Genomic DNA, 109118 nt, shown 5'->3' on the forward strand with positions numbered 1-109118 from the left:
CCCCTGACAGGATGCTGCTTCTCTCTGATTTTGCAAGCAGAATGAAAGAAAACTAAAAGTCAGGCAGTGATCGGGACGCCTTCCCTTAGATATCCCACAGGCATCCCCAAATCAAAAGACATTGAACCGAAGTCCCTTTTCTCCCCCAAATTGCCTCCCACTCCTCCTGGGTCCCCAACACAGTAAATACATCCCCATCCCCCAGGTACCGAAGTCAGTCTCGTGGTGGTCACTGGTGACTCCTTCATTCCCCTCAGTGATGAAATCTGGGCCATTCTGACCCACTCTCCCAGCCCCACATCCACTCCACTCTCACAGCCTTTGTCATAATTCAAGCCCTCATCATCTCTCAGCTCCGCTGCGGTGACTGCTTTCCACGATGACACACGGCCCCACCACCACCACCTCCCCATGTTTCTACTTATAAGAACATCAGGACTATTGTTTGTATTAAGACAAGGTCTCCATGAAAGCCTTCCAGAAGAAGTTCACCATCTCTGGAGAAAGCATAATTTGTGTCAGGTGCTGATGGAAAAGGTGGGTCTTCAAACAAAAACTGGTTTTAACAGAGAGGCAGAAACTCCTCCTTTTTCTGGACTCTGAAGAGGCCAGGTGCTGATGTCTTCACTCCTGGGCGATGCTATGTAGGGCGGCTCATAGCACCACAGCCAAACAGGGACCTGTGACAGGGTGAGTGGTGGAGACTAGCCTGAAGGTTAGTAAGCTACACCTTGTAAATCAGATTATCCACATCCATGGCTCATAGATCTCCCTGTTCTCCTCCTGGAACCAACAATAGTATTGATCATATGTTCAAATGTGCCGGGAGGACTCCCTGGCAAGCAGATGCTGAGACAGAGTTAGGAATGCAGACAGAGTGTTAGAGGGTAATACGTGGGAAAGATAAAGGGGGAGGAAGCAGGATCAGGCAGAGAGAACTTCGGACAGTCGGCTAAGTGTCAGTGCAACAGAAGAGCCCCTTGTTGTGCAGAAATGACCAGGCTCTAGAGACCCTGGTCTGCTCTGTCACTGGCTACGGGCTGACCAGGAAGAGCTTGGCCTCCGTTCAAAAGCTAAGACACACGCCTGGTTTCTGATCCAGGCTGTAAGAAGCGTAGAAGCCATCACTCCCTCCAACAGGTAGAAAGCTGACAAACTGAAAAATCAACAACTCTTCTTATATCTGTAGGAGAAGTGAAGTCACAAGGTAAACCACTGTCCTCCTCCCCAAACTGGAGAGACTGACAGGTGACCCAGAGAATCATACTCACCAGAGCAGAAACCTCCATGGGAAACCATTGCCTGGGTGGGAAAACGGAACTGTAATTGGCAAACTGCTGGGGCTCAATGTGGACAACATTGAGAGTTGAAAACTCTCCAGGGGCACCCAGTCATCAGGACCCCCACATTTTTGTGAGTTTATGTCTTGGATCTCTACCAGGTCTCACAGTGAATATCAGAGAAAAATCTCCTCATGCTTCTGGGGTGAGGGGGATGGATCCATTTACAAGCAGAAAATTAGTAAGGACATAATTGAACTCAACACCACCCCCAAACTACTAGAAATAATTGACATCTATAGACTGCTTCATCCAACAACAGCAGATTACGTATTCTTTCCAAGCGCACATGGAATATTCACCAAGATAGACCACATTCTGGGCCATAAAGCATACCCCCAATGGAATGAAAAGAAGAGAAGTCACACGATGTCTGCTCTCAGACCAGTGGAATTAAACGAGACATCAGTAACAGAAAGATGACTGGAAAATTCCAAAATATTTTCAGATTAAACAACACACTTCCAAATAGCTAATGGGTCAAAGAAGAAATCTCAAGACAAATTTTAAAATATTCTGAAGCACATGGAAATGAACCCACAACTTATCAAAATTTGAGAGATGCACCAAAAACTCTCTTTAGAAGGAAATTTAGAGCATTGAAGGCATATGTTAGAAAAGAAGAAAGCTCTAAAATCAATAATCTAAGCTTCCAAAGTAGGAAACTAGAAAAAGAAGAGCAAAGTAAGCGAAAGAAAAGAAATAATTTAAAAAGAGCTAAAATTAATAAATTGAAAATAAGAAATCAATAAAGAAAATCAGCAAGCTCAAAAGCTTGATTCCTTGAAAAGATCAATAACATCTATAAGCCTCTAGCGAGGCTAGCTAAGAAAAAAAGAAAGGACAAATTACCAATATCGGAAGTGAAAGAGGGGGTATCACTACAGATCCCATGCACATTAAAAAGATAATAAAGGAATACTACGAATAAGTCTATGCTCTCAAATTTGATACTGTAGGTTATCAAATGGTCCAATTTCTTGAAAGACACAATCTGCCAAAATTCATACAGAACAAAATAGGTGATCCAAATAGGCCTGTAATCTTTTAAAGAAATTGAGTCAATAATCAATAACCCTCTATAAAGAAAGCACCAGGCCCAGATAGGTTCTGGTGAATTCTACCAAACACTTAAGGAAGAAATTACACCAATTTTCTACAACCTCTTTCAAAAGATAGAAGCAGAGGGCTTACTTCCTAACTCATCTGCGGCCAACATTATCCTAATACCAAAACCAAACACACTGTAAGAAAATAACAGATTAATATCTCTCATGAACATAGGTATAAAAATCCTCCAAAACCATTAGCGAACTGAATCCAGCAATATATAAAAGCTAAGGCAGACCCTGGAGACAGCACCAGCTGAAAGCTCTCAGCTCTCGGATGTACTCCTTGCAGATAATCAGCAAGTTCCCTCTTGACAGGAAATCTGAGCAGCACACCTCTGTGTCTGCCACAGAGGCTTCAGGAAGGCTTGGGTGCGGGTTCTGGGGGTGGGGCAGCAGATCCTAAAGCCATCTGGGACCCAGCGATCACTGGTGAGAGGTCACCAAATGCTTTGTCAAAGGGACGGGGAGGGCTCCATATGTGGCTGCCTCTGTGCGGGAGGAATGCAACTTTCAAGGGCCGCCTTCAAGGCGCTGGGCACTAATTTGACAGAAGGCAGCTTCTTCCTTCCCTCTCCTCCTTGGCCTCCTGGTTCCTGTCACCCAGGGCAGCGTCAACACTAAAGCCAGAAGGAGCTGCTCATGTTACAGTCTTAACTTGAAACCTGCCAAAAACTCTCCATTGTCCAAGGCGTAAGACTCAGTTCCCCACTGTCTTCGTCTGTTCTGCTGCATAGACGGGGCGGCTGACAAACAGCAGAAATCCACTGCTGACCGTTCTGGAGGCTGGAATCGGAGATCAAGTCACTTGCAGATTCGGTGTTTGATGAGAACCCACTTCCTGATTCATAGTTGGTTGCCTTCTCCTTGCGTCCTCACACGGTGGAAGGGACAAGCTCTCTGGAGTCTTTATAAGGACACAGATCCCATCCGTGAAGACTCCACCCTCGTGACCTAATCACCTTCCAAAGGCCCCGCCTCCAAACACCATCATATTGGGGATTCAGTCTGAACCCATGAATTTTGGGGGGGATACAAACATTCACTCTGTAATCCCCACTCTGGCGTCACACCGCTTTCTCTGCTTTGTCTCTCATGACTCTCCATGAGATTCCTTTTGCAAAAATCAACCATATGACACCAGGCAGGCCACGGACCCTCACACCTTCGTGTTTTTTACACATGCTGTTCCTTCTCATTGGGAAGCCATTCCCTCCATCTCTGTCTGCAGAAGCCCTGCGTGGTCTTCGGGCGTCTAGACCAGCCCCTATCTGCCCACCCTCCATGTTCACTTAGCACTTTGTTAGCTCATCTGTTAAGCAGGTACTTTCTGCATGATTCATGTGATCGAGGGGGTACTTGGAGGTTCGCGCACTTGGTTATGAATTGTTTGAACACAGTTACTTTGATTTTTTTCTCCATGGCACAAAATAGGGGGTTAGTAAATGCTTGGCAAGTGTTTCATTGGGAGAACAGAGAGGAAAGATGAAGGCCGACTAGCAAAGTAACATAACTCAGCAGTCCAATAACCATTCGGTGACATTTGTCTAAATGTTTCCAGGTCACCAAGACTGGCCCCTGTGCCTTTTGCCCAGCTCTGCACACCCCAGCCTGAACTGCGAGGAGAACCCAAGATGCTCTCAGGGAGGGCCACACCCCGAAAAGGGCTGAGAAACTGGGGCAGGGGGAGATACTGGAATGACCACCCTGGGGATAGTTGAGGAGGTAGTTCGTGGGGTCTTCAAGGAAGTGGGTGGCCTTGTTACCAAGACCAGCAGCCCACACTTATTTATGAGGCTCTGAAAGAGAGCACGTGCTCACTCCACAGAACAGGACTCGAACACAGGACATGAGCTTGACAAGAGAAGAATGGCCACCCTGTCTGTGACTGCGGGTGGCAGGGGCTAGTCAGGACTCTTTGGCCATGAAGCGCTTTATGAAGTTGCCTTTCCTTTACCTAATTGTGGTTCCTGACCCAGATTTCCCCTCCAGGACCCTGTTTGGAGGAGATTCTCTAAGCTAAGCTGTTCAGCAGAACACAAATATAACACAAGGCGTCTGCCGGTGCTACCCACACCCGTCCAAACAGAGCAAGCTAGCCCGCTGACAACCAGTCGGCGGCCAAACCATCGGTCCAAGGGTGGTCTGGAGGCCTCCTGACACCTCTGGGCTCCAGGGGGTGCCTGCCAGCCTACCGCTGGGGGCGCGCCAACGCACGCCGCATACGGCTCCAGGAGGAAGGTGCCCAGGTTGATCTGCTCGCTGTTTCAGCTCCATAATTAAATGACACCTGCATTCAGAATAAACGATCAATACATTTTTGAAGTGAGCGTCAATCTGTCATTTCAAAAGTGAATTCCTAGATCACTGGCTTTATTTACATGGCTGCTGACCAAAAAGGCTGTTGAGTTACAGCAGCCTAGTCATTTCCCTCTTCTTCTCAACTAACTACAAAAGCCGGTGCCCGGAGCGAGTTTCTCTGCCCCCGGGGGAAATGTATGTTTACAGGAAGACAGAAACCACCACCAGCTGGGAGGGCTCGCGCTGTTTGCCACAGAAAGCCATCAGGGCCCCGATCGATCAGAGGAGTGCCCTTCTTCTCCAGGACCCCACCGCCCTCGGCCTGTGCCGAGATTGCTTTGTTTCCATCAGGAGGGACGGCTGACTGCCTCTCTGACACAAGGAATCAGCCATCACTTCACCCCGGCTGTGCAGGGACTGAGACGGTGGCGCCCGGCTCCGGGGCGGCAGGGACGACCGTGGAGAAGCCTGTGGCAGGAGGGCACGGGAGCAGCCGCGACTCGAACGGCCAAGAACAATCGGGCCGCGTGATGAGTGAAGTCCAGATGTCGGGACTGAGGGCCCCTGGCAGCTCCCACATGGACAAAGCAGGGGGAAAACGAGGAGACGTTGATTTAAAACGAAATCACTGCAGGATTACAAGTTACTCCCTGAACACTTGGCTGATGTATTTGTATGTATGTGAACACCAAGGGGATTGGAAAATTAACATTTTATTATACTGTAAAAAATTAAATGTGGCCAAGATGCCCGAGGCGTTTGGAGGCTGCCCCCCGCATATCCTTTGTGATGGCGCCGCCCTTGGGAGCTGCGGTGAGCGTGGGCACCGCGAGCCCTTTGGCATCCATTTCTCTAGCATCAGATCTCCTTCCCCACCTCCCAGGAGAAACACGGTGAAGAGAACACGTTAACCTGATTGCGGGAGGAAACCCACTCTGTCAGTAAAAGCTTCACTTGACATTTTTAAAGCTCAGCAAGAGTGTTAAAAGTCCATTTTAGAAAGAAGAGAATGGGCATCTTTCTGGAAAGATGGCCTCTTAGCTGCTGGTCCCCTGTTTGACTGAAAGCTGTCTTGCGCCGTCAGAAGCCATTAATGTACGATTGAAGCCTTGATTTCTTTCTGTAAATATTGGTTTGACTTGGGGAGGCCCTGCAGACCCCTCCTCACTGAGCTCTGGCCGGCCCCGAGACCTCCGACGCCGTCTGCCAACATCAGGCTGGCATAACCGGGCCACAAACCCTCAGCCAGCCCCTGGCTCCTGTCCCCGCTCTGCCACCTCCCGCGGCCTTTGGCAAATTACTGATCCTGCCTGTCCTGGTTTCCTCAGCAGTGAGCTGGGGTTCAGCACCGCACCCACCCTGCAAGTTTCCTGTGGGGATCGAATGAGTTAACATGAATGCAATGAGCAGAATAGCCCCTGGCACGTAATACCTGGTCGGTGAATGTCAGCTGTCATCACCGCCACACCATCGGTGTCCTCAGTGTTACGAGGATGAGATTGAAGTGCCATGTGTGTGCTGTGGGTTGAATCCAAAGGTCACAGGCCCCTCCTGAAATCATAGCTGTCACTGACGCCAGCTTCTAAATGACATCCTGTCTCCAACACTTGGCCACCTGCCTCTTCTAGAATCTTCCAGAGACCAGGAGCTCATTGCTGCCTGAAACAGGTATCCCATTTCTAGACACCTCTGTTAAGAGACCCTCCCTATATGTAACTGCCTTAAATTCAAGCAGTTGAGCCAATCCACCCACTGGTCCATGAACAAATCTGTAGTATTCCAAGGTGACCACATGGCAGGCATCCTGAGCCACCAGCACAAAACCCAGCTCATTCGAGGGTTCTGGACGCTGGCTGGAACAGCTGTCATCTACCTAGACAAGCAAGGAGAGCCCAAAGAGAGGGAAAGAAAAGGAAAATCTCCCACTCAACAGAGCCTGCAAATCAGCATCTGAAACCACATGAAGAAAAGTAATGGTTAGAAAAGATACACAATCTGCATACCGTACAGTGAGACCACCCCAAGCCCTCATCCCACATAATGCCCCGAACCTGGCCACCTGGCTTATATCCTCCAAGCATTTCTTCTCCAGAAGACCGACCAACCCAAGAAAAAAGACCCACAGGTACAATCTATGGGCAGTACTCCAGTGACGACCAGGACCCTATTCGACCACCTCTAGGAATCCCTCCCCATACACACACACACACACACACACACACACACACACACACACAGTTCGTGAGTGCATCTGTGGTGGTTTTAAAACACAGCCACAGATTCTTTGGTACTCCTCCCTTCCTAAGGTGGAGTCTACTTCTCATCCCCTTAAGTAGGAGCTGTACTCAGTGACTCTCTTCTAACAAATAGAACTTGACAGAAATCACAGGGTGTGATGTCCAAGATTAGGACCTATAAGGCATTACCGCTTCCTCCTGTAAACCAAGAACGGGGTGCCCTGGGACCAGGAAGCTCCTACAGAAAGGAGGAACAAGGGGATACCCAGGAGGACGGTAATGGGACAGATCTGGAGAATAGCCGCACAGCAAGGAGGATGGACCCAGTCTAGAAAGGAGGCATGTCATAGGAAAAAATGAAATGGGACCAATGACTCGGTTACTGGATACAGGTGACTTCACTGGGGTTGTTTCAATGACAGTGAGGAGTTGGCGGGACTATTTGGTGAAAGCTACGTTGAAAACAAAGCAAAGCAAATTCTAATTTCATGAAGAAAGATTGTACCCAAAAATCATATTAATCATAGTATGCTGTGTGTGGATATTTACAGCGTCATAATAATGTAAATGTCAAGTCCGACGATGTGTTAGGTGCTGTGTTTGGACATCTCATGCCTTTCCAGCCCCGGCCCCCTTTCTCGTCTCCCAGTTTTGAGGATGAGGCAGCAAATTCTTCCTTTCTCTCAGTGATGTTTAGTAGATTTTTGTGGAGACCTGCATATCTTTTATTAGATGTATTTCTAGGTATTTACAGGTATATTTTTATGATGTGGTAATGGTATCGATTTTAAAGTGCTTTTTCTAATTGTTACTACATGCAGACATATGAGTATACTACATGAGACCATGCTGTTTGTTCTTCGGGGATGTGTACGAAGCCAAAAATATAGTTGTGAGGTGTTAACACCATCACCAGGATAGCCATTGCTTCTGGAAACAGAAGAAAGGCATGGAATTAGACCAAAACAAAGACATTTTCAGTAATCTTTTATCCTATGTAAGTTTTGAAGGATATATGATGAAATGTTGGCATTTGTTAAATTCAGGGAGAAAGAAATCATCCATGCCACTATTTTTTAAAAAGGGGGGTGTGCCTGGGGGGCACAGTCAGGTGAGTGTCCAACTCTTGGTTTCACCTTGGGTCGTGGTCTCAGAGTCTGCTTGAGATTCTCTCCCTCAGCCCCTCCTGCTCATGTTCTCTGTCTCTCAAATTGATAAATAAATCTTAAAAAAAAAAAAAAAAGAATCTTTGCCTAACCCAGGGTCTCAAAGATTTTCTTCTGTTTTCTTCTAGAAGTTTTTGGGTTTTGCTCTTAACAGACATCATTATTGCAGAATGAGCCCCATTCTCCATGGAGGATGGAACGAACACATGGTGGGTGACCAACCCTTGTGGCCTCAGTTTCCCCTGGAGCCCTGCAGACAAGGAAGATGGCACCTCCTCCTACTGTGCCTTCCCTACCCCCTTTCCAAGGGGCCTTGCCTGTGGTAGGGACCCTGCTCCCGCACCCAGTCATCCTTACCACCCCAACACCGGTGTGGGCAGAGGTTGCAAAAGTTACTGTTCAGCACGCACAGTGTTTAAAAAACAAAAAGTTCATCAGTGCCAACAATGAAAAATCAGGAAAACCACATCAAAATCTGACTGGCCAGCTCTTCTCAAGAAGCCTGTGAACATCACAGGGGACTAAGTTGCAGCACCCCCTTTGGACTAGCGGGCTGTCCAGGTCACCCCACACCTGCCCCTCTGACTGTCTCCCAGACCCTGAGGCCTGGGTCAGCTGCCTGAGCTCACTCCTTCCCACAGCTGCCCTCTTTGATGCTACCTGTAAGGCCCCATCTACAGCTTTTCCATCCTCTTCCCTTTTCAGCAGCTCACCTGGCCTCCTGACAGCCTTGCTGGGCCAGGATCAGAGTCCACACGCTGCAAGGAAGAAACTGCCCAAGGGCATACAGCTGCTAAGAGGCCCGCTGGCTTTGAGGCTCTCCCTCCGCTTTCAGACTCATTTCACTGGTTCCCATCGCCCTGGGCACTGGGACTGTGTTTAAGCGTCGGTGATGCAAGTTGCTAAGGGCGCAGGTGTGTTACTAGGCTGCGGTGCGCACCTGTCAGAGGTTCTGGGCGCATGACGGGGGCTGGGGTCTGTGTCACCTGCGCTGGCATCTGCAGGGAGTAGCAGGAGCTCAGGCTTCTAAGATGAGGGGTTTGGTTGATTAAATGTTTGATGAATGAACTAATAAATGGATGAGCTGTCATCTGAGTAGCCCACATGTTTAACCATTAATCGAAATAGATTTTAACTGCAGAAATATTTCAACTGAAGCATGTAAAGGAAGAGGAGGAAGGGCGAGCCTACAACGTGCCAGAACGCACACCAGGCCCCACCACCGGGTCTCATCTCGTTGCTGAACATTTCAGAGAGGACTTTGCATGCAAAGCATAAACAGTAGTATTTGTACAGCCCTCTGGGGTAAAAAGGAGAGGATTTAAAAGTGTCTATATGGGACCAAATTCATTACATTTTCTCTGCGATATGTAATTACGATGTTAAAAATAAAATGCTAGTATAAGAACTAGGAAGATCGGTAGGGGAAGAAAGGGATAAAGAAAGGGGGGGTAATCAGAAGGGGGAATGAAGCATGAGAGACTATGGACTCTGGGAAACAAACTGAGGGCTTCAGAGGGGAGGGGGTTGGGGAATGGGATAGGCCGGTGATGGGTAGTAAGGAGGGCACGTATTGCATGGGGCACTGGTGTTATATGCAACTTAAATCAACGAACTTTACATCGGAAACCAGGGATGTACTGTATGGTGACTAACATAATATAATAAAAAAACATTAAAATTTAAAAAAAAGAAAAAAAATGCTAGTATTAGACGAGACACTGAATTTATATAAAACTTCCAATATGATTTTTTTTAAAAAATCTAATGAAAACCATGAGCTTTCTTTTGTGACTTTAACTTTTTATTTGACGATTTATGCTTGAAACTGTTACGTACAATTCCTGATCAAGGTGTTTTTAATTAACAATGTCTTTAAATTCTACATAGTTCACCTTGATGAGAAACTTTGCAAAGTAGTGATAATGTCCTTTACAACATTAATTTAAAAATTATAATACAGATCGTATTTAAAGACTCTAATTGCAATTTCTCTTCTTCCATTGACAAACTAAGTATTGGAGTTTCTAGTAATACCGTGGATAGACTTTTAACTCCATCCAACATTTTTAGATCTAGTGCTAATGTGGAACACTAATTTGGACACTTTCTGAATCTTGTTAGAGCAGTCAACCTGCAGCTAGCTTGGGGTAAGGGGTGGCAGGGTGCACCAGCAGACTGCTATGACTATCTGACCTTTGCTGGACAATAATTTTTGCCTCGAAGTATTTAAGTATTCATGTCTTGAGAGTCCAGAAAGATTGAGACTGTTGGATTGTTTTGTGAAGACAGAGATTTGGGTCTCCCATCTAGAGTTACACCCATAAAAACATCACCTGGCCCTCCCCATATTAACTACCCCCAAACTTTCCCTTGCTCCAAAGTCTCCAGGTGGCTGCGCTTGGGCTGCAAATTCTCCTTGGGTGCACAGAGCACCAGCTCCTCCAGTGAGCCATTGGGCCCTTGTCCACAGTGGACAGTGGCACCATCTGCAGCTCTGTCGAAGATGTCCGAGGGGTCCAGCTTCTCCCTGGTCACATGCCCATCCCAGGCTTGACCTGGCTGTCCCAAATGCCCTCGGCTTCCAAGACCGCAGGGACCCCAATAACCCAGCTGGAATGCTCTGGCCTGCCAATGCACAACACTAGTTCTCCAAGATGCCCAAGGGTATGCCATGAATTAAAAAAAGAAAAATGTTCCCTTGTGTAAGTCAGTGACACGAAGCACAAATACTACCCCCTTGGGGCACCTGGGTGGCTCAGTTGGTTAAGCATCTGCCTTCAGCTCAGGTCATGATCCAGGGTCCTGGGATCGAGCCCCGAGTGAGGCTCCCTGCTCAAGGTGGAGCCTGTTTCTCCCTCTTCTCCCCACTTGTGCTCTCTCTCGCTATCTCTGTTGCTATCGCTATCTCTTTCTCAAATAAATAAATAAATAAAATCTTAAAAAAAAACCCAAAACCCCAAAAAACAAAAAAACAAATACTACCCCCTCTATAGCAATGAATGTTCGCAGAGAACCAGACTGACCATCTATGAAATAAACCATAAGAAAGCTCTAAACCTCTAAACGTCTTAACCTGCAGTTCACAGACCCCCTAGCAATGGGCCCAAGGATAGACTTTAGGGCTCCATGAACTTGGATGGGAAAAACTGACATCCTAATTCTCAACAAGCTCTAACTGAAATTTGATTTTTATTCTATTCGGAACATAAGCCATAAGCCACAGCAAGTACCTGTACCTGGGGCTTTAGTCCAATAGAAATCACAGATATTTTCATATCTCATTACACTTGTTGTAGACATCTCAAAATATTATTTTCATGCACCACTGCTTTAAAAGCACAGTCGGTGACAGCCCTGCCACTTGGTCTTATTATTTAATGAGTTAATAAAGAAGCATATATACTACTATATCACAAATCTGTTTTCTCTTAGGTTTTGATGACAGAACATCAAAATAATTGGTTTTCTTTTTAACACTACATATTTTATTTTATGCACTTTGTCATTATTTTGAGGGGCCCATAGGCTTCACCACTCTGCCACAGAAGTCCCTGGCGCACAGAAGGTTAAGAATGCTAAGTGTCTAAGGTCACCGGCTCCCAGTGATTCGGGAAGCAATGGGGAGGCAGGGGAGGATGGGGGGGGGGGGAGGGATCTGGGCAGTGAAAGGATGAGAGGCAGTTCTCCCACTTCTGTCCTGGCCCTGGGGGATACGATACGTAGCATTTCCCACTCTACTTTGGCATATTTCTAAGGAACACGTATTAACACTGAAAAATTTCAGATCTCTGGAAAACAGTTTGGAAAATATGGATTTAGGGAATGACTTAGCCTGAGAAGATTTGAACTGCCTGGTGTTGTTTAAAAATGTTTTCGTATTAAGACTTTTTGGAGCAAAATAAAAAGATCAGGTGATGCCTTCTTAGTCTACAAATGGTAGCTCACGCGGGAGGTAGCAGGCTGAACGTACCAGCCACCTAGAAACTTCCCTATTCTTTGCTCATGGTCCAGGACTTGTTAATATGAATAGGTTAGGATTCCACGCTGGGCTGAGGGTCTGTCGGCCAGGAGGGGGATTACTGGGGAGACCACTGGGCTTCTGCCCAGGCACCGCTCTGCTGGGTTATAGGGGGACCGGCACATATGGAGTATATCCTGCTGGGAGCAGGCTATATACTCCACCATGGTTCAAGAAACGAACTGGGGGGCACTTGGGGGCCTCAGTTGGTTTAAGCATCGGACTCTTGATTTCTGCTCAGGTCATGATCTCAGGGTTGTGGGATAGAGCCCTGTGTCAGGATCCACACTCAGCGGGGAGTATGCTTGGGATTCTCTCTCCCTGTCCCTCTGCCCCTCCCTCTCATCTTCTCCCTCTAAATAAATAAATAAATAAATGAATCTTTTTAAAAAATAAATTCATTAATTGAAAAAAAAAGAAACTAATTGGTAGAAAACACTTCTCGTCTTGCTTGTGGCATTGAATTTGGGGCTGAGGACCCACGCGTTCTAGACTGCACAAAGATTCAGGGACTGGTGAACTGTTTAAGCTCATGTTACCCATCAGGGGCAGGGCAAATCCAAGCGGTGGCCTGCCGAGAGGCCCTCATTGCTTCCCCAAGCCGGTGCCGTGGGAATTAGGACAGCTCAGGAACTGGCAACGACCTCAGCCACACTAGACGCCTCCCAAAGGAGTAGCTGTTCCATGAAAGCACTGGGCAAACTAGTGCCAAACGGTCTTAGCGGATCCGTGTTCCATAGCTGAAGAAACGAGCGGTTTATGTAATGGATCTGGCTTTTCCTTTTCTATTTTTCCCAGTCACGCTTGGAGAGAGAGAGTGGAGGATTTGCCAAGCAGTGTTAGGGCACAAGCCCCACGTTCACACACTTGCCCACCATTGGTCTGTAACGCTCTATAAAACGTTCTGTACGCAGGCCTCACCGCTGAGCTGAGCGCCGAGCTCTCCTGCCGCCCCTCCGTGCGGGAGACTTAGCCAAGAAACTCTGCCTGGCTGATTAGCACGGACTCTGCTGCCAGGACCCTCAGAATCCTGGAAACTGCTCCCCTCGCAGGCAGCACAAGCCCACGCTCTGCTGGAGGAAGAGCGGGGGCCTCGCAGTGTGCCGGCTCCTAGCGGAGCCCTTACCCACATTGTGTGGCAGCGCGGAGCTGCTCGGCTCTCAAGCTACTGCGCAGACGCAGCTTGGCCACCCGTTCTCTAAAGAGGACCGCCACTGTTACTCCTGAGTGTGAGTGCGGAGTGGCAACTAGGAGGCTTTGGCGTGCATGTGCTCTATGTGCTGTGATGTTTTCTGAATATAAACTTGAATTTTGTAGGTGTTGCTACGCATCAGGGAGGCTTTTTTTGGGTAACAGCTTTATGAAGACATAATTCACATACCATACAATTCACCCATTTAAAGTGTATAATTCAATAGATTTGGGTGGTGTCACATTCAGAGTCGGGCCACTATCACACAACCTATTGTGGAACATGTTCAGAAGCTCCCAGAAGAAACCCCTTAGCCCTTAGTCTTGCCCCGCCAAACCTTCCCTCTGCCTGCCCTCAGCAACCACCAGGCTCCTGTCTGCAGATTTGCCCATCATAGCCGCTTCACCTAAATGGAATCATACACAGGTGGTCTTTCGGGACTGGCTTCTGTCAGGTAGCGGGTTCTCAAGGTCGTTCAGTGTTGGGGCAGCAGTACTTCATCCCTTTTTATTCCCCAAACATATTCCACTGTCTGGATACACATTTGGTTTATGGGCTCATGGGCCGATGGACACTTAGGCTGTTTCTGCTTGTGGCTACCAGGAGTAACGCTATGAACACCCACGTGGCCCTCTTCCTGTGGACACGTGTTTTCGCTCGGCTTGGCCGTACACCTAGGGTTGGTACTGCTGGGTCCAACCTAGGGTTGGTACTGCTGGGTGAATTGTAACTCTAACTTTTTGAGGAACTGTCCGATTGTTTTCCAGAGTGGCTGCACCATTTTAGATTGCCATCAGCAACATATAAGGCTTCTAATTTCTCTGAGTGAAGAAAGGGTTCAGGTATAGGCAGGGAAAGATAAGGGGCCCTTGACTAGGCTCTGAAAGAGTGAACAAGAGATAAGGGAATAGACCAGACCACCTGGCCTCGGATGTTAGGGAGTATTTTTCTTTGGCGGTTACACTGTAATCACAGAAAATGATCAAACCTCAAAGAAGTCAGTCATTAAGGGTATTATCACTTGTCCTTGCTCAGACCAATCTGAATCTCAAGGCCACAAGCTCCCTGTCAAGTTTTCAATGAAAGACTGGCCTAAAAGCCCTCAGTGGCAACCCACTCGGGACCCCTCTCACTCTAGAGAGCTTTCGCTTTCCTTTCTGTTCTCACCTTCACTTAATAAACTTTCACTTCACCCTTTTGTGTCCATAAGATTCATTCTTCGACTCAGTGAGACGGGAACCCTCCAAGCCTGTTACAAGCCTGCAACATCCCCACATCCTCATCACCACTTGCTATTGTCCACCTTTTGCATTACAGCGGCTGCAAGTAGCATTTCACATGGTTTTGACTTGCATTTTCCTCAAGACTCGTGATGCAGAGCATCTTTTCATGTGCTTTTTGACCATTTGTGTATCTTCTTTAGAGAAATGTCTATTCAGATCCTTCACCCACTTTAAAATTGGGTTATTTGCCTTTTTGTTATTGAAAAGCTTGATGTTTTAATGACTATTCAACTGCACTTTAAAACTTAGCCCCAAAAGGAATTGGTTGGACTCCTGCAATTTTGCATCTCTCCCCAGGAAACAGAACACAACTCTGGGAAAGTTCCAGTCCCTAAAGTTGTGGTTATTGATATTTTTTTGGCTCATAGATATCCTTGAGAAGCTGGTGGACACTCTCCGACAGAAAAATGGACATATGCAAATTTATCTACGTTGCATTTAATATCAGGGAGTTCCTGGACCTTCCACCATTCAAGCATTGCCTTGATAAGGCTCTTTCTTTTCATAAGAAGAGTATCTACTTACTTCTGATTGTATCATCCAATCATTTGAACCTGGCCTTAATGGGCAACATAAAATGCCCCAATTCTCGGTTCCCACAGAGGGAAAAAGAGTGAACCAGTCATCAGATTATCGAAATCACACTGTGCAGAAATAGCTTTTATAGAAGATTGCTTTCAAGGCCTGCAGTCCATCATTTCTCTCAATTTTCCCCTGTGGTCCGGCCAGACCACAAGAGCTTTACCCATCACATCTGGGACCGCCGTGGAACTGGTCTGACCGCACTTCAGCCTTTGCCGTCAGCCCACACCGAGGCACGCTCACTGTAAGGAAGCCGAGGGTTCTCACTCTTATCAGTTAGGGAAGTGCTGTAGGCCCTGTCCTCGTGCTCAGACGCCCAGCCGCATGCTCATACACACTCAGAGAAGAGGTGCTTCTCTTGAACCCATGGTCCGTTTTGATCTTGTGGGCAGCATCGAGCTTTTAAGTAATGTTTCCTTCTCTGCTTTTGCCCTTAAGAAGCTCGAGGGAAAGCTGCTGCCTGCCCCGAGCGACTGAACCGGGTGTTAGTTTGTGAAGGGACATTTATGGCCTTCGTTTTCCCTTTGCCCTGATTCCACTCCGTATTTCTTTTTAATACATTTTGTATCCTATCTCAAACTGTTTCTAGAACGAGCCAACAAATCTCTTCCTAACCCTGCCTTTCTGCACATGACTGCCATTCACGACAACTGTTAATGACAGAACTTCTTTTACATTTATTTTTCTCATATGTAACTTTGTTTCCAGACTCAGGGCTGTTTTGCAAACAGATTACCATCACCGTAGTTTACTAGGTGGTGTATGTCTGTGGATGAGAGGGAAGGTGGAGTTTTTTTAAGTTGAGTAGACATAATAGCAACTGTATTTTTGGGGCGCTTGGGTGGCACAGTCGGTTAAGCATCTGACTTTGGCTCAGGTCATGATCCTAGGGTCCTGGGATGGAGCCCCCCGTTGGGCTCCCTGCTCAGCGGGAAGCCTGCTTCTCCCCCTCCCTCTGCACCCCCCACTCATGCTCGCTCTCTCTCTCAAATAAACAAAACCTTAAAAAAAAACGTGTGTTTCTTTGTCTGTTCAACAAGATATTTTCATAGTGCTTACTAGACCAGGCAGTATTCTATGTACTTTACAAATACTCACGTTCACAAAAACCTTCTGAAGGAGGTCTGATTTTGATGTCCCGTTTTACAGAACAGAAAGCTGAGGTATGGAGAGGTTAATTAACTTGCCCAAGGTCACACAGCCAGTAAGTGGTAGGTAGAGCTAGTATTAGGTACTGCGTCGCCTGCCTGCAGAATCCACGCTCTCTACCCCTAGGCTCAGCTAAAGAATCGGGGCTTTGGGATCCTGGGCAAGCCATTTAAATGCTCCCGGTTGCTTTGGAACAGTGATACCCCCTGCCTTGCAGGCTTATGAAGATCAAAGGAGGCTCTGTGGAAAGGCAGCCTCCCATTCACAGGGCGAACTCAACTTTGTCCTCTTCGGCTAAAATCTGCATGGAAATCCAGACCAAACTTCACTGGGAATGCTGGCCAAGAGGAATGAGGCAATCACCCAACACGCCATCATCTGTAAACCCCGAAAGAAGATGAGCGCACCCTTACCTTTCCGTCTCATGTGCGTATCCCAATCACAGAGATTCCGTAAAATGTGTGTTAAGAAACTAGCTCAGATGTAGTTGGACACATTTTCATATTTCGCATATCTTTTTGAAAAATGAAGTTGGGAGATTAAATTACAATCATTCTGACAAATTTAGATCGTTTACCTCAACAATGGGGTGGAAGTTGAAGTACATCGTACCTCATGATTCCTTAAGTATCTCCAGCGACTAAAGTCTGTTCTTGCTCCTCCTAGTTGGCATGTGCCGTGGAAATTTGGGGTTGGAGCCTACATATTTTAGGTGGAAGCTTGGGACAGTCTGAAGCTCAAAAATCCCCGCATACCAATCCAGATGGGTACAATATTTTTGGAGTCTGCAAAGCCCTCTCGGAAATGTATTTTCAATAAATCCCCTCAACCCCACGAGAGGTATCATCCCCATTTTACAGTAAGTGCAATGAAGCCCAGAATGGCAGCGATTTTCATCTACTGAGTGGTCACTTAGGATCTACGAAGTGTGAGAGAGCACCCTGGATGCAGGTGGGACCTCGGCCCTGCTTTTAGGAGTTTTTGGGAGAGACAGAAAGTAGACAGCATGGTGTGGTCAGTGCCTCGAGAGGGGCACACACCGGGCGCCGTAAGAAATGAGAAGCTCTCCTAGTCTGGTCAGGGGCTGCGGGAAGGCTTTCCGAGCACGACAATAGGGGCACGTGAAAGTGTGGGAAGAGGAGGCTGACCAATGGACAGCACGTGCATAGGCACGAAGGGACAACGTGGTGCATCTGAGGAAGGACACGTATCCGTTGGTTCAAACCATCCGAGCACTTGCACAGCTGCCAGGCTTGTGCTGGGTCATGAGGACCCCACCACGAACCAGGCGGGCAACGTCCTTGCCCTCAAGGAGCTTATGGGCAGAAACAGACAATAAAAACGTAAATCAAGGGGCCCCTGGGTGGCTCAGTCGGTTAAGCGTCTGACTCTTGATCTCAGCTCAGGTCTCAATCTCAGGGTTGAGTTCACAGCCCGTGTTGGGCTCCACAGTGGGTACGGAGCCTACTTAAAACAAAACAAAACGAAACAAAACAAAACAGATGAACAAAAAACTTAAATCAAGTAACAGAATGATTTCAGAGCGGGGAGTAGTATAGAGGGAATAACTCAAGGCAGTGAGCTGGGGAGACCAGCCGGTCAGAGGTCTCCTCAAGGGGAGACATTAGGGTGCACACCTGACGGCAAGAAACCCCAATCGTGGGTGAGGTGAGAGAGAGGGATTCCAGGCAAACAGCAAGGACAAGGACCCTAACAGGTTGACGCCGGCTGCACTAGAAACAGAAAGGAGGCCAGCGTGGCTGGAGCCCCGTGGAGGAACGAAGATGCAGTGGGCGACGCAGGCAAGCCCCATTACCGATGGCTCTGAAGGCTCTGGTGAGCAACTCCCAGTTCCTCTGGGTGCAGTAAGAAGCCTCTGAAGGGGATCAAGGGAGGGAGCGGTGACACTTCCACTTACTGGGATCACGAGCAGAAGGGGTGCCAGGCAGGAGGCTACCGCCAGCACCTAGGTGAGGGACTGATTAGTCTGGATCAGGGTGGTGGCCCTGGAGGAGAGAAAGGGCTGCCTCTGAGACAGATTCTGGAAGCAGAATTGACAGGACCTCCCGACGGCCTGGCCATGGAGGTGTGGGATCTAGCTCCTCCACCGATCCACTTCCTGGGACCCTCCTACGCTGGCATCCTTCGGCGTCCCCAGCCCTGCATTCTGCTCTGCTCTCCCTACACACTCTCCGCGGGAGAGCTTATCAGGTGGATCTTATCAGCTCTGCATGGTTTCAAACGCCTCTGCACATTGAGATCTTGCCTCCCCTTAAACATCTCAGCAACGCAGGGGCCGAGCATTTCCATCTGACATTTCACAGGCACCTCACGCCTAAAACCAGCCCCCGTCCCCTCCCTCCACTTCTCTCTTATACTTGTGTTCGGAGCAAGAGCAGGCTTCCCGTCAAAGCTCTTTGGCCCCTGTACACTCTAGCAGCCCAACTGGCTGGTCAGCAGCAACGCCAGGACATCGGCCTGGATCTGGATCAGTTTGGCTCTGAAATCCACGCTTCTACATACTTCTGTAGTTACTTTATCTTCAACTTGTATCATAAAATCTTTATTTTAATTAGTCTATAGCTATTCGCATTTAAGTCATTAAGAGAAAATATCACTTTATAATAAATATTAATGTGAGGGAAAAAAAAGGCTAGCAAAGTGGTTTATTCTTACAAGTTATTGCTGGAAAAAGTTCTTCAAACAAGCCAGGGCAGTGAAAATGCCTTAGAGAAGTATCGGGTGTTGTTCAGATTTCTTCACGCAGCGTCAGGATGTCTCATCTTCGCATTTTCCTGTACGTTCGCGTTGTGAAGAGCCACTACCTCCAGGTGACAGTAACTCTTCAGGGTCTATTTTCATTTCCAAGTTTGTCATTTTTTTAAAGAGGCTACTTTAGGGTCGTGAACTGTTTCACTGTCTTTTCACTTTCTCTTTTAAGTTCCTCAATATGGGCATCCAGGCGCTCTAGAATATGGTGAGACCGCAGCTCCTCCTCTTCCAAAAATCTGGTGGCTATTGAGCCCAGAGGAGACACAGGCAAGGGACACTGGAAGAGAAACAAATTTCGGCATACATAAGCCGAAGAGCATACTTTTCACATACATTTTCATGCTATTTTCTAACCAGAATTATTAAAAGGTGACTTCTAAAAAACTTTTCCTCTGAAGAGATATTTGTTTTTATCCTAATGATAAGACTGGTAAAGAAAAAAAAAAAAGAAGCCGTTGCGTAAAAATTAACACAGACCTCTTCCTTTTTGACCCAAATTGTATAAATGTAAAGTGTCACATAAATACATTAGTTATAGGTCTGAAGAATATCTGTTTAGACTTTGTATAAAGTATACATATAGCCTTTAATAGCCTTTAATACCCCCAGAAGAGTGTATACTTAATGTCTGTTACTGCAAATTCACTTTTAAAATCTGAATATGTTACTTCGATTTTAAAGCACAGCAAATCTACTGATAATATATCAGATACCAAGTGAAATCAGTACTTTCCCTCCTCCAAAACCTCAGTCCATAATCCCTCATCTGAAACTCCTGGGGCCATGGTATTTCAGAATCCAGGCCTCAAAAAGGTAATATAAGACATGTGCCACACACAGTCCCTCCTCACACACAGTAGTTATTTCTAGAGTCCTTAAACACGGAGTTAATGCATAAAGCATCGCTGCTCCTTGGAGAAATACACACACACACACACACACACACACACACACACACACACACACAATCATCCTAAAACAACTCATCCCGGTAGAGTCCCTTTTCTTTATTTTACAAAAGAGAAAACGAGGTTCAGAAGTGTGCAGTGACTTGCCCGAGGCCGTTCCCACTAATGCGTGCCAGAGCTGGGATTCCAACCCCGTTCGCCAGGCCCCAGAGCCCATGCTCCTGATGCTACACTGGGCTACGCCCACCTCCTCCCCCGTCTGGTCACCTGTGTGACAGCTGGACAGAAGGGCAGAGTGCCACCTCGGCCAACCTCAGCTGGCAATGTGCAAGTCTGGGGATTCAAGTTTTTCACAGCTCTGCACGTGACCACAAATAACTGTAGGAGTCCCTCAAGTATTGACAGGGGTTACAAATACTTTAGCAAGGAGGCAATTCACAAAGACAGAATCCGCGACCCATGATTCATGAGGTTCAACTGTATTACCTTACTGGAGTCTGAGGTAACGTCCCATAATCAAACATACTGATATTTCTGAAGTAAAATGCTAAGTAGCATTAAATAAAGCCTACACATACTATCACATCAGTTCAGTTCAGGTTAGGTTTTAGTGCCAAATAAGTTTCACTGTCAAATATAGGAAGAAAGTTTTCAGGACGTTTTTGGATTTCAGAATTACACATAAGTGAAGTGGAGACTTGTTTTACGACTGAGAAGAGAACCTTTACATGGACTTGGTGGTACATTCACAAGCCACAATGAACTGTCACAGGTGTGGGACCACTAACTGGTGATGGCAATGAACGGGCAGAGGCGAGTGCTTAAGTCCGCCCAGCAGCTGCAGGAACACGGGGCCAGCACAGCGTCGCCTTGCGTGGTACTGAGTCCTTGTTCAGGATGCGTCAGATGCACTTCCTTCCTCTGCCTCCATCCACCTCCACCCACCCCCTCTCTCCCTTTCCCACAGCTCCTTCCTTCCTTCTTCACTGTCTAGACCTCAGGACTATCTTGGCATCCAGAGATATTTCTTGAACCAACCATTCCAATACAAAATTAACCTTCTCTGAAAAAGGCAGGAAAGGAATTTCCAATGAGGGTTAAAAACAAAGGCATGGCTATTAACTTTCAGAACTAAGATGTGTTTTGAAAAGTAATCATGGCTGAATGTCTTCACAAAAAGATCATAAGACAGAAAAACATGAGAATACAGAGTACTTAAACTAGAGAACTAGTAAGCAAACCAACACACCCCACCACCCTCCGTTATCCTTCGAATAAAAAATAAAACCAAACTAAATAGGCTGAATAAGCTAATAAGATCAGAAAGTTTCCATACCGAAGACATAAACTCTTCTTGGTCATTTATACTCTCAGAGACAGTGTCAGAATAATTGGCTTCGTTTGTATCTAGCACTGAAGGCAGAGAGCTAGTTTTGCACAGAAAGTTAGAAGGCAGAGAGACGGAACTGCAAGGGGTGATCTGAGAACTCAGGGGGCTGAGGACCCTGGACATGGGCTCTGTACTATCCAATGCTTGTCGTCTCGGAGAATGAAGAACTGTTTTGTAGTGCTCAGTCTTTATCCCATCATGTCTGTACGGGCCATGGGTAGGCCTGCATAGCAGATCAGAAAACAAAACAAATATAAATTGTAGTGACTTTTCTCTTTTAACACAAAACTGTTACAGGAAGTTAAAATAAAGGAACTTAAAAATAAAGGAACAGGCTAACCGGTTAAGGCTGTAATTTATAAAGTGGGCAGCCCACTCAGACCTCTTGTTCCTTCCATCCGGTAAGGCCCCATATCCACTTCCCACTGCCAGGGCCTAGCGCTCTCACATGAACGACATAGCAAGGAGGACGAGCTGCCAGAGTATTCTAGTGTGTTCGGTGCTGGGACAGAGGGAAGTACTGTGCACATGAGATCTGGTGTCGAGGTGGCAGTGGAGGCGAGGTGTCAGCAAAGGCTTTGGTAGGCAGGTAGGAAAACACACAAGCCATATAATAAGAGCTGAAGCCAGATGGGTTTGCATGGAATGCTGAGTTCTTCTGGTAACAGCTTATAATTAATTGACCAAAAATACAAAGGAAGCTTTCTTTACATAAAAAAGCCAATTTCTACTTCTTATGGTACCAGTGGGGCGTGGTGGGAGGCAGCATGGAAAGGTTTGGAGGAGGAAGGACATTGTTTGTACACAGGTCCAGAGTATGAAGCTAAAACCTGAATGAAAGTGCTTTATACCCCGCCATTTTGTAACCTCATAGTAGCTTCACTTGTATACACCGTACTTCAGAGTCAAACATAGAGCTGTGTGAGGAAGATGTAATTTCTGTAAGTCTGCAATTATTCTCAGAGAAATGAGAATTATAATGGTACACATTTTAAGTAAACTGTGAAGAAATTTTACTTGAACTCTGGATTCTTGAACTCAGGTGCTCTGCTGTGTATCGGTTTAAAGATCCTGTCATGGTTTTTTTTGCACATCTGAGTAGAAATCTCCAGCTTAGATTTAGTATGCATCAAATCTTTCTGTAGTTGTTGATTTTCAGACACTAATTTATTTAATGTCTCAATATACTTCTCCTGGAGGTCTGCTAGTGAAATCTCTTTTGCCTAATAAAAAAGAATACTAGAGTTACTTAATTTGTTTAAGAATACTTGTGATCTGTGATATCGCTGGTGGGAAATTACATTTTTTTTTTAGTTGTAACTAGTTCATCTATGGCTTTGCCTTGGAAAAAGTAACTATTTGTGGTTGGCCCCCTCCCCTATGAGAAAACAAGTGTTGTTTCTTACAGTGAGTGGGGGTGGAAAATGAGGAGCCACGATGGGCTTCCCTGATGTGCCAAGGAAGATCTGAGGGGCCAGAGGAAGGCTGGAACTCAGAGGACACAAGAGAGAATCAAAAACAGAAAAAGGAAGAAAACAGCAGCCATGGGTTCCTCCAGAGTATCTATGGAAGAAAACTGAGAGACCTAGTTCAAAGAAAGACATTGGAACAGAAGGCTCTGAAAAGGAATTCCAGCTGGCAGGGACAACTTTTAAATAAGTACTTTCTGGTCTTAAGGACTTTTACATAACGGCGGCACCTGTTCTGGTACGTGAAATCAATTTGAAATACACAGTAAAACAGCATTCAGGTATAAGGTAGGAATTCCTACTCTGATCTGGTCTGGGTTCTGTGATCATGAATTTTACTTTTCAATTCTAGGTGTTTCCTGGTAATACTACCTGAAAAAACAGTAGTCTGGACCTTTTTCTTTTCTAATGACAAAATATTTCATTAGCATTCTGAAAAATTATGGTAATTTTCTTTGGAATTTAATATGATGTTTGGTCTTTTCTGTAAAGAATTTTCTGAAAATAAGCTGGTCAAAGTGGTTTTTAACAAACAGAATTAAAACATAAACTTTAATATGTAGCCTTCAACTATCTGTGTACCAGTAGTGACAATGTTACAAAATTTTTCAGTAACTTGTCAACTATATAAAGTATATAAACTACTGTTGATTATTTTTATAATAATTTTTTTTATTATATTATGTTAGTCACCATACAGTACATCCCCGGTTTCTGATGTAAAGCTCGATGATTCATTAGTTGCGTGTAACACCCAGTGCACCATGCAATACGTGCCCTCCTTACTACCCATCACCGGTCTATCCCATTCCTCCACCCCCTCCCCTCTGAAGCCCTCAGTTTGTTTCTCATAGTCCACAGTCTCTCATGCTTCATTCCCCCTCCTGATTACCCCCCCTTTCTTTATCCCTTTCTTCTCCCACCAATCTTCCTAGTTCTTATGTTCCATAGATGAGAGAAACCATATGATAATTGTCTTTCTCTGCTTGACTTATTTCACTACTGTTCATTTTTTAAAGGTGGCAAATAATTTTAACAGAGCTACTGCTTTCATTATTAACATAATTAGATAATTTCATTAAAATAGTTATTTAATCCAAACATTCATTTGTAAAAGTAATTCCACCTTCCTAGGTGGTAAAATGCAAAAAGGAACTTTCTAAAAATTATTAATATATACAACATGTTCATACTGTGTAATTTCAAACCAGAGGAAGCTTAAACTGCTTGATGGGATTTTGACCAGCCAGAGTCTGATGTTTGATGTCATTAAATACATATTTTTTAAAAAGATAGCGCCTGGCACCTTTTAAAGTTTTCTCAAATTTATTATTAACAATTAAAGAAAAATTAATGTGTGAGGTAATATAAAAACTGTGGTGCCAAGCACACACTGGGCTGTGTGAGGAAAGGACAGGACTATCACTGCTAGATGGCGATTTCAGGAGAAATTAAGCTCAACAGAATCTCTGGTCATAGTCTGGTTTAAGTACCCCTTAGAGTTCCCAACTCTTAAATATCAATAGGCAATCACTGTGTATGATAAGAGTCTCTCCATCAGGTATTGCCAGCCAAATCCTGAGCCTTTTGAAGATTCTGTGGCGTAAATCAGGTTGGTTCTTGGCTTTCTCCATACCAGCTCCATATTGGCTTCATAGGTGCAAATAAAGTTATCTTCCTTTCTCCCTTCCTCCCTCCCTTCCTTCTATCCTTCCTCCCTCCCTCCCTCCAACTTCCCCCTTACAAAGGGTTTAGCTGCTCTTTCCTCTCCTCTTTCTTCCCATCCCTTGTGGGTTTGCACTTTAAAAAATCCTTTCATTATAGTTTTAGAGGGGTTTGGGAAGGAGCAAGATTAGACGCATATTTTCACCCGCCACCTTAGATGATGACATGATATTTCATGTAGAGACGGCCACAGACTAACCACCTCTAGAGGTTAACATTTAGTTTACTTCAAAATTTGGTACATTGCAAATAACACCAAAATGACCGTTTCAGCACATGTGCTCCTACAGGATGGGTTCTTTGGGAATGCAAACTGATATGACCTTTCTGAAGAACTACTCTGCAATAATTATTAAAATCTGAAATGCACATGACCCAGAAGTTTATAGGCTATATATATGTACAAGTTTAATGGATATTGCTAAACTGTCCTCTAAAAGGCTATACCAATTCAATACCTGCTCATTAACAGAGCATGAAAGCCTGTTGCCCTATATCCTTGCCAATACTGGCCATATTCATTTTAAAAAATCAGTGTCAAGCCAGTTAGCAAAAAAGTATTTACTTATTTAGTTTTGATTATTAGGGATGCTGAACAGCTTTTCTTGTTTACTTCTTTTCTTGCATTACTTCTATGAATTATCCCTGTTCTTTGTCCATTTTTCTACTGGATTCCAATCTTTTTATTATCTTTCCAGGAAATCCTTACATTAAATATCAACTTTTGTCTATTTATAGATTGTTTCCCCTAGTCTATTAGTCTTTTTTTATGGGGGCTTTTGCCATCCACAAATTTTACATTTTTATGTCGTAAAATTGTTTATGTTGTAAAATTCTTAATGGTTTCATGATGCTAAGAGAATCTTACAGTCCCCAAAAATTATAAAAATAGTCCCTGATATTTTCTTTTACTTAAAATATTCATTTAATGTTTTACACTTTCTCCCACCCCAGCCTCCATAATCCAGGATTGTGAAATTAAAACTCCTTAGTAGTGAATGGGGATGCTGGGTAACCACATGTCTCTGGTGGCACAGAGTCTCTGGAAATGCAGAAAGAAAAAGTTTCTACAGTCTTTGGACGTTTGACCTACATCAAGAAGAAATGGGTCAGAACAGATGGGTCATTTTGCAAATTATAAGAATTTTGTAACAAAATAGCTAAAAGGACATCCATACTATTTATGAACTCACTGCTAACAAAGCATGTTCTCCCCGTTTCACAGGAGCTGGCGCACACCTCTTACCCCCCCACTAGTTTCCTCTCAATCTCTTTAGGGCAAGAATTCTATCTTACTCATCCCTGCATCCATTACATTGCCTATGAAAATACTTTGAACACAAAAGATTCTAGAATATTTGACTAAATGAATTATATCTTAAAGAAATATAATTAAAACCAAATTATGTAAAAGATGATATACTTTATAAGAAAAACATATTATGAACATAATAATTAGAACAATAATAATAATAGCACCTAACATTTACTGTGCACTTACTAAATGCCAGGCACTATGCTAAGCACTTTATATACATGCTTCCTACTAAGAACATAGACTGTACATGTATTTTGTCATATACACAATACAAAAAAATCTTCCAATTGCTGAAGTGGAGAATGATATTTGCTCACTGCCATCACTGTCTTGACTTCTTTTTATTTGAGCAAGTTTCTGCAGAAGGATCATTCCACAGTTTGATCTTAACTCTCTCTTTACAACATCAATATTTACAAAGTGATTTCTTTAAAAGGCTTGGATAATAGAAAAACTTAAGTTTCTATTATGTACCTCATGTAAACCCAATTCCAATTTCATCACCATTTCAGAGAGATGACGATTTTCTAACTTGAGTGATTCCATCTGATCCAAAATCTCCTAAGAAGGGAAAAGCAGAAAAAACAAACAAATAAATCAAATGCATCTACAAAATTTTTCCATATATATTTTCCTTAGGCAAAGATGCATTCTTCATTCATATAAATATATCATATATATTTAATTATATTAATATATTAATAAAGATATATATATATATATATATATATATATATACCTTTCTAAAAAGATTTTTTAGGGGCACCTGGGTGGCTCAGTTGGTTAAGGTCCTGGGATAGAACCCTGAGGCAAGCTCCCTGCTCAGCAGGGAGTCTACTTCTCCCTCTGTCCCTCCCCACCACTCGTGCACACGTGCTAAGAAATAAAATCTTCAAGAAATAGAAAAATAAAAAGATTTTTTAAAAAGGTGTATCAAGATATATCAACACACATGTATTTAAACTATTCTAAGAAAATGAATGAGTTCAGGGCGCCTGGGTGGCTCAGTCGGTTAAGTGACTGACTCTTGATTTGGGCTAAGTTCACAATCTCAGGGTCCTGAGATTGAGCCCCACGTCAGGGCTGTTCTCAGTGGGACGTCTGCTTGAGATTCTCCCTCTCCCTCGGCCCCCTCCCTGCTCATGCTCTCTCTCTGAAATAAATAAATCTTAAAAAAAACAAAGATGAACAAGTCCCCTGGTCAATCCCTCCCACTCCCAGTGTTACCCGCCTCTCATGTGGCTTCCACCTCCAACATCGTATGGACTGCGCTCCTTTCACAAGAGAATACAGACACACCTCAGAGATGTTGCGGGGTCAATCCCAGAGCACCGCAATAAAGCGAGTATCACCAAAAAATGAGTCAAATGAATACTTTGGTTTCCCAGTGCATATAAAAGCTATGTTTACACTATACTGTAGTCTATTAAGCGTGCAACAGCATTACGTCTCAAAAAATGTATGCACTTTAATTTAAAAATACTTTTTTGCTAAAAAATGCTAACCATCACCTGAGCTTTCAGCGAGTTGTAATTACTGATCACAGATTACTATACAAATAAAATAATAATGAAAATGTTTGAAATACTGCGAGAATTACCAAAACGCGATACAGAGACATGAAGTGAGCAAATGCTGTTGGAAAAATGGTGCTGACTTGCTCATCACATTGCCACAAACCTTCCATCTGTGAAAACTGTAACTTCTGCAATGGGCAGTAAAGCAGAGTGCCCGAAGAGCAGGTGTGCCTGTAACTTACTCTTCCTCCTTTTTCTCCTCAGCTTGTCTGCTCGTCCATTCCCACTTGAAAAACACTCCTGCCTTCTTTGGGTTCCTCCTTTCTTTGTGAAAACTATCTAGTTTTCTTCCTCATCGCTACTTTTTTTTTTTAGCTCTATTTCAACACCTTTTTACCCTAAATGAGTAGTTTCCTAAGTGTAGTTTGGTCTGTCTTCATCTCTATGCTTTCTCACATTTTCTAAGTCGCCATGGGAGTTTCAAATGCCAACTCCACACAGAGATGCCCACAGCCAAATGTCTCACCCCGACTTTAATCTTGAACTCCAGGTCTCCTGTGGAATTGACTATTAGATATTGCCATACAAACATCCAGCCTTAATCTCAAACCAGTTGCTCCACCGGCTTCCCTATTTCATGTTACTTTCAAACAAATTCAGTATCTGCCCTCACCTGCTCCTTATCTTTTCTCTATTTCACTAAAGAGCGTCACTTTCTACTCAGTTGCCCACGTTGCAATCCTGAGTGACATCTTCCCCTAACTCTAACTTGCCCTCCCCGTCCAATCAAATGCAAAGCCCAGTCGATTTTACCAGCCACATATCTCAGAATCCCTGCATTTCCCTGTACCTCCCCTGCCCACTGCTCAGGCCACCACTTACTGGCGTAAGAGTCTCCGAGTAGTCTCTCTGCCTCCTTGCTCGCTCCTCATATCACAACCACTGAGACCCTTGATGCCTGCTTACAGCCATTCTCCACTGGCCTCACGAGAACACTAAACCCTTCCCACGCCCTGGGCAGGGTCCCAGGAGCCAGCTCCTGCTTCCCAGTCCCATCCCCTGCTGCACTCACCCCGTGTGTACTCTAGTCTGTCCCAGCGAACACGTCACACTCTTGCCGTGCACGACAGACACAACCTCTCTACTCTGTACCCACTCCCACCTCCCCACCAATCCTCACAGAATGCTTGTTAACCAGCACGCCTCAGCCCACAGCAGGAGTCTAATAAAAATTTGCTGAATTAAATGCTATGGAAATTATATCTGTACTGAAGTCAATCTTCAAAAACACTTCAAATGAAAAGTTTTTGTTCAAGCTTCACCTTATGTTCTACGGCTTTTTCTTCTGCCTTTTGTATCTCTGCTTTGAGTCGCTTTTCCATGTCAGAGGACGAGCTTTTGGTGGAAGCAATAGTGATGTCTCGCTGGTGTAACTCCCGAGTTAGCTGTGAGATTTCCATCTTCATTCCTTCTAGTGCAGAACTATAACTTTGTTCAGCCTGTAAAATCTGTTCTTTCAACTACAAAGAAACAGAAAGGAAAGAGTAAAGAAAAAAAAGAAAGCACGTAAACAGATAAATATGTTAATAGTTAAAATAATAAGGCAATTTCTACCTACCCCAAGACATGAATTTTTTCCTTAATTCAATCTGCAGAAAATTAGCAACTTACCAAGTTGTACGTCTACACTGAAGGTCAGATGGCTATACCCACAATGTTTATTAATCTCAAAACAGGGAGAGTTGGGTTATTCGAATGTTGAGAACCTGTGTCTAAGTCCATGCACACATTATTTAGAGGACAGCACCTGTGACCTTCATTCTTTTTTTTAGTTGCAAAGCTAAAAATTTTGTTTATATGGCTTCCTTGTCCACAGAAGACAACAGAAAGGCAAGAGGAAGAAAGAAGCTAGAAGTAATCTCAAATAAGTAATAAAAATTACGAGTCAACAAACACAGCAGCCAGGGCCCATTAATGCGGAGACAAACAGCACTGCATACCTCCACAGCCAGTGAGGATATTGACTATGCCACGGCACAGAATTCAGACCCATGACCACCTTCAGTCAATAAGAAAATATTAAATGCTAGTTCATATCTTTTTGAAAGCAAAAGAGTATAAATCTTTTAGAAAGTTTTTCATCAAAACATGTTTAAAATAAAGCTTAGAGTTCAAAGAGGATAGGCTTCAATTATCTTGAAAACGTTTATATGGCGTCCCTGAGGATTATGAAGACTTTCCCTAAGCACATTCCAGGTGCATGTCTACTCCTGAATATCAAGTGGCTCCTTGGACCACATTTTTCTCTCATTAAATATACCTCCTATGACCTCCCAACCCACAGCTTAATCCGTAAATACATACAACTTGGCTACCGCAGGCCGGCAGATTTTTACCTTCTTAATCTCTGCCCTGTACTCATTGTTATGTACTTCCATCTTCTTCAATTCTTCATATTTTTCCATTAGTTCTTGGCTCAGTTGTTTACATGTTGCACTCACAGACTCCAAGCTGTATGTATGACAAAAATATGATCACATGCTTAAAACAAAAACCCTGAAGCCCACAGATTCAATTATCTAACTTATCTTTTTGATGTCCAAGAATTATCTTAAACTTCACCTCCCACCCCAAATTAAAACTCATTTCCCATGGGGCGCCTGGGTGGCACAGCGGTTAAGCGTCTGCCTTTGGCTCAGGGCGTGATCCCGGCGTTGTGGGATCGAGCCCCACATCAGGCTCCTCTGCTATGAGCCTGCTTCTTCCTCTCCCCCTCCCCCTGCTTGTGTTCCCTCTCTCGCTGGCTGTCTCTATCTCTGTCGAATAAATAAATAAAAAATCTTTAAAAAAAAATAAATAAAACTCATTTCCCATTTCCTCAGCACCAGAGGCAACTAAATCCAATTCAAGCTTTTGGAGATACTTTTGATTTCTGTGTTTACCTGTACTCTTTCCCTCTGCTTAAAATTTAACTGGTTATAAAATTCTAAAGATTACAGCAACTTCACTACTTTTCTCTCTCAAACTGTACAAGAGTTACCATCATAATTTTCATCTTCACCATACCTAATTACAATCCCACCCTACACAGCTTCCACCTTGTCCCCCTTACTTAACAATCAATCCCTCATCAGGTATGAGAACCTCAGGGGACCATAACTCTCTTATCTCACCATTCATTTCTGCTAATAAAATCCTTTTGCTCCTTTCTCAGGGAATATTTTGTTCAAACTAAACAGCACAAACTATCTAAAATGGGTTCCTTTTTCTATTTGCCTTTTGATTGAAAGAATATTTTTAAAGACATTGTTTATTACTGAACACTGGTGTATATTTCCATTTATTTCAACTTTACCTATTTCTAAATATCCTAGAATGCTCATTTACTTGGGACTTAGTACATTAGTACAGTGTGTCAAACACTGAGGCAGAGAGAGAAGAAGAATTATAGATTATAGATACTCTTATCATAGCTACAGATGGGAGAACTGGGGCTTAAAGGGGCTAGGGGTCTAAGGTCACACTGCAAGTCAGAAAGAAGAGGTAGGTCTCTAGAGCCTGACTGGAGCACAGTAAAACATACCTATGTGTAAGATACTAAAAAGTCAATCAATGGAAAATCTGTAATAGAAACTGTAAATTTTAGTTCCAATGTCAAAAAGAATAATAAGCTCTGGGGAGCTTGGGTGCCTCGGTCAGTTAATCAAGACTCTTGATTTCAGCTCACGTCATGTTCTCAGGGTTGTGAGATCAAGCCCCACATCAGGCTCCACACTGAGTATGGACCCTGCTTAAGATTCTCTCTCACCCTCTCCCTCTGCTCCTCCCTGCTGCCACTCACGCTTTCTTGGTCTCTCTCAAAAGGAAGGAAGGAAGGAAGGAAGGAAGGAAGGAAGGGAGGAAGGAGGGAAGGGCGAGCTTGTATTTTATTCAGTTTAAAATGTACACAACCTGGGGCACCTGGCTAGGTCAGTCGGTTAAGCATCTGACTTCAGCTCAGGTCATGATCCCAGGGTCTGGGATCGAGGCATTGGGCTCCCTGCTCAGTGGTGAGTCTGCTTCTCCCTCTCCCTCTGCCTCTCTCCCCAGCTTGCACTCTCTCTCACTCCTTCTCTCTCCCTTTCTCAAATAAATAAAATCTTTAAAAATAAATTTTAAAATGTACACATCCACCTCAGGAATGATAACCAAGACTATCTTAAGTATTCCAAGGTGCAAAACAAATAAAGCAAAAACCATATGTGTGTGCATGGTATTTAATATGTAAAGAAAAAACCTGGTGGTTCCCAAAAACAGAAATAAAAAGTAAAAAATTTATTACTTAAAGATAAACTTAAAAGGGTAAAATAGCAATATTTTTGTTGTTTGCTTGCCTAAAGGCTAACAACTCACATATTTTCTAATCTTTTACATACAGAAAATGTTAGTGTACAAATGATCACAATTTATGTTTAAAATAAAATATCAAAATCTTCCCAGTCACAAAGTTTAGAGGTATGACAAACAAAAGTTCACAAGTACAACGACAAAGCAAGTGGGGCAGGCACGCTCTAGCATAGGTCGGGATTCAGCGAGCACCAAGAAAATAATCAACAGTGCTTTGGGACAGAAGGAAGGAGCACCACGTGCCCCATGTGCCCTCGCTGAGAGCAGCTCCACGGAAGCAGCTGGTAGAGGGAAGAACCTACCTGAAGACGTTCTACACAGGCAAAATGCAAAAGTGAAACTAGTACAGTCAGGACAGACAACTCTTTTGAAGAATCTGATTTTATAGGAGAGCAGAGAAATGTGGAAACAACTTGACAGGGATATAGGATTCAAGGAGGGTTTTGATTTTTTCCCAATATGGGAACTATTAAAGCCTACTTTACACCACTAGGAATGATTTAGCAGACAGGAAGAACTTGATGTAAAAAGAAAATAAAAAACCGTGCAAACAGGACACAAGTGAAGTCTTAGGGGAACAGACATGTCATCCGTCAACTCACGCACTCTAACAGACGTTAGGCACAGAGGCAGGCAGACCGGTATATTTGGTGGTAGAAAAATTAGGAAGCTCTCCTTTCATTGCTTCTGTTTTCTCAAGGAAATAAGAAGTTAGGCCATCTGTGGATGCTAGAGAAAAAAAAAACTATTTTTTCACTAAAACTAATTTTTTTAAAGATTTTATTTATTTATTTGAGAGACATAGAGCAAGCACAAGCAGGGAGAGGAACAGAGGGAGAGGGAACTCCCACTGAGCATAGAGCCTGACACAGGGCTCGATCTCACAACCCTGAGATCATGACCTGAGCCAAAATCAAGAGTCAGTTGCTTAACCGACTGAGCCATGCAGGTGCCCCTTCACTAAGACTATTAAATTACTTTACTTTATCAATATGACAATCAAAAATCATCTTTAACAACTTGAACATTCTTGAAATGTGTATTTAATTATCTACCTGCCTTCCAAGCGAGTCACCTCTGCCTGCAGAAGTTCTTCACTACTGTGGGTGAAATCCAGCTGGGACAGCATGTTACCTAAGTCCCCCTGCTCTTGCGAGGCGTACCTCTTTTCTGCCTGTGACTCCTCCAGGGACCTAAAGACAGAGGAGGAGGACTGTTAAAGGCCTCTGATCTTTGCAAAAAAAAAAAAAAACCATAATCAGTTCGTATTTCCCAGCTGTTTTTGGTAATGCAACTCTTTGGAATTCTTCAGTTGTCTCCTGCTTCATGAAAGGAACACTTGGGAGAGAAAAAGGCGCAAGATAATGCTTCTCAAAAAAGTCAGCAGCAGCTTACTCCTTTCTCAACTGGGATTTGGCCTATTTCTCAACGGAAAAGACAAAATGACAAAACTTTTGTTTCCACTTGATACCTTGAGCCAAAAAAACTGAAAAGTTACAGGAAAGTTCTCGCAAGAACAGAAATGTGTACCAGACTTAAATCAAGCAAAAGGAGCACAGCTTCTTCTATTACTTTCCACTACAAGACTCACGGAAATAATTCATATATAGAAATATAATGGGTTTTAGGTTTCTTTTAAAAACGAGCTATCTCAATAGCTGCCTTTATTATTGATGTTAATGATAAGCAGCTACTTATCATGACCTATTCTACCAAGAAAGGGAGGCCTTCCAGGAGACATGGACTACAATTCCTTTCACATTTGGAGTTTCACCAAGAGTAGAGATTGACCCAGTAGTTTCTACTTTCTAAACATTACAGCCTTTTGGTTAGGGACCCACACTGGAGGCAGAAAATAACTAACCACACAAAATCTTATAACGCTATAAAAATTTAACTCAGAAATTAAAAGTGAATAAGAAAACCCATAATATGATCAAACACAAAATTATGAATACATCACATTCTAACTGGTGCTCAATGCCAAACCACCAAGTGGGTACAATTAATATTTACGAGTAAATATACCTTACGGCCTCTATCGCGTGTTTAGTGTCAGCTGGCTTTAACTTTGCTTGTAGCTTCTCCGTTTGCATTCTTTCCTCATGCATGAAAGTTTCTTGAGACTGAAGAGTTGCTTTCAATTCTCTCTTTTCTTCCTGAAGAATCTGAAAAATACTCAGAAAAATGTCAGATGTTATTACAATTTTTCTATTTCAGGAGAAAAGGAAGCCAGAGAGTCAGACCATAACAGGTACAATATTAACAAGGCTATCAATGTCTGATCCATTAGCTACAGAGTAGGGAAGAAACCATGCACTCTTGAACCTAGTTCGAGGTTAATTTTTTTAAGTTCTTATTTAAATTCTAGTTAGTTAACAAATGGTGTTGGGAAAACTGGACAGCCACATGCAGAAGCATGAAACTGGACTACTTCCTTACACCATATAAAAAATAAACACAAAATGGATGAAAGACCTAAATGTGAGACAGGAACCCATCAAAATCCTAGAGGAGAACACAGGCAGCAACCTCTTTGACCTTGGCCGCAGCAACTTCTTGCTAGACACGTCTCCAAAGGCAAGAGAATCAAAAGCAAATGTGAACTATCAGGACTTCATCCAGATAAAAAGCTTTTGCACAGCACAGGAAACAGTAAGCAAAACTAAAAGGCAACCTACAGAATGGGAGAAGATATTTGCAAATGTCTTATCAGATAAAGGGCTAATAACCCAAATCCATAAAGAACTTATCAAACTCAACATCCAAAAAACAAAAAATCCAGCTAAGAAATGGGCAGAAGACATGAACAGACATTTCTCCAAAGAAGACATACCAATGGTCAACAGACACATGAAAAAATGTTCAACATCACTCGGCATCAGGGAAATACAAATCAAAACCACAATGAGATACTACCGCACACTGGTAAGAATAACTAAAACTAACAATTCAGGGACCAACAGATGTTGGTGAGGATGTGGAGAATGGGGAACACTCTTACACTGTTGATGGGAATGCAAACTGGTGCAGCCACTTTGGAACACAGTATGGAGGTTCCCCAAAAAGTTAAAACTAGAACTACCCTATGACCCAGTAATTGCATTACTAGATATTTATCCAAAGGATACAAACATAGTGATTCGAAGAGGCACATGCACCCCAATGTTTATAGCCACAATGTCCACAATAGCCAAAATATGGAAAGAGCCCAGATGTCCATCAACAGATGAATGGATAAAGAAGATGTGGTGTATACACACACACACACACACACACACGCACACACATGCACACACACAGACACAGGAATATTACTCAGCCGTCAAAAAGAATGAAAGTTTGCCATTAACAACAATGTGGATGGAACTAGAGGGTATTATGCTAAGCAAAATAAGTCAGTCAGAGAAAGACAAATACCATATGATATCACTCACATGGAATTTAAGAAACAAAACAGATGAACATAGGGGAAAGGAAGGAAAAATAAAATAAGATGAAAATAGGGAGGCAAACCATAAGAGACGCTGAACTCTAGGAAACAAACTGAGGGTTGCTGGAGGGGAGGTGGGTAGGGGAAAGGGATAACTGGGTGATCGGTATTAAGGAGGGCATGTGATGTAATGAGCACTGGGTGTTATATACAACTGATAAAGCACTAACTTCTACCCCTGAAACTAATAAAAAAATAAAGAAATTCTAGTTCGTTAACATATAATGTAATATTGGTTTCAGGAGTAGAATTCAGTGATTCATCACTTACATATAACACCCAATGCTCATCACATGTGCCCTCCTTAATGCCCATCACCCAACTATCCCTTCCCCCTACCCAACTCCCCTCCAGCAACCCTTAGTTTGTTCTCTATCTTTAAGAGTTTCTTACGGTTTGCCTCCCTCTCTATTTTTCCCCTTCCCCTATGCTCATCTGTTTTGTTTCTTAAATTCCACATATGAGTGAAATCATGGTATTTGTCTTTCTCTGACTTATTTCACTTAGCATAATACACTCTAGTTCCATCCTTGTCATTGCAAATGGCAAGATTTCATTCTTTTTGATGACTGAGTAAAATTTCACTGTAATATATATATACACCACATCTTCTTTATCCATTCAGGTGATGGACTTTGGGGCTAATTATTTTCCCTTAAAAACATGCATACACACATTTCCCCAACTGTAGTAATTTTAAAACAAACCTCTAATAGTTTTTCAGATTCCCTCAATTTTTCTTCTTTTTGCCGCTGCTCTTGCATAACAATCATATTGGTTCCAACCAAGTCATTGACCCTCATGGTGAGGCGCTCTATTTCCAACTCATTGGCACAAATAGTGTCATTGGCGCGCTCCAGCTTACTGCTCAGGTGCTGAATTTCCGACTGGCTGGACAGCTCCACAGACTCTAATTTCTGTTTCCGATTGACAAGCTGAGCCTAGAAACACAGATTACCAATAGACAGAAGTGAAATAATAAAAGAACAATTTGATGCATAAGGAAGACTAAAATAAAACTGAGTTTATTTCCATAAAAATGTAAAGCATTAGTTCATTTATAATAACCCACTCATGACCCAAAAAACCTCTCATGATAAAAACTGGGAACAGAAGGGAACTCTCTCAACTTGCTAAAGACGATCTAAAAAAACTGTACAGCTAACATCATACTTAATAATGAGAAACTCAAAGCCTTCTCACTAAGATGAGGTACAAGTCAAAGATATCCCCTGTCACTAGTCCTTTTTAATATCAACTGGGTGTCCTTGCTAATGTAAGGCAAGAAAAGGAAATAAAAGGTATATATATATATTGGGAAGGAAGACATAAAGACGCCTTTGCTCAAGGATAACATGATCGTTTATGTAAAAAATCTGAAAGAATCAATAACAACAAAAAACCCTCCTGAAAGATGCCTCAAAAATTAAAAATAGAACCCTACCATCTAGCAATCCCACTACTGGGTATTTACTCAACAAATACAAAAACACTAATTCAAAGGGACACATGCACCCCTATGTTTATAGCAGCATTATTTACAACAGCCAAGATATGGAAGCATCCCAAGCATCCATCAACTGATGAATGGATAAAGAAGAGGTGGTATATATACACAATGAAATATTACCTATAAAAAGGAATGAAATCATGCCATTTGCAATGAGATGGATGGAGCTAGAGAGTACAATGCTAAGAGAAATAAGTCAGAGAAAGATTAATACTATCTGATTTCACTCATAAGTGGAATTTAAGAAACAAAACATAGGGACAAAGGGAAAAAGAGAGAGAAAGAAACAGACTCTTAACTATAGAGAACAAACTGGTGGTTACCAGAGGGGAGGTGGGTGGGGGGATGGGTTAAATAGGTGATGGGGATTAATGAGGGCACTTGTTGTGATGATCAACATGTGTATGGAATTGTTGATCACTGTATTATACACCTGAAACTAATATAACACTCTATGTTAACTGACTGGAATTAAAATAAAAACTTAAAAAAAAGAAAAAAAACTCTCCTGGAATTAATAAGCAATTATAGCAAAGTTGCAGGATATAAGGTTAATACACAAAACTCAATCACTTTTCTATATACCAATAATGAACATGTGGAATTTAAATTAAAAACATGGTATCATTTACATTAACACCTGAAAAAAATAAATATTTAAGTATGAATATAACTAAATAAGTACAAGATCTATTTAAGGGAAACTATAATACTCTGATGAATTAAATCAAAAAACTAAATAAATGGGGAGACCGTCCATGTTCATGGATAGGAGAACTCAATACTGTCAAAGTGTCAGCTCTTCCCAATGTGATCTATGGATTCAACACAATCCCAATCAAGATCCCAGAAAATTATTTTATGGATATTGACAAACTGATTCTAAAGTTTATATGGAGGGGCGCCTGGGTGGCTCAGTCGTTAAGCATCTGCCTTCGCCTCAGGGCATGATTCCAGAGTCCTGGGATCGAGCCCCACATCAGGCTCCTCCGCTGAGAGCCTGATTCTTCCTCTCCCACTCCTCCCCCCGCCTGTGTTCCCTCTCTCGCTGGCTGTCTCTCTGTCAAATAAATAAAGTCTTTAAAAATAAATAAATAAATAAAGTTTATATGGAAAGGCTCGAATGAGCCAACACAATATTGAAGAAGAAAAAAGTTAGAGGACTGATGCTACCTGACTTCAAGATTTACTATAAAGCAATGATTATCAAAACAGCATAATACTGGTGAAAGAAAAGACAAATAGTTTAAAAGAACAGAATAGAGAGCCCAGAAATGGACCCCCATAAATAGACTCAACTGATCTTTGACAAAGGAGCAAAGGCAACACAATGCAACAAAGACAGTCTCTTCAACAAATGGTCCTGGAACAACTGGACGTCCACAAGCAAAATAAATCTAGACAAAGACCTTCTGCCCTTCATAAAAATTAACTCAAAATGGATCACAGACCTAAATGTAAAATGCAAAACTATAAACTTCCTAGGAGATAGCATAGAAGAAAACTTAGATAACTGTGGGTATAGGAATGCCTTTTTAGGGGCACCTGGGTGGCTCAGTCGTTAAGCATCTGCCTTCGGGTCAGGGCGTGATCCCAGGGTTCTGGGATCGAGCCCCACATCGGGCTCCCTGCTCCGCTGGGAGCCTGCTTCTTCCTCTCCCACTCCCCCTACTTGTGTTCCCTCTCTCACTGGCTGTCTCTCTCTGTCAAATAAATAAATAAAATCTTAAAAAAAAAAAAAGAATTCCTTTTTAGATAAAACACCAAAGACATGAGCCCTGAAAGAAATACCTGATAAGCTGAACTTGATTAAAATTAAAAACTTCCACTCTTTGAAAGATAATATCAAAAGACAAGCCAGGGGCTGGGAGAAAATAGTTGCAAAAGACGGACCTGATAAAGGACCGCTATACAAAATGTAATAAGAATTCTTAAAATCCAGGAATAAGGAAATAACTCCATTAAAAAATGGGCTAAAGACCTGAAAAGCCATCTCACTAAAAAAGATGGCAAATAAACATATGAAAAGATGATCTACATCATATGTCATCAGGGAAATGCAAATTAATACAATAATTACACGTCTATTGGAATGACCAAAATCTGAAACAGTGATGACACCAAATGCTGGTGAGGATACGGAGCAACAGGAACTCTCATACATCGCTGGTATGAATACAAAATGTTACAGACATTCTGGAAGACAATGTGGTGTTCTAAGATTTAATATATTCTTACCATACGATCCAGCAATTACGCTTCTTGCCATTTACCCAAAGGAGTTGAAAACATTATGTTCTCACAAAAACCTGTACATGTATGTTCACAGCAGTTTTATTCATAACTGCCAAAACTTGAAAGCAACCAAGATGTCCTTCACTAAGTGAGTGGATAAATAAACTGGGGTACATCCAAACAATGGAATATCATTCAGTGCTAAAAACATGAGCTATCAAGACATGAAAAGACATGAAGGAACTTTAAATGCACATTAATAAGGGGAAAAAGCCCGACTGAAATGACTATATACTGTATGATTCCAACTATATGACATTCTGGAAAAGGCAAAACTATAGAGATAATAAAAATATCAGTGATTATGAGGATGCAGGGCAGGAGAGAGATGAAAAGGCTGAGCACAGAGGAATTTTATGGCAGTGAAAATACTCGGTATGCTATTACAATGATGCGTATATGTCATTATACATTTGTACAAACCCATACAGACCATACAATACCAAGAGTAAACCCTAAAGTAAACTAATATGTGTCAATGTAGGTTCATCCCTAGCAACAAATGTAGCATTCTGGTGAGTGATGTTGAGAAGGGGGAGGCCATGCACGTATGGGAGCACACAGGAAATCTCTGTACCTCCCTCTCAATGTTGTTGCAAACAGAAAACTGCTCTTAAAAAATGAAATCTTAAAAACGTATACAATAAATAGCTTGAGAAGAAGGGGTAAGACAGAATTGAGAAAGTGAAGGGATTCCTCAGGAGAAGAGACGCTGCCCACCTACCGCAAGAACAGCTGCATTATTCTAGCCACTAGTGCAGAAGTTTAACTGCATCTGAGTCATCACATAGGAAAACTGGATTTCTCTCCTCTCTACAACACAGGAAACATAGGAACTATAATGCGTTATTTTATTTCTTATGGAAGCTCATAAATTAGGGTTTTTTCTTAATCACTAAACTTCTTAAATTTCCAAGTCAAATTTTCCTGTCTCCCCACCCCAGAACATGTTGCATGTAGTTAATTATTCTGTATTTCCAGATACATTCAAAACATGCAAATTCAGATGATTCAGATTGACCAAAAGATGTTTAAATTTGGGATGGAGGGAATTGGAGAATTTTGCTCCTTTCGGGAAAAGGTGCTTGGAGTAGAGGAAAGATTGGTTCTGTCATCAATATTTAGACACCCTCTGAGTTAAAAAACTTAACCAAATATAGTTTGGTTATAAAATATAGTACATCTCATATTAGTTTCTTTCAATGATTTATCTACTGAGGTACATATGAATATAACCGGTTAGTGACTGTCTCACAGACCTACAGTATAAAGTTCCAGCAGACTTAGATAATTCCTAAGCTGTGTATTCCAGCTATCCTGTTTTTCAGTTCCCAACTTTCTAGTGTTCACAAGTTTTAATCCTGTATCCAGAGAGGTACTTCATCTAAATACTGAAGATAGACATGAATCATCTGTGTAAGTAAAACTTGCCTTACTGTAAATATTTTTAAAAGGTAAAGTATCCAATTTTATTTTCAGAGATTTAAATGGAAATGTCTCTGGGAAATCAATCTGCCATGGATGGAGTAAAGATTTTACTGTATACTGTATAGGAGCCAAACCCTATACAACGGTCACATAAAGTAGATGCTCAATAATGCCCATAAGCCAGAGGAATGCTGGAAGGAGAAAGGCAAAGAAACAGACAAATAGTGTTTGTATAAATTACAGATCAAGATTCTGGTGTAAAGAACCAAAAACTTTCTACCAGATTCCAATAATAGTCTGGAAAAAAAGCTACCAAATAGGTTTAGATCCGCAAGAATAACTGCCAAGCACGCAACTACCTCCAAACTTTAAAAATACAATATACACGTTTTTCCCCCAAGGGAAACTCTATTTATACAGAACTTCATACAGAAAAAATAGTTGACGAGACTGGGTGAGGGTGAGGAGGAAAGGGCTGGAGCCCAACTTGCTGAAACTTCCCAACCTCACCTTAAAATGCACAGCACCCCTGGGCCTTGGAGGAACAGAGCTAGAAAGCCTCTGCCCAAAAGGACACTCAGGATTAAAGACAATACATATTTGCAAAACACTAGCATTATGTTTTTTGGTGGCTCAGTCGGTTGAGCATCTGCCTTCAGGTCAGGTCATGATCTCAGGGTTCTGGGATGGAGCCCCACATCCAGCTCCCCGCTCGGCGGGCAGCCTGCTTCTCACTCTCCCTCTGCACCTAACCCCGCTCTTGCTGTCTCTCTCTTTCTCTCTCAAATAAATAAAATCTTTAAAAACCAAAAACACTGCAATAGCTATTTAATACTACTTAGTTCAAATCTGCAATCTTAAAGTAGACTCAATGTTGAGGTTATAGTTTAACTAAGTTCAAATTTAACCAGTGAGTCTAGATTTGACACTTAAAAACTAACCTACTTCTTAGTTGTGAAGAATTAAGAACATAGCCTCTTATTGACCTACTCTTTCAGTCAGATACAAATACAGTGTTTAAGCACAGGCGGAAGTACATAATCGTTCAAGTACAAATTCTGAGTTTTCATTGACTAGAATTAATACACTTAGCCGGTGCAATCCGATAGGGCAGTCACTAGTGACATGTGGCCACTGGGCACCTGAACTGCGGCTGGTCTGCACTGAGATGTACACAAACTCTAAAATACACCCTGGATTTCAAGGGCTCAGTTAAAAAAAAAAAAAAGTAACTGCTGTAATGATATTTTTAGTATACTGAGTTAAATATATGACTTTTACCTCTTTCTTTTTACTTCTTAAATGTGACGACTAGAAAATTTTAAGTTACATATAACTCTTTTATTTCTATTAAACAAAAAAACTACACTAGAATATCTCAAGAATGCCTCTTCCAAGACTAACAGTCAAAAACAATCATTTTCACTACTTATAAAGTAAGGATTATTTCTCTTACATCTCTGGCATTAGAGATATCTTGAGGCTAATATATTTTTGAACCTCCCCCCTTTTTTTTTTTTTGCAATAACCACTGCCATTAATTTTTTGAACTCGAAACCAGAACATCCTCTTATTTTTTCTTAGGTTTTAAAAATTTTATTTTTTAAAAGTTAACGTGTACATAAGAGGAAACTGAAAAACACAAGAAGCAAAGAACAAAGTCATCCATAATCACAAGCACTTTATAGTTTGACTTCTAGGTCCCATGTGTGTATCTATACAAATAAGCATTTTAATGTAATTAAGATCACACACAGTTATGTATCATGCTTTTTTACACACCACGAATATTTACCATTTCAAAGTCCTCAAACTATGAGTATTTTGGTAACCAAGAATACACTACACCAACTCCATCCGAAAGAAAAAAAATGTAATCCTGCCTTTCTTGGCGACAAAATTTCATAAAAGACAAAAATGGCAACAGGCCTCTAGATAAAGATATTGGCAGTTACAATTATAATACTGCATTCCCTTAATGTTCAATTAAAACTGAGACAAAAAGTAACAGAGTACACAACGTATAACGCTTCTAAAAGAATTCATTATCCAATTTATACTATTCAAATATTAGCAAAGAGGTATGTTTCCATTGAAGCACTTAAAGTATTCCAAAGAGACGCACACACATTAACAGTCATCATTAAAATGTAAATATGAACACATCCACATCCACCTCTCCCTCTATACTTCCTTCTGCCCCCTGCAGAACTTCCTCTTATTAATCTAACATGCGACATTCTAACTGTTCTGTTGGAATGGGTGGAATTATCTCAACAACACAACTCACAGCAGAGGTATTAATAGTAAAGAAATAATTAAAAAGGCAATTTATGTCAGGGAGATGGGAATAAAAGCCGAGGGGGGCAGTGGAAGTATGACAGTAGGGAAAGGGCTGGGGACTGGGGTTGTGGTCAAATCCTTCTCTAGCTTTACAGTCTGTAATCCTGGTGCTTCAAGGGAATGGCTTTCCCAGATAGCAAAATTCCTGAGAACAATGTGATATGAAGCAACAAGGGCTTTTTATTTTCCAAGGGCTCCCAGAATGAAGCTATGACCGTGGCAGGATCTGTCTCTATCAACGTCCCCAACAGTGTCAACTCCAAATGTGTCAGTGCGGGCCATAGCCTTGCAGCATTTCCACCAGGTAGCAGCTTGAAGAGCTCATTAACAGACTGGCTCCCAATAACATCCTCTTACAACTGCTTGTCTATGTCACCATAAACTTCAAACAGTAGGTCTGAGTCAATTCAATTAACTCCAATAATTCTACCAAGACAACAGATTAACATTTGAGTTAGGATCATCTTTTCTTCATAGGTTGTAACATGAAAAGGATGCTTTAAAAATATTATATTTATACTTATAAATACATACATAATTGAAAAGTGGATTTAAAACTAACTTGAATGATATCATATAGCTCATCCAGATATTTCAAAAGGAAAACATATATATTTAATGCAACTTCTATTTTTTTCACATAACATTTATCAGCAAAATATTTTATACTCTGTGCTGGCTTAATATTTTAATTTTTTTAATGTTTTAATGTTCTCTAAGAATTCCCTTAATATCTCCTTTCAACTCTTGTATGTGGGCAAGAGGGAAAGTAGCAGGTGATTCCTTACCTTCTAAATAGAAATAACCTTATGTTTTAGTGACTAAACCAATCCTTTTCTATGCGTCTATAACCATCATTCTACCATTGCATCTAATAATGTCACGTTGTTTAACAACTGTACTTCTTAATACAATTCATTTTAATATTTGACAGAACATCACTCTCACTCTTTTAGAAAATGCTGCTTAGTACCATTCATCTATTCTTCCATAAAAATTTTAGAATCGCTCTGTCAAGTTCTCAAAATCTAACAGTCAATAAATTATGTGGATAACCATTTAGGAAAAAAACAAACTTAGCCTATCAAATACCTTATAATAATAATTTCCAGATCATATATATAAAAAAGAAATTATAAAGCATAAGAAATCTTGGCTTAGGTAAAGCTTTATAGTATGACATCAAAGACAGAAACCCTACAGAAAAAAATTAATAGAATTAGGCAATTCTAAATAATTGTTTATAAAACAACTGTATTTCCATTAAAACTAGTAGGCAAAAATTAAGGTAAACTAGGAAACACACAGAATTGCAACAAAACAGCAAAGGGTTAATAATATAGTTAATGTAGGAAGAGCTATTACAAAATAGTAAAATATAAATATCCTAAAAGAAAAATGAGCAAAGGACACAAACAATTTACAAAAAACGGAAATGTCTGCAAGTAGATGAAAAAATGCACAACCTAAATCATAATTAAAGAAATGCACATTAAAACAAATAATCAGACACCATATTTTTCACCTATCAGATTGGCAAAGATAAGCCTAAAAGTAGGGGAAATTAAAAAAAATAATAGTGCCCAATATTGGGAAAGTGTGAGGAAATGGACAATCCCAAATACTGCTGATGAAAGTCTGGATCAACATAACTTTGGAGAGTACTTTGCCAATATATTTAAAAAATTGTTAAGAATGTACAACTACACTGGTACAGCAATTTCACTTCTAGGGCCACTTCCTAAGATTATAAATGGACATATGCTCCTAGATGTTTATACAAAGACATTCACCCATGCACTATTTACGAGGGTAAAAAAGTAAAAAACTAAATGTTATACGATAAAGGAGTCATTCCGTAAATTATGGTACATTTAATAGTAGACTGGATTTCAATGCAATCATTATGACTACACATTTGTTGATTTGTCATATTTAAAAAGGAAAATTTTAAGGATGAAAATCAAATAAAATATTGTATTATAAAGTTCTTAGTGTACCTAAATAATAAGAAAAATATTAAACGGCATAAAGAGAGAAATTGACAGTAATATATTAAATAGTAGGGGAATTTAACACCCTACTTACTTCAATGTAAGAGATCATCCAGACAGAAAATCAATAAGGAAACACTGGCCTTAAATGACACATTAGACCAGATGGAGTTAACAAATATAAACAAAACATGTCACCCCAAAACTGCAAAATATATACTCTTCTCAAGTGCACATGGAACATTCTCCAGGACAGATCACATGTTAGGTCACAAAACAAACCACAATTAGTCCAGTAAGACTGAAATCATATCAAGTATCTTTTCTGACGACAACAATATGAAAAGAGAAACTGATTACAATTTCTGAAGAAAACTGGAGTTACAGTTTTTAGAAGAAAACTGGGGAAAACACAAACACATGGAGACTAAACAACATGCTCTAAACAACTAACAGGTCAACAAAAAAATCAAAAAGAAAAAAAATACCTTGAGACAAATGAAAATGGAAACACAACGCAGGAAAAGTAGTTCTAAGAAGGAAGTTCATAAAGATAGAGCCCTACATCAAGAAACAAGAAAAATCTCAAATGAACAATCTAACTTTACACATAAAGGAAATAGGAAAAGAAGAACAAAGTCTAAAGTTAGTAGAAGGAAGAAATAATAAAGGTCAGAGGAAATAAATGAAATAAGAGACTTAAAAAATAGAAAAGATCAATGAAACTACAAACTGGTCCTTTGAAAAGATAAACAAAAATGATAAATCTCCAGCCAGATTGATAAGAAAAAAAAAGAGAGAAGAAACAAATAAATAAAAGAAGAGAAGTTACAACTGACACTACAGAAATACAAAGGACTATAAAAGGCCACCACAAACAATTACATGCCAATGAATTGGAAAACCTTTAGAATGGATAAATTCCTAGAAACACAAAACCTTCCAAGATTAAATCACACAGAAATAGAAAATCTGAATCAACCAATTACAAGTAAATAAACTGAATCAGTAATTTTAAAACTCCCAAAATTACAAAAGTCCAAAACCAGACAGCTTTACAGGTGAATTCTACAAAACATTTAAAGAAGAGTTAGTACTGGGGCACCTGGGTGGCTCAGTCAGTTAAGCATCTGACTTTGGCTCAGGTCGTGATCCCAGGGTCCTGTGATCAAGCCCCAAGTCAGGCTCTGCACGCAGCAAGGAGTCTGCTTGTCCCTCCCCATCTCCCTCTGCCCCTCCCCCTGCTCCTGCTCTCTCTCAAATAAATAAAATCTTTTAAAAGGGGGGGGGGCATGCCTGGGTAGCTCAGTCAGTTAAGCATCTGCCTTCAGCTCAGGTCATGATTCCAGGTCCTGGGATCGAGCCCTGCGTCAGGCTCCCTGCTCAGTGGAGAGCCTGCTTCTCCCTCTTCCTCTGCCTACCACTCTGCCTACGTGTGCTCTCTCTTTGTCAAATAAATAAATAAAATCTTTAAAAAAAAGAGTTAGTACCTATCCTTCTCCAATTATTCTAAAATACTGAAGAGTAAGGAAAGCTTCCAAACTCACGAGGCCAGCGTTACCCTAATATCAAAACCAAAGACACCACAAAAAAGAAAATTATAAGCTAATATCCCTGATGAACAGAGATATAAAATATCTCCAACAGAATATTAGCAAACTGAATTCAACAATACATTAAAACGATCATGTGCCATGATGAAGTAGGATTTATTCCAGGAATATAAGGATGGTTCAATATCTGCAAATCAATCAATGTAATATACCACAAAATGAAAGATAAAAATCATATGATCACCTCCATACTTGCAGAAAAAGCATCTGATAATTCATCATCCTTTATGATAAAAATTCTTAACAAAGTGTATATAGAGGGAACATACCTCAACATAATAAAGGCTATAAATGACAAATCCACAGCTAACTTCATAATCGACAAGCTGAAAGCTTTTCCTCAAGATCAGGAATAAGACAAGGATAACCACTCTCACCACTTTTATTCAACATAGTATTGGAAATCCTGGCCACAGCAATTAGGAAAGAGAAAGAAATAAAAGGGCATTACTATTGGAAAGGAAAAAGTAAAACCATCAAAGTTTGCAGATGGCATGATACTACATATAGAAAGCCCTAAAGACCACAGAAAAAACTGTTAGAACTAATAAATGAATTCAGTAAAGCTGCAGGATACAAAATTAACATACTAATAACATATTAGTGTATTTCTGTACACTAATAATGAGCTATCAGAAAATTGCAATTACAAAATAATTGCAATTACATTTGCATCAAAAAGAATAAAACACCTAGGAATAAATTTAATGAAGGAGGTGAAAGATCTGTCCACTGAAAACCATAAGACATTGATGAAAGAAATTGAAGACAACACAAATAAATAGAAAGATATTCCATGTTCATGAACTGGAAGAATAGTTAAAATGCCTATACTACCCCAAAGCAATCTACAAATTCAGTGCAATCCCCATCAAAATATCAATTGCATTTTCCATAGAACTATAACAAAGAATCCTAATGTTTGTATGGAACTACAAAAGATCCCAAGTAGCCAAAGCAATACTGAGAAAGAACAAAGCTGGAGGTATCGTTGCCCCCTAATTTCAAACTATATCACAAAGCTATAGTAATTAACACAGCATGGTACTGGTATGAAAAGACACATACATTAATAGACTGGAATACAGACCAGAAATAAGCCCACACTTAATATCATCAATTAATCTATAACAAAGGAGGCAAGAATAAACAATGGGGAAAAACAGTCTCTTCAATAAATGCTGGGAAAACTAGACAGCTACAGGCAAAATAAAATAGCATAATATTACGTCACTATCTTACACTACATACAAAATTCAAAATGGATTAAAGACTTGAACATAAGAACTGAAACCATAAGACTAGAAAAAAACATAGGCAGCAAGCTCTTTGACATCAGTCATAGCAATATTTTTTTGGACCAGTATCCTGTAGCAAGGCAACAAAAGCTAAAATAAACAAATGGAATTACATCAAACTAAAAAGGTTTTGCATGATAAAAGAAATTATAAACAAAATAAAAGGGCAATCTACTGAATGGGAAAAGATACTTGCAAGTCATACAGCTGATAGGGGGTTAAAATCCAAAACATATAAAGAACTTACACAACTTAGTATCAAAAAAAACCAAACCTGATTTAAAAATGGGCAGAAGACATGAACAGACATTTTTCCAAAGACATACAGATGGCCAACAGATACATGAAAAGATGCTCAGCGTCACTCATCATCAAGGAAATGCAAATCAGAACCACAATGACATATCACCTCATACCTGTCAAAATGGACAGTATCAAAAAGACAAAAGAGTGAAAGTGTTGCTAAGGATGTGGAGAAAAGGGAGATCTTACGCAATGTTGGTGGGATTGTAAATTGGTGCAGCCACTATAGGAAACAGTCTGGAGGATCCTCAAAAAATGAAAAATAGAACTACCATGTGATGCAATAATCCCACTTCTGGGTATTTATCTGAAGAAAACAAAAATACCAACTCAAAGAGATATCCACACACCTATTTTCACTGCCTCACTACTTAAAATAGCCAAGATATGGAAACAACCCAAGTGTCCCTTAATAGATAAATGGATAAAGAAGATGTGGGGTATGGGTGCTGGTGTGTATTTATATTCTATTATAATATTATTTATATTCTACTCTGTCATAAAAAAATGAATGAAATCTTGCTACTTGTGACAGCATGGATAGACCTAGAAGGCATTATACTTAGTGAAATAGGTCAGACAGAAAAAGACAAATACTGTATGATTTCACTTATATATGGAATCTAAAAACCGAACATACATATTCCCCCCAACACACAACAGTGTTTTCCCAGTAAATGTACATGACTGCCACATACACTGCATAGAAGCATAGAAAGAGTTGGAAGAAATTTACACCAAAATGTTAATCATGATAAATCTCTAAACTATGGAATTACACGCGATTTTATTTAATTCTTGTCTCACTGACATTTTCTCATTTTTCTAAAATGAACATGTATTCTGTAACTTTAACAGCTGACGAAAAGAACTTCAGCAAACATAGGACTCAAAGATTGAGAAGTTATTGTGAACTCCACTTGCAGATGTTAAAAAATATATAAGAAAAAAGTTTATATCAAGTTTTTAAAAACTGGGGGGAAGTGTGGATGTTGATCTCCATTTATCCAACCTCCCAGATTTTCTCCCTTGACCAAGGGATTCTCCCTTGGAATCCACGTCAACCTTGACTGGATTCCAATTTGAACATCCAACTGTAAAAAGGCATAATTTCAGACAACTGAGGAAGTCCGAACAGACTGAATATCAAATTATGTTAATAAAGTATTTATTCTGTTAACGTAATACTGGTATATTATAATTTTTAAAAGTCCTTATCTGTTGGGAAACATGACAATTTCTGTGATTTGCTTTGTAATAGTCCAGCCAGAGGTAAAAAGTGGGGAAGGATGAAACAAGACTCGCAAAATGAGCTGTTGTTCAATTGGTAGTCTTAGCTTTGCAAGGAGAACAAGTTCTAGAGCTCTGTTCCACAACAACACGCAGAGTTAACACTACTATACTATACGCTTTAAAATTACCAAGATGGTACATTTTAATGTGCTTTCTACCACAATAAAAAAAAAAGACTAGCAAAATGATTGTAACTATTAATGCTGGGTAACAGCTATCCAGAAATTTATTTAAAAGTTTTTTTTTTCAAAAAATGATGATCATACAGCACTGCCACATACCGAATCAGGGGCAGATTTAATTTTGTTTAGTTTGCTAAGGGGGAAAGAGAAATATATTATCAGTAATATTTTTTGAGTTAAACAGGGAGAGTAGTTTTAAACAAACTATCAGGAGAATAATTCAAATACCCTTAGTAGGGAAAACAAATGTTGGCTTTTTAAAGGCTTCTTATTCTGGCTTAGCTGAATTATGGTAAATAAAAATCTCACTTTTACTAACAATGAAGTTTAATTATGCAGAGTAATCACAATAGTAATTTGAAAAAATGATTTGCAATCAATAATAAGCACACTCCACAGATGAGTAATTTGAGAACTAAAAAGTAGGACTTGATTTTCTTTTCTTTCCAATCTGAAGGCTATAATTAGAATATAACAGTATCTTATAGCTATTTATGTTTGCACAGTGCTTTAGCATTCAGGTCAAAAAAACTGTGGTCTAGACATCCAGGATTTTATTGGTCCACTCTGACTGCATAGCTTGCTGCAGCCTAGTAAATAATTTTCTTCCTCAAGGTTGCTCTGGGCCCCTCCTGCCATCCCGAGTGGAGTCACTCACATCACAGCCATTCACGTACTTTATCAGCCAGCTGATATTTCAGGGGAATGATAACAAGCCAAAACATTACTGAGACTTAAAGCAGCAAATAATGCAGATTTTTTTTTAATTTTTTAAAGCTTCCCTTCAGCTCTTTAACTTATCCAGTAATTCCTTCATTCTATAAAACTGAGATCACTACTAACCCTGACAGAGTATCATGATATTAAACAGACAACATAGAACCACATATTCTAGATAACTGCAATCTAGAAGAAGCACTGAGACTGTGTCTAGCAAACAACAGATGGTCACAAATATTTATTCCCTTCTGTGTTCATTGCCTTTTATGTTCTTCGTTTTTAATTGAAAAAGCAGAGTTTGTTCTAAGAAGAAATTAGATAGCTATTTTTTGGTTCTGCTTAAGTCACTAGTTCTTCATTTAAAAAAAGATTTTTACTAGAGTTCTAGAAAGAGTTTCCGTTGCCACAAAGATACTGCTTTCAGTTAGTCGGCACATCAGTGCAGTGTGAATCTCTCGGTGCTGTAGGCAAACAGGCAGCGGGCTGAAGCTCCCTGGCGGAGGCTTCTCGGCCACGGTACCCCAGTTACCAGAAACGGAGCAAGACGTGGAAGCGGATCCAAGGCAAAAGCCAGAAACAGCCAGACTAGGAAGCCAGAGACCCAAAGAAATGGAAAGGGAGACAGAGAAAGAACCGAGGTAGAAAGAGAGAGAAGGGGAGGGACAGAAGGGGAGAAGAAGGGAAAACCAAGACCAGGAGAGGGACATGAGTGTGAGCGTGGAGTGAGCAGGAGAATAAGACAGGGCAAGAGAGAGCACGAGGGAGGAACGAGCAAGAGAAAGAGCGTGCGGCACGAAGACATGCGTGACATGAGTGTGGATGAGAGTGAGCAGACGCGGACTACGTTAAGCTAGTGCCAATGCCATCAAGACTTCTGGCCTCTCATTATTTTTAAATGGCTTAAACCTACCTGAATTATCTCTGATTGTTCAGCCAAAGCCTTCCTCTGTGCCTCCAGAGAAGACACCTGTTGCTGATAAATCAAGCGTTGCTTCTCCCAGTCCAGTGATTTCTGACGAAATTCCTGAAGAGGCAATTAAGGTACTTAACTTGTGCTTCCCCTTGCTGTCCCCGCTTCCCGGGCTCACTTTTACTTTAATTTTTTCTCCTCCTCCCTGGGTACACACGCACCTTTCTTCCCAGCAGGAGCCCCATTACTCACTTACCTGATAGAACTGTAGAGCAATACTAAATTCCTGACATACTGTGCCTCTGGATATCTGTCTTTCTAAATTTAACACCCTAATGGTGAAGAGTATGAAACACACATGCTAAATCCTAGGTTTGTGGTGATTTTCATAGATTTGCTGCCACCTAAAGGTTGTCATCATTTTTAGTGATTTTTCAGAAAACTGATCTTAAGAGAACTAAAATCTCAAAATATGATTATGGGGAAATCCCACTACCCAAATTTTTGATATCCAAACCCAGAAATTGAACAGAACAAATCAGTTTTCAGGTAAGTCCCTGGGTAGTCAATTCTTACTTCTAGTATCTGAAGGTCAGGAACAAAATAGATTCAGATAATGTAACACCCTTTAGTATCCATATTTTTACTATCTCAACAGAAGAACTGCAAGGACTTGAATAACAAGGGGATATCTGTACTAAATTCTAACAGATATTTGCAACCCAAAGCTAAACAGTCAAAATTAATGATGGACTTCCAGTTGATAAGAAAATGGGCCCAATATTTATGAAAATGGGGCAAATCAAAGGGATTTCTACCACTGTCCTCCAGGACCCTCAACTCCAGCAGTCTCAAGCTAGTTTGGGATAATCACCGTTCACCAGCTTTCTGATAGTCACGCACTCATTCGCTCTCCTGTATGTGCCAGGAACTGTTCTAAGTGGTGGGGCTACAACAGTTAACAAAACAAAAAGTGAAGCCCAACTCAACTAGCAAAAGGCAACACATTCACTGTATAATACATTAGACGATCATACCTGTTTTGGAGAAAACGGAGCGCGGAGTGCTCAGAGTTGGGGGTTGCAATTTTAAAAAGGGATGGAATTTAAGTAAACTCCCAGGGCGGTGGGGATAAAGTTATACTATCCTGGGAAGGGAAAGGCAAGTACAAAGGCTCGAAGTGGAAGCCTCCTGGTAAGTTTAAGGGTAAGCAAGGAGGCTGGTGTGGCTCCAATGGAGTAAAGGGAAAAGCAGATAAAGAAAGGTCAGTTAACAAGGAGCGAGACTATGTACGTGATCAGGATAACTTCAGCTTTTAAGAGAAGGTACTGGAAGGTTTTTGTAAAGGAGAAGACATGCTCTGACTTACAACAGAATCATTCTGGCTGCTGTGTGGAGAAAAGAGAAGTCGAGGGTCACTTTAAGGCTTTCAGCTTAAAAAGCTGAGGAATGGAGTTGCCATTAAACAGGAATGGTATTGGGAGACGGGGAAGAGGAAACCAGGAAGTTTATTTTTGACATGTCAAATTTGACATAGCTTTAGACATCAAGGTGGAGCTGTGAAACAGCTGAAACAGGCAGCTGGAAATTGTTCTGTAGCAAAAAGGACAAGTCAAGACTAGTATATAAATGTGGGAATTATCAACATATATACAGTGCTAAAACCTATGAGACTGAATGATATCACTCAGGGAGTGAGCATAGATACGAAAAAGAAGAGGTCCAATGATACTTCCCCCCAGGGTATTCCAATGTTAAGAGGTTGGGGAGCAAAAGAGGTTGAGAAGGAGTAGCTAACAAGGTAGGGGAAAGCCCAGGAAAGCGTGGTTGTTCTCTAAGTCAAATCAAGAAAGTGTTTTAAGGTGGAACTCATTGGTGACCTCCACGTAAATAGCTTCCATAGAGTGACGGGGCAAAAGCCTACTGAGTAGATGCCAAGAAAAATGGACAAAAAAGGAACTGGAGACAGGTACAGATGCCTCAAGTAGTTTAGTCATAAAATGAAGGGAAAAAATGAGGCAGCATCCAGAGGAAGCGAGAGGTCAAGAGAGGATATTTAAGAGGGGAAAAATCTGGATGGTGGTGGAAAACATCCAATAGGGAGGAAGCGAGGAAGCAGAAAAGAGAAGAACGGCTGGAGCCATGTCTTGGGGACAGTCCGGGGAGATTATGGAGTCAGTTCTACCAGCAGGAAGGCGGAGTATATGGACACAGATGCAAATAGGTGGGCAGACAGTGTTGGAAGTTTGTGAAAATTCTTTTCTTATTGCTTCCATTTTCTCAATGAAATGGAAAGCAAGATCATCACCCAACAGTGAGAATGTGGGAAAACATGTTGAAAGTTTGAGAAAGGAGAAAGTATAAAATAGTCATTATGGAAAGTAGCAGAATGAGGGGAAATGTAGTATGATTCTGGGAAGCATTAGGAACTCTTTGAGGTAAGTGCCCATGAATTTAAAATGAGGCCAATCAGCATGACTACGTTTTTCTCCAGCCATATTCTGCCAAACATGGCAAGTAGAGAGTGGGCAGAAATCTAGATATAACTAGAGTTATGGTTTTGCTAAGCAAATATGATGAAGGAAGAGAGGGACACAGGAGCTGAAGGGAAATATAAGGAATGTAACCATGGAATTTAAGCTGTGTAAGGACTGACACGTGAGGACACGAGGTAGCTATCCAGCAGTGAAAAGGTGGCAGAATTCAATCACTTGGGGATGGGGTCAAGAGATTACTGACCGTCAAGGATTATTTGAGACTACAGGGAATGACCTGAAAAGAGAAGGATGGCAGTCAAAGAATGAGATGACTAAAAATGTGATTCCAGGAAGGCTGTAAGTTTGGTAATGATGACATCCAAGGAATGGCAGTGGGAATGGGTGGATGAGACAAGGAGGAGATCAAGATGTCCATGGAGGGGGACGCCTGGGTGACTCAGTCAGTTAGGCATCTGCCTTCGGCTCAGGTCATGATCCCAGGGTCCTGGGACTGAGTCCCGCATTGGGCTCCTTGTCTGCTTTCCACTCCCTTGCTTGTGCTCTCTCTCCCTCTCTGACAAATACACAAATAAAATCTTTAAAAAAGAAAAAAAAGAAAAGAAAAAAGATGTTTATGGAGGAAAGCACACCAAGGAATTCAAAGACCAGAGTATTATAAGCATCATCCCTGTGGATACTGAAACCCTCAAGAGTTATGACAAGTGTAACACTGGAGAGAGTGACAATGCCCTGGGAACTGGAACCTTTGGGCCAGGAAGTAACCCAGGGATCAGAAGATGGCTACTTTGGTCGTATGTATACGTTGGGGGTACAGGCTGATGACATGAAAATCAAAGATGGGGTTTTGAGGTAGATATAAAAGAGAATGGTAATGAGGGACAAGAGGAAGATGAGGGGTTTGCAGAAAACAACCCAGGTATCACTGAAGATGGCTAAGAGGAAGCAGTATCTGCATAGCCCTCTGAGTCTAAGGTCTTCAAATGTATAAAAACATTAAGATGTAAAAGAACATTAAACAAAGAAATTATAATTCTAAGTAGTAATAATGGCATTTTTGTGGGTGAAAGGTCACTCTGACAAATTGTAAGCAATCCTAGAGAGATGTTGAACAATGTTTCTCAAATTACAATCAGCCAGGGGCAGTGGATAAAGTGCAGAATCCTAGGCCCATGTCATACTATTGGAGCAGAATCTCTGACAGCCTAAAAAGGACCTTGGGGATTCTTGGGTGCACTGGAGAACCAAGGGCATGGACAGAGGAGGGGAGTGGCAGATGCAAGGTGCAAGGGAAAAGAGTGACAGGCCTGTGCTGTTGCTTCAGCTACCTTTGGCAGTGCTAACTCGCCACCTCCCTTAAGTCATTTGGGAATCAACATATACAATAACTACAGAGTTACTCAGCCTTAATAAAAAAAAAAAAAAAAAAAAAAGTCAGCGGTGCCTGGGTGCCTCAGTCAGTGAAGCGTCTGCCTTCGGCTCAGGTCATGATCCTGGGGTCGAGCCCCACATCGGGCTCCCTGCTCAGCGGGGAGCCTGCTTCTCCCTCTCCCTCTGCCTGCTGCTCCCCCTGCTTGTTCTCTCTCTTGTGTCAAATAAATAAATAAAACCTTAAAAAAAAAAAAGTCAGCAAAGGGGGGTAAATGGCTTACTACATCTAAATGGGAACTGAGGATAAACAATCTGATATGCACAGGACTCTGCACAAAAAGCCTTGTACTTTCAACATTTACTAAACCCCAACTCTATTAGGTGATAAATAAGACAAGGACACTGCCCATGGAGGACTGCTAGGAACTGGTGGTCAATATTTCTCAATATTGGCATTTTGGGTATAATAATTCTTCCTGTATGGAATGGCCCTGGGCATGTTTAGTGTCCCTAGTTCCTGTCCCCTCAACACCAGTTTCACTCCCAGTCATTTGAACAACCAAAGCAACATCCCCATACATTTCCAAATGCCCTCAAAGGGTGGTACTGCCGTACTGAGAACTACTGATAGCTAGTAACCCCATCAACCCCAGGAGAGCAGGTGATGCCAGGACGCACCTCTGAAATAGCCCCATGGCAGTCCTGGAGATGGCAGAAAATCGGTTTCAGAACTAGCACTATTAGAAACAGCACCTTCCTACAGGAAGGCTGACAACCACTATGAAGAAATTATTACTATGAACATACCTCTATTTTTCCAGTTAACCTCTCAATTTCAGACCGATCTTCCCTGTGATTTTTGGCATTTCCTCTGAAGTCCCTTATATGCTTTTTCTGTAGTTTTTCATAGCTTCTCTTCAGTCTGCCTAACTGTAGACACAGTTATTTCTAGACTTAAAATTTAAGAATTTGTAAACAGTGGTGGTGGAACAAACTGGTATCATGAAAGCAAGAACAGTGCTAAACAGTACTACTGAAAATAGACTGAGCGTGTTAGATTTGCAAATTAAATACAAAACATCAGACCTGCATATAAAAAATAAACACAAGAAGAGAAAGATATTGCATGGAAGAAAAAAACTGAGAGAAAAATATTCTTTAAACAAAACTTTAATTTCTATTACAACAGCCTTGCACTTAAGGACCCCATAAACCACACCCATGATAAAAGCAGCAAATAAAAATTCCTCTCCTCTGTGGTTCTGGAGGCATTCTCGTGTGGAACACTGATATCCAGTAAGCAGGAGAAGAGTATTGTGGAATTAAATAAAAATAAAAGCAGTTTTTTTCCCCAATCTGAAAAATAATATGAAGTTGCTAGAATTTTCTTACTTTTCTTATGTATCCCAAAATGCTTCTGAATACATTGGATTCTCCATTATTTAAAATCTAGTAACTGATTTAACTCAAAAATTAGAATATTTAATATAGGTTCCTGGTATCAATATTTCACAGTATTATACAAAAACAGCTTTATTTCTTTCAGGTACTCAACTGAGAAACACATTTTAGAATCCCTGTTTAGACGGTATCAAACATAATTCGACAAGACTTTGCCTGGATTTAAAGAACAGAGAAATGGATTTCTACACCGTACCTCCCATGGATTGTATGCCTCCCACTTTAACAAGTACCAACGGGCACATTAACAAAATTCTAATGGTTAAAGAGACAGAACTATGCAACACATAATAGAATTAAAATCTCACTTCTTCATGTAGTTTCTTTAACTCCTGCTTATAGTCCATGGCCATTTCTTGTTTGACTTTTTCATGTTCTTCTACCTGTTGACGCAACATTACAACCTAGAAGCAAAAAGGTGATAGTATTTTTCATTATTGGCATTGAAACAATATCCCTGAAACATAAAAATAGGAAATAACCTTTGTGCTTATCCATAAAAACAAGTTCTCATCTGTATATGGTAATACCCCCACTTCTTAGAAAGTCAAACATCTAGTTATTTAATAATCCATAACACTGCCAAAAAGTGGAAAACACTGCCTTTCTAAAATTTCTAGGTTTAGATGAAAACTTGCTCTGTTTGATTTATTCTCCCCAATATTTTTTATTTAAAAAAATCATTAAAAAATTAAGATATACCAAGTTATAACAATCTTGGAAACTAAGAATGTTGAACAAAAATCAGAGAGGCTTCAAGAAAAAAATTATGTAAATCAAAGTACAGAATAGTAACGTCAGATGGAAAGACAGGAGGAGACTTGAAACTGCTTTACGATTTACCTCACTTCAGAGAAATCAGTTTCACCAACCAGAGTAAGGATATTATCCTAACCCATTTTTCAATGGCTTGATACCAGCCACAGTTGGTTCATGACCAGCCCTCACCTCCATCAATATCCATCAGTTTCTCTCTACGTCTCTCCATCACTGGTTAGAATTTCATCTATTGGGGCGCCTGGGTGGCACAGCGGTTAAAGCGTCTGCCTTCGGCTCAGGGCGTGATCCCGGCGTTACGGGATCGAGCCCCACATCGAGCCCCACATCAGGCTCCTCCGCTATGAGCCTGTTTCTTCCTCTCCCACTCCCCCTGCTTGCGTTCCCTCTCTCGCTGGCTGTCTCTATCTCTGTCAAATAAATAAATAAAATCTTTAAAAAAAAAAAAAAGAATTTCATCTATTAATAAGTGAGGATGGAGAGGGAGAATGGGGAACACTAGGTAACGATCACAATATAGAATGGCAATTTCAAAAACAAAACAAATGAGAAACAGATCTTAAAACTTCTCATCACTCACCTATATTTTGGAATCTAAAAAACAAAACAACACAAAACACAGAAACGGATTCATAAATACAGAGAACTAGTAGTTGCCAGAAGTGAGGAAGGCAGGGGGATGGGCAAAATAGATGAAGGGAATTAAGAGATACAAACTTTCAGTTATAAAGTAAATAACTCTCAAGGATAAAAAGTACAACACAGAGAATACAGTCAATAATACTATAATAACTTTGTACGGTGACAGATGGTAACTACACTTATGCTAAGCGTTCTGTAATGTATATAAATATCAAATCACTACGTTGTATACCTGAAACTAATATAAAATTATATGTATTAATTTAAAATAAAATAAAAACATCGATCACCACATACCTTAGCACATATGTTCTAATAAGCAATATCAATAAAGGAGAAAATAAAAGCATCTAAATCTTTGAGGCAATAAAAGTTCTCATCATACACACGAAAATTTTGTAAGTACAAATGGTGACAGATGGTAACTAGACTTACTGCGGCGATCACTTCACAATACATACAAATGCTGAATCATTACATTGTACACCTAAAACTAATATAATGTTTTATCTCAATTAAAAAAAACGGAAACAAAATTCTTGTAAGAACAACTCAATTTTGCTGTATCTTTATAAACACCAAATAATTGAGTTTAGTTATTTTTACCCAGTTGGACAATTTTCATCTTTTAATTAGGCCACTGTATGCAACTGCATTTAATGGACCTACAAGGTTCCCCCCCATTATCTGAAAGTAGAGTGTTCCTATGAAACCTTTTGCAAGTCAAAATGGCTACAGCAAAGAAGCAATGATCATTTCATAAAAGTAAAAATCCTCTTCAGATTTCTTTCAGCTAGCAAAAACAGGTACTGATACAAGTCTTTCATAAAAGCAAAGTGGTGTAAGGGGAACTTTCAGATAGCAGAGGACACCTCCATCTGGATTTAAATCTCTCACCTTATTAAGTGCAATATGTACTTAATAAGCTCTTTAATCCATTCTTCTTGCCTTTCTTGCCTTCTTTGGAAATAACTTATCATTTCATTTTTCTATCTTTATTAGCTTGTAAAATATATAGTCTACTAATATATCAATATATACTTTTAATAGTTCTCTTGAGATTAAAACATGGGTTTGCAGCTTAACAAATCCAATGTTAATTAGTTGTTTTACCAATTCCCAGGCAACCCAAGGACTACAGAAAGACTTTAATTCCATTTATCCCGCAACCAGACTTAAATTAAATGCCATTATAATCCTACATGTATCTTAAACTGAAAAGGCCACTGTTGTTATATACAGTCAATATTCACTTAGTTTTACCCAGAATTTACTGTTGCTTTTCATTTCTTCCTTTATCTCTTGAGCTTCCAACTGAGATCACCTTCCCTGTGCCTGAAGAATATTTAGTATTTCCTTGGTGTGGGCCTGTCAATGACAAATTCTCTCAATTTTTATTGATCTGAAAATGTCTTTGTTTCATCTTTACTCTGGGCGTAGATTTTTGGCTTGGCAGGGAGGAAAAAGTCACTTCCTCGTAAGGATCATTCTATTGTGTTCTGGCTTTCACTGTTTTAGCAGACAAGTCAGCTGTTTGGAGCTGTTTGTAGATAATCTGTCTTTTTTTCTTGTTAAATAATCTTTTTTTTCCCTTGATTGTTTTTCAGACTTCCTCTTTGTTTTTAGTTTTCAACCTAGGTAAATATTTCTTTTTATTTGTCTTGCTTGAGATTCTCAGACTCCTTAAATACATGGCCTTCTTCACTTCTGGCAAAATCTTTGTTCATTTATCTTCAAAAATTGCTTCTGCCCATTTGCACTTTTTTCTCCTTCAGGGATTCCAAAAACACTCATATTAAACCTTCTCACTGCATTTTCTTTCTCTTATCTTTCCTCTATATTTTCCATCATTTGTCCATGCTTTCTTCTAAACAATTTCTTCTGACCTATCTTCAAGTTCACTGATTATCTCTTAATCTTTAAGGCCTTAATTTCAGTTACTTACTTTTCAATATTATAATTTCCATTCATCTCACTTTTTTTATGGTTTTCCACTCTTTCTTGATGTGCTCAATCTTATCTTTTATCTCCTGACCACAGTGATCATAACTACTACAAAGTCGGAGCATGGTTAGTCCAATATCTAGATTTGCCATGGGACTATTTCTATCTTCTGTTGCTTCTGCCTTTTTGCATTTTTGTTGCTCGTCTTTCTGTATCAGGGGTTACTTTCTGAGAGGTAGCAAGCATTGTATTTGCAAAATTATTTGAAGAAATAATTTAAGCCCCAAAACAGTGTTTCTTTTCCCTCTCTGGAGAAAATTTAAGCTTGTTTTTTCTATGTTCCTGGAAGCCTTAGCACTTTGGAGATGCTTGGGGACAGTGGCACTCTAAGATCACCTTAAACCCATTTCAGAAATTTAAATGTCTGTGGCTGAGTGGCAATTTCAAGAGGGCCTGGTTCTATATCCAGCCTATCCTTCTTCCTATGGTGCTGCCTTTCGGGGTCCCAATCCAAAGTGAGGAGGGTTTCAGAGCTACCTTGGACACCAGATCTTTTATTCTCTTAGCACCTTGAAATTATCAAAACCCCCATTTAGTCTCTATCCTCTGAGCTACCTTCTCTAGTTTCAGCTAATAACTGCCCCAAGCCCTGGGCTCATCCCTCAGCCTCTAGCCAGCAGAGATCCTGGCCTGGTAAATTCTTCACTAGCTTGTTTAGCATTCTACTTCAAGCAGATTTTTTTTTTAAGATTTTATTTATTTATTTGACAGAGAGAGAGCACAAGCAGGGGGAGCGGCATGCAGAGGCAGAGGGAGAAGCAGCCTCCCTGCCAAGCAAGGAGCCCAATGCAGGACTTGATCCCAGGACCCTGGGATCATGACCTAAGCCAAAGGCAGCTGCTTAACCAACTAAGCCACCCAGGCGCCCCCCCCTCTTTTTTTTAATTTAGCTTACCTAGTTGGTCTCAGTGGGTGGACTAGTCCAAAATAACTAGTCTGTCCTTACCAGATGTTAAAGTCTGAAAGATTCATATTTAACTAAAAACATCCTGAGTAAAATTTACTTTGAAAGCAGAATTCTACAGCCAATCAAACTTTCAATCAGATGTAAGAAGAGAATAATAGTATTTTATACATATAAGATCTCAAAAGTATGTTCTACTAAAAATGGAGAAATAAAGATGACAAAATACAAAGAGATAAAAGGGAGAAAAGCATAGAAAACTCCAGAATAATGGTGAAGGGAGTTGTCAAAATGACAGCTATCCTGCTAACCTACAGAACAGCTTATTCTTATCTGAGGACAGCAAGCTCCACAAAAGAGAAAAAAATAAAGAAAAAGGAAAAGAAGATGAAATGGATAGATTACCTGATATATCTGAAGATACAGAGAAGACTTATACTTGTGTCGGAGTTTGGGAAGAATCAGTGACAGGTACATTTTTAAAAAGCAAGTGAAAATGAGATAATTATTAATTCCCAGGAAAACAAAAAATTGTATAAGAAATAAGTTTATCGTTACACTATCTGACTCAGATGTGAATAATATTTACCATCCTAATGATGTCAATACTAAATATTGATCTAACCAAAGATTAAGATCTATAATCCTGGCAGGATAAGGGGATGGAAATTGTATGTAAAAGAGCAAAACTCTTCTCTCTCATAGTAACAAGTCATTAGATAAATAGCTAAAACTGAAAACAGTATTGAATGCTACTTAGAAACATGGGGAAAATACCAAAAGAAAGAATTAAAGGCAACGAAATGACTGCTTCAGAGAAGCCAGAATCCCAGCTTCAGAGGGGTGGGCAGGTGATTACTGTTTTTCTTACCAGCCTTATAGAACCATTTTTCTTTTTACTTACTACACATGGCAAGCATAAATATTAAATGTGAAGATAAGATTGCTTAATTTTATTTCTGTACCAAGGTCTGGTTCATAATGACCACTCACCAATATTGAAATTTCTTAAAGAAAAAAGGAGAAAAGAAGAGGTTAAATGCTGAGAGTGAGGAATGGCATTGGGCAGAGAAATGGGAGCCAAGGTTTGAAACTGTCAGTATGGATGACAGAAGAAAGAGCTGAAATAACAGATAGTTTGAGATACTATTGAGTTTTCAAAGAGCTTTCTTAAAGAGTAACTCACTCTTCACAACAACCCTGGGACACAGGCATTATAACCCAATTTTACACATGATGAAACAAGCTCAGAGAGGTTAGACTATTTGTTCAAGGCCAACCACCTGAAAAGAGGCAGAGCCAGGACTCCAAATTCCTTAGTCATTTCATCAGGTCAACCTGCTCTGCATGGCATTAGAAATTAACACCAGCAGAAACGGCCACTAAAACCAACCCAATCCCAACGACGTAATCAGAAAACAGCTAAAGCATTAGCTTACAAAATGAATTGCTTATGCTAGTACTCCTGCAAGCATGACCTGCACACAGCTTGGAGCTGGTCACTACAGCAATCCAGCACAAGATAAGGAGCTTAAGGCAGAATGTGAAGAAATGACATCACCAAACACACTGTTTACTGCAGCTGACATTTTTTATGTAGCAAAACCTTCTATGAAGTGAAGGATTCAATATGGTGATTTACATTCTGGTGAAAGCTTTCCATCTCACCATGGACTGTCATTTGAGTAGCAGTGGTTCATACCATAGACCTGCTTCTAGGCCTGTAACTTTCAAACAATAAGAATGACAAAAACTTAAAGCTCTATTTTCTAACTCATATCAAAGTAGATTATGAACGTGTTAATACCAACACAATTTCACAGAAGAACTCTATGGGATAGATTTCCATTACTAGCATTTGGTAAAAGCACTTTACTCCTAGAAACTTAATCAACTTTCAGCAACCCAATCAATGAAGCAGTAAATTGACCAGACAGCTACAATTCTAAATTTCTTTTATGTCCCCAGGCCAAAATTGTAATCTTCAGATCCTTACCATGGAACCTATCCATTCAATCCCTTTAATTTCTTTTTAAAGTATTAAGTAATGGCAGTAATGTCCTTGACATCAAAACTAAGCTACAGGAGTAAGTTTAAACAGCCTCAGAGTGACTAAATATTCTCATAATCACACACATGGGAATTTCCTTAATGGGTTTCTAACAAAATAAACGACTTAGATATCTATATATACATACGGTGTTTTTCTTAGCTAGGAAACTATAATCACTTTAACTTACTAAACAAAACTACTTTTGTTTTGCCCCTGGAGAAATAAAGAAGTGGTAGCTAAAGTAGCTTACCAGACAAGGAGCACTGACCCTACCTAATTTACAATGTTTAAAAAAATCAAATAGGATTATCATTGCACGTACTTTTTTACCACCTTCTACATCTTTTCATGAGGTATAATTTTAAAATACATTCTTTTTTTTTTTTAAAGATTTTATTTATTTGACAGAGAGAGACACAGCGAGAGAGGGAACACAAGCAGGGGGAGTGGGAGAGGGAGAAGCAGGCTTCCCGCTGAGCAGGGAGCCTGATATGGGGCTTGATCCCAGGACCCTAGGATCACGACCTGAGCCGAAGGCAGATGCTTAACAACTGAGCCACCCAGGCACCCCTAAAATACATTCTTAAAGGTCTACTCAAATTTTCACAGAAAACTGAATTTGACATGGCCAATATTACTCTGTACTGCTTTGACGGAAAGTGCAAATGGCCAGCCACTGAGAGATTCCCTTGACAAGCCTAAAATACTTTTTATCAAGCCTCATTCTTTCCTTGTTACATGAAACATTTCTAAAATGACACTCTTGCTAGGCGTCATTAAAAACATCACAATGTCAGTGTGTACACTCATGGAAATGTTCCCAAGTAAGCTGAGTAACAGCACTAATATGTGGTGATCCTACTGGTAGGAAAGTCCGGCAGAGTGGGGCTTGGGACCAGGGCCTCCCAACAACTTTTCCAATCCTCACATGGACATTCATGCCAGATATTTAGAATTAATTCTTGGGCCTAGAAGTGCTTTCTGCTGGGGTGCCTGGGTGGCTCAGTCATTAAGCGTCTGCCTTTGGCTCAGGGCGTGATCCCAGAGGCCTAGGATCGAGCCCCACATTGGGCTCCCTGCTCTGCTGGGAGCCTGCTTCTTCCTCTCCCATTCCCTGTACTTGTGTTCCCTCTCTCGCTGGCTGTCTCTCTCTCTGTCAAATAAATAAATAAAATCTTAAAAAAAAAAAAAGTGCTTTCTGCTTCCCTTCCAATATTCCATGTTCTTCTTTTTACTGTACCAGCTAAACTGTGAGAAATCAATCAGCATATTAGTAAAATTTTCCCCCAAATCACCAATAACTAGTGGTGGTGGGACAGCAAGTAATTTTTATTTTTCTCTTTTCTTTCTTTTCCCCCAATTTTTAACAAGGGCAAATAAAAAATTTTTAAAGGTCTTTCTGAATTTTATTTTAAATTGAACCCAAAGAGGCAAATTATTGAATTTTAGGCATAACTTTTTTACCCTAGCCATTTAATGAGGCCAAAAACAACATTCACTAAACTCAGTCAATGTTAATACATGCATGTAATAGGATGACAGCTATACAAAGATCATGTGACACCCTTTACATTTTCTTTCTTTTTTTTTTTTCTAAAGATTTTATTTATTTATTTGACAGAGAGAGAGTAAGCACAAGCAGGGGGACCAGCAGGCAGAGGGAGAAGCAGGCTCCCTGCTGAGCAAGGAGCCCAATATGGGGCTCGATCCCAGGACTCCAGGATCATGACCTGAGCCCAAGGCAGATGCTTAACCGACTGAGCCACCCAGGCACCCCACCCTTTACATTTTCTTAAAGAAGTTATGCATTGTATGTGACCAAGGTAATGTGATCCTTGAAATAAATATTAATATTCTTATGTGTTTTCACAATGAATTCTTCTCCTAAAAGAAACCATCATAAGTAAAAGATAATACAGAAACTCACTTGACACACAAATGCTTTCTTCAACAAATATTTAAGAAACATGCTTAGGAATGCAAACTGGTGTAGCCACTCTGGAAAACAGCATGGAGGTTCCTCAAAAAGTTAAAAATAAAGCTACCCTATGACCCAACAATTGCACTACTACGTATTTATCCAAAGGACACAAACGTAGTGATTCAAAAGGGGCACATGCACCCCAACATTTATAGCCACAATGTCCACAAGAGCCAAAATATGGGAAGAGCCCAGATGTCCATTGACAGATGAATGGATAAAGAAGATGTGATATATGTATGTGTATACACACACACACACACACACACACACACACACACAATGGAATATTACTCAGCCATCAAAAAGAATGAAATCTTGCCATTTTGCAACAATGTGGATGGAACTAGAGGGCATTATGCTAAGCAAAATAAGTCAGTTAGAGAAACACAAATACCATATGATTTCACTCATGTGTGTAATTTAAGAAACAAAACAGATAAACATAGGGGAAGGGAAGGAAAAAAAATAAGATGAAAATTGAGAGGGAGGAAAACCATAAGAGACTCTTAATCATAGGAAACAAAGTGAGTGTTGCTGGAGGGGGATAAGGTAATTGGATGATGGGCATTAAAGTGGGTACGTGATGTAATGAGCACTAGGTGTTACATATAACTGATGAATCACTAAATTCTATCCCTGAAACTAGTAATACAGTACATGTTAACTAAACCAAATTTAAATAAAGAATTTTTTAAAAAGAAACATATTTAATATAAAAGCCAAGGCCAAAATGTCAAAAAGAAGAGTCAATCAACAGCTTTACCTCTTTGTGCTTCATATCTAACTGACCCCTAAGGGCCTTAAGTTCTCGTTCACGGATGTCCAGGCAAGTTTCGAGAGCATGTGTCTGCCCTTCCCATTCAGATTTTTTATGAGCCACCATTATGTCAATCTGTTTCATGAGCTCTTGTAGTTCTGCTTCACAGGATGTCAAAAATCCCCTGTAAATAAGAACATATGCCCATGACTTTTTCTCTTTCACATGTAAAAATATAGCAGAGGTAAACCCAGCTGAGGTGGAATGACGTCAGTAAAGAAATTATTAGAGGAGTGCCTGGGTGGCTCAGTCGTTAAGCGTCTGCCTTCGGCTCAGGGCGTGATCCCAGAGTCCTGGGATCAAGCCCCGCATCAGGCTCCCTGCTCCACTGATAGCCTGCTTCTTCCTCTCCCACTCCCCCTGCTCGTGTTCCCTCTCTCACTGGCTGTCTCTCTCTCTGTCAAATAAATAAATAAAATCTAAAAAAAAAAAAATTATTAGAGACAAAGAAAAGAATTTCCGAGCTATTCCTTTTAATGTTCATATTAAGGTGATTACTTAATCCACTGCATATTTTGCCTTCCTCTCATAGCCAACCCTGAAGCCTAAGTCATTTGGTCAAACATGAGACCGATGTTTAAGTCCAGCTTGTGAGGGAGGCTTCCACAACCAACAACTAGCTCTTGTGCAATGTTTTAGGAAAGCTCCCAGGGAGAACCCAGGCAAGCTTGTCACATTCTTAGCTAACCAAAATAAAAAGCCTTGGAAGTGAGTAGGCTACTGGGAAAATGACAATACAGTTTTAAGAGCTGTTTCAGGAAATTCATCCTTGAGCCGGATTTATTTCAACTATTTCTTCCTACCTTATTATTAGAAACTTACTGCAACCAATCTTATTGTAAACTGACTGATGTCCTTGACAGTTACAGGAGATGCCAGATATCACAGGGGCAGAAAAAGAAGTAAACACAGATGTACTGGATTCAAATAGGTTTCCAGAAAGCTGTAGCTAGGAAGGCTTAAATACTTTTTTATAAAAGCATTTGTTCAGTGTACAAAACTTCTGAACTACTACTTTTGCTTTAAAGAAGAGAAACCTGAGAGTGGGATGAAAGCAAGTGGCCAGCTCCACATTGCTGAGATGAGTCAAACACCCTAAAGAGAGATGCTGTCCACAGACAGGACGTGGATCAGCTGAGCTTCCGCTCAGCACTTTCGCTTCTATACCCAAAGCACAAAATGGTCAGAGGCATAACTTGGATATGCTTTTTAAACTCAGTGAGAAGCATAAGGCGAAAAGCGAACTTACCCTTCATGTCCCCGATTTTGTATTCCTTCCAACAAAGCCTCCATCGCCAAATCCCCTTTGTTTCGGCAACTGAGAAAGCAAAAAAAAAAAAAAAAAAAAATCAGTCTGGAGAAAATACATTTTTTAAGTTCTAACATTCCAACTTACAAACCTAAGAATGTGAAAGCGTACAATAACAAATAACAATGAGAAAATGCAGCACTTGATAGGATGGCTGCAGAAGTAGTCAAGGAACATCACTTCAAGAAATATTCAAACCAAATACATCTCAGGCTAAAAGAAAATAACTTATAATGATCCGAATTGCTGCTGATACTCTCCCCACATGATAGAGATCATACCTCATTGTTGTATCCCTGTGAACCAGGGGGGCTAGAAGCAGAGGGACAATGACACAAAGCCTCTCACAAAACAAGGGGAAGTAATTAGGGGTCACACACATCAGAGGAAAAGTATAATTATTTTTTTAAAGAGATATTATAAAAAGGTTAAATGTCCTGAGCTTGAACTCCTTGGTCCATCACGGGAGATCTTACCACACCTGTCAGACGACAGGCCTGTGAAGCTTCCTACAACACTCTCCCTCCCTCCACGGCAGCTATATGGGCCCTCGCTCCTCTGTACCTCCCGGCTGCTAGTCCCTAACAGGCTCTTTCACAGGCGTTACACCACCCTGGGAATGAGGTTTTTGCATACCCTTTTTCCTTATTTTTCAGCCCTCAAGGACAGAAATCTAATTTTATTCACCTCTGCAGCTCAAGAGCTTAGTGTAGCATTTCAGCATAGCACATGTTAGATGTTTTTGGCTGAACTTATCACAATTCCCCTCCCTTTTCCCTATCCCTTTGTGCAAGCTGGTCATAGAGAAGTGTCTAGTAGAGAAGGGAAGGAGACAGAACAGACTGCCATAGAAAGGGAAAGACACACCATAAAGAAAGGAAGGTGAGGAGGAGAGGTGAAAGATTACCTTTCAATTTGGAAATGCCAATGAAAAGTACCCGTTGGTGGTTTCTCACCTCTACAACATGTTAACCAATGTCAAACTACTTCTCACTCCTGAGACACTGCTTTTTTCCTTAAGCCTTCAAAGGCTCAGCCCCGAATTAGTCTTTAGGTAATTCTCAAAAGCTGTGGTGGGGGGGTTCTACCCCTTTGTCCTATTGCCTCGTTTAAAAATTACAATGCTCTGGAAGGGGATTCCTTCATTTAACAGAGAATTCAGTGTTGTACTAACCACCAGATACACAGTGATGAAAGACATGCTCCTTTTCAAGGAATTAATAGTCCAGTATGGGAAAGAAAAAATTAACCAAAAATGTTTCCCCAGTATGATAAATGCAGTGACAGAGGCGAGGACAGGGTGTCCTGGAGACACAGAGGAGAATGGAAGACTGGAAAATACAACCACTGCACACTATCTGCATCCATTTCTGAAGTTACTAACAGGAGTATTCAATTATTTGTGCACAAATATGGCAGAGAGGCTTTTCCTCCAGTTGGCTTATCCTTCACATTACACCAACATTAAATAAAATAAAAACCTAAAGAAAGAGGTTTTCATGTTCTAATCCACTTTCTTTCAAACCATGATATGGTCGATTACAGCACAATCCAGATTCCATGTCTTATTCCACTCTGGGGAGCTGCGAGGCAGTGCACAGCTCACACAGTACCATGTGGATGAAAACCCAGGAGAGAATCCTGCTCTGCAAATAAGTAGCTTTGTGTCCTTGGACTTCAGTTGTTACATCTGTAAAATGAGCAGTATGAACTGTAGTCCGCAAGGCTTCATGGCATTCTAGCAGCCAATTAAGCGTCCACTGTAAAGAGCATGCTTTTGCCTACTGTACATGGATACCTATTAAATCTGTAAGAAAGTGCTATTCCTAAGGACAGGCTACTATAGCCATCAAAACTATCATCAGTAAAATTATACTTCTTTAGGTCACTTCATTCTTAAACATTTATTTAGCGATACAAATTAGTAACACACATTTAGTAATATATATTAATATATTTTCTAGATGACATTATAATTAGCAATGTTTATGACAGAAGGTAACGGTCACTGAGTGCGCAACTGTTCTGCCACTGTCTAATTCGTTCTTCACAACACTCATAAATGATAGACACAATTACTTTGAGGAAACTGAGGCTTAGAGGGTTAAATAAGTTGACTACAGTAAACCACACATTATAGTCATAAAATCACACCTAAGCGGTGACTCCCAAGTCCTAACCAATGTGCAATCTTCCTAAATTTTACAGGATTCCAGATCCTAAAATACCTTCATATTTTCTTTTGGTTTAATAGTGTCTTCTTAGCAATAAATGAAACCAAACCAAAAAGTCTGGGAATAGGAAAAAATGCAAACTCACCATCATGGACACCAGAGGGCAGTAACACAATAGTGAAAATAGTCCAGTCTTGGGAAATTGCCATTTCAGAAGTAAAAATAATGGTCTAAGACTAAAACAAAGAGATCTCTGTTTTTAAAAAAATGGGGGGGGGGGGGTAGCAACATTCTCTCCAGAAAATAATCTTACTAATGTGTAATGTGTTTCTTTACCAATACCTTCACCATTGTTTGAATAGCTGCCAAACACCATCAGTTCTCATTCCTTAGGATCAGGTAAACAGCAAGGGCTCAGATTTTCTGTGGACTTTTCTCATCTGAGTTTCTCATAGCTACATCACCGATTCCTTCCTAACCACACTGAGCCTCATTCAACTCTATGTACTATGTCACTCTGCTCTCTTCTTTTGCCTCTGCCATGTAATAATTATGTAAAGTTACATATTCTTTGTTCATAATAATAAATGTAAATTTACTCACTGTTTGATAATCTACTACTAATGTGGCTACATAAAAACTGTGTATCTCTACAATTGTCATTTCTGTAGTCAAACCGAGACATCAACATATATGTTATTAATTATAACTCTCCTTTTAAGTTATTTATTATAACTCTCCTTTGGAATGAAGACTGTTTTAAATCAGTGAAATCTAGAATAAGAGGGTTAAAGAGAATATAAGGTGGGAAGCAGGGAAAACACACTTTAAATCTTAGTGGAAAAAGAATACAGATAAGATATCTAATAATAGGCAAAGCTTTGAAATTCATTAGCATATTGGAACTTAAGAGCTAGAAAGGATCTGAAGGCCTCCCTTTAACCTCATTTTACAGATCAGGAAAAATATTCTGAGTATACACCCATGATCAAAATGGGACACAGAAAGAAAGTAATAACTCTGGATAGAATTATGAATTAATGTGTACTAATAGAAGGGATATGCCTACACCAAGTCTCATTTAAAGGAGGGTAACGATGCTCTGTCCCTTACCTGTCTTGGCATTACTATGATTACAAAGATCTATGGCTCTGTCAGATTTACTATGGTTGATAAACTGGCTGCTCCAATAAACAATATAATTTACCACTGCCCAGAAAGTTTTCTACTTAAACTTAAGGGGGGAAAATCACACATAAAGTATCAAAGAAATTTTCCAAAATAAAAGTGGAATTTTGAAACACTGATCAAACAATGACTCAAAATCCAGAAAGAATAAGGAGAAAGACTGAGAAATCAAAGTACATAAAAATACACTTTTAATGGGAAAAATACCATAAGCAGAGTCTAAAGACAACAGTATTTGAAAGTTTTATCAGGAAGGGTTAATTATCCAAATATGTAAAAAGTGTCTAAAAATTGAGGTGGAAGGGGTGCCAGGGTGGCACAGTCAGTTAAGCACCCAACTCCTGGTTTCAGCTCAGGTCATGATCTCATGATCTCCCACGTCTGGCTCTGCACTCAGTGTGGAGTCTGCTTGAGTTTCTCTCTCCCTTTCCCTCTGCTCCTCCCCCTAGCTTGCTCTCTCTCTCTCTCTAAAATAAATAAATGAAGCTTAAAAAAATAATAATGAAATAAAGATAAAAACTGAGGGGGGAGAAAAGGAATCTATAGAAAAATGGGCAGAAGATATGAACGAGCAGTTCACAGAAAAAGAAATGCAAATGACCTTTAAACATATGAGAAGATCAGCATTATTTACTATAGCCAAAATACGGAAGCCGCCCAGGTGTCCAACAATTGATGAATGGATAAAGAAGAGGCGAGACAGATAGATATAGATACAAATATGAATTATATTTATAAAATATAGATATAATCTGTATATCTATACTATATATAGATATCTATAACATAATCTCTGTGCATATATGTATATATATATACTCATATATATAACTCCATGGATACATACATATGATGGAATATTACTCAGCCATAAAAAGAGAATGAAATCTTGCCATTTGCAATGACACGGATGGAGCTAGAAAGTATAATGAATATAATGCTAAGTAAAATAAGTTAGTCAGAGAAAGACAAATACCATATGATTTTACTCATATATTTAAGAAACAAAACAAATGAGCAAAGGGAAAAAAATACAGAAAGAGAGACACAAATGAAGAAACAGACTCTTAACTATAGAGAACAAACTGCTGGTTACCAGAGGGAGGTAGGTGGAGGGATGGGTGAAATAGGTGATGGGGATTAAGGGGTGCACTCGTGATGAACACTGGGTGATGTATGGAATTGTTGAATCACTACATTGTACACCTGAAACTAATAAAATACTGTGTGTTAACTAACTGGAATTAAAATAAAAAATTAAAATTAATTAAGTTAAAACACGCACAACAAAACATATGAAAAGATGCTCTATCTTGCTCACAAAAAGAAATTTAAAATACAGCAAGTTACACTTTCTTCTATACTTAGATTAACCAAAACTCAAAAGTTTGACAATATACTCTTATGACAGAGTATATTTATGAGAAAATGGGCACTCACACCCATTGTAGGCAGGAATGGAAAATGGTACAATTTCTATAGAGATTTTGGCAAGACATAGCAACTAAGAAATATGCCTTTTCCCTTTGATCCAACAATGACACTTCTAGGAAGCTATCCCAAACTCACATTGGCAAAAATACAAACTTACATGCACAAGGACACACAGTACAGCACTATATGCAACAGTAGGACACAGCACAAATGCCTATCAACAGGGACTAGTTGAATATTCATCCACCAGTGGAATATTATGAAGCTGTAAAAGCAGACAACATACTTCTAAGGAGGATCTACAAGGCGTATATTACTAGGGGGTAAAAGCAAGTAGATAATGCATTTGTTTTTACGGAAGGATAAACCCAAAGCTAGTAAATATGATACCTGTAAGAAAGGAAACTAGGGGCGCCTGGGTGCCTCAGTCGGTTAAGCATCTGCCTTCAGCTCAGGTCATGATCCCAAAGTCCTGGGATCAAGTCCCGCATTGGGCTCCCTGCTCAGCAGGGAGTCTGCTTCTCCTTCTTCCCCTTCCCACTGCTGGTCCTCTCTCTCTCTCTCTCAAAATAAATAAATAAAATCTTTTTTTAAAAAAGGAAGAAAGGGAAGTAGGGTGAAAAAAAGAGGAATGACCACTAAACTTGTCTGGATATCTGTGTTTTATAGTACTAGTTTTATGCTAATGTTTTACATATAATAGATCCAAATGGAAAAAAAAAAGCAGTATGGAAAAATTGGAAATAAAATGAAACAAATCAACTAGATACCAAGGTGGCAAACTAACCATATAACAAAATGTTTCACATGCCTTTAAAATACAATAATTCTACTGTACATATCCCAAATGGGATATATACTAAAGATAAAAAAGAACTGCAAAGAAATCTTAAACACTATTCAGGAATCATACTGTTAATAATAAAATTGGTACAATTAATTTGAAGTCACTATATATAATATAGAATAAGAAAAAAATTATGTTAATGATATCAGGTTTCAAGATTTTCAGCAACACAAAGAAACACAAATATAAAAACAAATACAAAAAATTAAGTTAAAATGTAAATATCAGTGTGAATTCTGTATATTTGTTTAAATACATTTCCTAACTCTGACCACTGTAAATCCTAGAACCATTGACTAACCTAGCAATACAAGCACCTCTAGCACCCAGACTGTGGTCTCTAAATACCATATCCAACCCAAAGGAACCAGGCTTTTTGGTGGCCATTAATGTATAAATGAGGGAGGAACATGTTTTACCAGAAAATAGGGAAATTGATTATCAAAGAGTACTGGTCATATCAGGATGGACAGGAGCCAACTTAAAGGGGATGCCACTGACCAAAGGCAGGACAACTTCAGTATTTAACAACAACAACAAAGGACTGCAATAAGTTTTAACGGTTTAAATACTCAAGTCCATGATGATTTAAAAAAAAAAAAAAAAGGCAAAAACCCTCATGGTTACCTTTGGAGGTTGCTAGGCCACCACCTCATTACTATAGTCTAAAAATAGAGGGAAAGAAGCATTTTTCTTGTCTTTGCTGTACAAACTATATTTTAAATAGCTGAAGGCCGTCAAATAGCTGGTGGGGTAGAGTTCTTCTTTATAAAAGATTTCCAGCTGATAAATAGTGAAGGAATGATAGGATTAGAAAATCACCATTCTGCAACCCCTAATGCAATAATGGATATAGGCAATCTAAATCCATAAAAAGATTTCACCGTTAAGTGAAAAACTCATGGTGAATTTCAGGATGGATGGACTTGGCTAACAATACCTGAACCTATCGTACTGCTCAATCTTAACACAAGAGAGACAACTCAGACATTTCACACCTCTCTGATAATCAATGCAATAGATTATCTACTGCACCACCTAGGAAATCTTCTTGACCCCCACAAAAAAAAAAAAAAAACTTAAAAAAAATTAAGGTTAAATCTGATCTTCTAGATCAGCGCTAGTCAACAGAACTTTCTGCAATTATTGAAATATTTTATGTCTGGACCATTTAGAGGGTAGCCACCAGGCACCTGTGACTATTGGGTACTTGAAATGTGGCTAATAAAACTAGGGAACTGAATTTTTAGTTTTATTTCATTTTAATTAATTTAAATAGCCAGAGCTGGCTGGTGGCTATTATAGTGGACAGTGCAATTCTAGATCTAAATACTGGTTTAAAGGGAAACTATGTACATGTTAAAAGGATGTCATGCAGATGCAATCAGCTAAATCTAGAATATTGAGGGGGAAAAGGGACACAAGGGAACTGCTCTATTAAAAAGATTTAAACGATGTATCAACCAAATAAAACATGTGGACCTCTCCAGGATTTTGAGCCAAACAAGCTAACTGCAAAAAGTCATTTAAGGGACAGTTGGGGAAATCTGAACCTAGACTGAATACTGACATGGAATTTTTATAAATTTTCATAGGTGTGATGATAGTAATGTAGTTTTGTAAAACCTAAAAAGCAAATTTAGCTTTCAGAGAAAAAAAAAACCCAACATAAAAATAAATTCAATCCCTGCAACCGATGTTCATGTTGGCTTCAGATAAATTTCAAATCAAGTTGACTTTTTTTTTAAGTAGGTAACTGGGGGTACCTGGGGGATTCAGATGGTTAAGAAGGTAACTCTGATGGAGTGGATTACTGATGCTGTCAGAGCTGGCTACCACTACTACATAAATGAGAAAGGGAAGGACAAAGCAAAGGTCTTCTACCTTCTAACGGGAGGAAAATGGCACATTACAATCAACATACACATTTATTAGAAATAATTTTTAAAACCTGAGTCTACACACATTTAAGAGCAGTGTGAATGTCTAAATGTTTATGAACCTCTAACCCATTTTAATTTCATTTTTACTATACTGATCACTGATAGTGATATAGTCAAAGGGCAAGAAGTTGATACAAATCTAAAGGTGGCACCGCACTCCAAATAAGAAAATACACTTTATTATATCATTAAGCTACAGCTAAGTATAAATGTAAATATTTGAAAGTAACATGTAGATGATCCTTATTATGACTTCCTCTTCACATCTATAAAATAAAATGAAACGCAAGCCTGTGGTGATCTCTAGAACAGCAGTGTATCTACCCTACAATACAGCTTTATTAAAGGAATGAAATAACTTAAGGAATCGGATGTAAGGCTCAACGAAAACTACATCGTGCAAAGAAGGGTACTCTATAAATGAAGACTAGTCACTGACAGCAGACTCGTTTTTACTCTGATGTAAGGAACGTTAAGAAAAACACTGAGCCTTGATTTACTGTCCTCGAATATCTTCACGATTAAAGTGCTCCTAAGAATCTGTCCCTTCTAAACACTGTCTATCATTTATTTCCCACCCCTGATTTGCATGGAGCAATCCGTAAACTCGGGGTTTCCCAACGTCTTCAGTCCTTCACGACTTCTGCCACGTTTCCGTACCTCTTGTACTAACATTAACTCATGTTTTAAGAATTGCTAAAATTCCCCCCATAAGTGAACCGGCATCACGTGCCGTCAATGGCCTAAGTCACAACAATGCTGGGAAGCTAACCAGATATGGCAGCCTAGCCGGGAGGGCTGTGCCGGGGGTCCCTCCTCTGCAAAGGAAGAGCGGCCCGCAGCTGGCTCCGCCGCGGAAGACGAGGATTCGGCGGCAGCTGCTCGCCCCCCCCGCCGCCCTCCCGCCGGCCCGGCCTCTGGGGAGGGGCTGACCACCTGGCTGGCCCGGACGGCGCGCCGGGCAAGGCCATATCCGCCTTCGCGGGTCCGCAGGGCGTACGCGGGGAGGCCGACGGGCGGGGCGCCGTAGCGGACCCGGGTCGGAGAGGGCGAGCCTGGTGGCCAGCGGGCTGCTGCGGAGGCCGGCCCCGGGCCATACGGCCGCGCAGCCCGCGGCGCCACCGCAGCCAGGGCTGCCTCCGGACCAGGACACGCCCGCCCCTCGCCTGTCCACCGGGCGCCCATGCGGTTACTGGGCCGCCACGAGCGCGCCCCCGAGCCTTCCCGCCGTTACCTCCGGCCGGGGGCGCGCACGCGCGTCACCGCCGACCCGACGTCCAGCCTCCGTCGTAGCCACGTTCGCCCCGCCCCCTGCCCCCTCATTTTTAATTGAAGTAGCGTCCTCCCAGACCTCCCCTCCGCTCAAGACAATGGGCTCACCCACATCCGGGGACCGGTGAGAAAGGCGCGCGGGTCACGTGACGCCGACAGGGGGCCCTGTGGCAGCGGGTGCGGCGCTGGGTCCGGCGCGGGTAAGGCTTTCCTGCGCCTTTTAGTCTCGCTTTTGGAGGGACGCGGACGTGTTGGTTCCTCAGCGTCGCCCTGTCCCAGCTCCCGTCAGTGGAGGCCGATGTCTTCCTTCATCTTCACAACCCGTTTCTTTTCCAAAGCACGCCGTGGAGGGTGGAAAGGCACTTGCGTGGCGTTTCTGGCCCTCCCCCGCTTCCACATTTGGTATATCCAGCCGGAAACCGGGCTTGGGACGGCCCCACGCCTGTGTACGGATGGTGGTGGCCTGCGAGGGTCATTTCTAGCGAGGGAGAAGGCCGTCAGGTTTAGTGCACGTAACTGCGTGCTTGCAGAACTGGAAAGCACGGGAATAGGATGACAGGTGCCGCTGCTCCGGGGAACACACGCACCGCGGGTCTGGAAAAACCATGTAATGGGCAGTGTGACAAGCTTCCAGTTGGGAGCATTCGCTGTGCCCAGGGAACTAAGGGACCCCAGGAAGGACGGGTACCGTGCTCCCCCTGGGTCTAGGAGCAGACCGCCTGCGGGAGATGACCTGGGAGCCAAGTTTTTTAACTTAACATCGGAACTGTTACATGTGTAAGAAAAATTTACTCAGGAAGGTAGTAGTGTTTCATTCTGTGGAGCCTGGCAAGTCCTTGGGACAGTGGCCGTGTCCTGGACGTTGCTTGTCTTGATGCTTTCCACACTTCCAGCCCCTGAAGAGTGAAGGCACCTTAGTGCCTGACTCTGGAAATGAGATGTTGACCAAATGAGCTGACACCAGTGTTGAGTTTGGAAGGAAAATAGGCGTTAGTGAGGGGGAAAGAAAGGCTTTTAGGTGCAAAGGCTGGAAAGTATGGCAGGGTTAGTGGTGTTTGGAAGAGAGTGAAAAAAGATTGAGGTCAAATTTGGGAAGATGTGCTACAAAAGCACATCTTTGGGAAAAAGTCTGCAAAATTTACACATAATAATTGTAGACACTGATACCTGAGTAATGTTACAAAGACTACCTGACTTGTTAGGTGGATCATAAAGACAAGAAGGAAACGTTCAAGGGCAGAATGCTTAGCGAAGCTGGAGTGATTTGAAAAAACTTTACAGAAAGGTGAAATCTGTGCGTGACTGGGAAAATTAGCCAGTTCTGATAACTGGGAAAATGAGGGTATCCCAGGGGACAGAGCGTCAGGGACAAAGGAGAGGCAGCAGGAAAAAGGGCTCTTGTGGGAGAGGGATTCCAAAAATATAACTGGAACTGTGTGTGCATTTCCTAAAGACAATATCCTTATACTTGTTTTGAGTTATCCACTGGGTAGTAGTGAATTCTTGAGTGAAACATCAAGGCTTCAGCGGTTTCACTGGTGACCGAAATAGCTGGGCACCTTCTGCTTCAGTTTTTCCTAGCTCTTTACCAAGGGGGAAAAAATCCTTCTCCCACCCCAACCTGTATAGTTATTACCCAGGCATTAGGGCTATCATGCAGTCATACTACTGGAGCCAAACATAGGTCTGTATGAAGAGGTGGAGCCCACCCCTAAAAATTATTCCTTTTATGAATGTTCATAGACTTAGAAACTAGGAGTTACTGGGAGTACCTTTGGTGCCATTGGCTTCCAGGCCATCAGGATGGCTGCTTTGTGGCAGGGAACACAGTATAGTGATAACCCATGATGAAGCAGCAGAGCCCAGACTAGGAAACAGGGAATCCAGAGATACCCTCCATGCTGGCTGCGGCTGTTTAGGAGAAAAAATGGAGAGTCATTCGTGGCAAGGAGCTGAGTAACATCTTGACCACTCGGTCCAGGCATTGAAGGGAGTACAGCATTAAAAATCAGAGGAAGGAACCCCAAAGGGAAGCAGAAATGAGCAGCAAGGGGTCCTGCTACTGTTGTTCACCTGGAGGTGCTCCTTTCAGAACTCGGATTGGGCACTATTTTAAGAAAGCAGGCAGTTTCCTTTACAAATTCAGCTAAGGATTTCTTTCAGCTCTGTAGCTGATCACTTTGCGTAGCCCAGTTCAGTATCTCTGTACGTTCATTTAGCTCCTATGCTTAGGTGCTAATATTAAAGCTGAGGCAGGTAGAGACTTTTGTAAAAAATAGTGCAGGAGAAGGCTAAAGGGGGCAGAGAGGAAACTTGCTTATTAAATAGGGATTCATCAAAGGCATCCTGAACAGGGAAAGGTGGATATGCAAATTAGAAGAGAAAAGCAACATTCTAGGTACACTGTGGCCTTGTACACAAGGCCTCTGTCACACTGTGACACTGGTCTGTCAACTAGGCTGTGTCTGCTGTCCTGTATGTGTTGTAAAGCATCATGGTGGGAAAAGGGATGGGCAGTAGGGAGAGACTGTGGTCTTAGAAGTAGGTTGTCACCTGACCCAGATGAGAAGATGAGTCTTTCCCATTTCCCAGCGTGATGTTATACCAAAAGTTACAGGCTAAAAAGCCTGGGGAATCCTAATGCTAGATTACATCACCTCCTCAGTCTTCATGCTTAAGAAATAACCTCTTTGGCTTACAGATCTGACAAGATCAAAGCTGCAGGAGAATGGACAGTGAGGTACAGAGAGATGGAAGGATCTTGGATTTGATTGACGATGCTTGGCGAGAAGACAAGCTGCCCTATGAGGATGTTGCAATACCACTGGTAGGCTCTAATTTGTGCCAAGGATGGTGGGGTAAAGGTATGATCTGGTGAGCCCTAGTAGAAATAGGATGTCAATGGACAAATAAACCAGTAGGGCAAAGAAATCAAAGCTGTGGAGTCCTCTAACTCTAGAAGACACTGGATAGTATGACTTTTTATTTGAAGATAACTGTGGTTCAGAGAGCTGATAAGATGAGCTCAGTTAGGGGTCATGCCAGGAGTGGACTCACAACTTCTGAGCCATGTTCTGTCTGCTACACCAAAGCTAGTAAACCGGATGATGAGAGTTCAGTGTACAAAAGATGGAGAGGAGCAAGAAGCAATGGCATTTACACTAGATTTCTTACTTGTCTACCTGTCGTTGATCATTTGCTATTTTTAGAGACATATTCTTGAAACACACACCTATCCTAGTTTCCCTGGAAAATGTTTGGAAGACATTTGGCTTTTCTTTTGCATTTAGACCAAAAGGGTCCTGGGACACTCTTTTCTTTCCCGATCTCTAGAGAACTTTCCTGCAGGGAGTTTGTTGAACCTCCTGTAATAAATGATCTAGAAGTTTTGCATTAATAAATGTTTATTTTAAATCCTATATGTCATAGAGGCCTAACAAAAAACAAGGAGAACAGACTCGGGACTGTTTTTCTTCAGAGCATGCCAAGTGCCCTGAGGAGAGTTGTTAATAAAATGCAGCTTCCAAGTAGACTGCTGCTGCTGCTGCTGCTGCTGCTTACTGAGAAATGAAAATTCCACTCACCCACGTTTTCACTTATGACTAAGATATGATATTATGCTCAGTGAATAATACTTTTATCAGATAATAAGTCACAGCTTAGTTCAAGTTTACAAAAATAGTCAAAAGGGAGCGCACAATGAGAATTCTAGCTACCACTTACTCAATACCGGTTTTATGCCATGGACTGAGGTTGAAATTTGACATATGTTATCTCTAACCCTTGAAACACCCTTGCAAAGGTAGTGGTGCTATCTCCATTTTACAGCAAGGGAATAGGATCAGAGAGGGGAGCTTGTGCAAAGCCGGGTAGCTGGTAAGTTGGACTTCACACTTAGGTCTGTGTGAAGGCTCCAGATCCGGTCTCGTAAACTTTTGTTTTCTCACTTGACAGGCATTTCTTTGAAGCCTACATGTGCCATAAGACTATGTGAGCATAAGCTACAGTTCCTGCCCCTGGAGGTCTAGAGAGGCAACACATAGAAATAAGTATTATAATAATAAATGTTATAAGCCAGGTGGTGAATAGCTACCTAAGATAGGAGGTGGCTGATACCTGTTGAGCATCAGGAAAGGCTTAGAGAGAATGTAATATTTAAGCTGGTCATAGGGGAGGGGCCAGAAATTTAGTTGGGGTAGACAAGGGCACTCCAACAGATGGGACAGATGTGCAAAGGCTCAGAGTTTTGAAAGGCTTTGGGAGATGGTGAGACATTCACTGTGGATGGAGATTATATTTGTCATCTAAGGTAGGCAGAAAAGATGGGCTTGGACCAGATTTTGAGAGGAGTATATGATGCCATGCTTAGACTTCATTCTGAGGAATGCATGGTCTTCAGACTAGGAATCTGCCATTCTCAAATTTGTTTCAGAATGTGAATTCAGAAGCATGGTTAGGGAACGTGTGCCATGGAGAAAGGGGCGAGTGACAGGGCGGAGGGACCAGTGTGGAAGCGATCACAGTAGTATAGGCAGGGGGGAGGGTCTGAACAAAGGCACGCTAATGGAGGGGAACTGCTGAATTCTGGACAGGCTAATGGCAGGATTTGGGGACCACTGCTCTGGAAGAGTTGAGGGAGAAGGAAGTTTCCATGCTAACATCCAGGCTGTAGCCTGGCCTTCTTGTAATTCTGTGTCTTTTCCTGTGTCTCGTGACTCTCAGGGAATGTGTACTGGTTAGCTTTTGTTGCTGCCTAACAAATCACCCCCAAACAGAGTGACTTAAAACAACAGCTGTTTATCTCATGATTTTGTATCTCAGCTGAGAGGGTCTTCCAGTCTTTGCCAGCTCTGCTGACCCCTGCTGGACTTGCTGGTGTTCTGCAGTCAGTCGGCTGGCTAGCTGGAGGCTGGGGGATGAGCAGACTTGTCACATGTCTGGTAGGTGCCAGGTCAGCTGGGATGATGAGGTGATGAGGTCAAAGCCTCATTACCCAGCAGACTAGCCTAGACTGCACCTGGCTGTCTCAGGGTTCCAAGAGCAGCAGCAGAAGGGACTGTGAGGCTTCGTGGAGCTTAGCCAAGAACGGGCCCGCGGACACTGTGGCTGCTCTCTGCTAGCCAAAGCAAGTCACTTGGGCCAGTCCCAATCTGAAATTGGGGAAATGGGACCCTGCCTTTTTATGGGAGTAGCTGCCAAGAATTGAGGCCAATTTGCAGTAAACCATAATTGATCGTTGTGTTTATCATACCTTATGATACTTTGTGTTGGTTTCCAAGCACGTACACAATTTTTCATCTTGGCATTCAGTGTAAGAGACAGTAGTGACCAAATGAAAGATACTGTTTTAGAATATACACCACAGAGAGGCACCTGGGTGGCTCAGTTGGTTGAGTGTCCAACTCTTGGTTTTAGCTCAGGTCACAATCTTGGGGTCCTGGGATCGAGTCCGGCATTGGGCTCCGGGCTCAGTGCACTCAGAGTCTGCTTGGGTGCACGCACACACACAAAGTCTCTCTCTCTCTCAAAATAAATAAATAAAATTTTTAAAAAATGAGTATATACCACAAATAAGATGAAATTAAGTTTGTCTGTCAATCAGATAATTCACTGACCAAGGACTTATTTGTGCTTTGTGAGCTATAAATAATTATTGGAACCAAACTTTCTCTTTAAGTTTGAATGTATGATTGCTTTACAGTAAATGATAGTTCTTTGCAATTTGTACAAATACGTTATAAAACGTGTGTGGTTCAGATATATTTGTACATATTGTAAATCATTTTATATATATTGAACATGATTTTGAAGGAGAAAAACATTCATATACTGCAAATTGGAATCAGTGGGACATCGAAAGTCTCAATATTGAGTAACAGTTTGTGGCCCCCCAAAAAAGTATAAATTCAAATAATTGAAAAGAAATATATTGATATCCATAAATTCTGGTAGAAAGCAGAATCTTGGTAGTAATAAATTTGGATTTAAAATATAAGGAAACTACCGCAAGTTCTCACCACACACTTAAACACAGAACTGTATGAGGTGATGGCTGTGTTAACTAGCCTTATTGTGATGATCATTTCATAGTCTGTATACGTCAGATCATCGTGTGTACACCTTAAACTCACTCAGTGTTATATGTAAATTAAATCTCAAGCTGAGAAAAAAACTATTCCATACTAAGTGTGGCCCGTGGCTTACCATTCTAAGACAGTTGCTGGCAGGGGAGGAACCGGTCATTTGCTGGGATTTATGTTGCTGTGCTCTGTCACTAGGGGGACGTCTCACCTATTAGGTTACATTTTCAGTGCTCTCCACTCACCTCTGTAAGAATATAGGCATGCTAGGTAGAGGGTAGTTTTTTAAAAATACATTTCTTGTGCTTAAGGAATATTCCAGCAAATGTGGTATTCAATTGAAGCAGCTTCCCAAAAAAGGACTCCGTGTTGGGTCTTTTTAGTGATCCTAGCCTCTAGTAACAATAGCTATTCCTTGAGCATAAGCTGGCCGCCCACAGTGGTGAGCACTTGATCTGAGTTACCTCATTTAGTTTCATAGTTGTCCTCTGAGGTGATGGCTACTTTTTCCTCTCCTTGCCAAAGAGGAGACAAAAGGTCCAACTTTTTATCCTAGGTCTTTCTGTAAGATACATTTCTGTCAGTTATGCTGCCTATTTCTAAGAACGCACAGGCTTGAATCCTAAGTGCTCTTGAGTTGTAAGGGGTTTGTTAATGCGGAGCGTACCAGTGTTCTGAATGTCCATCGTACCTTTGCAGAATGAGCTTCCTGAACCGGAACAGGACAATGGTGGCACCACAGAATCGGTTAAAGAACAAGAAATGAAGTGGACCGACTTGGCCTTACAGTATCTCCATGAGAATGTTCCCCCTATAGGAAACTAACACCTGGTTCCTTTTTCATGGACAGATTTTTGAAAAATACATAGATACAAAAAGTACTCTTTCGGTCTCCTCATTCAGATCTTGAAGTGATAAATCTACACTCAAAAATGTACACCCACCTAGTTTTTGTGACAGCGAAGTGCAATGTGAAAATACTCACCAGAATGAGAAACCGATTGAGACTTCTCAGGAATGCAGAGTATTTGGCCCTTTGAATCAAAAGTTCTTCATTCACTAGCTTGTGTTTAAATGTGACTGGTTCATTTGCCTTTCATTCTGGTTTTGCTTTATTGTCAGAGTTTAACACGTCCCAGCTACTTACCTGTGCCCTGTGACATAGGTGACTGAAGACATGCAAGGGACAGGCAAGGACAGAGAAGCCGGGTGTAAGGAGAGTGTTAACTTCTCACTTGCCTCCCTCTGAGCAGCACTCTGAGCTGCGGAGTAGAGCACCTGCAGGTGGGATGGATCTCTGGATAGCCCACTCACTGATTGCTGGGATTCCAGAATCCCCTGTGGCATTTTCAAGCTTTGGATAAATGCACAGATTAAAGATTATCTGGCAGGTACCTCTGCTTTCCTCAAGTTAATTAGGTGCCACTGGAAAGGACCTTTGGCTAGCTGGACTAGTTTTATCCAGTAACAAGATTTCATATTTTCACAGTCCTTTCAGATACGACGGAAACACCATGAAGCCTGTGTTCAGTTATACATATGTATAAGAACGCATATTTTGAGGGGCGCCTGGTTGACTCAGTTGTTTCAGGTCCGACTCTTGATTTCAGCTTAGGTTATGATTTCGGGGTCTTGGGATCGAGCCCCAGTTCGGGCTCCATGCTCAGCAGTCTGCTTAAGACTCTCTCTGCCCCTCCCCCCACTCACTCACTCTCCCTCCCTCTCTCAAAAAAAAAAAAAAAAAAACTACTTGTATTTTGAAAAACACATCCATGGACATTTGTCTTCTGGAATTATTTGCCCCTGTTAAGTGGTGTCTCTTGTTTTCTTACCTAGGCTGTGAACTGTGGGAAGAGGCCCTGACTTATATTTCTGTATCCCTCATTCAAAAACTAGAAACACTGAATAACTGAAGTGTCTGTTCTGCTTTTTTTTTTTTTTTTTTTTTATGATTTTATTTGAGAGAGTGCATGCATGTGAACGGGGACGTGGGGACAGAGGGAGAAGGAGAAGTGGGCTCACCGCTGAGCAGGAAGCCCAACCCAGGGCTCCAACCCAGGACCCTGGGATCACGACCTGAGCCAAAGGCAGATGCCCAATGAACTGAACCCAAGCACCCCTCTTCCCCTTTTTTATGGGGTCTTTTTGTTTACGTAGCTTTTAGGAAGAAGTATATCACAAATGAGCTGATTTTAGGGTTTCAGTCAGAAACAGGGTCGTAGCAACTCTCCTGTAATCCAGACACATCCAGGCTAATCTGTCTGTGCATATGTCTTACCTAGAAGTCATTCATCTCAGAATAAAGACCCCAAGTCACCAGTCACTCAATAACAAGAGAGACAACCCAGTAGAAAAGAGAATGATACTGTTCAGAAAAAATGTATGCTAAGAAAAAAAGTTTTTCAAAAAATGAAAGTACCTAGAATGCCATGGTTCCTAAACATTCTAATTAAATGAGGGTTTTACTACGACTCTCCTTGAGGTACGGAATAGCTAAGACGCTGACTTCTAGGAGTCTAGGGGATGTTCATATGAATCCAGCCTTTCCCAGGGATACAGGTAGACCAGTAAAATGTGAAAGCTTTATCTTGATTTCCACTGAAGCGGAGTATGATACCTGTAAAATAGCAGTTGATGTATCTGCTTAGCTTCTACCCTCATTTGAGAACTGTCCCCCCATACCAAGTTTGACCTGTGATACAGTGCCAAAACCACAGCTCACTGTGTGGGAAAGTAGGTGATCAAACCTGGGCCACACCGTCCACTGCGGCTTTGGAACCGATCCAGGACTGGCTTGAGGGTGATGGCCGCAAGAGATGCTAGGCAGCCGTTGGATGGCTCTTCAAGCAAATGCAGCACAGCACCCCAAGAGGGAAGTCTGCAGAGCGAGGTCTGAGCGGCTGTGCGCGTTCAGTGTCCCGTTCAAGCGCGTCGCTCTCCTCTGTAAAAGGCACCTCACTTGGTGTTGGGAATATAGCAGTGAACAGAAGTATGGCTTCTGCCTTTGTTTAGTGGGGGAAACAAGCATCAAGCCAATAGTTCTGCAAATCTATGATTTTAAATTGCAACATGTGCTAGGAAGGGAAAAAATCGGATGTTGCTTAGGTACCTAGAAGCAAAGCCTGAGGCAGAGTCTCTTGTGTAAGGGATTTATTGAGGTGGTGCTGCATGAGGAGCCTGTGAGAGAAACAGGACAGAGCAGAGGAGAAAGCTGAGCAAAGAGTGTCAGGCTGAAGTCTAGCCTCAGCCAGGTTCCACAAGTGCTACAGAACGTGATGTCACCAAGTTTTCCCACCTTGAGGCAAGTGGCTAGGCCTTCGTGTTCAGTGTGCAATGCACAGTCATTGGTTCTGCCCCTCCCTCCGTCCCCCTGGGAAGACATAACGCAAGCATTGCCGGGGACGAGGCTATCCAGAGGACAGTGTGGCCCTGAGCTCTTGGCAGCCAACACAGGGCCAGTAGTCAGAGGATGAGTGTACGGGCAGACCAGACTGGGCTCCCACAGTGCGGCCCTGCGCCACAGGGTCTAGAGAGTGGAACTGGGACAGCTGACTGAGATTGGAGCATCACCGTGAGACCTTGTCACAAGTAGCTTTGATAGCATATAACTTCAAATATTAATTTTGTTTATGGATTTCTCCTACTCCGAGTAAGTGGTTGGGTCTTTTGAACTTCTTGTGCCCAACAGGTAACAGATGAGTTCAAAAACAACCCTACTCCTTGTTTGGGAAGCAGGGGAGGGAGGGAGAGGAGGAGCCTCGAGAGTAGTGGGAAGCTCTGCCCCAGTTGCTGGTGGTACCCAGGGGGATGAGCTTCAGAGGCTTGTGGTTTGGGGGTGTTTTCCAGCCTAGGCAAGGACCCCCAGGCATTGGGGCCACCTCCTTCTGGAACCCCTCAGAACTGGCCATGTGGATAGCAGCAGTGACCCAGATGAGCTGAAGAATAGAGGTCCTTGCCCACTCCTGAGGTCACTCATGAACATCCCAAATGCTTGTGAGACCCTAAAAGGAGGAAACACCCTAGTGACCACAGATTTCATTTCCCTGTAGCACAGCACAGTGAAGCCAAAAAAAAAATTAATTTGCTTTGAAGAAAATAAGAAAATATGCTATTTCTCGTCCCCACCTTGAGTGTACCAGTCAACACCGGAAGGACAGGAAGAAGTAGCCAGGGGAGGAATTTGGGGGATGAGGATGGGTGACAGGGAGAGCAAATTGCATAAAGGCCAGAAGTGAGAGTGGCCTTACAAGCAAGGCAGGCAGGTAAGCTGGGGTTGCCGGAGGAGCGGGCCCAATCAGATCTTATTTTATCAAATAGAAGTTACTCTGGGTTTGAGCAGCTAAGAACAGAGGTGGAACGACAGAAGAACTTTTGCACTGGCTCAAGAGAGAGATGAAGGTGCCTTGAACTAGCAAGACAGAGGTGGAATTGGAGAGACAAGGGGTATCTCTTAGAGGGAGAATTGTTCAGATGGGCCCAGGGAATGGTGTATTTCATGAAGCCTGCACCCTGATCGTGTTTGTGGGGTTCAAAAGAAACCGGAGTGCCCAGTGTAAGCACCGCCCTTGTGATCCAGGGGCCAATTCTCTGAGCCAGATGCAGCCCCAGCCCCCTGGGAAGGTAGGATCTGTGTCCAGGAGCTGCCCATCCTTTGAAGCCCAATTAGACCCACTTCTTAATAATAGAGTAACAGTAACAATGATACCCACAGTTAACTGAGCGCTTCTGAGCGCTTCAGGCACGGGATCTCTAGCCCTCACATCCTTGTTGAAGGTGGATATTATTGTCCTCATGATCACGAGATGCTAACTCAAAATCGAACAACTTGTTCCAAGTTGAAACCACTCCAGTAGTAAATGGATTGCAGCCTAGACTGGCTGATCTCCAAACCCATGTCCTGTCCCTGGACCATGCAGCCTCCCCTGTGAGATCTTCTGCGACCACTCCTCTCTGAAATGGGTAGGAAATCCTACTGGAACACTTGGTACTTCAAAATGTTTACCTTGTTTCCATAAGTGAGATAAAGATTCTTAAAAAAAAAAAATGTTAGGGACTCAGGAGTCATGAAACATTTAAAAATTCAATTATTACAAAACCCATATATAATTCCTATAACTCACAACTCTATCATTATGAGTCATACAGTTGTTTCTGGGTTTTATACGAGGTTAATTGGCTGAAAGTGTATTTTCAGATTTTCGTGCGTTAGTAGTGGACAGCTAACGGGTGATGCTACTTACCCAGTAGGGGGCGCTCAATTCCTTTGAGAAAGTCTGACTTGCAGGCAGCCCTTGGGGTAAACTGAACTGAGGATGCTGAAACAATGTGGTGTTTTGCTTGGAAGTGATTCTGCAGATCTTGGTTGCCCAAAGTGTTGGATGGGGGTTTGTGTGAATCCCTGGGATTCTGGATGGCCCCCCCTTAGTGGGCTCACTTTGTGGGCTCCTCCCTTGTGCTTTGTTGGGGGGCCAAGTGAGGGCACGTGGAAGGTGAGGGCAGTTGAGAACTTTGATTACAGAGAAAGGTAGCCAGAATCAGGAATTGTGCCAGAATGTGACCCCAGCCCATATTCATAGTCAGGCCTGGGGACACTCTCATGAAGCTATTTCCCAGCTCTCTGTGTTAAATTATAGAGAATTTAGGCATCATCCAGCAACCATCCATTTAGGCTCTAGAAAGACCGTTCTTCCTGTCCTGATCTGGCCCGTTTTACCCAGTTATATTTGTTCCCTACTTTCTTGCCAGGCTGCGCCCTGTCAGTGAGCTCCTATAGAAAGTAGTGGATGAGGGGAAGAGGCTGGCCTGGAAAGGCATCTGGATGGTCTCTTGAGTAGACTTCATGTCTTGTGGCCTTCCTGGCCCTGATGGTGGCTTTGGCCTCTGCCCTTGGGTCAACGGGGACCCACTTCATGGACATGGCAACCTGTGCGGCCACACAGGGCTCCCACTCAGAAGAGCCTGCTGAGGCTGTCTTGAAATTCTTAACAATCATTGAACAAGGGGCCCCATAAATTACATAGCTGGGCCTTAAAACTATGGCAGCCATGTGTAGAAGTTCCATGTTGGACAGTGACCACATGGATCCAGCAAATGCCCTCAACTGGGAATGAGAATTCAAGCCACCAAGTGTCTGCCTTTGGGGTATCAGAAAAGCAGGCACATTCAGGAGAAGGGACAGGAAAAAAGCCGGGGCAGACCCGCGGGCGTCCTGAAAGCTATTCCTGTTCCTCATGAAATCCTACAGACCCACTGGTGAAATTGTTTCCTGAGCTTGACTGAGCCCTCTGTCATTGTCACCACCTGAAAGCTAGCCTATCCTACCTGTGGGGTGAGAGGGCAGGTAGAGAAACACTGGAAGTGCAACAAGACGGTGTTGTGGACAGTAGAGAGAACTTGAAGCGAGGTTATCACCCAATCCCAGGGCACGTCTGTGCCTAAATTTCATCCGTCTTTTAGCCGACTGCTATATGAACTTACACTCTCTTGTGCTAGCTACGGCAACGCGGTTGTCTCGGAATAGAGTCTCTGATTGAAATAAGACATGAGCGCTAAGAACCATGGGCAACACATGAGCTCATGAAGGGTTTCTACCTGGGTTTTTATTTCCATTTACCCCATGTGTTAAGCCATATGAGAAAGCTGTTTTTATAGGTCAAAAACAGGCACAATTTCCTGTTTTTAGCTAATTTTCTTCTTACCTAGAGCGAGCTGCACATGTACACGTATTTACACACACAACACGCACTGGATGTAGTGAGGGGAGGCGGGAGCCGGCCAAGGGTGGAGAATTTGAAAACAACCAAGTGACTCCAAAGGAAGTGAGGGAGGTTGATGTATAAACCCATCCCAGTTACTCCATGCCTTCCCTGGTGACTCAGATCCCGTTTATCGTGGGGCCACCACCCAAGGGCAGGGGGGGGTTTCCCCCGCCCACACCATGATCTTGCCTCCACTCTCCTGGCATCTCTGCCCGTGCTTCCGCCCCACGTGTCTCTGCGTCTCAAGCAGTGCCCCTGCGCCCACCGCCATGAGCACAGACCCGTGGACACTCTGGCACATGGTCTAATTGCGGGACTTCTCGAGGAAGAGAAAACACTTACACCAAGGGCAAGAATCTAAGAAGAAAGTGGTCAATGTGCCTGGTGCACCATAAGTGCTCACTAAATACTTACTGGATAGATGGACAAATGGATGGATGGACAGGTGGATGGAAGGATAAATAGACTGGTAGAGAAATAATGCCACGGAAGAAGGGACTCCAAAAAGGAATCATCTGGGTGCCTGGCTGGCTCAGTTGGTAGAGCATGTGACTCTTGATCTCAGGGTCATGAGTTTGAGCCCCACATTGGGAGTAGAGATTACATTGAAAAAAGTAAATAAAAAAGTAAAAGAAGAAGAGGAATAATCTATAGCTGAGGGGATTTAGGAAAGCTTTATGGAAAAGACAGCCTTTGAAAGGCTAGATTTATACATCTGGAGATGAGAAGCAGTGTTAGCAAGGGGGCTTTTCATGATGATATCCTGTCATTTCCCATTCAGTCCTAGTGTTTCCCTCCCTCTCTGCCTTCCTTCCAACTACGAGTAGAGCTGGTATGTCTGGAAACAGGTGGGAAGTTTTTTTGGTGGTCACAATAACTGGGATGATGGAGAAAGGGGTGTCAGAGAACACTGCTGCATTTGGTGGTATGTTGGCCAGGCTGTTAACTATATTGCAAAAAAGAATTGTTCTATCCAAACTACTGATGGTGACCATATTGAGAAATACCAGTAAGTGAGAGAAGTATCATGAAAAGATTATTACAATGTCACAAAGAAAGTGCTGACAAAGATATCTGCACATGTTTTCTGCTTTTGTCACCCAAATCAAATCATGTTATTTCCCGTCTAGGGAAGAAGCAGGGAAGTCATATTGGAAAGGCCCATGGGGGTTGCTGAACAGACAGAGAGCTCAACAGAGGTTAGACCTTGGTATCAAGGAAAAGGGGACACGATTAAGGTTTTTGAATAGAGGAATGATCTTGTCATATCTGTGCTTTAGGAAACGCCAAACCTCTATTTTAAAGACAATCAAAATGTGAAGTGATAACAAGTTAATTTTGTTTAAATCTTTACCCTGGTTCTGCAGCAGAGAAAGCTAAGAGGTCATTCTGTATTTTAAAAACTTCTCCAAATTTAAAGTATGATCAAAAAATAAATTCATTCAATAAACTATGCTGAGACAATTGGCTTTCTTTCTGGGTAAACAAACAAACAAAAGTTAGAGCCCTACCTCAAACCACATATTCAAGATGGTTTAAAAAATTAAAACCTAAGGGGCGCTTGGGTGTCGCAGTCGTTAAGCGTCTGCCTATGGCTCAGGGCGTGATCCCGGCATTCTGGGTTCAAGCCCCACATCAGGCTCCTCTGCTGGGAGCCTGCTTCTTCCTCTCCCACTCCCCCTGCTTGTGTTCCCTCTCTCGCTGGCTCTCTGTCAAATAAATAAATAAAATCTCTAAAAAAAAAAAAAACTAAAAAATTTTAAAAGATTTTAGGAGAAAAATGTAGTTGAATATTTTAGGAACCTTGAGATAGGGGAGGCCTTCCTAAGTAAGCTACAAAACCAAAGAACCATAAAGTACAAAAATAGATAAAATTTTTATAGAACAAAAAAAGTTAAAAGAATAGTAGCTGGGGGCTCTTGGGTGGCCCAGTTGGTAAGGTGGCTTCTTTCGGGGCTCAGGTCGTGATCTCAGGGTCCTGGGATGGAGCCCAGCATTGGGCTCCCTGAGCAGGGAGCCTGCTTCTCCCTCTCCCTTTCCCTGCTGCCCCCCCCCCACCCTGTCCTCTCTTGTGCACGCTCCCTCTCCCTCTCTCTGTCAAATAAGTAAATAAAATTAAAAAAAAAAAAAAAGAATAGAAGCTGGTTGTAACATACACAAAAGACAAAAGATTTTTTTCCAGATAACCTACAAAGCTTCTATAAATTAGTAAGAAAAAGAGCCCCCAATGAAAAACGGGCAATAGGTATAATCAGGCAATTAACAGAAAAAAAGGATATAAAACATGAAAATATGATTATGGCAGATATTTCAGATCGATCTACTCAACTCTATGCCTGCTACCTTGTAGCTTTGTCTTGTGGCATGCTGGAGCCTAAAAAGCTAATGCCTGACAATTCCCAGGCTTCCTTAGAGCTGGGTTTCTGCATGTGACCTGGCTTCCCCTGGAGAGATATACCCTCAAGAGGTCTACTGACTCTGGTAGCACACAGGGTTAAGTGGGGGGGGGGGGGGGTCCTTATTTTTTTGTTTGTATTTCTCCTGCATCAACATAGCAATCTCACCATCTAGACGCAGTCTCCTCCAGCTTCGCAGGTGCTGCGGACAAGGTGTAGGGTGTCTATAATGCAGCTGAGGCAGCGTGGTCCTGGAGGCCAGGTGTGTCTGAGGCTTCCTGGTTTCCTGATTCCCAAGTCAGCCGTTGGGGCACAGCCTCCCAAATCCCCAGTTTCCTGGTTATGGGGGAAGGAAAGTTTCCTTTGGCGAGTTGGCTCTGAGCTGGAGTTCTGGGAGTCGGTCCTGCTTTTTCACCTGACCTAACAAAATTTTAAGCACCCAATTCCCTATTTTAAACCAAGCGGCTCCCCTACTCACTTCCCACCTATCTTTCTACAGAAAGATAAGCAGAGTGGCTCCTGTCATCTGTAACTCTACTCTGACACAATGGTCAGCCTTATTAAAACTTAAAGAAATGCAAATTAAACCAACAAAGAAATGATTTCTTTCATCAGATTATGAACACGAAAAGATGGCTAAAATTCAGTGCTGCTGAAGGTAAGGGGAAATGGGCCCTCTTCCGGAGCTTGTGTATGTCGTCGCAACCACTCTGAAGAGCAGGTTGGCAGAATCTGCCGAATATAAAATGTGCATCGTATCAAACCCAGCATTCTGCCTCCAGGCATCGGTCAAAGAGAAATACTGCTCCATGTCCTCAAAAAAACATTTTCCACAGATATTAACTGTATCATTGTGAGTAATGGAAAAATAACAATACATAGCTGAATTGTCCATCTAGAGGGAATAGTTAAGAAAATTATGGTACAACCATTCTTTGGAATACTCTGCAGTCGTTAAAGAATGAGGCAGAGCTCCCAGCACTAATATGCAAAGATCTCAGACATATTTCCAAGTGAAAAATAAATGGCAAAACAGCATGTATAGGGTAATCTCATTTTTGTATAAAACCACACATAACAAAACATGTTTCTATTGACACATGCATGTCTGGGTAAATTCAGACAGAGGTCCGGAGGGACACAACCCAAGCTACCCTGTGGGGTGGGGGCGGCAGAGGAGGCCTTGGGCAGGGCTTTTGCTTCTACCCTCTCATCTGTACTATCTGAGTCTGAATATTCTTTTTAATTTTTTAATTTTTTTTAACTTTATTCATTTATTTGTCAGAGAGGGGGAGAGAGAAAGAGCACAAGCAGGGGAGGGGCAGAGGGAGAAAGCAGGCTCCCCACTGAGCAGGGAGCCTGATGCAGGGCTTGATCTCAGAACCCCAGAATCATGACCCGAGCCAAAGGCAGATGCCCAACCGACTGAGCCACCCAGGCGCCCCTGAACATTTTACAATAAGAATGTATTATATTAGAATGTGTATGATGTAACTGTATTAATACATAAATACATAAATTCAAAGCTTATAAAACACTGTAGGGTCAAGATTACAATTTTTAAATGCCTAAGCAAAAGATATATAGAGACTAATTGATCTGTCATCTATTTATCTAGAAAGGTAGAAATCAAATATGACAAAATTAACACACATTGAATCTAGTGGAGGGATATGGGTATTCATCGCACTGTGCTTTCAACTTTTCCATATTTTAAAAATTTTTTCATAATAATAAGTTGGAAATAAAAACACATCAAATACACATCCTTGGATACACACACACACTTTCCCTGTACAAGCAGATTGTTTTTAGAGGTGGGGGCAAATCCTGTGGCTTGCAAAGCTGCTAAAAAAGCAAAAAAGCATCGGCAGTCCTCCCCACTGACTTCTTAGAGCAAGAGCGCCTCACTCTGGAAGCCAGGGTTCCTAAGGAACGTTTGGACAGCAGGCCCCTGCCCCGTCCCTCTGCAGGCACAGTCAGGGCCAGGATCTACTGGGGAGCAGGGACCCAGCTGGCCCTCTGCCCCTCTTCCTACAGAGGCGGAGAGCTCATGGCCAAGGGCACCCTGAATATCAAATATGCCCCCCCACAAGTGCGTATCTCTGAAGCCCCATGAAAGGTGAGGTGGCCATGAGTGTGAAGGAGACCTGGGGGCTCCTTCACAGCCACGCCAGGGGCTCTGAAAAGATTCTATCCATTCGAGCTGCTATCCCCAAGGCCCCTCATTCAGTCCTCATCCTGGTGTTTATTTTTGACATAACAGTGTAAGGAGGATGGAGAAAAAAGGAATTGCAAAAAAAAAAAAAAAAAAAAGGAACTGGAATTTTAATGAGAACCATCTGGAGTGTTTGCCAAGGGTGCAATGTTTGGTACAAGAAAGTTATTCCTCAGCTTACATGAGGAAAAGAGAAATGGGGGAAATCGTTATGTAGTGCTTGCCCCTCAAACTGATGGTGAGCGGAACCACCTAGAACATGCACATCACACAGGAATGGGGCTGGGACGGGCCGTGGAGAGATGGAGTGCGCCTTTCTCAGCTCCGGCGCTCACAGTGCGGAGGAATGTTTCTCCTCTGCCAAGGAGACTTTGAGGGATGGGTTGTGGTGGGCCCTGGGCCAGCGCCTGGAATCCGGGTAACCATGGAAACAGGCCCCAGGGTGACAACAAACACGGGATGGAATTTCAGCATTCGCAGCCAGGCCACGGAGGAATGGGAAAGTTTGGGAAAGTTTTTTTGTTTTTAACCCAAGATGGGGAAGGCACAGGAGGGAGCCACAGTGTCCCGAATAAATCCTCCCTGTGCAGGACCCCACTGGAGTCACAAGCAGCCAGCATCTCTCAGAGGCTCTGTTACCACTTTTTTTCTTTTCATGTGTTTATAACCCACCTCCTCCCACCAAGGATTCCGTGGGGTACCAGCCGCTCCCAAGGGGTCTCAGTCCACAGCCAGATCCCTGTCCTCACGCCAGTATGATCACGTGTCTTGAGGACAGCCACCCTCTGCAGTCATTTCAGTGCATGCTCTCAGCACAGCCTCAGAACGGCCCTGCATCCAGGGTGGCCAGATCCCCACCTTCCAGATGGGAAAACGACATTCAGAGAGCCAAAATCACCCAGAAACAGAGGGGCTTTCTGCCCCTGCACAAGCCCATCTTCCTTGCACCATGCCATTGTACCTGTAATCTTTATTCTGGAAACAAATGAGTAATCGTGGTAGTTAGCATTTATGAAGAAGAGAAGGAACGCATCCTAGACCTGTCAGTGTGCAAATAAGGGCCACCCATCCATGTAGCTGCAGAAGCGGGCTTTGACTGAATGGGAAAAGATTTATATGATGGAAGGAAGAAATTTTTACAGAGTTGCTGGGCTGAAAAAGAACCACGGACTCTAGAATTTTCTTCTCTGAGGTCTTTAGAAATAGAGTGGCTGGCATCATGCCTGGACAGATCAGGGCCTGAGAGTAAGGGAATCATAAAAACACCCATTGCAGGCTCTTTGCTTTGCAGATGGGGAAACCAAGGCAGAATCGGGGACTGGGCCCCATGTCCAGTACAAAGTTCTCTTGACAGCACGTCCCGGGAGCCCCCAAACAAACCCATTGTAGACCCTCAGAGTCCACGGAGGGGAAGGGGTAGGTGATACAGTATCAATCCGCAGGATTAAAACAGGAGGTAATAACAATTGGTACGGACCAGAGGATTGTTAAGTCTGGGATGAGACTCGGGGGTGCGGGGCGGGTGGAGAGGAGAAATATGCATAATGGATCGGCATTCTGCAAAACTCAGATCCACACGGTGTAAAATCCATTTCAGTGTTGCTGTTAGGACCATCATTAGTGAAGAAGGAGCCTCTGCTCTGAAAGGAGAAAGAGACTCAACAGTTAAGAATTTAGAAAGAAGATAGTTTTAAATCAGCAAAGTTACATAACTTTATAACGGTTTCAAGAAATCATCTTGAAACTTCATGAGCAAAAAATGCCTCTGAATAAGCCAACAGGAAATAAGCAGTGCAAGGAATTTCTGGAAATAGGAGAGTGTTTTTTTGTTTGTTTGCTTTTAAAGTGAAAAAAAGAAGTTTTAAGGAAAAAGGAAGCCCTGACCCACATAAAGATAGGGTTTCAGTAAAAAGAGGTTGAGAGCAAGAGGGAAAGTGTAAGCCTCAGCAGTGGAGTGAGTGCCCAGGCCCTGGAGGGCTCTCTGTGGGCTGCTGAGAACAACGGCAGTCCCCCAAAAATGGGCTCAAGAAACAGAGCCAGTTTCACACTAAAAAAGAAGTGTCATTCACTGGAAAATAACGAATCGGCAGGAGGCTGGCCACAGCCCTGCTGAAATTTACAGAGTAATTTACAAATGGTTTTGGCACTTAATCCTGGAATATCTGCTGTGTATCCTGAAGTCACTGATTTCTCCCTAAAGCTCTGCTTTGTAGCTTTTTATCCTGAAAAACCTCTATTTCTCTTATTTGGTCATTAAAAATGGGGGCAAATGTCATTTTTTTTCTCAGCAAACGTTTTTGACAACTTGCTCTATGCCAGGTCCCGCACACAGCGCTGGTATTGCGTTTGATTCTTACTGCCTCTCGCTTGGACTTCGTGCCATTTCTGAGTTTTTAATATTCAAATGCAGGCTCTGCTGTGAATCTATGAGCCCCCTAAGGAATGTTGAGAGCTGTCCACCATCAAATACTATAAGCACTATGCAAGGCTTCCAGAGGCCACTGCTCATTCCTAATGAGAATCTTCTGTTTATGATTCATGGATTAAACTCTTATAAATGCCTTTATGTACATGCCCAAAATATGTGGATCCACAGGACGTCTGAGAGTATTCATGTTAAGTATGTATCCGCTCGTGAGAAAGTGTGTGTGGGAGGGAAGGAAGGAGCAGAAATTGTTTTCGTTTTAAAAATGCTAGAGGGACAAGCAACAACTATTCATATACATCATTAAAGAAATGAGTGTAGTTCTCTCCTCCAGCCATCTACCGTGCCGAAAGTGAAGAAGGCGAAGGGGAAGAAGGTGGCCCCAGGTCCTGCGGTCATAAAGAAGCAGGAAGCCAAGAAGGCGATCAATCCCTTGTTTGAGAAAAGGCCAAGAATTTTGGCATCGGACAGGACATCCAGTCCAAAAGGGACCTCATGTGCTTTGTCAAATGGCCCCGTTACATTGGCTGCTGTGGCAAAGGGCTGTACTCTGTAAACATTTACAAGTGCCTCCTGCGATGAACCAGTTCACCCAGGCCTTCGACCGCCGAACAGCTCCTCAGCTGCTCAAGCCGGCCCACAAACACAGACCAGAGACACAGCAAGAGAAGAAGCAGAGATTGTTGTTCCGGGCTGAGAAGGAAGCTGTCGGCAAAGGGGATGTGCACACTAAGAGGCCACCTGTCCTTCGCGCTGGGGTTAATACTGCCACCACCTTGGTGGGAAATAAGAAGCCTCCGCTGGTGGTGACTGCACACGACGTGGATCCCACTGAGCTGGTTGTCCTCCCGACTGCCCTGGGTCGTAAGATGGAGGGACCCTATCTCATTAGCAGGGGGAAGGCCAGGTTGGGGCATCTGTCCCCAGGAAGACCTGCACCACGGTCACCTTCACACAGGTTAACTTGGAAGACAGAGGAGCTCTGACTAAGCAGGTGGAAGCTAATCAGGACCATGACAATGACAGATATGATGAGATCTGTCAACGGGGAGGCGACAACTGGGTCCAAAGTCGGTGGCTCACATTGCTAAGTTGGAAAAGGCAAAGCCTAAAGAACTGGCCACCAAACTGGGCTAAGCGTACACTGTTGAGTTTTCTGTACATAAAGGTAATTAAAAGTTCTCTTTCAAAAAAAAAAAGTGAGTATGTATAGGGCATAATAATGGGAGACGCCAGTGCATTTCCAAATTGTCATTCCTTTAGCTCTTGAAAACATTACTCTTTAATGGGACACCATGGACTGGTGTTTGTTCTCTCGGTAATGACACTATTTTTTTTTGAATTTCAGTGATTTCTAAAAACCATTTTAAACCTTTTTAAAAATCACTTTTATCCTTTTATTTTAAAAAACCCTTTTATCCTTCTATAAAAATCTTTATTTAAAAACCATTAACATTCAGGTGCTCATTACTTCAGGGATTATTACACCGAGAGAAAGGAGCCCTTGCTGTTGGCATGGGGTCTCCACACTATTACATCGCGCAGTGCTAGCCTGAGCTGAAGAGGCCTTCGAGGAGATGACCTCAGCGCAGGTGCCCAGGTGTTTGTCATGAGAAAGTGCTCTCCAGGCAAGGCATCCCTTTCTGACCAACTGCAGACTGTGACCACTGGATGTGCTCTGAGCGAGGAGCACCCTGAGGACCCCTTCCTGCCCCCTCCCTGGCCTGTCCCCACGGCTTGTTTCGTGCCTCCATGGGAAGAAGAAACCAGAAACATTGGAGCTATTACTCGAATACTCTATATTGTGTGCAAATGATAAGGATCACTTCTGCTTTGGCCAAAATGCCTAGGTGAAGCTGGATTTTTCAACAGTAATTCTCATGAAAACTATGAGCCAGAAAATGTTGAAGTCCAGTTTGTATTGTGCTGTCAAATAGCGAAGCCCAACAAGCAAACCTGTATCCAGGTCATATCCTACAACCAACAAGGAAATCTGCCATTTCATCGTATCATTTAGGAAACTTTGGGCTGCAAGTAAAATGAAACTCAACTAGCAGAAGCTTAAGCAACAAGGGAATTGATTGTTTCATATAACCCAGATCCAGGGCTGATTAATTCCACAACTAAATGATATTACCCAGAACCCAGGTTCTTATCCATCTTTAAGGCTCTTGTGTCCTCCTCAGCTGTCAGCTTGTTCCCTTCATGGTCACAAGATGGTGGCCACAACTCTGGGCAACACATCCTCACATCGGAAGCAGAAAGTGATGATCTTTTCCCACTGGTTCCGGGATGGGCAGATGGTAAAATCAGAGCCTCTGAGAGCTTAGTTGTGAACGTGGAGCAGAGGTGAGTATCACAGACAGACAGACAGACAGACAGACACACACACACACACACACACACACGCTCTGGATGGATATAGCCGTGTGGGCTGCTGGAAGCCATCTTGTATCTAACTATGTGGTGAGTGCATATTTGAGAATGACCTGAATATTCAGAGAGAAGAACCAAGCCAAGAGACAGGTGGAACTGGATACAAATGTCATTCCGAAGCCACATATGCCCTTGGCCTTTTTAGTTACATGAACCAATAAATTCCCTGTGTGACAGGACAATTCAGGGTGAGTTTTCTGTCACTCATAATATATAGACCTCATCCATACACCTTACTTGTGTAATTTTTCTAATCCTAATCTTCCAATTTTGCTTTGCTTTTTAAAAATGTTACTACTTGAGACATTCTACAATATATGTGGCCAGTATTGTTTAAAACTGACAAGGTCGTTCATGATCAACACAAACTGAGAAATGGTCACAGATTGGAGGAGTCTAAGGAGACATGAAAACTAAATGCAATGTAGTATCCTGGATTGGATACCTGGAACAGAAAAAGGATATTAGTGGAAAAACTAGGGAAATCCAAAGAAAGCCTGTAGCTTTGTGCATAGTATTACGCCAATGTCCATTTCTTAGCTTGGACAAATGTGCTATGGTTATGTAAGGGGTTAACCTCAGAGCTGGGTAAAAGGTATATGGCAACACCTTATACTATCTTCACAACTTCTCAGTGGATCTAAAATTATTCCAAAATAAAAACTTTAAATAAATATATAAGTGGTTACTAATATTGCAAGGTCTAGTAAACACTGAACTAGTCTGACTTTTTCAAGTCCCAGATGAGAAGGTTAAGTAACAGAGATTGGGACTTGCCTGTGGCACCTGGAGATTAATGTCAGAGCTGAGCCTGGGACTCTGGTTGCATCATCCAGGCACACAACCACCCTGCAGCCTGGGGACCCGGGACTTCACGCAAAGGAATTAGTTTCCATGGAAACAGCTCTTCTGTAAGCACCCTAAATTCCCTTGCAGCTCTCCCTATTAGCTCTAGACTATTACATTTCAAAGTCCATTTTTCACATTAATAAATTACACAATTATAGCAGTCCAGGAATGAGCTCTAACACCATGCAAAAGGAATTTGTACCAGAAATTTAAACTACCATATGGTCAATGGATTAACATTAACCATAAATAGAAACCATCACATCCTGTGGTGCCTGCCAATCGCATTTGTATGAATCGAGTATTTTCTGAAAAGCAATACACGAAAAATGTTAACCCAAGCCACAACATTTCCAAAGACAGATGAAGGGGCTATATCTCAAATACCTTAGGTGAGAGTGAACATGGCATTCTGGAAAAATCCGTATTACATGACTCAAAAAGTGATTCTTGTGATGGCAGACACTGATGACCAAGACGCATATGTAAAGATTGGATAGGATGTGTCTCATAAAATGTAATGGAAAAAGCAGAATAAGCCCCAGCCCTCCAAGAATGATCTCCTCTACCATGGTGAATTCCTCCATGTAGAGTTTAATGACACAACCCCAAGATGAGACACTTTGAGTAAAAGGGAAATACCCCTAATCCACCTGCTTTCCTCCAAAACCATGGCAATCTCATCCTCCGCCCCCCCCCCCCATTAATGTTTCTGTCACCTACACCCCAGTACTCAGAGCTGGGTCCAGAGTTGGTCACTGATGTTAGTTCCCTTCTCTCCTTGTTTTCCCCACCCAATAATTATCCTTCTTCCATCCTGTGAGCACTGGTGCTTGGGCAGAGCCCAGGCATTCACTGGAATGCTGATCCCAGAATGTCAGAACCCAGGGGATCCCTGAGAAACATGGACCAAAGTATGCTAATTAACACCCTTCCCTATAATTGCTGGTGACTATTGGAATTATCTGATAAAAGTTATGACAGTATTTCCCCTTCATGGGCACAGAGATGACTTAGGAGGCACATCATGATAGAGGAAAGCCACAATTTCTGATGTTGGCTACAGTGTCCCCCATTAGCTAATGGTTATATGACAGAAGATAAAAAATGATCTCGACAGGCAGGAATAATGGGCCCCAAATTACAAAATGTAATTTAGAAAGAATGTAGGCAGTGCCCTACAGTTAGGTTCCAAAAAGTGTCTTGCAGAGGCCCAGGAGGCAGTGTGTGACGCCAGCAAGAGCGGAGGCCAGGGTCTGGGAGTGCCCGGTCCCAGCCGAGCCTCTGACCAGCTGGCCACGCTTAGACAAATTGCTAGCTTCAGGGAATGCAGCTTTCTCAGCTGGAAAATAAGAAACTCAAATGAAATGATCTTTCACGTACTTCCCAGATTTGAAACAATTCTTTGCCAACAGTAGGAAGATGACTCAGTGAATTGTGGTACGTCCCCATGATAGAGAATCATGCAGCTGTTACAGGCCCCATGTTTCCCGAGAATATTTAATAACATGAGAAAGTGCTTGTGACACCAGGAAAAAAAAAATAAATATGGGCTGTGGTTCTTATTTTGCAAAAAGAAATAGAGATGCCTCAGAGGGGGGACAAAAAAGCCTAAAAGAGAGTACAAAAAGTATTAAAAGTGTTTGCCACGGGTGGTTTAGTTTTTGTTATTCAGAGCTCTTAAAACTGTGTTTATCGTCACAAAGGTAGTAAATGCTTGATAAAAAAAAATACTCCAATGATAAACAAGTATAGACAGGAAAAATTAAAGTTTCTCCTCTTTTTTCCTCCCACTGCCACTCCCTAGGTGTAACCTATATTAACATTGTGGAATAAATCAGACTTCGCTGTGTTTATTTTTTTTTTTAAGATTTTATTTATTTATTTGACAGAGAGAGAGAAAAGCAGGCTCCCTGCTGACCGGGTAACCCAACACAGGGCTCCATCCCACAATTCTGGGACCATGACCCGAGCTGAAGGCAGATACTTAACTGACTGAGCCACTCAGGTGCCCCCAGACTTCACTGTGTTTAAAGCTAAATTTCTAGATGCATCCTTTGTTTCAAGCAGTCTACAAAGAGAAAGCTAGGAACATTGGTGGTTTTTATTTTCTTCACTGTAAACCTTAGGAAGAGAGCTTTCATGAAAAATTAGAATAAAAGTAGGAATGAGGATAAGAATAGAAATAAATAAATCCAGATACTAGCACTTTTATAAATGGTTTTAATAAAAGTTTAATAATCAGTTTTATAATGACTGCAATATTCAGAGTGCTTTTATTTCTTAAAGTATTTGAAGCATTTAAGAAAGTCTGATATAATGGATTTGTTTTAGAATATGATTTAGAATATGATAAATGTTTAGAAAATTAAGTCATCAATGGGATAATGACTGGGGAAATTTAATTTGTGAGTCAACGAGTTTTGATTTATAATTGTATAAGTGTTGTGTGGATATGTAGGGAAATACAGAACATTCAAAGCTGATGGAATGTTAGTCATCTGAGAAATTTGGAACATTGATAAATGAACCATTAAACGAAGCATAGGAGTACTAATTCTTCTCCATCTTCAAAAGCCCTCAAACATTAAAAATTGTTTATGTACATGCTTGGAACCCAGGCCATACTTTGTTAAAGACCCTGCTGGCTGAGCCGTGGCCCAGGTCATGGGAAGGGAGTGGTGTAGGAAGTCAGCCCCTGTCCCAACCTGAGGAACCCCTGCCTCTGCCAGCAGCACATGAAGAGGAGACTCAGTTCCAGTGGCCCCAGATTTCTACCTGTGACCAGAAGGGTGACACCCTGTGTGTTAAGGGCCACAGCAGCAGAACAGAAGTCTTTAGAGACCTCAGAGGCATCAGCTGTGATGCCTGATTTCTGGCTTCTGGGATGGGTCTGAGTTCCACTCCCACCATGAGGCAGGACAACATATAAGTAAACACAAATTAACAACTGGGACATTCTCTGTTTATCCTGGAAGGGTAGACCCCAGGAGGAGAGAAAAGATGAGTTGAGATTGGAGGCTTGCAGTCTTTAACTAGAATCCTGCAAAAAGAGATATGACCTTAAGTGTACCCCAAGCAGATAAAGGGGGACATATTGGTTACTTTCAATCTGTGGTTCAGCTGGAGTGCTACTGTTCTGCCCCCAGGCATCTATTCATTTTTTTTCCCCTCTAGGTAGTTATACTGCACTTACCTTCAGGGGAACACCTCTCCTCATTCTCAGTACATTTGTTCTAGTGACTCTGACCCATATCCCCTGCGTTACCAGTGGGAATGCTATCAGGACCAGGCAACCAGGGCATCACTTGTGAACTGCTGTGAACCTGGAGTTCCCAGGGCTACCCCTTGGAATGCTAGAATGACCCCAACACAAAGGAAAGCTGAGCCTGTGGTCCAGACAGGGAGAAAACAGACGCTGGACCAAGACAGTCCTGGAGCTTTTCTTGGATTTTTCAGTTACGGGAGCCAACAAATTATCTTCTTGGCTTAAGTCAATTTGATGTGAATTTGCAGTCATTGGTTACCAAAGAATCCTAACTGATACAAGTAGATCTGAGAGTTTAGAACAATCTAGAAACTTCATCAGGGAGAGGTGAGGAATTGGTTATGTAATTCCGAGATGAGAGGACTCTAAGACTACAAGATAACTCTCTTCCAATGTCCCCTACATACATGTTACCAGAAGATAAATTTCCACTCAGTAGGTAGATGAACTTTCCAATAAGTAAAGTTGCCCAACAAAGGGACCAACTGCTTCAGATGGACCTAATGTCCTGAACAACATTAGGTTAGGAACAACATCTAATGTTCCTACCATTAGAGGAACAATCCAGTCAAGGATGGATGACCACCTGACAAGGATGTTGGTGCTGAGATTTCTTCACTGGGTGGGAAGTGTGAATCTCAAATGACTCTTCTGACTCTAAGAGTCAACAGAAATTAAGAGTCGGAACAATCACTAGGGAAAGTCAGTGAGTGGAGGTGCTGTAAAACTCTGCAGAGCGCTGGCTTGATCAGTAAGAAGTTCCAGTGCTAATACTCTGAGTTGGATTTGGTCTGTAGCCCAATGCTGGGTAGCAACAGAATTAATGTGGAAGTCAGAGAAAGCACTGGAAAGCCCTGAGAACGAATACTTACCTCTCATAAAACACGAATTTTTTAAATAGGAATTCTGTAGTTGGTTTGGAATGCTGAGTTTGCAAATACACTTCTGTTGATTTGGCCAAGATAAGAGTAAAACATGGAAGAGGCCATCCAGAAGTTTGGTGAGAATGAGGGATTCTCAATACACCTGGGTGTATGCATGACTGTGGAAGTGACTGAAGTCAGTCAGGTCCCATATCCTATGACCAATCCATGATCCCTGCACCAACACACAGCTAGTGTCAGGTGCCCAGAGATTCAAATGGGCACAGACTGCTGAAGTTTTCATTAGTATGGCGGGTTGGTTATTTTCGCCACATAGCCTATTTCTCTGACCTCTACCTCTTCCTCCAGTATACTACACTTCAGCTACTTGGACTTTCTTTTGACTCCTCAAACACACCTAGCTCATCCCATCTTAGAAACTTGGCTCTTGTTCTTCCATCTACCCAGAAAGCCTCTAGGGTTGACTTCTTGAGGTGGTTCAAGTATTAGCTCAAATGGCAAATCCTTGGTGAGTTCGTTCCTAACCCCTAATCCAAATTAGCAACCCTATCCCCAACACACATCCCTACCCAAAGAGAACCCATCCTCTGTCACATCATCTCTTTCATTGTCTTCCTGGAGCTCATTACTGTTGGAAATTATCTTTCTTATTGATTTGCAGCTTGTTTATAGTCTTTCCTCTCCATTAAAGCATAAGCTCTGTGAGAGCGAGGATCCTGTCTGTTTTGTTCGTCGACACATCCTCAGCTCTTAGAACACTTCCAAGCACATGGTCCATATGTCATGAAAGTTTGTTGAATGAATAAATGGTTGAGTAAACCTACTCTTTGCCACCTTGATCTTAGAGATTTCCTTCTATATAATATGTTTTCTGGAAGACAGAGCAAGTGAATGACTGAGGTAGAAAGAGACTCTTTTGTTGAAAGGACTTGTCCCTGGTTTGGCAACTTCCCTTTAATTGGCTTAGTGTCCTGTGATGACCAAGGAGGAAGGGAACACAGGACTTTATCCAGAGCCCAGCCTCCTCCGTGAGCACATCTAATAAACTCTGTAAGAGTGAGCTGAACTTATTTTTTAAAGGAGCCCCTGCTCAGCAACAAGCAGCCATTGGGATTTACTGCCTTTTGAAGCCATTGTCTCTCCTTTGGTCCTTGATGAAGATAAGCATAGACAGAGTCCTCCCTCCTCCACTCTGTGAAAGCCAGTGAGTCTTGAGTCAAACTCAACTCTTGAGTGTGGCTATTGTTTTTCCCCGTGATGTAGACAAATAATTACTTGCTAGTGTGTCCAGCACCTGAGATAATTGATAGAGAATGGCTCTTAAAGTCTGAGTGCACATCAGCAGAGCCAGGCTTGGATCACCTTCCAAAGAACTTTGCCCCATGGGGAACTTCTTTCAGGAGGAAGAGACTTGTAATTATTTAAATGAAAGAAGATGGGAGGAGTACTCTTTGGAATGTCATCTCACAGGCTTTTCTGAGTTGGGAGCAATTGCAGGGCACCCTAAACATATTGGCCAACACAGATAGAGGCTTTAGCATACTGGGAAACTCTGGGTACAAGGGGTGTGGAAACAGACCTCCTAAAAGGAATTTTTTAAAAAGCATCTAGAATATAGAAATGGCATCTCCAGCACTGGGGCCACTATTTGGGAGAGAGGAATTGTTCAGTGATGGAGTGAGGGAGTGAATAGATACACCCCAGGGACCATATCCAATAGAAATCTGGCTGTGGGAGGTCTAATTTTTGGCTAGAATACTAAATGTTGAGCCACCTTTTATTTCTTGCTTTGCTTTTTTAGCTGCTGGAAGCACCAGAATATGGCCCTCCCTCTATTCATTCACTCATGTGTTCATTAACCAATATGACTGAGTAGCTATTATGTTTCAGACACTATTTTTGGTTCTAGGGAATCAATATTGCAAATGGGATAGACCAGGTCCCTTTGCTCACAGGGCTTACATTCTAGAGAGGAAGATGGGCATTTGAGAGCTATCTGCACAAGTAATTAACAACAGGTATAAATTTATATGTAGGAAAGTTGGCCAAACGAAAAGAGAGTCCCAATGCCAGTTTCTTCCCTGTTTCACCCTACCTGTTGAAAGCCCCTGGAAGCGGTGGGGAGGATGGCAAAGGAAGGAGGTGAGCACCAGACCTAGGTCCCAAACTTCCTATCCTCTGTACAGAAAAGAGGTTAGATCCAGGCAAGCACAGAAACCAAGGGGTCCACACCTTTCCTCATTTCATTTCTACTCAAGCCATGCTCTTTTAGGCAAGTTTCTCTGGGAAGGCCACTGTTGGCCCTACCCCAAACCATTTTTCACCCTCTCTTCCTACAGCTGAAAAGCCACACATCGTTTTTCTAACAAACACTTTCTCACAAGTTTTGTCAGTTCAGATCCTCCAGGAAACAGACGGCAAGATGGAGTTAGAGTGAGAGATTTACTTGGGAAGATGATTATGAAGGAGGACAGGGAGGAATGAGTGGGAGTTGTCAGGGAGAGGCTTCAGACCACAGTGCACTTCCGAGAGGAGATGGGTTGAAGGAGAATTAAGTAGGAAGAGCCTTGGAGCTGTACAGCCCCAAGAAAATCTTGGCCAACCCAACTGGGAGCTCTAGAACAAAGACTGGCTATCAAAGGAGTCCTGCATTGGGCAGAAACTGTCAGGCCCTAATGCCCCTGTTGGACACAGCCATTGGTTGTTGCTGCCTGGGAGAGTGTGGCCATGGCTCAAACTCAGGCACAGATCCTGAGGGCACTGCAGCTGGAAGCTCCTATCGACTGGCTCCCTCCTGAAGGGAAGGTGAGCTGCACACCCCATAGCTGCCAGCCAAGTCCAGCTTGCGGTAGTGCTCTCACTCACAGGGACATTGTCCACTACTGTGATTGCCAGCCAAGGGAGAGTTTCCACAAGCAGAGCTTGGCCTCTAGGAGAGACAGTAGGGATGAGATTGGGAAGGTGGGCACTCAGGGCATAGGCAGGCCCCTGGGGGGGTTGAGGAGACACCAAAAACCTTGTCAAGGCTCGAATGGTGCCAGCCTCAATGGCTGAATGGACAGCTGGGGGCAGGAAATACAGGGATTGGAAGGCCTGCCAGTGCTGGCCAGGGAGGCAAGAAGTGGCTGGCTGCCAGGATCGCCGCAGTGGATAAGCCAGTGATGGCCGTACAGGGTGAGCTGCACCACATGCTCCCCACACGTAGGCAGCCCAGCCCACAAGTCTGGCACCTTCTCCTTAGTTCCCTCTATTCTCCCCAGGGGGACCTAGACACCTACCTCTATAAACGCTTATCTACATCGAACGGTATTAATCTTTCTGATTCTCGATCACCTAATATCTGATATTAAAGAAAAAACCTGAAACTGGTTTTGATTTAAAAAATCCAAGAGTTAAACTGAATATATATTAAACTAATTTTAAGTTGGCTTTCTCTAAATAGATGCAAACCATCATATAGTCTAATTCGATAGTTCTCTGCAAAACTAACCCCGGATTTCACATTCAGTGTTAAGAGGCCCTTGGAAACACCGGAGGTTGTGCTGTATCATGAAATGAGGAGTTTGCTGAGCTTGTACCTAAAGTCCAAAATAAAATAAAGCTGACCCAACGTGGAGACCCCGTGCTGTCAAGCACCCACGCATTACAAACCCAAAACCTAAACATCCACCGTCTGGGTGAGCACCACCGGGAGCCCAATAAAACCAATTCCACCTTTTGCTCTGTGGCCTCAACACAAAGGTGCCTGCTGATGGCTGTGAAGGTGAGGCGCGGGCGGCAGGCAGTGTGCTTCGGTCAAGAGAGACTATGGACTTACCCGCTCCTTCCTCTCAGAGAGCGTGAATACAATAGATGCTTGCGTAACAGAAAGGATCTCCCAGGAGTGCTGAGCAGCCACTTTCTCACTTCTTTGTGTTCAGTGTGTGCGTCCAGGTGCTGTCATTAATTAGTGCTGCATCCGCAGTAGTTGTACAGGTATGGTGGCTAAGGAGCGTTTTGCAATATTAATTCACATGGCTATGACATTTGGTTGTTGGCTGAATTTATAATGTTTAAGTAGGTAGGCCTCCTTTTGCATGCTTGGCCTGGGCCCCACAAACATAAAGTGCAGGCCTGGACAATGGTACCCTAGTTACCAAGCAGAAGTGAACCGAAGGATCCATGTAAATTGGGCCACAGTTCTTGAAAACATTCCCACGATGGATCATTAGCCATGATGATAATCACAGCAGAGGTTCCGTGAATATACCAGGGGCACTAGTCCTGTACATTTTGCTCTCGTAATCAGCTCTTTGCCCTGTTCTGTGAAGTATCCCTGTATGCTGCAGAGCAAGTGCTGTGAGGAGCAGCCCTCGTGACTCGTCTTGGCAGCCCTCTAGTTGCAAAGGAAGGACCACTTCTTGTTCTACCCCAGCCCTTGCCCTCTCAATGCAGGGAATCTGTTCTCTCTGAAGGTCTACTCCCTATAAACATCAGGGTGCCGTCTTTTGTGGGCTCTGGAGCCAAGCCTGAGAGAAGCTTCCAGACAGTCTCCTCACTCATCCTCGGCCACAGCAGTGCTGCCCCTTCTGCCCAATGTTCTTGTGAGGGCATCTCTCTGCTGGTGGCTGAGCTGAGCCCTGCCAGAGCCCTGTTGCAGGCCCCCCCACCTGAAGACCTGGCTCTCCCACTGGCCCTTTATTCCATGAGCAGGATCTCTCCTCCACTCCTGCTCCATGCATCTCCTTGGAGAGTTCCCAGGCTCCGCCCTTCTGCAGAGTGATGCTGGCTTCTCCTGGTTCCAGATATCCTCCAAGGACAGGGTCCTCTTGGGCATCCTCCATCTGGCTGTTCACCCTCACCTGACCCAATGCCTAGGATTCTCCTTGGCACACAACACCCTCAGCCCAGAGAGAAGAGGTCTTTCTCTTCCCACACCACCAGTGGGAGTACCAAGTGGTCTCTTTCAAAATAGACATTTAGTGTGCCCCTAATATAACTCTTTCAAAGTAGCCATTTTTCTCAGTTTTAAAGGAAAAGAAAGAAAAGGCCATGCTAATGTCTAATTCGACCGAATACTTTGTGACACATCTAACAAGCCACCTGACATCTTCTCAGCCCCAAAGTTCTCCATTTCCAACCTGCCCCTCACAGTTGGGCACACTCGGTAGGGGAGGTCAGAGGCAACACCCACCAGACCTCACACATCTCCGAGGGGAAGTCTTAGAGCCTAGCTCTGGAGCCTTCTTAAAGGAACGCAGGGCTGCCTTCACTTGTCCAGACTGTCAGAAATAGAGGACCATGCAGCTTGGTCCCCTAATTTTACAGGTGGGGAAATTGGGTGCATACAAGAGAAGCAACTGACCCAGGTCACTGTGGGAGTTGGTGGCAAGGCAAGAACTCTGACCCATGGCACTTTTCATCACAGAAAGGCTGTGGGTTCTGTTCACAGGAGACAAGCCCATGCTTCCCCCATAGATAGGAAGGGACTTCCAGGGTCTTTTTCATCACCTGGAAGGAGGATTGTGTCCAGGAAGTATAAGCAGAAGACCTTGAACAGTCACCAACTGAGATTCTGAGTAGAACAAGGATAAGGTGAGAAGATGCTCAGGAAAATAAAAGAAGGTGTTGGTAAGTAGGTGAGATACACATCTGATAGTGATACAGTGAGAGCACTTGCTACAGCTCCCCAAGGAGAAAGATCGACAGCCCCCAGGCTGGCTGTGCAGCACACTGGAGCAGTGGTTTTCAACCTTGGCAACACACTGAAATTACCTAAGGAGCTTTAAAAAATACAGATGCCTGGGCCCACTCCAGAGACTGATGGACTTTTTCACTACAGCCTAAGCATCAGGATTTGTAAAAGCTCTCTCGATATTCTAATACCTAACCAAGACTGAGAC

General features: G+C 42.0%; 2 protein-coding genes and 1 pseudogene across 13 annotated transcripts; 2 read left to right on the top strand and 1 right to left on the bottom strand.

Annotated features, from left to right (window-relative positions):
- Window positions 1-19031: 19031 nt before the first annotated feature.
- CEP63 (centrosomal protein 63) lies at window positions 19032-76225 on the bottom strand. 11 transcript variants are annotated; one of them, XM_026497072.4, is made up of 15 exons: window positions 76031-76225; window positions 67005-67073; window positions 65702-65879; window positions 56883-56978; window positions 55921-56043; window positions 51248-51361; window positions 36066-36299; window positions 33894-34033; window positions 32921-33058; window positions 29876-29990; window positions 28802-28999; window positions 26437-26523; window positions 22468-22673; window positions 21397-21673; window positions 19032-19429 (listed from the first exon to the last, which is right to left on the bottom strand). In XM_026497072.4, the coding sequence occupies exons 2-15, from the start codon at window positions 67046-67048 to the stop codon at window positions 19271-19273; spliced, it is 2109 nt and encodes a 702-aa protein (XP_026352857.2). In that variant the 5' UTR covers window positions 67049-67073; window positions 76031-76225; the 3' UTR covers window positions 19032-19270. The 11 variants fall into 11 exon arrangements, with proteins under 11 accessions (XP_026352857.2, XP_026352851.2, XP_026352850.2 ...); XM_026497066.4 differs by having other exon boundaries at window positions 75885-76092; XM_026497065.4 differs by lacking the exon at window positions 76031-76225 and adding an exon at window positions 75587-75865.
- Window positions 76014-82883, top strand: ANAPC13 (anaphase promoting complex subunit 13). Of its 2 annotated transcripts, none has more exons than XM_026497075.3 (3): window positions 76014-76122; window positions 78624-78749; window positions 82702-82883. In XM_026497075.3, the coding sequence occupies exons 2-3, from the start codon at window positions 78651-78653 to the stop codon at window positions 82825-82827; spliced, it is 225 nt and encodes a 74-aa protein (XP_026352860.1). In that variant the 5' UTR covers window positions 76014-76122; window positions 78624-78650; the 3' UTR covers window positions 82828-82883. The 2 variants fall into 2 exon arrangements, with proteins under 2 accessions (XP_026352860.1, XP_048072111.1); XM_048216154.1 differs by lacking the exon at window positions 76014-76122 and adding an exon at window positions 76419-76699.
- A 10354-nt stretch (window positions 82884-93237) lies between these two features.
- Window positions 93238-100940, top strand: LOC113253735 (60S ribosomal protein L7a-like; annotated as a pseudogene).
- Window positions 100941-109118: the final 8178 nt, after the last annotated feature.

The sequence above is a fragment of the Ursus arctos genome, unplaced genomic scaffold, assembly GCF_023065955.2.
Source record: "Ursus arctos isolate Adak ecotype North America unplaced genomic scaffold, UrsArc2.0 scaffold_20, whole genome shotgun sequence".
NCBI classification, from domain to species: Eukaryota; Metazoa; Chordata; class Mammalia; order Carnivora; family Ursidae; genus Ursus; species Ursus arctos.

What these genes read in the sequence shown, in the direction of transcription:
- CEP63 (XM_026497065.4), bottom strand. Translation starts at nt 75,747, where the DNA reads ATGGCCCGGGGCCGGCCTCCGCAGCAGCCCGCTGGCCACCAGGCTCGC. An exon ending in CAAAATCGGGGACATGAAGG is followed by an intron (nt 65,880 to 67,004) that starts GTAAGTTCGCTT and finishes TCTTATTTACAG; the next exon opens with GGGATTTTTGACATCCTGTG. An exon ending in CACGCGATAGAGGCCGTAAG is followed by an intron (nt 33,059 to 33,893) that starts GTATATTTACTC and finishes CTCTGTCTTTAG; the next exon opens with GTCCCTGGAGGAGTCACAGG.
- ANAPC13 (XM_026497075.3), top strand. Translation starts at nt 78,651, where the DNA reads ATGGACAGTGAGGTACAGAGAGATGGAAGGATCTTGGATTTGATTGAC. An exon ending in AGGATGTTGCAATACCACTG is followed by an intron (nt 78,750 to 82,701) that starts GTAGGCTCTAAT and finishes GTACCTTTGCAG; the next exon opens with AATGAGCTTCCTGAACCGGA.